At 38.7% G+C, this 104,795-nt stretch overlaps 7 protein-coding genes and 5 non-coding genes across 17 annotated transcripts; 2 read left to right on the top strand and 10 right to left on the bottom strand.

Annotated features, from left to right (window-relative positions):
* Positions 1–3,142: 3,142 nt before the first annotated feature.
* Positions 3,143–20,269, bottom strand: LOC131987186 (hexokinase-4-like). Its single transcript, XM_059352374.1, has 11 exons — positions 20,234–20,269; positions 17,047–17,160; positions 11,422–11,584; positions 10,582–10,730; positions 9,645–9,764; positions 9,263–9,358; positions 8,447–8,546; positions 7,071–7,254; positions 6,652–6,807; positions 6,128–6,361; positions 3,143–5,262 (listed from the first exon to the last, which is right to left on the bottom strand). Exons 2-11 carry the CDS (start codon positions 17,158–17,160, stop codon positions 5,067–5,069), a joined length of 1,512 nt encoding a protein of 503 aa, XP_059208357.1. The 5' UTR covers positions 20,234–20,269; the 3' UTR covers positions 3,143–5,066.
* Positions 20,270–25,541: 5,272 nt separating this feature from the next.
* uimc1 (ubiquitin interaction motif containing 1) lies at positions 25,542–41,600 on the bottom strand. Of its 4 annotated transcripts, XM_059352214.1 has the most exons (24): positions 41,578–41,600; positions 41,380–41,435; positions 41,191–41,257; positions 37,345–37,475; positions 37,117–37,180; positions 36,467–36,585; positions 35,739–35,919; positions 35,387–35,553; positions 34,352–35,077; positions 34,071–34,116; positions 33,845–33,945; positions 33,376–33,488; positions 32,805–32,970; positions 31,917–32,021; positions 31,423–31,478; positions 29,845–30,011; positions 29,646–29,716; positions 29,053–29,200; positions 28,582–28,887; positions 28,085–28,166; positions 27,880–27,982; positions 27,619–27,667; positions 26,752–26,785; positions 25,542–26,102 (listed from the first exon to the last, which is right to left on the bottom strand). In XM_059352214.1, exons 3-24 carry the CDS (start codon positions 41,231–41,233, stop codon positions 25,928–25,930), a joined length of 3,153 nt encoding a protein of 1,050 aa, XP_059208197.1. In that variant the 5' UTR covers positions 41,234–41,257; positions 41,380–41,435; positions 41,578–41,600; the 3' UTR covers positions 25,542–25,927. The 4 variants fall into 4 exon arrangements, with proteins under 4 accessions (XP_059208197.1, XP_059208196.1, XP_059208198.1 ...); XM_059352213.1 differs by lacking the exon at positions 41,578–41,600 and having other exon boundaries at positions 41,380–41,546; XM_059352215.1 differs by lacking the exon at positions 41,578–41,600 and having other exon boundaries at positions 41,200–41,257; positions 41,380–41,546.
* Positions 41,601–42,259: 659 nt separating this feature from the next.
* Positions 42,260–45,845, top strand: LOC131986660 (uncharacterized). The gene is made up of 2 exons (XM_059351722.1): positions 42,260–42,640; positions 43,840–45,845. Exons 1-2 carry the CDS (start codon positions 42,436–42,438, stop codon positions 45,093–45,095), a joined length of 1,461 nt encoding a protein of 486 aa, XP_059207705.1. The 5' UTR covers positions 42,260–42,435; the 3' UTR covers positions 45,096–45,845.
* Positions 45,846–45,917: 72 nt separating this feature from the next.
* On the bottom strand, positions 45,918–45,990 carry trnav-aac (transfer RNA valine (anticodon AAC)). The gene has a single exon. It is a non-coding gene; the product is annotated as a tRNA-Val (tRNA).
* Positions 45,991–46,299: 309 nt separating this feature from the next.
* trnav-cac (transfer RNA valine (anticodon CAC)) lies at positions 46,300–46,372 on the bottom strand. The gene has a single exon. It is a non-coding gene; the product is annotated as a tRNA-Val (tRNA).
* Positions 46,373–47,586: 1,214 nt separating this feature from the next.
* On the bottom strand, positions 47,587–47,659 carry trnav-cac (transfer RNA valine (anticodon CAC)). Its single transcript has one exon. It is a non-coding gene; the product is annotated as a tRNA-Val (tRNA).
* Positions 47,660–53,416: 5,757 nt separating this feature from the next.
* On the bottom strand, positions 53,417–53,489 carry trnav-cac (transfer RNA valine (anticodon CAC)). Its single transcript has one exon. It is a non-coding gene; the product is annotated as a tRNA-Val (tRNA).
* A 2,096-nt stretch (positions 53,490–55,585) lies between these two features.
* On the bottom strand, positions 55,586–55,658 carry trnav-cac (transfer RNA valine (anticodon CAC)). The gene has a single exon. It is a non-coding gene; the product is annotated as a tRNA-Val (tRNA).
* A 592-nt stretch (positions 55,659–56,250) lies between these two features.
* LOC131987083 (heterogeneous nuclear ribonucleoprotein A/B-like) lies at positions 56,251–62,542 on the bottom strand. The gene is made up of 9 exons (XM_059352234.1): positions 62,439–62,542; positions 60,954–61,165; positions 60,508–60,676; positions 59,915–60,073; positions 59,461–59,592; positions 59,016–59,121; positions 58,388–58,537; positions 57,407–57,497; positions 56,251–57,254 (listed from the first exon to the last, which is right to left on the bottom strand). The coding sequence occupies exons 2-8, from the start codon at positions 61,139–61,141 to the stop codon at positions 57,427–57,429; spliced, it is 975 nt and encodes a 324-aa protein (XP_059208217.1). The 5' UTR covers positions 61,142–61,165; positions 62,439–62,542; the 3' UTR covers positions 56,251–57,254; positions 57,407–57,426.
* A 3,336-nt stretch (positions 62,543–65,878) lies between these two features.
* On the bottom strand, positions 65,879–69,017 carry btg4 (B-cell translocation gene 4). 2 transcript variants are annotated; one of them, XM_059350959.1, is made up of 4 exons: positions 68,521–69,017; positions 67,723–67,860; positions 66,740–67,025; positions 65,879–66,445 (listed from the first exon to the last, which is right to left on the bottom strand). In XM_059350959.1, exons 1-4 carry the CDS (start codon positions 68,691–68,693, stop codon positions 66,206–66,208), a joined length of 837 nt encoding a protein of 278 aa, XP_059206942.1. In that variant the 5' UTR covers positions 68,694–69,017; the 3' UTR covers positions 65,879–66,205. The 2 variants fall into 2 exon arrangements, with proteins under 2 accessions (XP_059206942.1, XP_059206943.1); XM_059350960.1 differs by having other exon boundaries at positions 67,789–67,860; positions 68,521–69,016.
* A 9,135-nt stretch (positions 69,018–78,152) lies between these two features.
* Positions 78,153–94,932, bottom strand: slc25a14 (solute carrier family 25 member 14). Of its 2 annotated transcripts, XM_059351795.1 has the most exons (9): positions 94,669–94,932; positions 93,953–94,054; positions 92,327–92,465; positions 90,906–91,000; positions 83,034–83,119; positions 82,667–82,762; positions 81,149–81,273; positions 80,750–80,963; positions 78,153–80,478 (listed from the first exon to the last, which is right to left on the bottom strand). In XM_059351795.1, the coding sequence occupies exons 2-9, from the start codon at positions 94,014–94,016 to the stop codon at positions 80,437–80,439; spliced, it is 861 nt and encodes a 286-aa protein (XP_059207778.1). In that variant the 5' UTR covers positions 94,017–94,054; positions 94,669–94,932; the 3' UTR covers positions 78,153–80,436. The 2 variants fall into 2 exon arrangements, with proteins under 2 accessions (XP_059207778.1, XP_059207777.1); XM_059351794.1 differs by lacking the exon at positions 94,669–94,932 and having other exon boundaries at positions 93,953–94,293.
* Positions 94,933–101,157: 6,225 nt separating this feature from the next.
* Positions 101,158–103,293, top strand: LOC131987089 (glucose-dependent insulinotropic receptor). Its single transcript, XM_059352247.1, has 2 exons — positions 101,158–101,898; positions 102,395–103,293. Exons 1-2 carry the CDS (start codon positions 101,328–101,330, stop codon positions 103,084–103,086), a joined length of 1,263 nt encoding a protein of 420 aa, XP_059208230.1. The 5' UTR covers positions 101,158–101,327; the 3' UTR covers positions 103,087–103,293.
* The last annotated feature ends 1,502 nt before the right edge of the window (positions 103,294–104,795 follow it).

Here is a 104,795-nt window from a genome sequence, read left to right as displayed (position 1 = left end):
ATACTCAAATAAAGAAAAAAAAGTATCTCAAACTGCACAGAACTTGAGTAAATGTTCAGTTATTTTCTGCGCATGGTTTTCATATTCTCCTGTCTGTCTCATGCAACTTGTTTTTAATATTAATATATCAGGATTTTGCTCCCTACACAGGAGAAATTATATACACCATATAAACAGAAATATGTACATGTACAAATATAAGTATATAAACATTAAACTTAGGCCCGATGATGCAAATATTAGACCTAAAATGAAATGTGAGCGCTGGCACTTCAGCTGACGTGATTAACAGCTTGCTCGGCTGATTTTGTAGAGAAACGTGATCACACACACACGACTCATGTATCCTGGTGTGAGCCTATTTAAACTGTTGTTACCAGTTGTCCCCAGTAGGGGGAGGAAGCACGTGTCTGTTTAATTTCTCCCCCCTCCATGAGGTTGCAGCATGACATTCATGTAGTGGCAGGCCTCAGCTAAAAAACACACATCACGCTTTGTGCCAATGAAAATGAGATATAATTACGACAGTCTCATGTTGTCTCCTTTCTACTTTGATTCACAGATTAAATTTGTTCAATTTTGTTTGATCAGAAGGTCACAACAAACATTTCTGGGAATATAAGGAGTGACCCCAGCTGTTTTTAAAAGTTGATTTCTGGCTCAAAAATGGTTGTTTCAGGTTGATTTTTTCAGTGGTAGAAGAAGTATTCACATCCCTTACATATAAAGTAGCATAAATGGAAAATGTTTCCACCTTATTACATATAATAGCAATAATTCACTACCATAAAAAGGCCTCCATTCAAAATACTTAGTGTGTAGTAAAATGTTCCCTGACAGTGTTTCACTATTATATATAATTTTTTTGGGTTAATATTACAAATGCATTAATGTGTATGTTGCATTTTACTGTAGTGTAAATGTTGAGGTTGGGCTGATTTGAACTCCTGTCTGACAGTTTTATCGACAGCAATGCAAAATATTCTATAAAATGATGTTTGTAGCGTTGCTGTCCAGTGAGAACCATATATCTAAAAAAAAAAAAAAAGAGTAGATGTACAATCTACAATCTACAATGTCATTTAGCAGATAATTGTATCCAAAGCGATGTACATATAAGAGTTAATACAACACAAGCAAAGATGAAGTCAAGAAGCAACACATTAGTAAGTGCCATGGATTAAGTTGAGTCCTATAAGGAAATGAGTGCTTTTAGGACGTACATGCTGTTAAGTAGTGTGTGAGGACAGTGAAGACAGTTTTTTTTTCTTTTTCAATTATTCATTGTTGTATGTCGATTATGTGCGGAGGTGTTCAGTAAAGAGCTGGGCCTTCAGTTTCTTCTTAAAGATTGAGAGGGAATCAGCAGATCGGAAGGAGTATGTATAAAGTAACATAAATAGGATATACCGTACCCTATTAAAGAGCAGGTAATACTACAGTACTTGAGTTAATGTACTTAGCTACTTTTCACTAATGCCTGAAATTACATTTATACTAATTTGGAGCACACTTGAAATTTTAAGACACAAATCTCCCACATCATGCCAGCCCCTTCATACCTCCTTCTTTTAAATGCTGCACTGCATGTTCTGTGTGCATTAATAATAAATACTGTACCACAGCTTTGACTGTAGTGCTGCAGTTCGTAGACAAGCAGCTGGAGTGGCTCCTGACTTTCATCCCCATATCACCCCCTGCATGGCAGGAACAGGCTGCAGCAACACTTCAGGCTGCAGCTTCACTTTGTCCTCTGCATGTCAGTGAGACCTGCAGAAACACAGCAGTGGAAGCTTCACTGCAGTGAGACATACTGATGATTTTTCACCCAGAAATCAAATAAAGTAGCCTAAGAAGAAGAAGGAACAATGAAAAATAAATGCTGTCTCACATAGTTGTGATTTATATTAAAGGTCAATTCACTTAAAAAAAAAAAACCCTCAAAGAGATTGCTATTGTGTTTCTCATATGATTTTTTTTTGCCACTTTGAGCAACACAAGTGCCAAATAGTTCCACTATAAGTGAAGGGCAATATCTTCAATTACTATCTATCTATCTATCTATCTATCTAAAAATGCTTTCATTTTTTGATTGATACCACCAGTATAGTGAGATCAGACTTTGTTTATATGAATCTCTATTGTTGTTATTTAAATAATTAGCTGCTGTGCAAGAACCAACAAACCCAGTAAAACCAATGGTGGTTTAGTGCCAATAGTGCCAAAAAAGTGCCAATAAACAGAGATGTGCCTGTGAGTCTGTCAGGTAAAAATACACACCACAAAAAAGGTTGTTGAATAGCTTATTATTCAGCTGCGGTTCCACCAACAGCCACTAGAAGGCAGCTCCAAAGGCACATTTGGTTTTATTGTCAGTTTCTGGGATAATTATCTTATTCTGTCCACAAAACATGGTCAGCTGTTGTTCTCCACGTGAATTCTAATACCAAATTAAATATGATTGTACTAATAGAAGAAGAAGCATTAAAGGTTGAAAGCAGCAGATTTTGGCTAGACTTTTACTGGCTGACAACAAAGACATTTCTCACTTGACTTTTCTTTGTTTAAGGTGGATATTCTTACTGAAGTCTGTTTGAACATTGTTCTTTGAAGTGAAGGTTGTTGGGGTTGTATGCAGCCTGAAAGCCATACCTGCAGACACATTTAGCTAAATAAATTTTTTTTTTGGTATAAAAAAAGCAACAGCAAAAAAACATTTAATATGTTTATATCTCTGGTTAGACCTAACGTTGTCTTTAAAAGGCACTAAATGTGAAATTAGTTCAAGTAAGACATTATTACATATGCATATATATATATATATATATATATATATATATATATATATATATAAAATCAAGAAAACCATGGAAAATGGCTAGATATCAGCTCTTAAATTAACATTATATTTGTCCAGACAAATGTACCTTTAGTTGTACCAGGCATTAAAATGAACAAGAAACGGGTGCTCTAATCATTTTTTCAATTCAAATCAATTTAATACCTAAAACAATAAAGTACTTCATTACATTGTCTGTTATAGTTTAAGTTTTGATGGTTTGTTTAGGATGTTTTGGTTTAAAGGCTATGTAAAAAATTAAAACTATAATGTCTCAAGTTACATATCCTCATATGACCAACCACCATTACAAAAGAAAACAAAAAAGATTGATAGAGGTCTTATCAAACAGCATTTGTGCTTTGTGATTGCTGTTGTCTCATTCTACCGCAGCATTTGTTAACTGTCTATTCACTCATAATATTACTTAAAAGCATTGGTGCTCATGGCCATGCATCAGTATCACTACAGACAAATTACTCATACCACCTTGTGCTAGAAAAATGTCCCTTTATTTCCCATTCCAAAACAAAAACAGCAGTGATATGTTGAGCACCTTAAGAGAAACAAATATAAAGACTAAAACATGACTGTGCAGGTTCAAGTAATAACATCACCCCCTCCTCTTCCACTTCCTCTGCTCTTGTCCACCTCTGTCATTTCTAATCTGTGTGATGCAATACATGAATTTTTAGGATTACTGAAACAACCTGTAGTTTAAAAAAAGATAGTTTGGACTTTTAAAAGTGCTGCTTGAGGTAAGTGCATTACCTAGAGTGGATGGCAGTCAGCATTGCTCCAGTTTGAAAGGCAAAGCAGAAATGTTTGCTGAGGACAAGAGTTGCATCTAAACACATTTTAGCTTCCTTCAAAAAGGCCCATCTACAAAAATCCTTATCAGTTTAAGTGTATGGTATATTTAGAATATTTTCACCATTACCTTGCTGTCAGAAAGCCCTGTTTAAGTTTAGACATCGGGAACTGAAGCCGTTACTTTTGCTCTCTTTAAAGCCACCAACCTCCATTCACAAAAACAATCATTTTAGCTTGCGGAGCACGGGTAGTTGAAGCTTCTTCAATCGTTTGGTTTGTTTGGGTTGCTGTCTGACCTTGGTGAATCCAAATTAACCAAAGTCACACAACAACACAAACTAGGTAACTAACTGATCAAGCCAGAGTCAGGCCAGCAACCCCTATGCTGTTGAAGTTAAAATCACTGTGTTTATTAATAGAGTCTGGTGGCTTGAAGAGAGCATAGACAATGGCTTCAGTTCCCCCTGCGTAAGCTTAAACCGGGCTGTCTGATAGAGAATGTAGAAGTAAATTGCTTAGCTTCCACGCCGGTACTCCTGCCTGCTTGCCCAAACTGGAGTCGTGTCAACTGCCATCTACTGACTATGGATAAATACCTCATACAATGTCTCAACAACTACTCTGGTAATGGTACTCTTTAACTGCGTGAATAGCGTCCCTGTGCATCACTGCAACAGGAACGTGGGCAGAGGACCAGCAATGGTGTAGTGATGGGAAGCAACTGAACTAAAAGTCCACAGCCACATTACAGCCACCATAAGGTTTGTTTTGTTCCTACAGCCCAGAAAACAAAACAATTAAAGTAATTTAAAAGCAATCAAAAGCCTGGCAGCAGTGCAAATATAGCATACAGAAAAAAAGATGCTTTCCTCAAAATAGAAGATGATAAGCTGATGCTGCTTTTCCTAAATAAAATATCCAAGCTCCGATTGGCCTATCTGGTAAGCATATTTCTTTATTAAAAACAGTGCATATTTTTGAAAGGCTGTAAACCAAAGGAAAAAAATGTATTAAGCTTCCAGTTACCCCCATATCCCTAACTCTGTATATATAATTTTTGCTTATATGTGTATTTTCTGTTTTTTATGCCTTCTACTGTCTTTGTCATCTCAGCTGGTTCAAAAAAGTTTAATTCTGTTAATTAATTCTATAATTCTGATAGCACATGTGTGAATTTTGAGTTGTCCTTACAAACCTTCTGGTGATACAATTTATTTAAGTGTGATCGCAATTGTTTTCTCTCCTGTGTTGATGACTCAATAATAGGATAATCTTTCTAAGGTCCTTAATTATTATTTTTTTTGGCTGTAAAATGTTTAAAAAAAAAAAATTACAGAGCTTGTGAAAGAACATGTGACATCCTGTAGTGCAGGAGAAAAACTTGCTGGGATTGTTGTGTCTCATCTGCATCTCTTTATGCATCTTCCTCCTCCTCGTCATCGTCGATCTCACCGTCACTGTCCTCCAACAGTCGGGACTGGAGAGCAATCCGCTGCGCCACAGCCGTTACCATGGCAGCGCCCTTCCCGCTGCCGTCCTCGGAGACGAGGAAGGTGATGTCACACTTGGGGGCGAGGAGGCGCACCGTCGCCTGAAGCTCCTCGCTGAAACTACAGGAGAGGAGAGCAGAGGAGGGAGGGTGAGAGGAGGTGAGAGGAGGACATCTGCAGAATTATGGGTATTTTTTAAGTCTTTTAAAAACTGATGGTTTGATTTTTGTTATTTTCTGAACATGTTCTTCTCACAGACAGGAAGTGTGAATACTTCACCCTTAAAATAAACATTTTAATATTGATTACTCTCTTGTGTTACTGTACCTGTATTTTCAACAGTTTTTACTTTCTAAAACCACTTTTACTTTTTTCTTGATATTTTATTCTCATAATAATAATAATAATAATAATAATAATAATAATGTTATTTATATAGGACTATATAAAACTATAGGAGGCACAAAGTCAACATCAATCAATAAGGGAGTATAAAACAAAGACAGCAAATGAAAAACACACGATTGGAAGAAATTAAAAGAATGATAAGAAAATAATTTTACAATAGGTAAGCATAACAAAATAAGCTTAAAATCAGATGATTGCACAACAGAGCTGTAATAAGTAAACAGATAAAATAAGTTATCAGATAAAAGGCAAGTGTGTAAAATGTGTCTAAAGCCTGGATTTAAAAGCAGAGACGGTGTCAGCAGATCTAACATTAACTAAGGAATTTACTAATGAAGGAAGACTGTTCCAAAAGCAGAGGAGCCAGTTCAGCAAGTGATCGATCACCCTTTGACCTTAGTCTGGACTCTGGAATTGCTAGGCCTCACCCAGCAGATCTCAGAAGCCTTCTTGGGCAATAAGTAATATATATATAAGTAAAACTTTAAAATGGATCATAAAAGAAAGTGGTAACCAATGCAAGGAGGCTAAAACTGGGGTGATGTGCTGTCTATATTTTCCTCATAGTGCTTCTTACTTGGGGTGTTTCCTGTAGACCGTCCCGTCCACTCCCACAGTGGTCTTTAGATGGTCCAGCCCGCGGTTGTTGCGGATACGATTTGCTAGTGTTGCCAAGGCCGCAGCGCAGAGACAGGCAGAGCGTGACGAGATGGCATCGCAGGCTAGTCGCACCACACGGGCGTCAACTGGATCCCATTTCAATCCCAGTTTGGTCAGAATATTCTGTGCATTTTCCAGACCGTTGTCATTCCTGAACAAGAGAAAGGGAGTAAAGATGTACAGCAGTTTGTCTAAAATTGTCTAAAATGTTTAAAAAGTCACATGTCTCAAAAAAAGACCTGGTTTCCATCATCAAGTGAAGTAGTGAAACCTTAACAAGTAGTGATTAAAAATGTTATTAAAATTAACAATATGTATATACATGGCAAACAAGAAATAACTGAATTTAATCATTTTCAGTGCCAGATCAGAAAGCGTATGGCTCCAGACAGCACGACAAGCTGGAAAAAATTGATTTAAGAAGGTTTATTAGTCACTCACTCCTCAATCTCAGAGATGAACCTTGTCTCAAATGCGCCCGGGGTCAGCAGCGCCTCCGATGTCTGCCCATTAAACAGCAGCTTTTCCTCCGTCAGCTTCACCAGCAGCAGCCGAACGATTTCTCCTAAATACATTCCACTGATCATCTTCTCAAACCTACAGGGGGGAAAAAATATTTTTATGCCAGTTGTAGAAACATGAAATCTGGGTGACATATGCTAGTAGAAATCAATCTGGAGTCAGTCCAGCACTTTAGTTTTAGTTGAACTATTAGATGGTTTCTCATGAACAAGGACAATATTTGGAATCTATTCTTGACAAATAACAGTGTATTCTAAAGGTTGTTTGTAAAATTTCTGTGAACCATCCAATGTTTTTTCAGCACTGGAAACATTTTATATGTTTTTCGTCATACGCACGTGTGGATGCCGGGATTGATGGACGTCTCGTCCACCACCACATCAAATTCCGTCTGGATGTCTTTCAGGGAGCCGTCGTCTCCGAAGCCGCCCCACTCTGTGTTGATGCACATCCGCCCATCCTCGCCCTCCACACGCTTCACGTTCTTTATCTCCTCCATATAGCATGCGTTGGTTCCCGTACCTACAGAAGAAGAGAAGCATTGTTTTTATTTGTATTTTCTGTGGTACAATATGAGCATGCACTCCTGATGTTTCTGCAGGTGATTTTAGAAGTTTAAAGCTTTAAATAATATATTTTGAATGCTGCAAAATGTTTATCATTTACGTTGGTCTCATTATTTTCAGGGAATTTATGCGTCTTCTCTTGTTTACGACACAAGCTGTGTGTTTTAATTTTGTACTTTTTTCATGTGACTGACTTTTCATATCGTGCTACACCATTATCAGGGTACAGCTTCCATAAAATGATCTCACCATTCTTATTTAAGGTATTGATGAGTGATCCTTTCAAGGCCTGGGGTCTAACTTGAAAATCAATTAATCAATCAATTTGAAAGTTTGTTTGCAGCCAGCTGACATCAGCAGGTCAGACAAGACAAACAAAAAACACATATAGCACCAAGAATGACATGCAGTCATATAATTGTTTTGAATAAAAATTTAATTCTGCAGTCACCTAGTCTTGCCAGGTTGCTGATCCTAAATTAGGATGATGCAGGTTATTTATTTCAGGAAACATGTGGTGTGTATCAGGCTCTGCCGCAGTGATTTAAAGGTTTGTATGTTAACTCAGAAAAAAAATACACAACTATCAGACCTTTCTGCTCGTTCTTTACCACCTTTTATATCAGTCTGTCCAACACACACACAGAGGTGTAATCATTTCCCAAGGGAGAACCGTTTGCTTCATATTCCAGAGAGCAAACTAATTAGAACAGAGAAAGGAGACATTTTGCCGCTACAACACGACTCTCATTATATCTAATACGATCATGCTGCAGAGGAGCTTTTTCTGTTCACCACGAAAAGCACATTATGTCTGTTAGGTAAGAAATAATATGTTCGTTATGGCTCGGGAGCACCTGAGAGGACACTGCTTCTCATGATTAGCTGTTAGAGTGAAGAACAGCCTTCTGGGTAATGTGGGTTTCCTACAAACATGGTTACTGCGGTGTATTAAAGTCATATCCTCAATCATCATGGTGGACATAGAAACTTGCTGCTTTCTTTTTGTCCAGTATAAATATACAGAGCCAAAGTCCTGACATCACTTCTGTAATTCAGTGAAATATTTTCTGAAAAAATGAAGCATGTTTTTGCAACTTTAACTTTATTTGTCCTGAAGTTGTTTACTTATTAAAATAAATAGTTACCGATGATAATGCCGATCTCACAGCTCTTGTCTTTGTACCCGCAGCTCATCATTGTGCCCACTGTGTCGTTCACCATGGCAACTGAGCCTATATCATAGTCCTGCAGAGAGTCAGAGAGAGACAGAGAGAGACAGAGAGAGAGAGAGAGAGAGAGAGAGAGAGAGAGAGAGAAAGAAAGAGATAGACAGGTGTGTTTATGTGCTTCCTATTTATAATCTGTATACCAAATAACCTGCCTACACACACATTGTGCAAAGAGACACTGCAGAGTGTCACATCAGGGTCTGAGCAAAGAAACAAGACAGCTTCAAAAACATCCAGAAATATCACCTACAAAAACAACCAAAAAGAATAATAAACAACCACATGCAGCCACTTTACAGATAAACAAATTGTATTAGAGGTGCGTTCTGGGAAACATGGGCTGCATGCAACTTTGCTGTTTTTGCTGCATCATCCTGACAATTTCCATACTTCAGAATGGTTCAAGTGAATTTTTCAGTTCTTTTTGTTTTTTAATTAGGCTTATAAAGACTTGAGCTGCAATTTACAACTAAATTTTGTCATAAATTAATCAATGAAGCAATTTGTCTATAAAAAAAAGAAAATAGAGAAAACAGCTCTTCTAGTGTCCAACAAGTCCAAAGCGATGTATTAAAATAGCTTGTTTTAAGTAAGAATAATACATTTTACAAATACTTGCAAAGATAATTTTCTGATTATTTAACATATTGTTGCAGCTCTGACATCTCACTCTTGTGCCCATCATTTTGCTTCACATTTTATCACCATATGAGCCTCAGTGTTTTGACTGACCCCTCTCCTGTGAATGGCGTCTTTCAGTAACTGCACCACATCTTTGCCCTCCACTCCGGAGCAGTTGAAGCCTTTGGTCCAGCGGATCAGGATGCTCTGTGAAGAGAGAAAATTTTATGTGAAAATTGATCTGAGCCACAGCTGCCCCAACATCAATGTATTGACCCATTTTTCAGTAGGTTTAATTTCGTTTTTTTGTTTGTTTTTTATTTAATAATTATTTTTTATATATATAATTCATTTAAATATGAATTATGTATAAATAAATAAAAATATTTATTTTAGTTATTTTTTAAAAACTTTTTTCCAGTTTAATTATGTGTGTGTGTGTGTGTGTGTGTGTGTGTGTGTGTGTGTGTGTTTGTGTGTTTCAGAGGGAGACCTTGCCGATTTCCTTCTGTTCGCAGGGGAAGGAGAAGGTGAAGCCCAGAGGAAGAGTTTGTCCCTTCAGATTCTGAGACACAAGGAAATCACCAAGACAGGCAGCGATGTGGTCGAACAACTGGACAGACAGAAAGATATGGACAGACAGATTTTAACTTGACAAATTAACTAACTATATGTAGTTAGCAGAGATACTTTTTTGTGCCAAAGTTGCTCAGTATACAAAATAAAAAACAAATATATGCACAGCAGCAGAGTCAATTAATTTGGACACGCCCTGTTTTTCAGGAACTTTAGTATAAATACTGGAAATTGTACATGTACATGCATTTGCTGAAAAGAAACCCCCACAGGGCACCTTTAAGTTATGCATTTAACACTTCAACGGCTAGAATAAGTTTTAAAGTTTTAAACAATCATTTTCATTATTGATTCATTTTTTGTTCATTTTCTGAACTGAAATGAAACAAATCTATAAAATGTCCACCAATGTGAAAATGTCCACCTTAAGTCCAAAGTAATCTTTAAATGCTTGTTTTGTCAGTTTAAAACCCAAAGATATTAAAGCAGGAAACCTTCATATTTGAGAGGCTGAAAACAGCATTTACTGTTATTTGCATTAACATATTACTTATTAACTCAATTATCAGAGCAGTTGGTGATTGTTTTTCTGTTGATGGACTAATGTATTAGTTGACTAATCGTTGAAACTCTACAGTCAAATAAATACTAATTCCTTTTTTCACTTTTCACTCTAATGTGTTATAAAAAAAAAAAAAACGCTGCTCTCGTGAATTACTTGTGAAATTATTTTAAAATAGTATTTTTTCTCTCAAGTTTTTATAATTAATTGACTGAAATAACAGTAAAGTAATTATTTTTTTATTTTTCTTTTTTGTCTTTTTTCTCTTTTTTTTATGCTGCGTCTAATTCACCTGTTCTCCAGTTCCCAGCATCATCTCCTTTGGGATGGCACAGATCTGACTGTCCATCTTCAGCACTTTCTGCTCCTCCTCCATCACACGGACATGAAGCACCCGGAAGTTTGTTCCACCAAGATCCAACGCCAGGAAGTCGCCCTTCTCTGCCAAGATGAAGTGGATTGGTTCATCATGATGTACATTATGTGCTTTTTTCTACATGAAAGCATTTTGATACGTTTAAATATACCTAGCAAACAACAAATCACAATAAAACTAGGTTTGGTGGTGCTTAAGAAATTGATATACTAATTATAAAATACTAATTTCAGATGATTGTTGTTTGGGGTCTTTGCAACAAAGACATTTGTTGCTCTATTAGCGTCTCTTTGACTAATGTTAAATTCAAGCATTTTTTGAGAGAATATTACTCTCAATAAAAATATGAACAATAACCCTTATTAATAAGATATTGCCTGTATGTGAGATGGTTTATTGGTTTTAGTTCAAACCAATAAAATTTTGGTTTAAACTAAAAAGTAATTTGCCTGGATATTTTGGTGAATAACAGTCACAATAAACAAAAGAGAAATAAAAATTGGTTTAAAAGTTGTAAATATAGAATAAATGAAAATGCACTTTTAAAAAAATGAAAAGCAATGCACATTGTTATAAAACAAAGAGGACAGTATGTGTAGAATATTGACAGAATGCACAAATGTTTATCGTATAAAGAAGATGTGCAATGTGCTAAAAAAAAAGAAAGAAGTTACATCAGGTAAATGATGAAATATAACAAGTGTAGAATAAAAATTGAGTGACGTAAACCTAATTACAACAGTAATATAAACATACCTGTCCCGTCCGGTGTGGCCCTGACGAAGGTGGGCAGCATCTTGACAGCCGCCTTGTGGTGACTGTGTTTCCCCAAACCTCGGATGAGATCCCTCCTCAGCCGGGCCGAGACTTCCTGCAGCTTCTCCACAGACAGCTGGAAACACTCCAGGTACCTCTGCACCTGCAGAGAGACATACATCAAATGTATTTTGTATAAAATGACCTTTTCTGACATGAATGTGTTTGCACGGACTGGATGCACATCAGTAAAGAGGTTTTTGTATGTTGTCCACCAGATTTGTTTTCTGTATGCTTTGGTAACAGGTTTATATATATATATATATATATATTATGTCTTTTTAATATCTTAGATATACATAAGATTAGTATCTTATGTATACTCTTTGCTGTTTTTCTTTAATGGAGCCTCACGGCAAAAGTATTTCACACAATTATTTAGTTATGTAACTGGAGTGACAATACATCATGATCCTGAATAAATCCTGAATCAAATAGAGATGGGCACAGAGAGAGAGTTTCCATTTGGAAAAGTCTCATTATCTTCTTAATGTTCAAGTTTGCTTGCAAGTTTTATTAAGTGTTGATTTTGTTTTAATTTTGTTTAATTAGTTTGATCAGTTTTATTTGTCTGGTTTATTCCAATCTTTCAAAGTATTTTTCCTTAAATAACATTGTGCACTAGGCAGCAGCTATTACATACATATTACATGCATATAGTTGGTAGATACATTTTAATATTGTTGTTGCAGACATGACTGACAAATGAAAGCAAACATGGCTCGATCCGTGACAGAAAGCCAAACATTATGATGATACATTTTATTTACCACACACTTTTAAACAAAGTTGCAATGTGATTTATGTGATTGAACCAGGATTCAAATATTTCAGGACTTTAATAAGGGAAACAACCGATTACACATAATTTACCCACAAGATGGCAGCATTTTCTCTGAATCTGCATTGGTCTATGATCAAACCACAGACAGCAGACAGTCACTGGTGCACCGAAAAACTTGATACAGTCTTTGAATATAAAAAGTGCGGTGATTTATTTGAAGTCTGCTTCCCCTTTGTGTCTACTTTCATTAATGGAGTCAGAACTAAGGTTGGGTTCAGGTTTAAGGTATAATTATTGTCATTATCTTTATGATAATGTTTCGCAGTTGCACAGGTCACACCAGTGCAAAAGTGATTCCCTATAAGCCTGAACAATGTTGTCCTTCCAGTTACAATGCAGCGCATGGTATTCTAGGAATCTATGGCTACTTAAATAAGCCAGTTGATAATGATCTTTACTATTTGGAGTTGAAAAAGGCATTTAAAGTTTCTCAAAACAAGAAAGTCAGAGCTAAGAGAAGAGACATGGTTGAACCTGTTGTTGTTGATAATTCCTGCATTAAAGCGTTCAGGATATACCACATTTTTTGTAATAGCCTGCCCACAGCTTGTGAGCAAACTTATAAAGGCACATGCAACCATGTCAGCAGAGGACTCAAGTCTGCTCTGCAATAAAAGTAACATTTCAGTAGTTCAGCAGCAAAGCGGGGTAACTCACTGGCTGTTATTGGTTTTGTGGGTGTTGTAAACGTTACCATAGTAGCAGCAAGCTCCACCAATCAGAATCACTGTTGCACTTTAGGATTGTGGGAAGTGTAGTACTTCTTTCATGGCATGAATAAAGCATGTTTTTCTTTTAATTTAAAACTGACTTTTGCTTCTGTGGGAGCATCATCTTACAATCTCACAACATGTGGTAAGATTGAAAAAAAATTACAACATCATGGCTCATAATCAAAACCTTGATTTAGAATATGATATTTTTAATCATTTTACTGAAGTCTACGCCCAGTAATAATAACATAATTTTTTTTTAAAAGACATGTAATCAGTTTAGGCTCTTCAATGTTTCAGAGGCATGTTCTGCAGGAAGAGCCCTGGCTGGTATGACGCGCTATGATCCTCTGGAGATGCCCAGAACAATTCACATTTTTTCCCGTTTTCCGCTTCCTTTAAAGCTGGAGAAAACAGCACTTTTACAAGGTGGACTAGGCAGCTGTAACGTACAGTATTGCTACATTATTGCACTACAGTGTGGCATACATGTGTGATCACACGTACAGAACACCTTCTTTCACAACCATTAATTTTGCAACATCCGATTTAGGGATTAAAAGCTTGCCTGACCAAAACGATCAAATCTTGGGTTTGGGTTGGGGCAACATTTAGCTTTAAGAGGAGGAAGGACATATTGGACACACAACCCAGACATGATGTGCTTCTTCCTGTCCTGTTTCTATGGACTGCATTTGTTGTATTGTCTGGATTGGCACTTGGAAACTTCCTTTTTGGATAATGAAGTAAACCTTGAACTTGCGCAGCTCCCTGAGTTAAATGAATTTTAGCTATGCTTCATAGGGAAATTTTTGTGTATCGTCATAGTGATGCTAAAAAACAAAGAGGTTTTCAGACAAGCTCTTCTGTTTAATAAATAAATAAATAAAACCCATTGTAAGAAGGCCTTGTTAACTGTACTATTTTGTAACTTATTTTTCTGTTTTTGAAAATATTGTTTTATTTAATAATGCTATCAGTTTATACATGTCAAATGTGATATAAGACATGTGAGGGTGATGGGAAAGTCATTATCAATGTATCATTTTTTTCAATGAAAATGTTGATTTGATGATGGCACTGGAGGAAAAATCAGATGATAATCAATACATCATCTTGAAACCATGAATTTTTGCACCAAATTGCCATCTATGCTTAAATGGTAGCTACATCAATAACCATAAACTATGAACTGCACACTGGTTATTAGGAATCAGATTTATCAGATTTTCTAGTAGTTTTCTAGTAGTAGTCTAGTATTTTATTTACCCATGTGATGAGCCAATGACTGATCCGGTCACCAGAATAAATTATGCCTTTAGCCAGATTTCATGTAAACATTAATTACCAATAGTTCGTCAATGATATAGTCCTAACATGACCCGCTCTGCCAGGGAATCTGATTTTATTTTTGATAACAGGAGAAATGTTCAAACTTGTCTGAGGTATTTAAGGTTATAACAGTTAACAATGTGGAAGAAAACCACCATCACACCACAGATACACTTTAGTGAACATGGTCCTGTGAACCCACACAGTTTTAAGTTGTTGTTTTTTCTGGGTGTGTCTCGCTTCAGGAGGTTTAAGTTGGATTTAGGAGGGTTTATTTCTGTTCATCTGCCCTCATGAGGACACAGATACAAAAAGTCTCAAACACAAAATTATTTATATCATGAAATACTGAACTCTAAACTATTTTAACAATGTTAGCGGCTATAGCATAGCTCTATGGACAGACACGTCAACCTGTTGGTCGACCAACTTACGTGCTATATTTCAATATCTTTAAAATGATATATAGTGCTTTTCTAGTCTACCAAGCACTCAAAATGCTTCAAAACACATACAAACATTCAACTTCTCATGCCATCAGCAGCAGCAGCAGTTACGGGTTCAGTGTCTTGCTCAATGATACTTTGGCACTCTATGGAAAAGCTGGGGATCGAACAAGGAACCTTTCGATAACTAGAACACTGTACCTCATTCCAAGCTGCCCATGGGCTGCAGTTTTAAGTTGTTGTTTTTTCTGGGTGTGTCTCGCTTCAGGAGGTTTAAGTTGGATTTAGGAGGGTTTATTTCTGTTCATCTGCCCTCATGAGGACACAGATACAAAAAGTCTCAAACACAAAATTATTTATATCATGAAATACTGAACTCTAAACTATTTTAACAATGTTAGCGGCTATAGCATAGCTCTATGGACAGACACGTCAACCTGTTGGTCGACCAACTTACGTGCTATATTTCAATATCTTTAAAATGATATATAGTGCTTTTCTAGTCTACCAAGCACTCAAAATGCTTCAAAACACATACAAACATTCAACTTCTCATGCCATCAGCAGCAGCAGCAGTTACGGGTTCAGTGTCTTGCTCAATGATACTTTGGCACTCTATGGAAAAGCTGGGGATCGAACAAGGAACCTTTCGATAACTAGAACACTGTACCTCATTCCAAGCTGCCCATGGGCTGCTTTTTAAATACAATGTATTTGTTGCCACTTTTATTGATGTTCCTACATTTTGCATCTACATTTTTCTGTGTAATTTTCACCTACAGTGAAGCACATCTTGTTTCATAGGTTGATATGAAATTTACTTTAAAAAAATACTTTATTATAATAGATATTACCAATAGTCTTTGAGGTTCAAGTATGTAGCCTCTCAATGAAAATACTGTACACCATTCCTCTCCTTGTTTCTCCTTCTGATTTACAGTAATTTTCCAGAGGCATGTCTGTTCAGGCCTCATTTCACTGTCTGCAGCATTAAACTCTTTCTTCACCTCCTTCTCCCACATGTGATCTCCTCTCTTTTCCTTTTTCTCATGTCTCTACATGTTTGTTGCTGTTGTTACCTGAACACAGGCATGACTAACTTAATTCCTAAATCATGACTATAATGGTTCCCACTATAATAAGGCATACTTTATATAGGCTTGGGCTTGCCTTTAATATAAAATAAATCACAGCGCAAACATGCACAGTAACAACAAGAAGAAGTATTAATTAAATAGAATAAACATAGCAAAACCACAGTGCAGGAATAGTCTGTTGTATGTAAAAGTCATGCATTTAAAAGTACAAAAGTATTAAACATAAAATATACTTAAAGCATCAAAAGTAAATGTACATATTATGCAGAATAATTAATAATAATTAATTATTTTAAAAAATGTTGATTCATATTTTATAAAGTAACTTAAGTTATCAGACTAATGTAATGAAATAGTAAGCATGGTATTTTACTGTAAAATGTAGTAGAGCAGGAAGTAAGTTAAAATGGAAATAATTAAAGAGGAGTGTTAGGGTGTAACCCTTGATAATAAAGATGAACTGTGTTTCTGGTATTTTAATATTATCATCATGGTATTAGTGTTTATCTGTCTCTAAGTGACGCTTGACTGATCCTCCCGCATGAATCAGATGTTACAAACTCTGTGATTTCCTAATCGGAGAATCCTCCACAGCAGCTGTGCCTTCTAAGAATAGACTGTTTCTTCCTAATGTGAGTAACAAGACTGAAAATCACAGTGATGGAGAGTCATGAATGATGCTAAAATGAAGATTTTACACAATCATACATATGGTCACTCTGGCAGCCAGATTTCCACATAAATAGATAACTAAATAAATAAACATGCTGAAAGTTGTTGTATACTTTGTTGTCATTTAGTTTGTATTAAATGCCTTTTATGTGTCTGTGTATGAAGACAGTATGCCTATAGCAGTATTATCTGTATGTTCATTTTAATTTATGTTTGTAACCTTTGGCCAGTGGTGGAAGAAATATTATATATATAATATAATGTATATGTAGCAATACCTCAGGGTAAAAGTAGGGGAGGGCTTGGTTAATTGGAGTACAAAGTACAATATTTGTCTGTGACCTGTTGTGGAATTGAAGTATAAATGATCATAAGATGGAAATACTTTTAAAAGAAAAGAACATTTACATTGTGCAAAAACAAAGTAGTTACTGTGACAGGCCGGCTCAGGTGGCACATACCTTACTGAGTGTGTCTGCAGGGATGCCTTCCAGGTGGCCCGAGTTGTATACGCTCATTTTGGCCTTCTTGGAAATATGTGCGCTCTCCTTGCCGTTTGCCTCTGTGCTGCTCATCTGAACAGAAGAGATGAAAGGGTCAGATCACCCAAAAACAAAACATATTGTTCAATCCACAGTGGTATAAAGCCATGGAGCTAGTTGCAGATCTCCACCGCAGACAATTCTGCCAGAACCCTAATGCATAGAGGTGAAGTAATCTTGTTTGTGAGTTGAATAATTACATTCGAAAGAGACTGAGGGTGTGTTCCTGTACCTATACTACCATACTATTTAGTAATCCAGGAAAACATTAAGTATGTCCCAATACATAGTGTGTCAAAAGCATAATGGCAAAAAAACCCAGGATGTTGTACTGCATGCCACATTTTGCAGTGTGCAAACCAGCATGCTTTTCTGCTTATTTTGATCCACAATACTCTGCAAATATGACCAAGAGAGTCAAAGGTGTTATGTGTGGCATGAAAAATTATATACTTTTGTATGCATGCTGACTTCAACAGTACATGGGTACTATGAAAGGGCAGTAAAAAGAAACTACAAAATTTCCTCCGGGGAAATTCTGAAAGGGCCACACTATGTGTGTACATTATGATGAGATTCTTCAGGGCGTTCAAACAATTGATACTAGTAATGTTATAATACTATATAATATACAAGGAGCACACCTACAACAAGCATTCCTTTTCAAATATTTATTTATATAGCAACCTATGCACTTTAACCTCAAAATGTGTATGTGTGTGTGTGTGTCCGTGCTTAAGTACGTGTGTGTACGTGTATGTGCCAATGATCCGGAACAGTGACAGCAGCCAGAGGCTTCGAACAGAAAGCATTTTTGGCAAAACCATAATACCTATCATTGATCCGACTTCCCTTTGAGCTTCCTTTGTTCTTCCTGAACGTCTACATATATATATTTTTTAAGAAAAAAGAAAAAATAGCTTTGTTAGAGCGATCTAAAAAAACTGTTACATCTCCCATTTTCAGAAATCTTCCGGCATTTTTAATATGGGAGCCAATGAGGCTCTTGGTGCGTGTTGGTGGCGCATCTGTGCGTCCTACGGCGAAACTATAACTCTGGCAGCTTTACCAGAGGATTGTGAGTGAGAAGACAAATTTTCCTACGTTTCTATGTATAAATTATTTCTGTAGAGTGGAATTTGCGACCTGGAGCGCAGTTTTCAAATTTATTTTTTCTCTCCCTCTACACTCTGGCAATGATGTCACACACTGTGACACGAACATTCCGTGCAATACACCATATCCATTATAATCTCAGAATTTCTCCAAAAATGATCATGGTCATTGAACAGGGATTGATAAAAAAACTATATGACCTATCAAAACATGGATTAATACACCGATACACAAGACTTGTGTCTACTGTTTAAAGTTTAAATGGAGTCTCTAGCTGAAATTATGCCGGAGAAGTAGACGTTTAAAAATCTCCAATTATTGTTCTTTTTCGCTCATTTTTTTCGGCTGTCAATGCAAAATTTTGGGCAGTTTTTTGCGACTTCTGTCGCAAAAAATTCGTATTCCGTAGAGAAAAGTAATAGCACACAGATCCCGATCAAACCGCACGTTTTGATATATAATTTGTCCTGCAACTCAAAGAGTCCCAGCTATTGCTGTATGGTACCAGTGCTCGGTGCGATTGCCCCATGGCCCTACAAATGTCCACAAATGTCTAAAAACGAACCTGGTCTCACAGGAGTCCGTGAAATAGCCACGGATTCACTTAACTCAAAATCCGTGGAATAGCCACGGAATAACTCAAATTTCCGTGAAACTGACATGGATTTCGGGTGGACAGTTCTCTCATTTTTTGTGAAAAAAATCAATATTTTGACTTAGTTTCTGCATAAAAAATGGATTTTGATCACATTTCTAGCGAGAAATATATGTTTTATATTGTAAATATTCACTCAGTGAATGTACATAATCACTTCGTATGATGGATTAGCCACGGGCTATGACTGTCATTAACTTGCATTGTAGCAAAATCTGTGTCAGTTTCACAGAAATTTGAGTGATTCCGTGGCTATTCTACGGATTTTGAGTTAAGATAATCCGTGGCTATTTCACGGATTCCTGTGAGATCATGTTGGAAAAACACTCCTTCTTCCATCTGTATGCTTAAACAATGATGGTTTGTAGAAAGAAATATGGCTAAATACAGTGCACTGCTTACCTTGTAGCTTGTGTGGTGAGCTGCTAATGTTAAAACTTATAATAGCTAACATCTTTAAACTTAAACAAGATAGTGATATTTTCTCAGCACTTAGCCAACAGTCAAGAGTCAAACCTAATGGGAGGTTTAACTTCTGCTGTTGGTCAGCTGACTCCATAGAAAAAGGAAATTGGGATTTAAAAAAGACAAAGCTACTTTTGACTGAATTCATAATGCTTTTAGAAGGTCAACTAGCTAACTAGCTTAGATAAGTGTAAGATAGTAATGCTATTCTGAATTTTGAAGCCCAGCTAGGCTCAGAGACTCCTCTTGATATAACTTTGTCGACAAGCAATATATGCTGATGTTATTAGCTGAACTTATTTTTATCTTTGACTAGTAAAACACCAAAATAGGATGTGTTATCCCACAGACCTTAACATATCAAAAATACTTTGTTATGACGGTTACTTTCTTTTGTTGTTGCACCTGCAGAGCCTTTTAGAGTCTCTGAAGGTTTTATTGTTCAATTATAGACTCAAGATTATAAAAACGCATTTTTCGGGAAAATATTGCTTACCTATAAAAGAAAGACATACAATCCAAAAATCAAAGAAATAGCCTCCAGAAGAAATTACCCTTGAAAAATTATTAAATTAAACTTTAAAGCAGGATATAAGCTATTATGCTACAAAACTATTATCTGTTGTGTTTGATTCTGATAAACTTATCAGCAACACTGACTTTCTTCTTTATAATGTCCTACTGGCCATACATCACTCTACATCAAGTAATAATCGTTCCAGTGAAACTATAAAATTATGACATGACATTAATAAAGAAGTCAAGTCCTAGTGAAGTATAGTCTGTTGATTATTTTTGCTTTCACTCAATGATTGTGGTTTAAAATGATGCTCAAATATTTGTAATGCATTCAGCTGTGTGTGGTCTCACCTTTAATCAATATTGACTTTGGAGCTTTTACCATTTCCTATATCGACACTAACCCTTTGAACTCAATGAACATTTTTTTTCAATATCAGTGCTACTAAGAGTACTGTATTTTATCTTTAATTTGTGATCAGTTGAAGCATATTTTATGGGGTTATTGTGCTAACTGCTGTCCGAAAATGTAAACAAATCACACAGAAGACTTCTAAGATCTTGTGGCCTTTACAGTAATTATTTCACAAGTAATTCACAAGAAAGTCAAGTGACATACAAAAGGGGAACAAGTCAAATAATAAAACAGAATAAAATAGGGAAGCTTCAATCTTGGTAACTGCACTGTCACAGATTCTTAGAAAAAGTTCCTTAATACTGAAGTCGGGACTTTCCTTCTGAGAGGGTACATGATGACTGGAGACAGCTGTTACTCCCGTCAGTCACTGAACTCTTGAACTACAGTTTCTTCCCTAAATCAATGGAAACTGGAGGTCACAGAAAGCACAGATCACCACCATGACAAATATCACAATGTTTTTGGAACATAATTGAATGGGTTCATCCTTGGCCCATGCTACACCAAGTCTTACAAAAACAAGCCAGTAGTCTTTCCATAATCCTTCTGACAGACAAAAAAACAAAAACAAACAAAACACACAACTTCTAACCACATTGTCTTTTGAATAAATTAACCACAAGCATTTCTGCACTCTGGTAACATATTCTCATGAACAGGCTTGTGATATGATGTGTTACGGAAGCGTATGTGCCATGGTTCACATGATATCCTACAAAATATGAGCAGTCGCTGTTTTGAAGACATTAATGCTGGGAAACAGAATTGGCATCTCCAGACTAATTTGCAAGTGTCTGGAACCTCTCGGTTCATTCTTGAGTTGCAGACATCAAAACACTTAGGCAGCTCGTCTAGTAGCAAAGTTATAAAGCCTGTATTGCTTTGCTAGTTCATTTTAGAACATTAAAATAATTTTAAACATTTTGTATCCCTACAAATGATTGTAATAATACCGCAAAACATATTTGGATCAAGTAGGTCATGTAAAATAAGGTGTGTCAGATTTAGTACCTACAGCTGTTATTTCAGTAAGTCATACATATTAAATCAACATATAATGAAATACAAGTGTCTAAATTAAGTACCGTACTTATACATCAAGATATATTGAGGTAATTAAGCTGAGTATTTTCATGTTATGATACTTTATACTGCGACACCACTTCATTTCAGAAAGATATATTGTACTTTTAACTGCTCCGTTTTTATTTATTTAATAGCTTTACAATACGGTCAGTTGATAAATTATGACGCACCATTATCGATCAAAACACCCAACAGTGTTTGAATGAAGTATAAAACAGGCTATTCTGCATGACGGGCACTTCAAATCTCAATGCTTTATTATCTTTGTGTTGCTAATACTTTGATACTTCTTTTTAAGTAAAGGGTTGAGTGACAGTTTTACTGGTCCTATAATTAGCAGACTTGTTCCACCAAAACTCAAGTCACTAAAACACACACATGACATCTGTGATCTGAAGGGAAGCTCCAGCTGATGACAACAAGTGGATTACGTTTTTGTTGTGTTTTTGGGTGGAGTGTCCATTTATGATCATATTACAGGAAACACAGCTGGCTCTTAAACTATGCCTTTTAGTAACCAATAAGGTGCACTCATTCTCATTCCTTATAACATAAATGAAAACATGCATACTCACTTTTTTTCCTAACTGGATGCAGATTATTTATGGGGGTTGTATTTCAGCTGTCAGCCTCACCTGAACAGGAACAGAACATAAAACAATTCAAACATTGGTTCGTTTCAGCTGCTGTATAGTGTAGCTTTCCAGTATGAATCCATAGGAGCAGCAGCAAAAACTTGAACATTTCAAGTTCCTGAGGGCGGCAACACACTAGACCAGTTTGTTCATGAGCTGATAAAGAAAGAACCAACATTACTGGGGAAAAAAAGTTACAATACAGGAGGGACTACAGCTCAAGGTTTCAAATCTGGGTGTCAGGGGCCCTCTGGGGTCCTTCTAAGAAGGAAGCAAAGGGTCCCAGGGTGAAATGAAGAAGTGATGTGTAGAAGTGATGTTCCACATTTAAAGAAAAGGGTAGCAAGTAAAAAAAGAAATAAAAAATTCATCCACAAGTCAAGCGATTTCATGAGGGTTGGCACCAAACAACTGACTTCCTTATCCCAGCTCATCTAACATGTAAAAGCATGTTTATCTTTGCTCAGAAAAGGTAAAGTTACTCACCTTTGCGTCCTGCGCTGCGCCGCTCGAAGTCAACTTCCTTTATGTATGACAGAAGAGTGTGAGGGCTTAGTTTGTGTTAACACCCACTTCATGTGCTGCATTAATGTCGCAATATAAAGAGACGTGCTGGGAGTCGCTGATCATGTTTTACGCGCGGCGGTTACTCGGACCAAAACTCGATTTCGCGAAATAAGCCAACCCCAACAACCACCAAAGAGCCTCGCAGGGAGGACACCGTGTAGTGGTCATAATGAAGTCCAAAGGAAGAGAGCTCATGTTGTTTGCAGCTGCAGGTGTCTCTCTGCGCTTAGAGACGCATGAGGAGCGCAGAACCAGGGTTCTGTTCGGGCATCAGTTCCCCCAAAATACACTCACCTTGACATAAGTGTTAGGATCATTGCCCTAGAATTAAATTAGATCTGCGAAATACCGACTTTCTAAAAGGAAAAAGTAGAGTGTATTACAAAAGTAATTTCTTTCGCCATTTACTTTTACTCTACTCGATTTTACAAATGTTGTACTTTTTACTCCACTATATTTATTTGATGACTTTAGTTTAGTGCTTTACAGATTCAAATTAATGTAAAATATAGTTAAGAAGTAAGTTCAACTTTGACAAGCACATTAATCATCAATAACTATTATCCAATAATATGATGGGCCTGTGTATGATTCTGAAATGGTCATGATGCAAAATGAGTACTTTTAGTTTTAGGCGAATACTTCTCTACCGTTAAAAAAAACGGATCAACTCATCTGCTGAGAGTGACGGTTTTATAGGTACATACAAGTTAAATATTGCATTTGTGTTATAACTTTTACTTCTTTGACTTTGTTGACAGTTTAAGGGCTCCACATACTTCTAGTTCCACTGAAGGTGAATGTTAAAGCTACAGACGAGTTTCCATCAAAACATTGCACAAATTTTAAGAAAATTGTCAAGAAAATTTGAATTGTTTGTTTCCATCTTCTTAGAATTTCAATTCATACTTAATAATTTCGAGGTTTGGACAGTTGGATAAAAACATTGTGAAAGCATCACTTTTTCAGATTTTTTACAAACTAATCAATCAGTCGATTAATGGAGAAAATAATCAAAGAGTAAATCAATAATTTAAAGAACAATTAAGTTAAAAATGAGTTTCATCTCAACTAACTACAACAATAAAATCCTAAACATTAATTCATGAGGTAATAATTATCTAGTTTATAATGTTTAACAGGGGATATTTTTCTTATTTGAGTACATTTACTTCTGATGCTTTAAGTACCTTTTTCTGATTATACTTGAATACTTTTACTTAAGGAAGGAAAACACATGAATTTTACTTGTAACAGAGCATTACAGTGAAGCATTAGTACCATTACACAGCACATTAATGCCCATGGTGTCAGAATCCCATTCAACTATAACATATGTTTGCAAAGTGTGTCCAAGTTTTTACTTCACACTGGATAAACGCTTTTTATCTTCCATTTGAACTTGACTTAGTTAACAGTTTTCCCTCCTCCACTTTGGCTCGGTTGATGCAACCAAACATAGTGACAGTCTTACAAAACAACAGTTTGCACAACGCTGCATCACAGGAAATACAAGTAAAATGTAACGACAGCAGCCTGTCTCACCCACTCACACACACACACACACACAGACACACCAAGGATCAGACAAACACTGTATATGCATTATATATCTCTATCCAACAGTGCGTTACAGTTAGTTTACTTCCGTTTTGTGACATCAAGTCAAACAACTAGCAAATTTAATTCCAAAGTGCAGATACAGTATTCAAGGCCGAAAATCTCAATGACAATAACGAACAAGTGGCATGAATTGTATTTCCACATCTTTGCAGGAAAAAATTTTGAGTGACAAAATGGTCCACAGAGAAAAGAAGGCTTGAAAGAGAGTTTTGAACGGGGACAAAATAATTTTACAGGACAGTCACTTTTTAAGTGCAAATTTGATCATCATAGATTAAAATGTATTCCCAAAAAAACATGTTTCGGTTCAGTCCATCGACAGAGAAACAAAGCTTCGACCCTTACCAGGCAGTTTATGATCTAAAACGGATAGTTTATATTTTTTAAATTGTGGTTAGATGAGGTTCCCATCAAGAGTCAGTCCATTACAGACAATCAGTGGCGGTCTGCACAACTTATTTTAGCAACCTTAAAAAAAATCAATATCAGTATTTTTGTAATTTAGAAAAGCTTATTGGATGAATGGGAAGTATTTTTAATATCTTAGCTGTAACGTAAAAAAAAAAATGATATAGAAAACAATGTAATGTTTGTCCTGAGTCTGGTGCCAGAAGAAAGATTGTGATGTTGTAACCTAAATAAAAAGTGGTTATCTTCTGTACAGTGGCCCTTTTAGGACATTTCAGGTTGTGCTAACATGGCTACAAGTAACATGCTAAAGGGACAGTTCACCTAAAGTTCAAAAATACATATTTTTTTCTCTTACCTAAAGTGCTATTTATCAATCTACATAGTTTTGGTGTAGGAGATATCATCCATTGACATGTTCGACAAAAAAAAAATACATTTGAAAAACTCAACAGCAACATCTCTTTCCAGAAACGCAAGATAATCCACAGTTCTTGTTGTGGGTACTTTCATGTAGGAACTATAATAGCCTGGCTTGTTTGTTTTTTCAATCAATGAACACACCAGATGTACTTGAATTAAAATAGCAATATCAGACGTGGGCAGCTGTAGCATGTTAACGACATGTAGCATTCATGTTAGCATCTACACATGCTAACACTTAGTAAGTCAGCATGTGCATATTTGTCATGTTTTGTTGCAGTTTCCTGTGATAAACTTGTTGGTGTTTTAACCGGCAGGGGCACTTGAAGAAAAATCAGATTAAACAAAGTCAGTAGCATTCATTTTGTGTAGAACACAGTGTCTTTACGAAGTTGCATGGCAAGCATCCAATGATTGTTGAGATTTTTCTGACCAAAATGGTGAACTGACGGACAGTTTTAGAGCCTCGTAGTTAGCATGGCTACAAGTTTCACCTCTCTTCAAGTTTAATGCCGGTAAAATGTTGTGATGAATCTGATTTATACTCAGAAGGTTGAGAGGTACTCATACTGTTAGACATTAAACCAAAGTTAACAAAAAGGAAATTATCTGATACATAAAGAGGTAGTCCAAAACACCTTCAACACGAACAAATGTAGCATTTAGTGGCACAAAAAGAGTCTGAATCAGGTTTTTGTCTTTGAATACATTCAAGTGCTCGATTTGTATTCGTCTACCTGCATTAGTTTGTGACATCATAAAGGCGTTCCTTTTGAAACAAGTCTTTTCCAATTGTAATGTCACCTCCAACCTGATTGGGTCTTTAGTTAAGGCTCTGGTTTCCAGTATCTTTAGTCAGCACTTCCAGTCTGCAGTAGGTCATCCTCATCTTCGTCTTTGGCGCAGCTTCTTTGCTGGCTGGTGTTTTTTGAAGTTGATAAGGCAGTCGGTGGCCTCTGAGATTGGAGTGAAGGATCTGATGGGAGAGTTACTGATCCTGAGTACTGAATTGCTGCCCCCTTCCTCCTCTTCATCATCATCCAGCAGTTCAATAACATCTCTAAAAGTAAAAAATTACACAACACAAACCCAGGCTCATTAAAACAGAAAACAGTGGTCCAAACTGGAATAAGATTATTTTACTGGTAATTAAGAATATCCTTCAAATGGTGTTTCCATCTTACCTTTTAATTATTTTAAAGTAAATGCATTTTATTTTAAGGCCTATACTGTGAAATCAGAAGTCTTGATTAAAGCATTTGTGGTTTAATTTTTTCTCCAATTAGATTTCCTGCAGCTAGACTGAAACAATATGCACATTTTTCTGAGAGGATGTAATTTTTTAACAGTCGATGTTTCAGTTCAGAAAAAGATGACTGCCATTAACCTCGCTGCATGTTATTCACAAAACTGGACTTAGCAGCCCTAAATCACTCGATTATTACAGTACAGTATTACAGTAAAATGTCAAAAACAACTCAATGCTAATCACAACATCCCAGAGCCCAAACAGGTGTCTTTAAACTTCTGATCAGCGGGCAAGAAACTTCTTTACTCCAGTTTAAAATTTTGAAAATGTGTTATTAATCTGTTTTCAATCTACATTCATAGATATTTATAGGTAGCCCTAGGGGGATTTTGGATTGAAATGTTCACAAAGCATTGTAACTAAAATCATAATGAAACTGTATTTTTTAAGACATCTTTACCCTGGCTGGAGTTTGGATCCAGATGGCCCGGCCTCTGTGAACACAGAACAGCAGCAAGTCAGTACAAATATGAATGAACTAAAGCCTGACTGATGATTTTTACTGCTAAAAAACAAAGTCTGCAGCAGAAAACAAGTCTGAATGTAGATGGTGTACTGATCATGTGGAAAGGGCTCATGAGGTGGAAGTCTTACCTGTAAATCAAAAAATGATAAGACCAGAATCTGAACATTCTTAATTTCAATTAAGATTAAAATTCCTTTATTAGCCCTACAATGGGGAAATTCAACCTCTGCATTTAACCCATCCTTTATAACAAACCAGTGAACACACAATGCTTAGCAGCAGTGGGCAGCACATTACTACTCTTAACTCTTAACTTTAACACTTATCTGCTCTACTCTACTGCCCTTACTTTTTAACTACACAATGTTTGACTTGTGCTTTTTATTATTTTATCTCTTTTTTTATCCTGCTGTATCATATTTTATCCTATTTATATTTTTATTTCCCTGTTTTAATTGACTGTTTTTAGTGTTTTCAATTGTGTCTTGCTGTTTTTAATGTGTATGTAAAGCACTTTGAATTACCTTGTGTTGAATTGTGCTATACAAATAAACTTGCCTTGCCTTGCCTTACTACGCGGCCAGATTACCAACAAACACATGGATGATTTACTGAGGCGACAGACACTCCTCTGCATTGTATTCATAACAGCTTTAGAAAAACGATGAGCATAGTAAACTTTATACCTGCTGAACTTTAGCATGTTAAATCTCTACTCCAAGTATATCTGTGCGTCTTCGCAGAGCAAACATTATGATTACAACTTTTAGTCAGTTCAAACATTAAAAGTTTTCAACTCACCTGAATCTCTGCTCTCCGTTTGCTCCAGAGCTGACAGGAGATTTCCCTTCTGAAAGGTCAGCAATATTTAAAAAAATGTCAATCAACAAAACAGATCACATCTTAAACATCCAAAAATAAACGTGAAAAGGTTTTAATGGCATGGTATTGCATTACCAAGTGTACAATTCATTCTCATCCTTGTGTCAGTAGATTTAAATCAGATATAAACCTCACATGTGCACATTTATTGGTGTATTATTGAGTGTGCGTGAGTCTTACTCCTGCAGTCTTCTGTGCCTTCAGTTGGAGGCAGAGCTCCGTGTGTAGGCCGTAGTCACTCAGAGGAACAGCTTTCTGACAGATGTAACATTTCTCTTCATTCCTGTGGAAAATAAAACTGTTAAAAAAATGTTTTTTCTCAAACAAAGCCTGTCAGAAAATGCGGATCTGTCCCTGTGAAATGTGACAGATCATACCTACTTACTTGCCAGCGTTAGAGGTTTCGAGAGCCTCTTCGGCAGCCGTCTCTGCCCTCCTTGTTCTCTTCCTACGTTGCTTCAATGACACTATAAAGTGGAGAGGAAGGAGTCAATTTAAACCACCAACATAACACTGACATTATATTTTTAAAAAGACACTGAAAGATGTCAAATTCTGGCATAAAAACATTTCCTTTTCATTCAAATTTGCAGTTTGCATCGACTCTAAATGTTCAAAATTACAGAGAAAAAGAAGTTGATGTTGTGGTTAATGTTATGAATGCTTGAAAATGATTTGTAGAAATTCTAAGAATCTTTCTGCTTCCCATAACCCTAACCCTCACCAATCAGTTCACCACAGATTCGGATATGTTCGGCTATGGCATTGACTGCTTATCTCGTTCTTAAAGCATATTAAAAAATCAATATGGACATCTTTACAAGGGTAAAGAAGTTAATCTTCATTGGAGGAGGACTTTAAACAAAATTAAGTTTCTGTCACCTTGTAAGCGGCTGTTCTCAGGCCTCCTCTCGTCCAGGACGGCCACCTCCCCGTCACAGTACGCAGCATGCACCTCGATCTTTGTCACGGGGAAGGACCCTTGACAGATGGGACAGTCCACTCTGGTTTCAGGACTCTGAGGGTTAGCGTTTGGTTCCAGTTCAGGAGACTTAGACCTTTGAAGCCTTTGAACTTTTATCACCTCCACATCTGGATCCCCCCCGTCCTCCTCCATGTCCTCTTTTCTAATATGTTGTCCTCCAATTTCACTGCTTCTTACAGGGGTTCCCCTTATCTTTGTGTCCACTGAAAACACACAACATAACACATAAACTTATTTTTTAAATTATTCCCTGATGATCATTTCTACAACTTCATACCTTAAACAACCAGACTGTTGAAATCTGTGTCAGAACAGACGCAAACTTCAAATGTGGTTCTTTGTTCTATTTGTTAAGTGTGCAGCCTTACCGTCCAACTCTACGTCCACCTCTACGTCCACCTCCATCTCCTCCTCTTCCTCCTCCTTCAGCTCATCCCTGGCTTGAGAATCATCTTGGAGAATCATCTCCACCTCTGGCAGCTCTGGACTCTTTTTATAGTCAGACTGAAATCCAAGCTGGAGAAAATGTCAAAATAAAAGGAAAAAATTATAAATTAATTGCAATTTATGGGAGATTTATTCTATGGATCATTCCATACCAACTCACACAGACTTCACAGTTCATGTCATGGATTTTCTTAAAAATTAAAATCATATGAAAACCTGAATTCATGTGACCTTGATAAATAAAGCTCTACTCCAAAATACAAAAAAACAAAACTTTACATTTTAAGGCTTCTGAATGATTCAAATCTAAACATGTCATTTATGTTTCAGTGTTTGCCTCTTTTTCTTTTTTAATGCCACAATATTTGGGAACTAGTGGGAACTAATGAAATAAAGCCGAGAAAAGTCATTAGTAAAATTCCCAGATACATTTTCAAATATAATTTAACAATCTCCAATTTTATGATATTCATGATCTACTGTATTGTACAACTCACTGAGTATTTACACTCACCGTTGCTCCAGTGTCAGTCTCCAGCATCAGATCTTGCGTCCTGTCATCATCATAGTTGCTCAGTTGGGTTTCTGTTGTTAAAAACTAGAGTTATTAGAGCCTATTATGCAAGTAAAATGTAACCATAGAAAAGGTGAGAATTTAAAATACAAAACAAGTACTGTAATACCAGTCTGGAGAAAATGGGCAGCTTTAGTACCTGGACAAACCTCACAGTCATCAGTATCAACCTGTCCCTCTTCTTTTCCCTCCTTTTCTTCCTCTTTGCTCTCTCTTCCCTCCTCTTCATCTTCATCCTTCTTGTATTCGTCCTCCTCCTCTGTGTCAGCATCACACAGTCTCTTGCCTTTCAGTCTGAGGCCACGTCTAAAGATGTATTGAAATAAATAAACAGTAGTCATCAGCTCAGATGCAGCTCAGACCAAGACAGAATAATGCTACTTTGGACATTTATGGCACACATTTTGGCAAGGATCTGATCCCCCCCCCTGATTTTTTAAAGTTTAACCTTTAAAAAGTCTAAAACAAACTACGATATGTAGCCAAAATACACTCAGACTCTACGCGACAAATATGCCCCACAGCCAATACAGCAAAAAATCATGCATTTCATTATATCGGGCATATGGTATTTTCCACCAGATTGAGCCAATTTCACACATGTCATTTTTCATCATTGTGGACCATTATTATTACCACCATATCTGCGTAAAAAAATGGAAAAGCTAAAGCAGATAGATAAACAACATCCAAAAAGATTAAAGACAAAACTTCAAGTTTACTGGGACCAACTACAACCACCAGATCTAAGAAAATTAATTCTGTAAGTTCTTTAAAGTTCAATGTACTCTACATTGATCTAACATTCATTCAGGTGCCCCAACAGCTTGGATACTGCGCCTTATAATGGTAGGGAAATCCCTGATCTGGGTTTACAGCTGTCAAAATTTGAAAAAAACTTTTTGTTGTTGTCTACATTTAGTTAACTTCTGAAAAATAAACTGCTGCTTGAATCTAACCAACTCAGCAGTCAAGTTTGTACATAAGTCATATTTACTCATTTGTTATTATTATTATTCATTAGTGACATCTAGTGGCGCAAAGCCTGTGCTGTTTCAGCTGACAAAGCATGTGCTGTACAGAAAGTATGTGTACAAGGCCAGAGGAGAATAACAGAACATTCTGATAAGTTCAGAACATAACATCACTTTGCCTTAATACAGCCTTTAAAACCTTGAAAAGACAACAAGAATGCCATATTAAGATATCACGATGATGTCTCTTCTTAATATTTTTTAACCCTTGACTGTGCCTTGTCTTAATCCTCTGTTTGTCCTGTATATACACATAATTTAGAATAAAGTTGAACTGAACTGAATAATATTATGTCACAATATTGTTATTAGTTTACTGCCTGGCCCCTGCACACTGTCTACTGATTCTGTAGTTTGTTGAAACTGAACAATTATGCAATTAAAATGCCAGTATGCAAAATATAATCACTAAATTTGTCAGTGTAGTCTTGATTGTCAGTATTTACCAGAAAGCAACAGCAGAAACACAATGGATAAAAAATTAAATTATGGATAAGGCATAAACATCCTTTTTATATTTATCTTTCATATTTTGCATTAATTTTCCTAATTGTCGACAGCCCAGCCCTAACCCTTTTGTTTGTTTGTTTGTTTGTTTGTTTGAGACTGTGTGACCGTGAAGGCTAACAGTATTTTAATAAGACAGTTTTCTCGTCTCATGTTAAAGCTCTTGTGTGTTTTACCTTCGAGGAATGAGCTGTTGAGATAATTCAGCAGGCGGCTCAGGTGAAGGAGATTTCTAGGAGAAAAACAGAACAAATTGGTTGAAACATCAGACAGTGATGCCATATTTCACTTTCAAGGTGAGAAAAATTGTATGTCAACAACGCACAATCCTTTTTGTGTGGATGTTTAGGATAAAATATTTAAAAAGGATTAAGTTACTACTACTTTTAGTTATTACTTGGTAGTTTACGATAATCAGGCTTCTCTTCACTGGCTGCTGGTGAACTATTACAGAGTAGCTAAGTGTATTTACTCCACTACTGCACATAAAAGTATAATTTTGATGCACTTTATATTTCAACTGAACTACATTTCTTTTCAAGAGTCACTGTAAAATGAACGGGTATGCTGTGTGAGACGTATGTTTGATTAAGATCAAATCCAGCAAATAAACAACAAAATTTCATTAAAACACAAATAAGAGACAGTCATGTAGAAATCATGATGGTACCTCCGGTTGTGGCATGATGGGCTCTCCCCACTCAGCCTTCCTCAGCAGACCCCTCTGAGCCTGCTTCAGACTCTTCTCGTAAACCTCCATCTGAGCCACGATGACCTGACACGACATAACAGATGGATGGCCAGACAAAAAGATTAAAAAGTGAGAAAGATATAGAATCTATTTAATTCGATTGCTTTTTTGTTTTATTATCAATATGCTTAACAAAAGCAGAGAAGCAGAGAGGAAAACCAGGTTTTCATACAAGTGTAGCCTGAATTTAACTAAATTTGGAAAGAAAAGGTGAATTAATGTACTGTTATGTGAATGTTTTGATATTAATCTTGGAAACAAACAGTTGGTGGAGCTCCAGTCAGTGCCATTACACCACTCAGAAGAAGACGACGCAATGAGGTAACATGATTAAAAGTAATCGAGTTAATGCACAAACAAGGGAAAACCACATCGAAGACATGAAAGTATAACATTTATTTTTGTCATTTAAGTACCAGCATCATCATAAATGTGATGGGATTGAGGTGAGGTGAGTCTCATACCTCTCATCTCATCAAATAACTCACGCTGGATGTCTAGAAGCAACCTCAGTCTGATGACTTTTATTGATTATCATAGACTTGCTCTCATATCTTCCTTAACAAGATTATATCATTACATGTCTTATTTTGGCTGACCAACAGTCATAAGATGTTCCAGCTATGATTATATAAAACCCAGAAAAGCGGTAAATCTTCATATTTGAGAAGCTACAACCAGGAGTTGGGTGTTGATCATTAACCCAGAATATTTCATCAAAACTGTTTTGTTCTTATATCTGCGTTTAGTCTACATTATACCTCTATAAGTATTTATCATTTATAACAGAATTAAACAAATCTTCACCTGTGTGTATGTGTCTGGGTCCAGGCCTCGTGGACAGAAGGGAACCCCCCAGTAGTAGTGCACCGTTGATCCAGCTGCAGGCTCCCCAAGTGGGGCAGACGCCCTGCTGGCCGCTCCCTGACTGCTGCTGGGCTGTGGCTCTTGAACTGTGGTGGACAGCTGCTGTCTGCCGGTGGATGTAGAACAAGAAGAAGAAAGTCTCAGTGTGGAAGCATAGGGAGTGCAAAAACTGTCCTTCAACTATTTAAAAATAAAGTTATTTTTCATGTCAAAACATTTGACGGTGAATTCTTTTAGAACATTTTCTTGATTGCACTCGCATACTTTTACTTAAGTAACATTTTCATTGCAGAACATTTACTTGTACAAGTAAGAAGACTTTGTAAATAATGCAAGTAATCCTTTTCAATCATGGAACTGACAACTTGATGGGTATCATCACTCAGAAAAAGAAACAAAACGTGACTAAGACTGCTTGAAGAAAAAAACTCTCTTTGAGCCTTTTACAAGTATCAGTTTTATGTGCAATACAGAAACTCTCATCTAATGATGTTGCTGATGTTTTGTCTACCTGCAGTTCTGCCCTGGAGATGCTGCAGTCACGTGGTTTAGGGAGGCAGCCTCAGTGTCCACATGATGAACAGCTTTCTCCCCTGGAAAGACCGGACTGGGTGAGCCCCCCGGCTGCAAAAGATGGAGCGAGGAACAATGAGGACAGATTTTAAAAAATGTTCGACTTTCCTGAACAGCATTTTTCACCATACTTCTATAGCTAACATATTGAATTAACTAGATATGTATCAGATGTTGCATAATAATAAGTGCCAATATCGGAAATATGACTCTCAGCTCCAAGCTCATTGATTCCTCCTGAAGGTGGAATGGGATTGGCGAACAAAATCATCAGTTTTATTCCTGATTAAATAAATCGGAATGTTCTGCAGTCCAGTTTAATGGACCATTAAAATTTTTGCTTTCAACGTATTCTGATCTTGCATTATTCTGCATTCTCCAAAATTTGCATGTTTAAGTCTCCGTACCGTGACTTCTTCATCTTCATCAGACATGAGTAGCTTCATATCACTGGTCAGCTCTTCCTTGGCTGAGTTTTCCAATATTTCATTCTCCTCCTCTGCATTATCTAAAACCAGAGAAAACCCAGATATATTATACAGACTATTCCAGACTCCTGACATCAAAGTGTTCATGAAGATCAATTAGGAAAAGACACCTCCAGAGAACAGAGTGTGTGCTGTTTCACTTTACCTGACTTGTTAAACCTGGCATCTTGATTGTGATCAGTCTTTCTGTCCTATATTCAAAAGCAAAAAGAACAGAGTAAAAATTTTACATTTCAAAAATAAAATACTGCAAGAAAGGACTATCTTTTAATAAAGATTATGGAGCAAATAGAAACTGCATAATACTAATAATTACTGCATTTAAAGATTGGATTAGACAATACAAGAGCTGCAGCAATAACTCAACCAGTTGTTTCAGACTCTGCTGATGATCCAACAAGCACTTTGTTTGACACCGGAACTCACCTGCCTCGGACTCTGAAATGGATTCCTGGTCGGGGTTGAACTCCCTTCACTGTCTGAGCCTCTGAGCTCTGCAGCTGAAGCACTCACAGAGTGTTTCTGCTCACTGACAGTCTTTTGTTGTTGTCCACTCCTGCCAAACACTGGGCTTTTACAAAATTCATTATTCTCCAGGGTTTGTTCTTCGTCAGTCTCTGAAAATAAAGGACTTTTGCACGTTGCTGATCTGTCAAGGGGAGGCAGGGAGATTTTTGGGAAGATTGGGCTCCTAGGGTGGCAAGACGTGGACCTCACAGAGGAGCTTAAACTCTCTTGAGAGGAGGACATAAACCCTGAGCTACAGACACCAGCTTGGGGTTTGCAGGCACTTGGAGACATCTTGTGTTGAGTATTCCTGCCAAATACTGGACTTTTTAAATACTCAGGACTCTGCTCCGTTTGTTCATCATCTCCCTGATCAGTCTCTGAGAAGACAGGACTCTTGGACAACGTGAGTTTATTGGAACGTTTGGGGCTTTTGGGAAAAGTCGGGCTCTTTGCTGAAGTAGGCAAAGACTTTTCAATCGAGAGCGAACTGTCTTGAGAGCACACCACAAACCCCGAGGTTCTGCAGGTTTCCAGCAGGTCCTGGCTCAGCCGGGGGATGTGAACCTCGGCTATGCAGCCAGTAGAGGGGAAGACAGGGGACTTACGAAGCTGACAGTCGTCGATCTGGGTCGAGTCAGAGCTCTGATTTATTGTTGAGAGAAGACAAAAACATACATTGTCATTCATTAGTAGTCGTGTTTTTGTCCAACTGATGATTGCATGTCCAATATTCACTCTCTTTTCACTCTGATTCTGGTCTCCATCAACTCCTGAGGGAAGTATCTGCCTCTTTAGCTGCTAAATGCTGCTCTATGCTCACAGCTACTCTCTAACCGTGTCTGTGCTGTTAGCTGCAGAGCAGGTAGTGAACAGCGCACCTTAACCGTACTGTACGGAGTACCTTAGCAGGTAGTGTACAATGTTTTTTTCTCTGAAATTATTGGCACAAACCTGTGGTGAGTCCAGAGGCACTGAAAGACACACTGAGCTGCAGGTTGAAGCCGGAGAGTCGATTTTCTGAGTCTGTGACAGGTCTGGCATCTCCCGAAGAGGACTTCCTTCTTTCCTTTTGAGCTTTTTATTCCTGTGATTACATTCATCTCCAGTTCCTTTTGCTCCTAGGAATACAACACAGCATGTTTTCAAATTAATTTCAATCTCAGCTGTTAGATTGTATCACAAGAGTTGGTCTGATTAAATGCTGAAATAATATATTTTGATATACATTTTCCTTTCTTACTTGTTAGTGTTGGTGCAGAATGAAACTTACTATTATGGATATTTAAATACATAACCTACTCACCTCGGTTCAGGTGTTTCTCTGGTGCGCAGACGTCCTCTGGTGCTCCCTGATCGATGGCAGACAACGCCTTCCCGTTTGAGTATATGAGTTTCCGTCGTGAGCAGAGCCTGAGTGATGCTTCAGCATTGGTGAGCAGGCTCTGACTTTGGTTGGGTGGGCACGGTTGTGTCTGGCTGACCATCTACGAGAGAAAAAGGGTATTCTCCACACTTTTGGAAATGACATGTCACTTTATTATACTGTCTATTTATCCTGATTATACTTTACAGTGTTTATTGTAACATAAGATATTTGTCTTTTTCCAACAAAAATCAAGTGTGTCATCTAATCTGGATGACTGCAAGTGTGCAGCAAGGAACTGTAGCTGTATAAACAATACAATATTAGAACTACTTAAGGACTAGTAGTTTGCAGAATTGATAAGTGTTACTGTGTTTATGGCAAATTTACCCTTTCCCTACCTTTCATTCATCTGCATCCACACAAGGCTAAGTTATGCCTAGTTATTATGTATAGTGCCAAAGCCTGTAAATCTGTGGTTATACAGAAAGGTGTTTTCTCTTTCCCTATGTATGTAAATGGGTTGCACAAAAATAATAGAAACAGTTTAACACAAAACAATTCTGCATTCTCCAAAATTTGCATATAGTTAAACACCTCCTTCAAGCATTTTTAGCAAAAAGTGAACATCCTGAATGGAGGACTTAAAACAACTTCTGTGTGCTCACACTCTCTTGGATGGCTTTCAACATGGCCTCTTCCTCTTGCTGCACTCTGAGCGCAGTGACACTGGCTTCCTGTTCACTCAGACGCAGAGCCAAGTCCATCATCTCCTCCTCTGTCATCTCTGAGAACAGAGACAAGGTTATTTAGTCGAAAGTGAAGAAATTCCTGCCTCATACACTGACCTTAAATTTGACTGATTTTAGTTATTTAATTAGTACAGATATATGGCTTTTAGACTTTACTTTTGTCCATTTACTTAACACTCTGGATGGCGATAATAACTTAGCTTCTCAAAAAGAGTTACAGTAGCTCATATAAATAATGTTGTACACAATAATGTGAAAAAAAACTGATCACATTTTATTAAATACAGTACCCTTTCTGGTCATCTACAAGCAGAAGGATGCCACCATCACAATAAAATATTTGGCATACAATCTCACATATAGTGATGGTGTGACACATGAAACTTGCCGAGACAGCAATACGGTGACCTGTGGTTTTTTCATGTAGGTTCTTAATCATTTCTTGTTAAATTTACTTTATTTCTCTTCTTATCCAAAGGTTAAACAAGGTTTGCCATGCATTATTTAGAAACAAAAAAACAAAGTTAAAGTGTCCATGTTTTGTTAGTATTTGCCATGTTATGTACCTTTGGGTTTGGACTTGTTTTCCCTCTCTCTCTTGCGTGTTTGTCTTACTGATGAGAGCTTGTCCTGGAAGAACAAACAAAGAGTCAAAGTTCTGAAAAACACTGACTAACCCCTGAGCCATACTTGCTGAAGTACTTTAGAATATGACACAGCTTCAGTGATACTGCATGTAGACATATCAACTTAAATGTATCTCTACTTGATTCTGGCTAATGTTCCATCTTTACATTGTTGTTTTGTTCATCGAGAGCTTCGTCCTCCTCTGTGTTTTCATCAATCTGTTGGCTTCCAGAGGGAACATTACTTGCATCCTTGAATATTTGCTTCCTCAGAGGCATGCTGCTCTGCTCCTGAGAAACTACAGAGACACAAAAAAGCTTCATCTGAAAACTGTACAAAGACATCATATTTAATGCTTTACACTGTCAACTTCTTGGATTTTTGTAAATACAGTCAACGGCCACTACATTAGGTCTCCTTCCTGACACCCTTAGGGCACCACAGTCTATAGAAACTTTTAAAAAAGGACTAAAAACTTTCCTTTTTAGCAAAACTTTGGTTCCTCCCTACTAGATGATTTTTAGATTATGTATGTATGTATGCATGTATACTTTTTCTTCTGTTTTTAGCTGTTTTATCCTTTTTAATCCTTTTTATGGTTTTAACCTGTAGCACTTTGAGATTTCTTTTAATGTAAAGTGCATTATAAATAAAATGTATTATTATTAGGTTAGGCATTCGGTTTGCAACTACTTGTTAACACAAATATCTAATCAGCCAATCACATGACAGCAACTCAATGCATTTAGGCATGTAGACATGGTGAAGATGACCGACCTGCTGAAGTGCAAAGTGAGCATCAGAAAGGTGATTTAAGTGACTTTGAACGTGCTATGGTTGTTTGTGACAGATGGGCTGGTCTGAGTATTTCACAAACTGTTGATCTACTGGGATTTTCACACGTAACCATCTCTAGGGTTTACAGAGAATGGTCCGAAAAAGAGGAAATATCCAATGAGGAGCAGTTCTCTGGGCCATATTCAATCAATCAATCAATATTCTTTATTTAACCACTTAAAAAAGTGAAAAGGAAGGAAATCAGTGCCGCTGTCAGCAGAGTAGCAGACCATTAAACTTGGGGGAATAGCCAAAGGTTGGAATAGCGTATTTCATTTATACATTGTGAAAAATAAAGCCTAATAATGTATATAATATCCAAATATTGATGTTATTATTATGATGGAGAGATATTATTCACCTCTTTACATTTACTAAGAGTTATGTCCCAGTCAGAGGAGCGTGTGGCAGCGCTGATTGGAAATGTTTCTGTCCGGTCAGAACCGCTGGTGAAGGAGACGCTGACGCTCCGGTGTCCGAGCCAGATAACGGTAAATAACAGAAGACAACAACATTTACTATCCTCGGCTAGTATTCTGATCAAAGAATTTCACGATCGCAGGGTGTATATTAAATTTTAATGATGTTTTAATGATAAATGATGTAGTCTAAACATGTTTTGCTTTGTCACCGTTAAAAAACAAAACACGGCAGAGCTTTATCAGCTCCAGGCATCAATACAATAGTCTAAAATCAATTCTCCGACTCCCGTGTGGACTTCACGCTGACTCAGAATTGCGTACACGAGCTGAGAGCAGACGTGAGATCTGATCGTACCCTCCGCTAACATCCAAATTGATAAATGCCGAGGCTTGCGTAGAAATGATCTTACGCCCACTTTACGCTCACTTTCTGAGGTACGCTCGTTTGATAAATGAGGGCCACTGCGTCTTCAGTTTTGAAAGGAGCTGATGGTTTACCTGTTTTGATTTATCCTTATTCAATAAAGGAACATAATGTTACACTTTGGTGTGTGTATGTGTGTGTATTTTTTCTCTCCAGTTTCTTAAATGATGTGTTTTTTTATACAACGGAGTATTAGGGCCACACTGAGGAAGAAGAAAAGTCATACATTCATGAGACTGGTTCTTTCTGTGGAAAAGATGTATTTTCTTGCATTCTTTTTAAAGTCCTGATACTTATGACAATGTGATGCTGATGTGCCAAAATATTAAGTATCTCCTTGTTTGTAAAAACCTCCATTCCATGTTCCATGAAATGCTCCACTGCCCTCATTTTAACAATTGTCCTCCTCTAAAACAACAAGTTACAATATTATGACTTTATTCTCATAAATGTATGGCTTTATTCTCAAAGTCTGTGATTTTTTTTCTTCTCTGTGGGAAACTGTAAATTGCAACATCATCTAAAATCATAATTTATCCAAAATGATTGAAACGAATGATCACAAACGTTTAAATAATGACAGTGGGTCTAGTTCTATGTGATAACAATGTCTACAGGGCAGTGGAATAACTATTGTTTTCCATTTGTGGTGACTGCTGACTGAGATAAGGCATGAGATTAAATAGATCCTGGAACTTTGCCTGGTCTGGAGCAGGCTAGCTCCATAGAATAAATCTGCCCCCTATCCTGCTTTTGTGCAACCGGATCACGGATAAATTAAGCCAGGATAACCAACATATCCTGGCTTAATCCCTTATCCTAGTTTTGTGCAATGGGCCCCTGGCCTCAAACAAATCCAAAGCAAATTAATACTACAGTGTCCAAAAAATAAGCTCCAGAAATCTCAGACTGGGAAAATAAAGAAAAACTTGCAAAACATCCCAGATTCAAACCCAATTTTCATAAAATACAAGAAATATGACGACTTAAAACATTAAAACTCAGACCTCCCAAATAGCTGGGGTGGCTGCCAGTTTCTTGGATAACAGTGCACCTTGAAGTAGGTAAAGTTGTACAAGATCAGACTCAGGTATAAACTATGTGTGCAGCAGATTGAATCACAGCTTCAATAATGCGGTTTCAGACTATACGTGTTTAACTCTATGGAGTCTTGGGCCGTTTTGTCCATTTTTTAATCCTTTACATGTCTTTTCGTGTCTTTTTTAGTTATTTTGTCTCATTTTTTGGTCATTTTGTATCTTCTGTGTTGTTGTTTTTTGGTCATTTTGTCTTCTCATTTTGTGTCTTTTGTAGTCATTTTGTGTGTTTTTTGGCCATTTAGTGTTTTTTGTAGTCATTTTGTGTGTTTTTTTTGGTCATTTTGTGTCTGGTTTTAGTCATTTTGTGTCTTTTTTAGTCCTTTAGTCCAACATAAAATGTGATTTTGAATCTTTTTTTACTTTCAAAACACTGTCATTCTCAATAAAGAATTTTAAATGTTGCAAATGTTACCAAAGGTTGCAAATATAACACATAACTTCACCCTGTTAAAATAATCGCCCAACTCATTTAGATCTGCAGGAAACACAAAAAACGTCACCAAAAGCGTAACATATGACATTTATTGATCATTTTTTTGAACATGCCTTTGTGACTTAAGCAAGATATGGTAAAACTTTATTTTGAAGGTGTCTACATAAGAGTCACACAAGCCTGTCAGAAACATGACAAGTATCATGAGCATTAATGTTACTTCAAAGTGTCATTAATGTTACTTCAAAGTGTCATTAATGTTCATGACACATCCCATGTCATTTTATGACACGCTCATGTCACTCTTATGTAGACACCTTGGAGTAAAGTGTTACCAATATTAGTGTCAACAATAAAACACTGATAAACTAAACTGATAATTTCTGATAACTTCTTGATAAAATCTCCCTCTAGCTCTTCTTTGCTGGGTTCTTATCTGATGCCTATGAATGTGGCGAAATGTCAAAGAAGTGATGATCTTAAAGGGGTAAAATCACATGATCTGATCAACTGAGGATGTAGGAGATTTTACCATAGGTGGCCGGCGTCATGGGGAGATGATTTAGGGAAAAAAAACAATTTTGACAAAAAACGACGTCGGCGATTATTTTAACAGTGTGACGATAAGAGAGTTACATCCAGTTCTATCATTTGATACAAAATATATTTGACCTTGTCTCCAGTTTTACTTGGTATATCGCGATTGGCGCTTTTGGTGACTCCAGAGGGTTAACACACTGAACTGCAGCTAAGCTAATAACAAAGTGGCCTCGTCGCCCAGTCTGAGCAGCAGTTACCTGTTCTACCTGGTGATGAGGAGTGTCCTCTTCTTCCTCTCATCAGTCCGGCGGGTTGGTGTGTAACCTGTGAGTGTAAACAATGAGAACCCAGAAGTGACTGTGAGCAGATTCATTCATACACTACTCGATACAGCTCATATTTACTGGCTCATTCCCCGCAAATATGTTCCGTTAAAGTTAGCTTACACAGCGCGACAGGATGGGTTGGTAAGGAGACAAACTGATCACACCAGACCTAAAAACTGCAAATAAAGTTAATAATTTCGATTGTTTTTTTAAATAACCATAACGTTGAAGAACACTATAATTTGTTGTGTGTTTATGTGTTCAACAGCTATACCATAAAGCAATAAACCAAACAATATGCACCGTAAAAACACTCACTTCAGAGTTTCCCTCTGTTTCGCGGCGCCATGTTTGTTTCTTTTTATCACGTGACTATTGCGTCTGTCATGGTGCTTTCAGGGACTGTTGGTCAACTGTTTTTGAACCGTGAAAAGTAGAAAGATAGAAAATAAGTGACAAGATATTACTTTATAAGTCCCGCAATGGGAAATGTTCAGTGTTACTGCAGAGAAAAAAGTGTATCAAAAATAGAAAGAAGCATCAATAAAATAAATAAACACAAACAAGCAATATTAACAAGAACTATACAAGTATTAAAAATGTATTTGTATAAAGATTTACAAACGTAAAATATGCAGACCAAAAATAAATAAAATATTGTAATAAATGTACAATAAATTGTAATAAATAAAGGTGTAAGGTGAGGTTAAATGTGCTGGCATGATTAAAAGACAGATAGATAGACAGGAGAAGGGGTTTATTAACCTAAAGAAACGCCTTTTTACACCGTGTAAGTGTAAGTGTACCTTAGTAGAGCACTTCAAATGTGTTTCTTTACATTTTTTACTGCGTAAAGGCGTGTTTTTTTTTCTTCACAAAACGAGTTTGAAAAGTAATTAATTTTGGCGCTTTGTACTTGCCATACATTTGACAGCTAGACTCCTCCCTGGCCCTGGTTCTCCTAATAGATGAATACCCTGAGCATCCCCCTTCATTTCCCGCCGGATCATGGCCGTAAGGTACACTTAATCGTGCCCAGGCTGTGTAAAAAAGGAGGGCACCCACTTTTGGCGCGACCCCTGCATTAACAGTAAGAATCGAGGTGTCGCCATATTGGCAGGAAAGCGTGAGCTGTGCAGACTGCTGCTAGGAGGGAACCAGTATCTTCGCCTGAACATGGTTGATAGCTGCTGTGCGCCGGGGTGCCGAAACAGTCGAAAGCATTCAAAAGGGAAATCATTTTATCGGATTCCTAAAAATCCTGAAAGACGAAACAAATGGATAGCTGCAATAAGACATGCCAGAACTGAACAGAGGAAAACTAAGTATTGGGAACCCAAAGGCGATGGGTTCCGCTTATGTAGTGACCACTTTATATCCGGTAAGCAAAACATACAGAATACAAAGCTTCTAGCACTTAAATCTTCATTATATAACAGGCCTTTGTTATGGTTTCTGGTTATTTTACACTGTATGGTTATCAATTCCTCTGCCCGAACACTGTAGTACATTAACTTTAACCACTGCTTATTTTAGAAAGGCCTTTGGTACATCAAGGAGGCTTGACGACCGAGCTTTCACAGCAATATACCTTTACTTCGTAGATAATCACGTACCGTTTCATTTTAGCATATCCCTATCACATCCCTCCCTATAGCCTTATTACATTATCATTCCTAACTACGGGTACTCGCAAGGCACAAAGGGTAATAAATCACAGCCAACACGAAAACACGGTCTTGTAAGGATTACCAAACGGAGAATGGATCATAGATGGGTTTTTTCTGACTGCCAGCTACAGCTAGTGACCCAGAGGGTAGACAGCAGTGCATTATAAAATCAAGCATAAACAAAGAACACGTTTGCTTGCAGTGGCCTTTCTAAAATGAGCTTTGGTTGAAGTTGTTATATTATTTTATTATCAAGTAGTGGTATTTAGGCCATAGCAAGATTTTCACCTTGAAAATCTTATGAGCAGTGAATTTTAATATATATAAGCGCGGTGAAGATATTTTCCATAACATGCTGAAAAATAATCATTCTAGATGAGAACTTGTCAATTGCTCCAGTATCTTATTTTGCTCCCTCCCCCTATGTTTCAGGCACCCACCTGCCATACTTGTGCTTGTTATACTTGACTATTGTGGTACCTTACATGATTTTGCCATAAAAATGTCCACAAAAAGGGGGCCCCTTGAGACCAAACGACCCAGAGTTTGGTGACTTGTGGTGGCTCAAGTTAGAGGTTAACAGGAAATAAAAGTTATAGTAGTAAAAAAGGAAGCTATAATCATGAGGAGGGCTGGACCTAGCACCTGGCCTATGATAAGTAGACTTTAGCAAGCACACAGGGTAGTTAAAAAAGTTGTCTGTTTCCACTGAGAACATGCTGGGATTGCTGTCTGTATTTTTTCTTTACTGTGTTTATGCTACATTGAAGAAGAGAGGAACACATTATAGCCCCTAATGATGAGATTCATATAAGAGTCAGACTTTGATGCATCTGTTGCAATGAGGAAAGTTTTAAATGCATCAGATGGGACGTTCAAACCTAACTAAAGGTATTTTCTTGTGTTTTAGGAAAAAAGAGTGAAAATCCTCGGTTACCCGACTACGTCCCGTCTATCTTCAAACATGATGCCAAATCATCCCAGAGGAAAGAATGCAGGATCCCAAAGAAGAGCAGAGCAAATAAGTCATTAGCTGCAGCAGAAATCCCTTCAACAGATTCTCCCCAAGACCAGATCATCGCGGGAGAATCTCCTGCGAGGGAGTCTACCCATCGAGAACTTGAAAGTGAATTCCAGCTTAATCCTGATCATCATGAACATTCAACCTCTTCACCATGTTGCAGTGAAAATTGTAAGAATCAGACTGTATCTCTCACAGTTGAATGCAAAGCTCTGAGCGCTGAAAATGTGTTGTTGAATGAAAAAATGGAAAGAACTGAACTGAATGAGATGAGTTTACGAAACTATGATAAAAAGGTAAATAGTCTCACTGGTTTACCAACATATTCGCTATTGATGGCAGTTTTTCAGTTTGTAGGTCCCCATCTCAAACCTAGGTTTGGCCTAACATCATTTCAGCAGTGGATGCTGGCTTTAATTAAGCTCAGATTGAATTTGACCTTTGACTTTTTGGCATATTATTTTGACATTGATCCGACCAGTGTCTCAAAGGTTTTTAGACACTGTATTAGTGTAATGTATTGCAGATTAGTATCAAGTCTAGTTCAATGGCCTGCTCGGGAATCCTTAATCAAATCTCTTCCACATGCATTTAGGAACAGTAACTTTGAAAAAGCAGTGTGCATTATTGACTTTTTTAAAATACGTATTGAGAAACCAAAAAAGGCATTAGCTAGTTCTCAGTGTAATTCAAGATACAAGCAACAGCATACAATGAAATATTTAATTGCCATTTTCCCACAAGGTTCCATTTGTTTTATATCAAATGGATGGGGGGGTCGCACAAGTGATAAGTTTATCACAGAGCAAAGTGATTTTTTGACATATTTGCTCCCAGGGGACCTGGTTTTGTCAGAGAGAGGTTTCAATGTTAAAGAGTCTTCCCAAGTTAAATTAAAGATTGCAGCTTTCACTCTTGGCAATAAACAGTTAAATCCTGTTGACTTGGGGAACACCGAAGCCCTAAGGACACACATTGAAAGAGTCACTGGAGTTCTCCGACACAAATACACTATTTTGCAAAGCACTGTCCCAAGAAGTTTCACAGCCATTGACAGAGAAAATGATGTGACATACCTCGACAAGATGGTTAAAGTATGTTGTGCTCTTGCAAATGTCACTGAATCTGTTTTACCCTTTAAATGATCCCATAACAGATGCAGGGGAATGTAACTTCTAACAGAAGTGGTCATATAGGTCACAACACATGTGTCATTATTGTTCTGTGACGGCAACAAACACAGCGATAAGTGCAGCATTGATTGTAGTACTCTTTACACTTAATAGACATGAGCTTGTTATATCAATTTGTTTTTCAAGTTTGTGTCCGGTGTGTTTGGATGAAGCATTTCAGTCAATTTTGAATTTTACTCCTTTAGTGCAAGCTAGACGAATGGGTTACGTCTCTGTGCTCAAAAGCTATGTCCAATTCATGTCCAGTGAGAATCATGTATCTCCAGGTGTGTTGATTTTGACTTGTTGATGTTTACTTAGGAAAATTATCTTCTTGAGTGAAATAAACTCCTCTTGCACACTGAACAAAGCTGAAAAAGGGTTGAAATGGGAAGATGACTGTTTTACAGAAAAAATAGATATAAACTTTAAAGGAAAGGAACATTTAGAAATTAACTCATGATAATTTATGTCCTATTTAATCACAATTTGTTAAATGTAATGCTTATATTTTTCAACTCTATTAATTTTCATTCAGTTAATTATACATGCATTATCTATTATTCATTCATGCCTGTATTTGTTTATACATTTCTTATTTATGTATACATTTATTTATACATTTTGACTGGGTCTCCTTAATGTTCTCTTTACTACGAAACAGCACTGGCAAAAATCCTGCTTGTGGCCCAAAATATGTTACATTCCTATGTTTTAATTTAGGACTGAGCTTACTAACATGATTGTGATATTACTTTCTCATGTCGAAGTCAATGCACCAAAAACTGAAAGCTATGTTTCCGCCCGGTCTCGAACCGGGGACCTTTCGCGTGTTAGGCGAACGTGATAACCACTACACTACGGAAACCCGTGCATGTCCTGCATGTATTTCATCACTCGATTTTAATGAAGCACAAAATGATTTTATGCGGATAAGAGTGCCACCTGCTGCTGCTGCTACTAGTAAACATGTTTATTTTTTTTATTGTAAGATTACTCTTACATACTGCCAAACTTAATCTCACAAATATGACTTACATTTTGTTAGTTCATGACAAGACACACTCTTGACATAATGATGCAAATATACTGATTTCCAAATGATCGCAGTTATCTCACGGAGAAATACAACATCATTTTGATGGTGCTTTGCGAAGGTAATCAAAGAAATATACCGTGTTTCCGCCCGGTTTCGAACCGGGGACCTTTCGCGTGTGAGGCGAACGTGATAACCACTACACTACGGAAACCCATGGCTTACATTCTAGTGACCTCGGTGACGTAGGTCAGCACGTCAATGAACATAAATTATTGTCAATTACGGATGTACATGTGCCTGTTTAACGAATACTACTAACAGATAGAAGTTTGTGTAAAATATAAACCGGGTGTATTAAAAACTCACCAGCTGCAGTGCCAAAGCTTTGTAGTTTGCTGATTTTCCCTTAAAAAGGTTTGAGCGGTAACTCAGCTTCAGGGTGGATAAACGCCTCGTTCACAGAAAGTGTATTTTTCCTCGAATTTGACTTACTTTTAGTAAATATATTTTATGAAACATATCAAATCAGTGAATCAAGAAACACAATTTAAATATGTATGGAAATAAATATTAAAATTTTGTGAAGTTATCCCATTGGAATCCGGGGAGAAACAGTATTTTCGTAGCAAAGTTATATAGGTTGAGGGTCTCCTTTATTATCCCCCAGGGAAAGTCTCAGGCCGAACCCCCTCAAAAGTCCGCTCACTCTTCATGTTTCGACTACAAGTTAGCCCCCAGAGGGATTTAGAGATTCCAGAGGGGATGTAACACCTCAAAGACTAAGGAAATGATCATAGATTTCCGCAGGCTCATTCTTTCACGAGATTCTACCAGACTAACTGAATTTCCCCTTGGGGATGAATAAAGTAATTTTGATTTGATTGATTTGTATGGTTTTCGCTGTCGCTAATTGTGCACAACCTCAGCAGCTGAAAGCAGCATGGCTAATTATGCACAGTCTCTGCTGATCATAAACATAGTGATTGTGAATTAAAGACATTGCTAACTGTGCACAGAGTTTCCAGTGCTTGTTGTAAACAAACAGAGACTGCTAAGTGAACACCTCTGCAGCAGCAGGCTCATTAAGAAGATTAAGAAGAAGTCGCTGGATTTGTCTCCCGTCGCCAAGTTGGGAACACTGCTTTTCTTTTACAAATGGCGTGTGTTGTTGACGTGTAGAGTACAACGTCACATCCCGCTCAGCCATCTATCCAATAAGTAACCAGGCTGTTTTCAGGGGAGAAAAAAAGACCCTGCTCTTCTACAGGGACTAAAATGTCCTGACAAAAGCTGGCTCCTGACTGCTAGTATTCAAATTAGGGGCGTTTTGGCGAGTGAGACCCGCTTCATTCCAGGTATTACCCGGCAATGGAAACAGCCCTATTATTGTGATGGGACTTCTTCCTGCAGTAGTCGCCAAAACCATGTTTCCGCCCGGTTTCGAACCGGGGACCTTTCGCGTGTGAGGCGAACGTGATAACCACTACACTACGGAAACTTGTGGTCAAATGACTCCAGTCAAACCGGGTTTGTCGATATTTCTTGTTTGTTGATAACCGCATGTGATTAATGCTTCAGGACAGGTCCCCGCCCCAGAGTCATGACACAGTAAAGACAAACGCGCTTACTGAGGTCTTTCAGAGGGGCGGGGATGTGTCAGACTGTCTGGAGGTGACAGGGGAGTTTGTGTTACAGTTTGGGAAGTATAAAGGGAAGCGATACAGATGGTTAATGGAAAATGATGTAGGTTACATCATCTTCCTGTTAAAGAAGGTAGATGAGGAGAAAGACGGGACCTTCAACCCCCAGGGAGACAGCAAGGATAGCCTGCTGTCGTTTCTGGACTATGTAAAGTGTTCTTTTGGTTCGTGTGATTGACCAGCCAGTGGATAGTGGACAAGACACAACAAGACAGAAGTATAATTTAAATGAGTCCTTTATTATTCCTATGCATAAATATTTAAAAGTTAGTTTGAGTCCAAAAGGGAATTAATTTAAAAAGACTAGAGGGGGATAGCTGAAGGGGTGGGATCCGTGTGGCCTGGTGAGTGGCCGGGCTTCACTGTCACCAGGCTGGCAGGCTGGAGCTGGCTGGTCTACTGCTGCAGACGCCGCATGCTGTGCTGCTGTGGACTGCTGCACCCCACTGTGTGGCTGCAAGGCTCTGCTGCTGCTGTTCAGCCGTTGCAGTTGCTTTCAGTCTGACCTGCCGTCCTTGCGCTACTCCAGCCCACGTCACACACCACACCACTGTCACAGCAAAGAGCAGAGGGAGACTGAAGGAGAGTGGGGGTAGTTAAGCTGGCTGAAGCCATGCCAGCACACCTGTTTCAGGTTAGCCCATCACCAGGAAATCACTGCACACACTCACTCTGTGAAGCCACACCCACACATGCAACACCAAATTCACCACCAGTGTCACACAAAATGCACCAAATCTAGTGCTGATACAGGTCTACCCTGTTACAACTACGCCAGGAGTTTCCAGGAAGTTGTGGACCTGAGGGACTACCTGTTCTCCCGGAAGCCTGCGACACCCGTGGCTTCAGAAGGCGACAGTGTTGTCAGCTTTGGAGCAAGGGCCATTGCCACTTGCCATTGCACCACAGCTCGGGGTTGGAGATCAGGAGCCCAATGTGTTGGGACAAGGTATGAAACTGTCACACAAGCATTGGTGTTATACTTCCAGTATAACTCACATAAATATCAGTTTAGTTTTGACAGATAAAAATCACATGTTCTATGTATTTTATTTAAGGCTGTTTCTGTTGCAACAATTTTTTAAAGCGCACAGAAAACCAGTCTCCCGCCGTTCTTCGGAGTCTGGACTCATAACTGCTCCATCTCCTCCTGAAGGTAAATGTTTGTTTATAAAATGCTCTGATAAGGAACATCTTAAGCAAATGTCACCAACACTTAACTTTGCTGTTTGTATCTCATCACAGTTTATCACCCCTGTGATAACAGGCAGCCTGCGCCCTCTGTCCCAGCATACGATCAGGATGTTGCACAGTGGAACTGCTCCAACAAAAAATATGGATGAAGACTGAAATGGAGGCATTGGGTCTGTGGCCAGGGTCACGTCCAGTATGTCGCCCCATGAACATGCTGGCCCTATGGCGTTACCCACCTCAGCCTGAGCTCATTGACTCCATCACAGAGCTGCCATCGGTCAAGTTCTTTCAGCTTCATCCTTTTTTCATTTGTAAGCCAGAGCACACGATCATGGAGAGGATGAAAAACAACTACATCCTGCCCTGCCTTCATGGTTGTCCCACCCCTCAGGTAGCGTCTTCAGGCGTTGGGAGGCCAAGAGTCATCATCGGCACCGGCGGTCAGTACTACATATTGGCCTCACGTCTCATGTGCAAGGCTTGTAAGAGGTACTGGCATGCTGACAAGCCCCAGTGGTTGGAGAAGCTACCAAAGCGCTTCAGCAACATTGTCCCAGCCTTCCTGACGCACAAAAAGGCCATCTGCAAATTGGTGATGGACGAGCTGAGGCGCAGTGGCAAATCACCAGAGGACATGGCCAAGCAGTTGACAGAGGTGCTTCATCTGAAGTATGAGAGAGCTCATCTGGCCTACCGGCTAAGTGTCCAGAACATCAGGGATGCTGAGGCAGGGGTTTATGGCTAGAGCACCATCACTGGGCTGCTCACAGACGGACACTCCTGCTCCATTTGGCGGCTACTCGGATGCTGATGGCTGGTGTGGAGTGTCTGTGTCTTCACATTATCTTGTGAACTGCCTGGGCCATGAGAACCAGAGGCAGAAGGAGCTCCTCACCCTGCTGCTCCAGGGCACCTTTGGACGGGCACTCAGGTCGGATCACACCCGCAAGGTAGCCAGGAAGGTTGTGCTGTCATCCGGCACAATGTCTTCCTATGCTATTATGAATGAGAACTGGATGATCCTGAGCTGGGTGATGCTGCAGTCCGAGTGCGACCGCTCACTCCAACTTCACCATGGTACATCGATAAGAATGTAGGAGGGACAACTGATGTTTCCGTTTAAGCCATTTATTGTCACTATGCACACATTAAGAGCAATAGGAGATGGTGAGGCTTGACGGTTATGGTTTTCTATAAATGATAAACAGAAAAACACACAAGAATTACAATACAGTTAACCAATATATAACATCACACTTAACAATTAGGTACCTATCAAATTATGAATATTAGTACTCTAACCAGGGGGGTTAGGGGTAGGCCTACCACTGCTGAAATTATAGAGTACTACATAACAAAGAAACCTCCATTTAACAATTACATAACATAAGAAATTAAACATTCTAAATTAGGTTATAAGGATTGTTGCATTTCCTGAAGAGCTACAATTAACAAATCATGTGCACTGCGCACTTACACACAATATTATTATTATGTCTGTCTCAAGGCGAACAAACAAGATGATGATTATAGCATTTACCAATCTATACTGGTCAAACATTTAATCACATCCCAATTTACAAATAACCATTAAAGTACATCAACATATGAAGAAGCAGTAAACTCACTTTATCACGCACAACCATAGGTTTTGTATCTGAATCCAAGGGACAGAGGGCCCTCACATGCTGCTTTGTGTTGCTGCCAGCCAGAACAAAGGAAATGGGCGGTACATATAGAGTAGAGCATTGATTAGGAGTGAGTGAAGTCAGGTGAGAATGGGTGGATCCATGCCATGAATGTAAGTGGGGGGTTACTGGTTAGTATGGCTCTATTTTACATACAGTTTAATCACTTATTGTCGATTACTGACTGACCAACAGACTGAGTGACTAAATCACTACATTTGATGCTATGTTTCAGGAGACCAGTGGACCTGTCCAGGGGGATCCAGTGCCGGTCCTGTCTTTCCAGCAGTGCGCAGTGAAAACAGAGATGCAGTCTTTGATAGACACAGGTCATTCAAATTACCCACCTACCATCCCTCATACAGACCTAACAGTTAAACAGAGGCATGGACACTTAGGGTGCAAATAATATCATGATGGTTATATTAATATATTGTCAGTAAACAATAATAAGTGTTAGTAATAGTAATAGTGAATGTAGAATGTAAAACCTATAAGAAAAACCTCTGTACAGATGAACTTTAAATGTTTTCTTTCCTTTTATTTAACTTGTCACATATGTCACACAGAATTTTTGTTGCAACTGCAAAAGTAAAACTTACTTTTAGTCATCACTGTGTTCGACAGAACTGTGCCAAACATATTACTGCAGTGTAATAATATGAGTCTTCTGAAATGTGTCAAAAAACAACATCAAAAACCAGCTCCTCCCTCAATACAAGCCCAGAAAAGGTTGTGGAGACACAGCAGCTTTGGCAGAGTTTAACCACAGGCAGCCAAACAGTAAGTGTGCCTGTCACAACCTTGCCTCCTGCAACAGTCAACCCTCCTCACGTTGCTCCCTCCCAGGAGGTGTCACTGAGCCGTGCATCATTGGAGAAGATTGTGACAGACATCCTGGAAAAGCAACAACAACAACAACAACAACAACCACAACAACCACAACAGCAGGAGCAGCAGCAGCAGCAGAAGATGACCAGGAAGTGTTTAGCCTGCGGTCAGCCAAAGTCCTGTTATCTTGGTGATGGCTCTTCAGTTCATTTTTTTTTTTCAAACACCGACAGTCAAATACTTTTACTGCTCCACAAAGGTCTTCAAGACCTACGCACATGAAGGCCTTACAAACCAAAGGATGTCCTTTGAGGATTTTGCTGCCTCTCCATTTTTTGAGCGGGAGCTGGAGGCTGCCAGAAAGAGGGGTGCAGAGTGGAGAAGGGTGGCAGAGGAGAGGGCCAAGAGGAAGGCTGATGTAAAGCTGCCAACTGGTCGCCTTTGCAGGTCCTGCCACCAGCCACTCAGGCAGGGTCTCGGCAGCCCTCACATTCACACCTCCTTCCCCGATGTGCCAGGGAAGTACATATACTGTCCCTCGAGAGTGTACTCTTTATATAAGGAGGAGGGCAGACGCTTTTGATAGACATTCTAAGCGCCCAATAAACGGCTCCGGAGGATCGTAAACCACACCTCCTCTACGGAGAAATGAACGGCTGGTTCCCAGACTAGATCTCATTTGAGATTAGTCTGGTGTTAGCCAGGCTAGGAGTTTGCTGATTTTCCCTTAAAAAAGTTTGAGCGGTAACTCAGTTTCAGGGTGGACAAACGCCTCGTCCTATTGGTAAAAGCATGTCTTTTATGCAAAATTCTTACATGCTGCCAACATTTTTCCTCGAATTTGACTTACTTTTAGTTAATATATTTTATGAAACATATCAAATCAATAAATCAAGAAACACAATTTAAATATATATGGAAATAAATATTTCAATTTCGTGAAGTTATCCCATTGGAATCCGGGGAGAAACAGCATTTTCGTAGCAAAGGTATATAGGTTGAGGGTCTCCTTTATTATCCCCCAGCACAAAACATGACATGAGAGCCGTGTTTCGACGAGGAGGGGAAAGTGGCCACAGGGAAAGTCTCAGACCGAACCCCCTCAAAAGTCCGCTCACTCTTCATGTTTCGACTACAAGTTAGCCCCCAGAGGGATTTAGAGATTCCAGAGGGGATGTAACACTTCAAAGACTAAGGAAATGATCATAGATTTCCTCAGGCTCATTCTTCACGAGATTCTACCAGACTAACTGAATTTCCCCTTGGGGATGAATAAAGTAATTTTGATTTGATTTGATTGATTTGTATGGTTTTCACTGTCGCTAATTGTGCACAACCTCAGCAGCTGAAAGCAGCATGGCTAATTATGCACAGTCTCTGCTGATCATAAACATAGTGATTGTGAATTAAAGACATTGCTAACTGTGCACAGAGTTTCCGGTGCTTGTTGTAAACAAACAGAGACTGCTAAGTGAACACCTCTGCAGCAGCAGGCTTATTAAGAAGAGTAAGAAGAAGTCGCTGGATTTGTCTCCAGTCACCAAGTTGGGAACACTGCTTTTCTTTTACAAATGGCGTGTGTTGTTGATGTGTAGAGTACAACGTCACATCCCGCTCTGCGATCTATCCAATAAGTAGACAGGCTGTTTTCGGGGGAGAAAAAAAGACCCTGCTCTTCTACAGGGACTAAAATGTCCTGACAAAAGCCAGCTCTAGACTGCTAGTATTCAAATTGGGGGGCGTTTTGGTGAGTGAGACCCGCCTCATTCCAGGTATTGCCCGGCAGTGGAAACAGCCCTATTATTGTGATGGGACTTCTTCCTGCAGTAGTCGCCAAAACCATGTTTCCGCCCGGTTTCGAACCGGGGACCTTTCGCGTGTGAGGCGAACGTGATAACCACTACACTACGGAAACTCATGCCCTGCCATTAAGTGACCTCGGTGACGTCGGTCAGCACGTCAATGAACATAAATCATTGTCAATTACGGGTAAGCATGTGCGTGTTTAACGAATACTACTAACAGATAGAAGTTTGTGTAAAATATACACCGGGCATATTAAAAACTCACCAGCTGCAGCACCAAAGGTTTGGAGTTTGCTAGCCTGGGTATACCCAGACTGCCTTGCACGCTCAATTTCATTTCGAACTGCCAAGGGGTCTGGCAACCAGAGAGGTTTCTTAGCCCTGTTTAAGGGATCCAATCACAGAACGGGGAGGGACGGCAAGACGATGACGCGTACTACCTGGCAGATGGAAGCTTGTTGTATTCTTACGGATCCAACATGGCTGCAGCAGACGCGAAACTCTCTTTAGCTGTAGATGGTGTTTTAAATAGTTTAGAGCGAAAGTTGAAAGGCAAAAGGTCTCAGCGGCTCCGCTGTCCCCCGGCTCGTAGCGAGATCACCGGCGTTACGGTAGCCGGGCTATTAGCGGTAGCGTTACGCTGCTGTTACGGCGTTAGCGGTAGCTATTAGCCCCGCTACCGTAACGCCGGTGATCTCGCTACGAGCCGGGGGACAGCGGAGCCGAGAGACCCGCAGCAGCTTGTTTATTGCCCATAAAATCAGTGGATGTGTGTGGCTGAATGACATGAGGGGGAATAAAGCGTGAAAATAAATAATCTTGCAGTAAGCGAGAACTGGAGAAGCAAAGCAGCAAGCAACACTCTCTCACAGACACACACACACACAACAAACATCAGATTCTGTCGCTCTACTACGTCATCTGGTAAAACTGACACGATTGGCTAATAGCTACCTACAGACGCTTTTGATAGACATTCTAAGCGCCCAATAAACGGCTCCGGAGGATCGTAAACCACACCTCCTCTATGGAGAAATGAACGGCTGGTTCCCAGACTAGATCTCATTTGAGATTAGTCTGGTGTTAGCCAGGCTAGGAGTTTGCTGATTTTCTCTTAAAAAGGTTTGAGCGGTAACTCAGTTTCAGGGTGGACAAACGCCTCGTCCACAGAAAGTGTATCGACCACTTCTGCACAATAATACACATCCGCTCTGTGCATGTGAGGGATCCAAACACACATATCTTCACCACCAATATACAGGCAAAATCCATCCATCCATTTTCTTCCGCTTATCCGGGGCCGGGTCGCGGGGGCAGCTGGCTAAGCAGGGCATTCCAGACGTCCCTCTCCCCAGCCACAACGTCCAGCTCCTCCTGGGGGAACCCAAGGTTTTTGGGCAAGAGTGCCACCTGCCGCTCCTATTGGTAAAAGCATGTCTTTTATGCAAAATTCTTACATGCTGCCAACATTTTTCCTCGAATTTGACTTACTTTTAGTTAATATATTTTATGAAACATATCAAATCAATAAATCAAGAAACACAATTTAAACATGTATGGAAATAAATACTTAAATTTCGTGAAGTTATCCCATTGGAATCCGGGGAGAAACAGTATTTTCGTAGCAAAGGTATATAGGTTGAGGGTCTCCTTTATTATCCCCCGGCACAAAACATGACATGAGAGCCGCGTTTCGACGAGGAGGGGAAAGTGGCCACAGGGAAAGTCTCAGACCGAACCCCCTCAAAAGTCCGCTCACTCTTCATGTTTCGACTACAAGTTAGCCCCCAGAGGGATTTAGAGATTCCGGAGGGGATGTAACACCTCAAAGACTAAGGAAATGATCATAGATTTCCTCAGGCGCATTCTTCGCAAGATTCTACCAGACTAACTGAATTTCCCCTTGGGGATGAATAAAGTAATTTTGATTTGATTTGATTGATTTGTATGGTTTTAGAGTACAACGTCACATCCCGCTCTGCGATCTATCCAATAAGTAGACAGGCTGTTTTCAGGGGGGGAAAAAAAAGACCCTGCTTTTCTACAGGGACTAAAATGTCCTGACAAAAGTCAGCTCTAGACTGCTAGTATTCAAATTGGGGGGCGTTTTGGTGAGTGAGACCCGCCTCATTCCAGGTATTGCCCGGCAGTGGAAACAGCCCTATTATTGTGATGGGACTTCTTCCTGCAGTAGTCGCCAAAACCATGTTTCCGCCCGGTTTCGAACCGGGGACCTTTCGCGTGTGAGGCGAACGTGATAACCACTACACTACGGAAACCCATGCACCAGCTTGATCAATAAGGGCAAACCATGCTCCAATTCTACATTGGAAACACTCTGGGTTCATAGAGCGACTGTACAGCTGAGACATTTAATGTTGCATATTCAGCCCCATAATTTCTCTCGAACATTTTCAAATTACATCACTGACCTTGACAACATATTAAATGAATCCAAATCATATTACACACTACCCTGAAGAAACTTCACAGAACCAGACTAAATGGACTGTTATGAATAGGCAATTGTGGGTAACACTTGTATGGATGTCCTTTTTTACCATCTGTGTTTTGTGGAAGATTAACATGTAAAATTGTTCCTGAAATGGATAATACAGCAGTCTCCTAGAAAGAAGAGTTCTGGTATGTCAAGGGGGGCTTGTGACAAATAAAATCCTAACATTAAGGCAGACTTTAAAACATCACCCTCAGGGCTTTTTGGTGGAAAGGCTTTTTTTTTTTTTTTTTTGCAAACTTTAGTCCTTAAAACAGTGTTTGAGCACCAGAATTAACTTAAACAAAAATTGACTGTCTTCTATTCTGCAACATTAAGACCATAAATAACATTAAGCATTAGAAATACACAAAACATTACAAACGAGAATGTTTATTACTAATAAATTGCCAGAGACACTAGCTGAGGAGACTTCAGTGGCTTGAAGTCAGTCCAGACAAAAAAGAAAAAGAAAAGAAATTAGCAGACATTAACTTCAAAGCGGTCATTTCTAAAACCAGTGACACTTGACAAACACAAACTAAACCAGCATAAAAACTGAAACAATTTGCTTATGTAAAAAGGTACGTAAATTTAACAGGAAGTCAACGGTTGCATGAGGTAAAATCATTTTCCCCATTACACCCCACACGTCTGTATGCTTTTGGATGTTTAATTTCATGGTGAATTCAGGGCGCCCTGGAAGAAAAAAAAGCTTGCAGACTGTTTTAGGTTTATGCCGTTATAACTTAATTATGTTGATACACTTGATTAGACATAAAAAAGGAGGGGGGAGGGGGGACAAGACCAAATGAGTCATCTGAGGGATTGTGAAGCACAATTCTTGAGTTACGTTCAACATTCCTTCTTTACAGATCATTGGATTGTGTGGCAAAAAAAGACTAAGAGAAATCAATGTTGACAAATGTAGTTGAGTCCTAAACCCCTTCAATAACTTCTTAATCATCCACCCCCAAACCTGGAAGCATCAGAACCAAAAAAAATTACTGAAAACTGTTTATTTGTCAAAAAAAGCTCCTTTACAGCGCCAAGATTTTCAACCTGTAAAGCCAGCAAACATGTAAAATACAAGCCTTACAATACATTAGAATCAAAACAGGTACCAAAAAGTACAGTAAAAATTACACTTCCATTGATGGAAATGTGGAAGGGGAAGAAAAAAAAAAGAAAACAAAAACACCAAAGGGAAAATAAAACCTAAAAATGATGGGATTAAAAAAAAAAAGAAAAAAAAAAAAAAAAAAGGAAAAGTTACGTATTTCAGTTGTTTTCTGTACAAATGGTCTTGTCTGTCATAAAAGAGGTCGAGTCATGCCCAGTGTGTCCACCCAGCCGTCGGTCTCACTGGATCACTGGAGTCCTGGGGGATGACACAAAACTTGGTCAAATATTCTTCAAATCTTTTTCATCCCAATCACAAAGCATTGGTTGAAAATCAACTGTGGTTTCGGTTAGAGTGCCTGTGCACAACGCGTCATTACATAAGGTAGGGTAAATATAGTCATGGCATACCTTGCACCACCATGTGATCATCAGTATGGCTTGTAGTTGCTCTGGTGTGCTCCCCGTCTTGGAGTCTTTCCGTAGCTGCCATTGCCCTGGTCTGTGGAGCAGAGAGGACAGGCGGGTCAAACATTGACAAGTTTCCATTCAGACAGATTCAGTTCCTCAGCATGCAGAAAAGATGCAACTTCTTAATATGCTTCTTTATCTGACTGTTATGTTGCCAAAGGTGTTCCAACTCTCATTAGATAACAGGTTTTAGTCTCTCTCATTCATAATCATTGTTATTGCAGCAAAATGGAATATTTGTAGACTGACCAACACAGTCAAAACTTAAATGCACCTGGTCTTTGTTTGAAAAATGCAACATGTGCATAAATTAAGCTGCATCTTCAGCGACTTGACATTTTCAAAGTTGGTAAAAAATTGTAATTAATTTATATAAATTCTGCACCATCTAGTATACCGAGATTTTTTTTATACTAGAATAAAAAAAAAATCAATTTGTAAAAATATTAGGGCTGTACAAACTGGTGACATAACAGGATACAACTTAATATGAGATATTGAGATACTGTACACAAGGAGATATTGTGATCCATTAAATTTAACCTTGGTAAACCTGTCTACGTATGAAGAACGAGCCAATTTGTGCAGATAATCCAAGATATCCAAAGTTCACAATATGGAATCAGTGAGATTTGCATTCACACAGTTCATTACAGCCACAGCACTTTTTGTGCAATCTGTGTGCCACCCATCCTTGCATGAAAACACTGTTAAAAATGTAGTGTTTGAGAATCAACAGTACTTGGCATCTGTCTATCAATACAATATTGCCATGCTTCATATCGCAATACTATGCTGTATCAATTTGTTATACAGCCTCCTTTAAACCTTATTTAAAACAGGCTGGTGTCATTTAGACTGGACTTAGTGATTTAAGTCAATGCATTCCCCCAAAATGTACACGACTGTGTGTAAACTTACTGTAATCATATCCGGGACCATATCCATAGTAACCAGAAGAATAGTCATAGTTGCCATAGCCGCTGTATCCACCATATCCGCCATAGCCCTGGTTACCATATCCCTGGTTCCAGTAGTTTCCATAGCCCTGATTCCAGCCCTGGCCCTGAGCTGAAACACAAAGTGCAAAGTTCACATGAAGACGCCACAACCTGAAAACAACCGTTCTGACACTCATCCTGAGACCATTCTAGAACTTGTCAGCCTTTAGGTGACTGCCAAATTAAATTGCAGCATTTGGTCCCGTTAATGTCAGACCTTTCAATGTTTTAAATCAGATGTCAAATACTTCCATAGCTGGAGATCAGCAATCAATGCCAACAGATGAAAACAGTTTGAGCCAATTGTAAAAGTGAATGTATAAGCAATTTCAGCGAAGATCTGTGAAATGAAATCTGTTACATTTTGTCCTTTCCCCCACACAAATCTCTATATCACACCGATTTTGTAGGGTATGGGGCATTTTAATGATTAGCAAATTTGAAATTGCTTTCTGCTCTCCAGCTAGTATTGAGCATATGGTCACACAATTTGGAGCAACCCAGCCTCTAACAGATGACACTCAAAGACAAAAAAGTTAACTTCTTACCGCCACGGCCCCTGCCTCCCCGGCCTCCATAACCACCACCGCCACGTCCTGCTCCATACTGCTGCTGCTGGTACACCTCTTTTGGCTGGGCAACCTTCAACTCACACTGTGGAGGAGACACAAACTTTTAACTCAAGCCGAGCAGGGTTGGAAAAAGCAATGAAACAATCAAAGCTACAAAAATTTAACTAAAACAAATGCATCACTCCTAAGATTATTAGTGTAAATATTTTAACAGTAATGTGTTCATTCACACAAATAGTTCACAACAAACATTCAGGGAACTTTATTTGCTGACCAATAATATTCCTTTTCTTTAAAACTGAGACGAAGACGGCCATGCTGGCATTTCACCGACGTGCTGAGATGTAGCACAGAGCAGCTGGGATGGTGATGGATCAGAACCTACAACCAATTCTGCTGAGATAAAAGTGTGTGTATGTACCCTGCCGCCCTGGATGTTGTGATATTTCTTCTCCAGACACTTCTTGAGACTGGCTTCCTCTTTGTATGTGATGAAGATAAAGCCCCTCCTTTTCTTCGATTTGGGGTCAATGGGAAGCTCGATGGTTTCGATCTAGAAGGAGAAGATGGTGGAGATGCATGTGTTAAAACGTTTGATCAAAATGCATCTTATGCAACTTCATGCCGTCATTGACGAATCGTCAGATTCTTCATTTAGCTTATGTTTGATTGGTTATCTTATTGCAAACCAAACCCAGTCCTTGATTGTGTGTGCTTTTGATTATCAAGCCTTCAAAATGACAAACCTTTATGCTGAGCTTTCCAAAAATCATTAGAATTGATCATTTTTCAAATTATTGCTATCATTTCTAAACAAATAAAATAGACTTTGAGAATGAAAAAATTGTCCCCTTATTCAGTACAATAAAACTGACCTCTCCAAAGGCCCCGAAATATTCCCGAATTGTGTCCTCAGTGGCCTCGGGGTTCAAACCACCGACAAAGATCTTCTTCACGGGCTCCTTCTTCATGGCCATCGCCTTCTTGGGGTCGATTGGACGTCCGTCCAGTCTGTGCTCCTTCTGCTCCAGGACCTACAGAAAGACAAGAGTTATCATAATCTAATATATCAAATTTATATTCCAACTATTCTGATTATTTATTTTATGACTTAAAATTGCTGCCATTTCTTTGAGCCCTCTACCACAAAACAATGTGAAAAGCATGCCTTCTTTCAAAAAACAAATGACAAATTCAGTGAAACAATGAAAATAGTTTAGGACTGATCAAAAGCCTGATAATATCACCATAAAATATCACAATACCTACCATTGTGACATGGCCTGTCTTTGTAAAAAAAACAATGCTCAACACCCAACTACAACCTTTTTTAGTGCATGCCAATAATTAAAGAGTAATAATGGTGTTATGCTTCCACTTCTCAGTATTGCCTCATTCTGATCCTAATGAATAAACACTGGGGTGATGATACCTGTGAAACAGCTGTCAGGTAACCAGAGTGACCCACCTTTTCCACACTGGAGGCATCTTTGAAGAGAACGAAGCCAAAGCCTCGGGACCGCCCAGTGTTGGAGTCCATCTTGATGGTGCAGTCCGACACCTCGCCAAACTTACTGAAGTAATCCTTCAGGTCCTTTTTACTCGTGTCCCAGCTGAGGCCGCCCACGAACATTTTACTGCAAAATGCAACAACACCATGCTGTTTATTTCTTACTCTTTTACAACAGTTAATGCACTGTAGCCTTAACTGATGGACAATACAACATCCATAATTGTATATTCCTAATCTAGAGCACACAAACCAGATTAACTGGTAGGACAGACTGTTTATGCTTTCATCAGAGTTGTTAAGTCTAAATGGTTCTTTGGGTTCCTTGTTTAATTCAGCAAAAAGTGAAACTGCACTTGTATCATAAAATTACATTTTTACTCATTGACAAGGGAAACACTCACCCAGCATCTTCCTCTCCTTTGCTAGCGTCAATCTTGCCCCCATCTGTGCCATTGTCCTGACTTCCCTGGTCATCCTCCTCCTCCTCTTCTCCACCCATCAGCTCCTGCTCAGCTCCATTCTGATCCTCCTCTCCCTCGTTGCCATTCTGGTCTGATGTCTCCATGAGGAGTGTATCAGCGTCTGCCATTCTGACGGTGAGGTTTTGAAAAGACTGAAATAGAACAAGAGAAAATTAGGATGATCCTCAAAGACTGCATGTTTGTTTTTAGTTTGGGATTTTTTTTTTGGGGGGGGGGTCGCTAAATAATGATTTTGACTGAGTGACGATATTGGAAGCAAAGTTAATTTCATTCCCAATTATCCTAAAATTATCATGGTGTGAGGATCAGTACCAGTTTCTTTGGAATATATTTGTAGGCTGGGATGTCTCTGCAGCACAAAAAAAACTTTCAGAATGGCGCTTTGATAGTTTGCTTTTAATAATTATTGCACTTTTCTGCTATTTGAAAGTCCAAAAAGAAATTCCTATAAAATATCGATTTATTGTACAGCCACAATACGCAATCTAATCATCATTACCATCGAATTATTAAATTATATGTCCATAATGTTTATCTACTTTAGCCAAGTAAGCCAATATTGCCAGAAAACGAGCAAAAAGAAAATGAACCTGGGGCTTTTGGGGCCCAGTGCAGTTGCCATGATGGTCATCCAATCTTGCATAACACATCTTGGTAACGTAAATAGAAGAAGAGCTAAAACATTTAAACATTGTGTTACTGAGGATTGCTCTAGTTTATTTTCGGTTTCTTAGGATGAAAACATCCAGAAGCCCACCACAGAAGCTAATAGAACGCTAACTGAGTCCGTTTCAATGCAACACATTTCTTTATCTGTTAGATAACGTAAAGGTGCCTTAAATTTGCCATAATCTGCACACTTTTGCAGCCATGAAAACTATTTTAGCATTAATCGTGTAATGGGCACGAGTTACATAAACTGGCGTATGTTTACATGCACATTAAGACTTGGTTAGCTAACAAAGAGAAGCAATAATCCGGCGTGAATCTCGGTACTCAGTGTTCAAGCGGACCGCGCTTTGCTTCGTTGCCGCTCGGAGAGGAGTGCAGGCCTGGCTAGCAGCTAGGCTAGCCAGGCGAGCCTGAATGAAATATCATATAAGATACCATTAATTAAGCAGGAATACAACCAAAATAAACCCTCTAAAAAACAACGACAATTACAATGCAGCGAATAAACGAGTCATTCAATCCACGCAAAACCGCGTTAACGTGTTTGACGGTAGCACCGCTGCAGCTAAAACACAGAGCTAGCTACATGTCCTGCTAACCACAAAACACATTAGAAAAAAACAAGGTGGGAGCAAACACCACAATAAAATGACCCACGGTGTAAAGATGAACGTCCTCCCCCGTATTTACTACATTCAAATACAGAAAGAAAAACAAAAAAAGCGTGCTTACTTTGAGGGAATAAATACCGGAGCCGCCGACTCGCTGCTCAAAATGGACACTCTCCAAATTCGCCGCTAACTCGTGGCAACATATATACGACCGGATGTGAGCAGTCGCTAGGCGACGTTGCAATGAGAACGTCTGTGATTGGGCAAATAGCGCTACTCGGCGAACAAATCTGCGATGCTATTGGCTGATTGACTAACGCACTGATGACAAAAGGGAAACAGCAGTCAAACGTCCTTATTTCCCGTCCTCCCACCGCTCCCCGAGCTACTGTTTCATATTCAATTACGTTTCAATCGATGCACAAGTATACGCGGTGTTATAATGCTATAATGAAGGCTGATATCTTTTTAAATATGTATTTTGCTCGATGAATACTAAACATGTCTTAAGTAGCTTCTGAAGTGAAACAGATGTTCACTGTGCGGCTTCGTGTATGCGCAGTTTCCATTTCACGACATCTTTTGTTCTTCAGACGATGGAACCATTGACCATATTTTTTTGGTCTGATATTTATGATGGACATCATTAAACATCAATTAATTAATCAAATCAAAATTACTTTATTTATCTCCGAGGGGAAATTCAGTTAGTCTGGTAGAATCTCTCGAAGAATGAGTCTGATGGCTGTAGGAGCGAAGGAGGCTTTTGTATCTCTCTGTCCTGCAACGGAGAGAGAGGAGCCGTCCCCTGCTGTTTTTTTGGTCCATAGTGTAGTGGATGATCCGGGTATTTCAGGATGGCCTCGAACATCTTGACAGGTCATCTCTCCACCGTCTCCTCCAGTGTGTCCAACCTGGCTCCAACCAACAGAACCAGCTCTTTAGACCAGTCTGTCCAACCGCCTTGCATCTCTGTGTCTGATGCTGCCTCCCCAGCAGACTGCAGCATAAAACAACACACTACCACCACAGACTGATAAAACATCTGCAGCATCTTACTACAGATGTCAAGAGATCTGAGCTTTCTTAAGAAAAAGAGGCTCTGCCCCTTTTTGTGGAGAGCGTTAGTGTTTAGGGACCAGTCCAACTTATTATCCAGGTATACACTTAGATACTTATAACTTAGCACCACCTCGATGTCCACCACACAGGTATTCACTGGCTGAAGAGGGGGCTTGAACCTGCAGAAATAATTTCCTTAGTCTTTGAGGTGTTCAGTAGGAGATAGTTCTTGTGACTCCAGTCACTGAAGGCTTTTATCAGATCCCTATTTTCAGATTCCTGTCCATTCCTGATACACGCCACAATAGCAGTGTCGTCCGATTTTGCCAACTACATCAATGAATGTATGGTAACCGCAGGTTAAAATAATAGAAATGCTAAAAAAAATCTAGAAAAAAATAAGTAGGTTTTAAGATTAAGATGTCCTTTATTAGTCCCACAATCGGGAAATTTTAGGTCACAAAGCCTAATTTAGGACACTTTTTGGTAGATAACCAAGACACCACCCACATTTCTGAAGACTACCTTAATTGTTACTTTTAGAAATTGTAATGGATCTCTTCTATATTTCTTTAAAGAAAATATGTTGCTAAGTAAAGTAATTCAGAAACTTTAGACTTTGAAACATATCCAGAACTCCGACCTTACTCCCATGACTTATTCATGCAAAATGGGACAGTTATTGAAGTTTGTTTGTTTTAAAATGGTTAATCCCATTCCTTAGTTTAGTTGTTAATAAATTAAATCATTAATCTAATCATGGATCAGAATAGCCAGAGAAATAATTTTTCACAGCTCTGGATTGCCCTATCTTTGTGCCCCATGGAGGCAGTTTGTATGATATGGTGAATTTATTTGGTTTTACTTTAGCAAATGGGCTTCTCATATTTATTAGAAAAGATTTATGCAAAATTAAATAAAATGTTTTTTTCCCCTTCAGAAGCGCAGCCAAAGGGAGTTAAACTTTAGCCCCGCCTTGTGGACATCCCTGGCTAAAACCATATGAGAGTGATGTGGTCACATGAATCAAAGTAAAACTGGTAAATCTTGTGTTTATTGCTGCCATGGAGTGAATCACCCCAGCAACATACCTGCCAGTGAGGGGCAAGTTGAGGCATGAACTAAGACATGGGCACACACGTGCACACACACACACACACACTAAGATGTAGTTGTGGAGACCGTTGTGTTCCTGCAGCAGTGGTCACTTGTTAACAGAGCGATGAAAACGTCAGCGACCACAGGTAAGATCACAGCTCTCATCCATCCAAATATACACACGTTTAAGTAAAACACAGAACCAACAGTTCACCTCTGACATTGTTTACATGATTGCACATTTTTTTCAAGTTGTGTTAGCCGGACAGAGCTTTCAGTGTGTGGTCACAGTGTGTGCAGCACCAACACTAAGTCAGCAGAGGAGTTTGAGATCCATAAAACTCCATTGAAGGTTGGATGTTCCTGAACAGCCAACCAGAGTTCTGCTCCCTTGTCTTCCTTTAAATGTGATCTAGCTTTGCGAAGATCTAGTAGAAATTAAGTTTAAACAGGAATAAAGATATTTTAATCATTGACTTAGGCATGGCAAAGCCTGGAGTCATATTGTGTACTATCATTAACAAACATTTTCCAATTAATATTCGGTTAACTTGTGAAATGCCAGTGCCATTTTGAAAAAAAAGACAAAAAGCATGAAAGTGAAGGCAGTGCTTTCAAAAGAGGCTGAACTAGGCAGTTTGTCTAGACTCCAGCAAAAAGATGGTCAGCTGACTCTGACTCTGCAAATTAGCATCATTTTAAGTCAAATCCTTCACACAAACAATTGATATTAAACCTGTGTGTGTATCAGCATGCATCGGTTATGTCTTTTATTTCACACACGTTGCAGGCACTGGGGTTGCTGTGAAGGCAGTGTTGTTAGCTGATTGTTTTTACACACCAATCACTAATTACACTTCCAGTACAACTACCACCACACACTGCCACATTAGCTTCCAGACTGAGCTGTATTTACAGCGAAGTAGATTCCATTGAACTTTGACCCCCTGTCTCAGTCAATATAATATATTAATATATATATATATATATATCAGGATTGAGAGTAAAAAAAACCATGCTGGCTTGTATACTGCACAACGCACTCAGATGTTATACGACATCCTATATTTGGCATATTGTATTTTTGGCACACATCTTTTTCTGGCATATTAAACCGTATGGGTATTAGAACACGCGGTTGCACTACCACTTGACTTCTGCACAAACCAGCAACAAGGCTGACTTGCCACACTAATCAGCTCACAATAGAGTTTACCACAGTTGCTGCCATCTTTGTCAGTTAGTCCATCTCACCATCCTGTTTTGCAGAATAAAACTCTTAATTACAAACTAATTGCACTTTCATTTTTGGGGTGAGGACATTTGTGATTAGATAACTTTATTCATCCCCGAAGGGAAATTCGCCACAACATGAAATTAAAAAAAAAAAAGGAACGCCAGTAGAGCTGAGATGGACGCTTTATTTCTTTTCAATGACAGTTTAATGTTACTTTATTTTAGTTTAAAAACACATTTAGAAGGAAACATTTAAAATACTTACTTTTCAAAGTTTAAAAACATGCTTAAACAGCATTACTTTAAATCATAAACCACATACAAAAAAATATACATATCCTTTAAAGATACTTAAACTGTCCTGAAACTTTTTTTTACCCCTACAAAAACAGGGTTAAGGGTGCTTTGAGCAGACATCATGGCTGCCCTTTCTGCTCCCGCCCCAAGCAGTAACCAGATTTTGGTTCTAGGTCGAAAGTTGGGCTTGCTCCATTATCGCGACTTGCTGACCCAGTGGTACTTGTCAACACGAGGTCCACTAAAGGTGAATGTGACTCGATAGGGCTTAAAGCCTTTCTGGCTGGAGAACTGGGAAGTTGGGCCTCCAACTGGAGGAGGATGATGAGGAGGAGGAGGATGATGAGGATGAGGAGGTGGGAATGCATCCGCAGCAAAGGCCTTCCGTTTCTCCCGCAGCCAGATCTGAGGGGCGCCAGGAGAAAACTCACTGAACTGAGGACAGCAAAAGGAGATAGTAAAATGATCTGTAGTCAAAAGATTGGACTGTGTCCTATTCCCCAGCCTTTATTAGAATATGAAGCACCAACTTTAATGGCAAATCTGTATTCAGGTTTTACCTGTTATTGATCAAATCCCAAACAATGCATTGACAAGACAATTTTGCAAGATTCCAGAATATGACCAAAACAATATGTATCCCTGGTAACAACAGTATGGTTAAGATTACAAAAAGATCATGGCCACAGTTAAAAAACTCAGGACACATTCTTTGTGTAGTCTACTTACCCGGTAGACACTGTTGGGGTTGCTGACAGTTGGGATGGTTTTGGGCTCAGGGTTGGTGGAGGTCATTGGCCCAGGGCAGATAGTCGATAGGTTGCTGCTATTCATGCTGCTGTTGTTGCTCATGCTGTTGTCGGCGCTCCCCTCCTCCTCGTCTGAAGAGCTTCCTGAATGAATGTCAAGGCTCGCCCGCTCCACAGCCTCATGGATGCGGCGGGAAAACTCCCCATCCCTGCGCCGACAGCTTTCCACCACTGAGACGCAGAATGGAGTACTTCGTTCACCGTACCTGCAAATAGGACAATTATAAAACCCAAACAATGGTGTGCCAGTAGTAAAAAGCAGATTTTCATAGTGCAGCTCACAGCTTCAGTAATGGTCCTGTCAGTTAAACATCTTTGGGACATAGTTTCTTTGCCAATGGTTAGATGTCCATAGACTCAACATGAAGCTAGAGTTCGCAGATAGTTAGCTTAGCATAAAGAAAAAAAACTGACCTGGCTTTCTAATCCAGACTCTTTATTGTTTTTTTTCTTTCTTTACAAACAGTCAGGATCACAGTTCTTACAAAAGACAATGGTTTCAAAACAAGCTTCAGATCCAGTTATTATAGTGACCTGGCTTTCTCAAAGGTTTTAGAAACTTACCAACACATCAAAAACTCTAATTTATCATGTGGTATCTCAATTCTTTAATCTATACACAAACTGAAAAGTAGCAACAGTAAAGTTAAGTTTTGCAAATCGTTTTGTACTCGAACAGTTTTGTGGCCTAGGACAATAACCGGCTATACTGTCATGCTATTACTAACCAATTTTACTTTGTACCAGGCTCTAAACATGTTAATTTCTGCTGGAAAGACTATAGGCATTGACTTGCTTTTGGAGCCATTCAAGGAACTGCATTTGCAAATGGTCTTCACTTGCTCTGAACTTGTGATCATGTGTTACGTTTTATCATGGCTCTACAGAGTTAAGCAGCCTGACCTGCAGGACACCTCTCCAGGGTCAACCCACACCGTCAGCTCCTGTGGAAGGCCCAAATCCTCGTACCTCACCGCACTCCGCTCACAGGCCTGTTGCAGCACCGGGTCCTGCAGCCGCACACGATTCATACGGAGACACCTGGAGCACAGCAGTGACGATCAGCACAAGTCGGTTCAGCAATACATTAAAGGACTTTACAGTTTCAACAAGGTGGTGAAGGTATAAGTTTGATTAAAATGCAAGTTGTTAGTTCACTTGAATGACAAATCATATTCCCTCTCTCAGGCCTATTTCTGGTGCAATCCATAAATGATTTTTTTGCCTGCGACACTGGTCAAAGTGTGTTCTGTGGATTATTCAGAGTAACAGTAACTACTAGCCTACACCTATAAACGGCATGCGTTATGCCTCAATGATATAACACCATTTGACCCCATAAGTAATTTCTGGTCTCCTTGGTACCAACCAGGAAAAAAAAAAAAAAAAAACCTACACGAAGACCACAAAGGGACTAACAGTAACTCTGAAAAAGCAGTAAAACAATCACAAGATATACACAGACAATGTCTTTCAAAAAGATGAAAATAATTACAAAGTGACTAAAACCTACTACAAAGACACACAAAAAGGCTTGATAGCCATTTATTGACAATGACCTGCCCAATAAATGTATGTATGTGGGATTTCAGGGGCTCAAATTGATTGTTCTTCATTGATATAATGTAATTACATTGGTTTTTAATTGACTGGAAACATAAAACTTGAATTATAAGAAACTGAAAATGTGTATTTACTGACCTGTAGGCCTGTCCCTTAGTGGGTGCATTTGGGTGCCAGTGGTTTCTGTAGTTCTCAAACAGAACAGAGGTGAGGGCAGCAGCGAATCGCTCCCTGCTGTCATTATCCAGACAGCCGTATCGCTTCACCAGCCGAGCCACGAAAAACACAGCAGCAGCAATCTCCTCCTTCATGGTTGCACACAAACTTTCTCTAACCTTTAACTTAACAAACCGGACGTAGCAAGCTCAGAGCTGTACTGTTTAAAAAACCTCTACAGAGAATAAAACAAGTGTTCTAGAAACAACATAAAACTAACAAGACAAACTGGAAGCCAGAGAACTCAAGCAAACATATTTGCTGTTGGAGCTCTCGAGAGAACTCAGCTTGGATTTCTAATTATTTTAACACCAATAAAATAACATATATATCTACATATATCTTAATCCGTGTATGTAGCAGCAGCTTGTTCTCACATACATCAGATACAAAAAGGAGACACTCCCTCCACTTTCTCATGTGGTTTAATAAAACCACAGATCAGCTGTGTGACGCACCTGAAGCTGGTTGACTTAATGACTGTGTGTGTGTGTGTGAGAGAGAGAGAGAGAGAGAGAGAGAGAGAGAGAGAGAGAGAGAGAGAGAGAGAGAGAGAGAGAGAGAGAGAGAGAGAGAGAGAGAGAGAGAGAGAGAGCAGCACTTTATTACCAGCTGTGAGTATTATTTTGTGTGCTTGCTTGCAAAAGCACACTAACTACTATTCACCGGGCTTATTTTGTGTGCTTGCTTGCAAAAGCACACTAACTACTATTCACCGGGCTTATTCTTATTCTTACGTTTCTTCCGTGTCATTTTTCGGTCGACTACTCCTCCCAGAGTTTTGGCCACACATACACAAAAAAGGTATCAAATCGACCGGCTCGCCCATGACAAGTGTGCTATGACTTTTATAAGGGTTCCGACAAACGGTTTTCAAATTATTGGGCAAAAACACGTCAAAAAATCCCCCCAATGTAACCCTATGGAGAGTCTAGAGTGGTGATGTAATCAAACAGAGTGTAGAGGGAGAGAACGAATTGTCAAAAAATAAATTTGAAAACTGCGCTCCAGGCCGCAAATTTCACTCTACAGAAATAATTTATACATAGAAACGTAGGAAAATTTGTCCTCTCACTCACAATCCTCTGGTAAAGCTGTCAGAGTTATAGTTTTGGCGCAGGACGCACGGATGCACAAACAAAACACATCAACTGCCTCATTGGCTCCCATATTAAAAATGCAGGAAGATTTCTCCCCAAAATTTTTTTTACAGTTTTTTAAAATCGCTCTAACAAAGCTATTTTTTCATCTTTCTTTAAAAAAAATATATGTAGACGTTCAGGAAGAACTCAGGACGCTCAAAGTGAAGTCGGATCAATGATAGGTATTATGGTTTTGCCAAAAATGCTTTCTGTTCGAGGCCAGAATTTTCAGTTTGTCGACCTCTGTCTGCTCACTGTGATGGAACTGTCGGTTAATTTCAGTTGATTGCTCTGCTCTTATTGGTCGACTCCACCTGGTTGCTTAGCTACAAAAGCCTCCCCCCTCCCTCCTCCAACACAGACATTTTAACTGATAACTGTCAGTTTACTCTAAGTGAACAGACCTAATAACTTGACCATACATTGTCCAATCTTCCTCAAACTTGCCAAGCATGATGATGGTTCATCACTGACCACTTATACATAATAATGTTTCATAAATTCCCGCCCTTTTTGATTAGCCACGCCCCCTTTCATAACTAATGAACCGTTTGTCCTAGAAACTTGTATAAGGTGTCAGATTACTCGGCATGAAGTCCCTGTTTAACTGGTGATTGATAACCCCGCCCCTTTTGATTAGCCACGCCCCCTTTCATAACTAATGAACCGTTTGTCCTAGAGACTTGTATGAGGTGTCTGTGAACTCAGGACAGAGTCCCTGTTTAACTGCTAATTCAAGCCACGCCCCCTTTTACTAACTTGTGAACCGTTTGTCCTACAGACTTGTATGAGGTATTTGTGAACCCAGGACAGAGTCACTGTTTGACTGTTGATTTGAGCCACGAGAATGATGGTCCAGAGGCAAGCACACAATCAAAATTTCTTTAGAAATTTTCTAGTTCTTATTTTTCTTCCGTTTCTTCCGTGTCATTTTTCGGTCGACTACTCCTCCCAGAGTTTTGGTCGCACATACACAAAAAAGGTATCAAACCGATCGGCTCGCCCATGACAAGTGTGCTATGACTTTTCTAAGGGTTTCGACAAACGGTTTTCAAATTATTGGGCAAAAACACGTCAAAAAATCCCCCCAATGTAACCCTATGGAGAGTCTAGAGTGGGGAAGTCATCAAACAGAGTGTAGAGGGAGAGAAAGAATTGTCAAAAAATAAATTTGAAAACTGCGCTCCAGGCCGCAAATTTCACTCTACAGAAATAATTTATACATAGAAACGTAGGAAAATTTGTCCTCTCACTCACAATCCTCTGGTAAAGCTGTCAGAGTTATAGTTTGGGCGCAGGACGCACAGATGCACAAACAAAATGCACCAACTGCCGCATCGGCTCCCATATTAAAAATGAAGGAAGATTTCTCAAAAAAAAAATTTAACAGTTTTTTAAAATCGCTCTAACAAAGCTATTTTTTCATTTTTCTTAAAAAAAAACATATGTAGATGTTCAGGAAGAACTCAGGACGCTCAAAGTGAAGTCGGATCAATGATAGCTATTATGGTTTTGCCGAAAATGCTTTCTGTTCGAGGCCAGAATTTCAAGTTTGTCGACCTCTGTCTGCTCACTTTGATGGAACTGTCTCCATCGTCAGTTAATTTCAGTTGATTGCTCTGCTCTGATTGGTCGACTCCACCTGGCCACGTGGTTGCTTAGCTACCAAAGCCCCCCCCCCCCCCCTCCTCCAACACAGACATTCTAACTGATAACTGTCAGTTTACTCTAAGTAAACAGACTTCATAAAACATGAGACCTTATAACTTGACCATACATTGTCCAATCTGCCTCAAACTTGTCATGCATGATGATGGTTCATCACTTTTCAGTTCTACATAACAATAATTCATGAATTCCCGCCCTTTTTATTAGCCACGCCCCCTTTTACTAACTAATGAACCATTTGTCCTAGAAACTTGTATAAGATGTCAGATTACTCAGCATAGAGTCCGTTTAACTGGTGATTGATAACCCCGCCCCTTTTGATAAGCCACGCCCATTTTACTAACTAGTGAACCGTTTGTCCTAGAGACTTGTATGAGGTGTGAGTGTACTCAGCAGAAAGTCCCTGTTTAATCCGTGCCCCTTTTGATAAGCCACGAGAGTCACGGTCCAGAGGCAAGCACACAATCAAAATTTCTTTAGGAATTTTCTAGTTTTATTTCAAATTTTATCATTGGCAAAGAATTACAGTAACACACTAAAATGTATCTCTAAAATCCCAGCAGAGGAAACATTAAAGGCTCAGTTCACCCAGATTCTAACAAAACAAAGGTTTCAAATAGTTGGTTAAAACAAATGTTGTTTTCTGCCAATTAGTACTATTCTACAGCTTACTTTTTTTTTTTTTTTTTACATCTTTAGCATGTATCAATTAAGATTTGTACATTTCAAAAGACATCTGTCATTTTTCTTGTATTTTGGGAGCAGCATTTAAAATAAAATGATAAATATGACTCAGTTAAAAAAAACCCTGTACCATGCAAAAGGACAGTAACTAAACAAAGACACAAATTAATGCATAGAAACTAAAAAAATAAAAAGTTATTTCAGAGGGACACTACATCACCTATAAGTTGGTCGAAACAGTAGTCTTTTCGTTTTCTGCTGCTAGTGTACTTGAGTCTATGCAGTTCATTACATTTATCAGATTTTACTGTAAAGTTGTTTTTTGGCACCACAACTTTAGTTGTATGCTTCTCTTTTGAACCAGTTAGCATGAAAATGACCTTCTCCAAAACCCCTCTTGTCCATACAGATTTGATAACAGCATATTACTGTTACTTATATTTGTTTCTTTAAAACACCAACTTAATGAACAAGCTACTAAATATTTATATACTAAATATTTCTAATTTATGCTCATTTTGAACATCAGAAAAATATTTATTTTTTCAATTTTGCTACTGCAAAAATGTTGTTCATATGTTGCTTTGTTATTTTTTGTTGATTTATCTGCAAAGAACAGCTGGTGATTATATATATATAAAAAAACTTTGTTATAATAATAATAATAATAAATCGGATTTATACAGTGCTTCAGATATATTTTATGCATCCCTAAACAGTCTGAAAAAAACAACTAGCATTTTTCTGAAAAACATAGTGAGGTACACTTAATGATTTTCAATTCAATTATGTTATTCTATTCCTATCATTGCAGAGCTGTTACAAGGAATCCATTAATTGATAAGCCACCTGACAGAAAATTAACCGCACCTACTTAAGACAGAATGTCACGCTTCACACAAAAATACCGAAATGTTTTGGGCTGCTGGTCAGAAAAAAAATCTACAATTATAATGGTTTTATCTATACACATGTAAATCTAAAGAACATTCTGACTTTTTTTTTCTGTTTAGAAAAAGCAATGAATTTGGAAAATAATGGGCAGATGGAGCACTGATAATATTGGGCCTCATTCACCAATATCTCCTTAAGAAACTTCTTAGATTCTTTCTTAAGTCCTTCTTAAGAAGATTTCTAAGAAGATCCTACGTCAGATTTATCAACGTGTTCTTAAGCCGCTGAATTGTTCTCAGCCGTGTTCTTAAGTTGATGAATGCCATCTCCTCGTAAATTGAGCGCACGTGCCAGGTGAGTCTAATTAACATAGGATTAGTATAGGTAGCCGCCCATTAATGCCCATAAAAGGGCCCATAAGAAGGACTGCAGGGCCGTGTGTAGACGCCACACAGAGGAAACAGCAACAGAATGCCTTAAGCAAAGCGTAAATCCGTTGGAGCACAGGTAAAAAAACAAAAAAAAACTTTAGCAGTTCAGAACTAGAAGTTCTGCTGCAGGAGATCACTCAGAGGAAGAAAGTTATATTTAGCAGCCTTAGTGGAGGTTGCACCAACACAAACAAAAAGGAGGCCTGAGAGGCAGTTACGCATGCAGTGGATGCATTAAAATGAACAAGAAATTGAAGAAAACTATGTTCTAATTTTTTTTTTTCCATGACTGTATATACACAAAAAATAAAGGGAACACTTAAACAACACAATGTACAGTGTCCTTGAATGTGTGGGATCACTAATTGACGGCATGATTTCCAATTTGCTTGATTCATGTTGAAGCGTTTTAATGTAATTAAAATGAAAAAAAATGAAATGAATAAATAAATACATAAATATGATGGAAATGTCACTGTAATGTATTTTATTGAACTTAAGAAAAGAAGACAACACAACCATGCCAACATGTCAGCACTGAAATTTGCTTAAGAGTACTCCTGAGTGTTCGTAGGATTTGTTCTTACCCAAGAAAAATCCTGGATAAGAAAAAAATTCATGAATGCCACAATCTTCGAAAATCTTCTTAAGTAGGACATTAGAACAAATTTGTTCTTAAGAACGGTCCATTAAGAAGGCCCATTGTTAGTATAGTATTTAAGTTTTTCTTTGGGTAAAGCCACTTTTATTCAACAACTCCCTCCTGTGGTGACACACAAACACTACGCAACAGTCCGTTAAGGAGGAGCTTGTAAAAGCTTTTGGAGAAACTGGCAGACCCAACTGTAAAAAATTGAGAATTGAGCGAGATGAAACAAATTGATACAGAAACAATCACAGCATATATTTTATTTGAGTGAACATTGAATTTATATAAAGCCAAACCCATTCTGTAAAATAAAAATAATGTTCCCCACTTAAAACCTCCACCATACAAATTCATCAAGTGACCAAGCATAAATGTTAGACAGCAATAATACACCAAAGTGCAAATAAGTGGAAGTTCCGAGAAAATGTACTAAAAATATTTATAGATTTTCCTTTCCTGTCAGACTGCCACACAGATTTACCATTTCATTACTTTAAAATTAGAATGACGAAACGTTTTGAGTGAAGTCTCTGAAATATCTTGATAGAAGTGGGACATGAATAACAGTTTATTTAGTCAAGGATGCAACACTTTGACCTTCAAATGAAGAAATCATTTATAAAGGGTCACTGAAGTTTTTAATTAGGGTTAGGGTTAGTTTCAAAATGTGATTAGGAGGAATGATGCTGAGTAGTTGAAATCCAATATTAAAATTCATCTTAATTTGTTGAATGTAACAGCACTTTTGTTTTGTTCAACATGAGACAGGGTGCTGTAGCAAGGAAAAATGTAAAAACAAACTGACTTGATTCGGTCACAGGCAGAGAAACAGAAGGGACCACACTCATGTCAGAGCAGGAAGTGGGTGTGAAAAATCTCTTCTCTAATTTTGAGGTAAAATAATAGAAAACCAATAATGAACAGAAAGCAAAATACACTGAGAAGTCCACTGATGAAACCTTAAAAAACCTGATTACATGGCACACACCAGAAAAAAAACAAATACATTTTTTTTTTAAATTGCAGACTCTCGTGTCGCCAGGATGAACTATTTTCTGACTTCTTTCAATCAATCACAAGCTCTCTTTCATAAAGATAAAGTGCTATACAATCATGATCAGTTTATTTAAGGAGCAAAACAAAAGCACAAAAGTTCCATATGTGCTTCTCTTTATATAAAAACAAAGGATGTTTTTTAGTAAAACAAGCTTCCATATCACGTCATATGTTGTATAATTTGGGCCACTGAGCAGTTTTGTCGATCTGGTTCCTTTATGTTTTGAAGTAACACATGTTGGACATTTTCAACCAGAGAGGGCAACAGAACACCATCTTGTCCCTTACTCTCAAACAGAGCTCAAACTGTTCACTTTACACATAAAACAATGCTTAAGGGAATCAATTATTAGGCAATTAAGTGAACAGACGTTAATATATTAGACTCAGAGCACTTGGCAATAGTTCAAAACAAAACATGTGAACAAAAGATAAAATAAAACATGCCAGTGTGAGGACTAAATTATTATTAAAGAAACTATGGTTCAACAATATACATCAGGCCCATAAATTATCGGCTGATAATGGGAAAATTATAATATTACGTATTATTTAGAGCCCGACCGATACAGCATTTTTGGGGCCCATGCTGATATTGACAAGTAAAGAATGTATATATTGCCTATATAAATTTACCAGGGATGTCATGATTTCAATTCTGAATTAAACATCGATCAAAATATGAAAAATCAAAAGCAGGATAAGCTAATGGCAGAAATAATCACACTTGATACCATGTAGCCTTTGTTAAAACAATCTGTTGAGCTTCAGTGTTGAAAAAAATAAAAAAAATAATTTTAATTGTCATGAATTGGGACCTTAGAACTGAAAGTCAAATCAGATCATTGATTTAGAGAATTGTGACACCAGATGTCATCACAAGTGTGGACGTTTTGTATATTGCTATTGTGTTGTCTTCCTCTGAAATAGAAAGAGAGCAGGGGGAAAAAATCTATGAGTTTTAACAGAACAAATCTTTATGTTTTAATTGAGAATTTAATATATTCTCAGGTTTGATTTGACAGATTATGTCAAAGTTTTTTTATTTGAATTCCTAGATATAATACTCGATGAATGCCAAAGTTTCTCTTAAAAAAAAAAAAAGTACATTTTCAAGAGTTATTATTCTTTTTTGTTTTGTTTTGTTAATAGTGATGTCAGCTTGATTTGGAGCTGTGGAATATTAAATGAGCCATCTTTGCTCACTAGATTGTAGCCTTTCTTACCCTCAGATTTGTGTAAACTATAGCTTACAAACTACAAAAACCCAAGCAGGAATGGACAGCATCCCCTCAACTGTACGCAGGTTCACTCAGCAGAGTCAAATAAATAGATGAAGGTCAAATCAAATTAACATAAAAAACTACTCTTAATAATGAAATAGGAAACCCTCTGCAAAATGCTTCAAACAAAGATTTCCCATTTACGAATCTAAAAGGTTTAGTAACAATAACAATCCAAAGGATGAACTACAGAACGATCAGAGACAAGAAACGAGAATCCTTTTAAAGGCTCGACAGAAAATGAACACAGCTTGCCATGACGTGACAGCTGAGAACCATACATTCTTTAAACTTCTGCACACTGTTTATAGCAAGGGAAATGTTTTATAGATTAACTGAAGGTCACAGTGGTTTATAGTGTGATTCTTTGCTGTACTGCGTAACTGTTAACAGGCGTTTAAAATGGCTCAGGAAAGCACGAGGTAACGCAGAACACATCTCCTCACAAATGCACTGAAATGTATTGAAACAGTTTTTAAATTTAAATTCAATATTGAGAACTGAAAGCACCATCTGTAGGTAGCAGAGGTGGCACAGAGTCAGAAGTAAGTCTCAAGTCTTGCACTCAAGTCTCCAGTCCTAAACAATGAGTTTGGAGTCCTTAACAAGTCACAGTAATGTGAACAACAGTGTGTAACTGCCTTGTAACATAACGTTAGTTCTTCATGTTTCTTTACTGATGAGGTCAGATTGCTTTAAACAAAGTGGATTTGGAGAGGTGTTGACTTTAAGTATAAAGGTAAGCTGATTCAGGAAATTAACTGATTTGTGGAACCCTTTTGAAATAACATACTTTAGGTATTAAGAATATGTCAAAGGGCTCAAGTTACTGGTGTTAAAGTCCAAGTCCACTTATTGACAATACCTAAAAGCATTCAAAACCCACACACTGGAAAAAGTAATGATCTTCAGTGTAGTCAGAGGAGAAACCTTATGAACAGGGGATCAACGTAAATCGTACGGCTGTAACAGTACAACTCTCCCAGGATTGTATCAAAATAATGTCACATCAAAACCAGAGAACTCCTGAACATGTCTTCCAATCATAGACACACACACACACACACACACACACACACACACACACACACACACACACACACACACACACACACACACACACACACACACACACACACACACACACACACACACACACACACACACACACACACACACACACACACACACACACACACACACACACACACACACACACACAGTTTTTCAATCCAGATCCACTCTTGAGCACAAAAGATTAAGTTGTGTCTCAACTACACGCTCTCAAGTGTATTCCTGATGATTTTAACTGCTTGCAATGAGACCGACTGATGTAGCTGCTTGTGGTCGTATAAAATGTCAGAAGTTGGTATTAATATCTCAAACCAGAAAAGAAAGAACGATCTAAAAATATTAAAAAAAAAAAAATAATAATAATAATAATAAAAAAAAAAAAATATATAAAAAAAAAAAAATATATATATATATGTATATATATATATATATATATATATATATATTTTTTTTTTTTTTTTTTTTTTCTCGCTACTGGTGACCGTTTCAAATTTAAGTCTGGGGATAGTCTTCATATTGGGTTTGATTTTTGATTCGGCAATAAAAAAGGCAGTTGGTGACATTTCTGCAGCTGCAAAGGCCACTAATGCATTTCAGGGCAAAAGGACACCATGTGTGTTTTTAATCAAGAGTAGAAGGACTGAAGAAACTTGTCAGAGAAAAACCAGATTAAAAAAATCACAAAGTATTTCTTTAAAGATGAAAGCAAACTACGAGGTAATTAAGCAAGTAACTCAAACTTAAAACATGACCGAGATTAAGCCAAGGTGGTTTACAGTCTTCTCCTTAAATATAACAAGCCAACGACAGTACAGAGGAGGGAACTGAAACGATTCAACAGCAACGCTGACTACAGTAGTATACATGTAGAAGTGCTGGTGCTGTTTAAGATAAAAATACAATATATTTTCAATATGTGTCAGTCAAAGAATCCAGCATGTTTGTGTCGTTACAACAGGAGAAAGAGGACTTGTCTTAGTCTCAAGATAATTTCGGGACACCTGTCTGATGACAAGCTATAAAACCACAAAAAAACTGCTGCCAGAGTGGAAAAAAATACCAAAAGTTGACTAAATGAATACATTCAGCTTTAAAAAACAATAACAAGTTAAAACAGTTAAATATAACATTAAAATGTTTGGTGATGCCTGTGGATGACTTCTGTTCTGTGCAAATCAAACAAGGGCCAATTTGTATTTGCAAATAATTTGTAGCATGTGGTAATATCATAACTGTTACAATGGATTCACATAGAGAATATGAAGTTATTAACTTATTAAAAGTGCATTTGGTTTGTTTATCATTGAATTTTTTGAATCACATTCCCTAAACTCCAGCAAAAATGTTATAAATTCCAAACTTTCAGATACTTTCCAGCAAAGAGTTTCTTCAGCTTTTAGGCAGACTAGCTGCAAAAAAACCTGGTTTAAGAAATATCTGCAAATAAATTTAACCCAGTTTAGTAAAAGCACATTTTGGCACACGGGCCCTCTTTTTGTACTTTCTCTCCACGCCAGCTGCCACTTTCCTATTCATGCCACGACTTGACCTCGGACGAGGGACACAACAGTAAGAATAGCGCAACAAGGCATATATATGTACACCCAGACATGAAAAGATAGAACACATTCACCTCTATGTGTGAATGAGTCTGTACAGCGATTTACATTATGTACTGGCTTGTTGTCTTGTGGGTTATTAATAAAATTAGCTTCCAATACTGCAACATACTGGAGGTGAATTACGTGAAAAAAAGACACTAGAGCAAAAATAAATAAAATAAAAACACCTTCAATAAGAGTGATTGATCTGTATTGAATATTTCCTTGAAATAAAAAATAAAAATGAAGACGAAAAAAAACCCAACTTCTTTTGGTTATGAAAAGAGTCTCCCTTTTGTTGTTAGAGGCTTTGGTACAGATTTGTGATTGTTTTTTAAACTTCAGGGGCTCTGTAAGATCACAGATGTTCAGAATTTGTGTCGAGAAACGGCTTCTCCTAGAAAATAATAAATAAAGACTAAACTTTCCTTATTTGTTTTCTTCAGCTTAAAATTTATAACAAATGTGTTGAGTGATTTTCTGACTCATTTAAAAGATTAAAACTGCATTTCAGAGGCTTTGCGACAACTTCACCTAACACCTTAATAGAGCAAAGATCACAACCTATCGCTGAGTGAATTAACCATTAATCATCTGGAGTGCTGTTGAGCATTATTTCTTTCTCTTTCTCTCTCAGTACCTTAACTACCTGTAACAGTCACTTTGTTATTTTCTCTACTCTTCCATGCAGTTCCATATTCATCAGTTAAATCGGACTCATTTTCCGAACACATTTCATGCAGTGCCTATGCATTAAAAATACAGGGTTCCTACACGTCATTCCATATAAAAAAAATCAATTCTTATTTTTTTTTTAAATACCACAAACTGCATACCCATGCATGTCTGAAATTACATTCTCCAAATCCTAGGCTTATGAATAAATTAATTCCCCATGTTCTTACAGATAATTGTAGCAAACAATCAAGTGTCATCTCTGTTTCGTCTTTTAAGAAGGTCCACAAAGATTCCACTCACCCAATCCACCAAAGTAAACTCTGTCTTTTCAATCAGCTCAAATAATAAACCTAATGTTCCAAACTCTCAGTCTTCTGCTACAACCAAACATTTAGCTGCCTGGGGAGTGTCGATGTATGGTTGATGGTGAGAGAAATCACCAAAGCAACATTCCTTAAAACAGTACAAAAACACAACCAGTGACAATAAATAAAAAAATAAAAATCAACATAAGATTTGGATGAGCATGGGCATATGACTAATTTTGTATTGTATCATTGGCATTAATTTGAAGGGAGTGTGAATATACTGGTGCCAGAGCTCCAGGTGCTGCTGTGCTCACACTCCACATATGCCCGACACAGTCTAACAGACCAGTGAAGTCCCTCTCCCTGCCCGTTAGAACGGGAGCTTCTTCAGCTGTTCGAAGGTGATGAAGAACTGAGAATTTTGTTAAGGAAAGCTCAGGATTCACATAACAATGGTAAACAGGCAGAAGCTGTTTAGCCGACTGACACGCTGTGAAATAAAAATACTTTGGTAAACAGTGATGTCTAGTGTCTTACTGGGTGTACCTTAATACCACCCCAAACATTCCATGTCCAAAGTATAAACAGTCTGGTGTGAAGTATATCTAGATTGATCAAACATTTCATTTCTTTTTATGAAATTCAACCATTCGTTCCATCTGAATATAGGTTTTAAAGGATACAATGATGTTCCAGGGCCCCAGCCGCAGCCAGTTAGGCCAGAATCCCTTATAGAGAGCGAAGAAGCCCTCATTCTTCCACGTCTGCATCACTCCATCCAGTGTTCCTTTGTACATGGGGCTTCCTGACAAAACTCGCTGGTTCATCATACGGGTCCGGACCACGTCAACAGGGTTGGAGGCCAGCGCCCCAGCCAAGCCACACGTGAAACTTGAACTGTACACAATACCACACATGCAGCAAAGTTAATGGACAATCGGTGACATGTCATGGTGCACCACAGCCACTAGCTTTCGGTGCAGTTTTAATCACTGCAAAAGGCCACAGAAAGACATACTGTATGATCATTAAAGAAGACAGTTGTTTTGTTAAAAAGAAAGTTGAGGAATAAATAAACTTGCATAAAATGTGTCAAAATGGTGTCTCCCATGACGCCGGAGCGAAGCAGGTGCTTCTTGGTTATGTCATAGACAGGAAGTTCTACTCCAACGACAATGGCTGCTCGCTGTGCTGTGGGAATGACACCCTAAGGAGGAGGAGGAGGATGAAGAAGAGAATAAGTCTGATTGTAATAATATCACAGTACAATTCATTGGACAGAGCTGACTCAACATACAGTCATGGAAAAAATATTAGACCACCCTTGTTTCTTCAATTTCTTGTTCATTTTTAGGCCTGGTACAACAAAAGGTACATTTGTTTGGACAAATATATTGATAACTACAAAAATAGCTCATAAGAGATTAATTTAAGTTTTGATTTAATTTTAATTTTTAAAATTTAAAATAATTTTAATTTTGATTTTTAGCCATTTTCCATGGTTTTCTTGATGAAAACCATCAAAATGGCTAGATATCAGCTATATCCACACAAATATACCTTTAGTTGTACCATGCATTAAAAGAACAAGAAAGCAAGGAGAAAACAAGGGTGGTCTTTTTTTTTCCATTGTTGTATAACAACAACAACATGTTAGCAGCTTGTTAAGTTGATGTGAGACAGACATCCAGCAGTTACAGAGCAACTTTATCATTTCATTTGAAGTCATGTTTTTTGTCCACCTGGCGGAAGTCCCATTGAGATCAAAAATCTCTTTTACAAGAGAGACCCGGCCAAGGTAACAACATACACCAATATTCACTCTCTGTTAGCTGTTTTTGGACTCCACCGACTCCTTAGTAAAATATCGGTCTCTTTAGCTGATAAATGCTCCACTATGCTCACCAGCTAGACTCTAACAGTGTCTGCTGTTGTTTGCTGCTGAGTTAGTAGTGTGCAGTGTACCTGAGCAGGCATAGTATAGTGGGTTTTAGAGCTAAAAAAAAAAGAAGAAGCCTGCTGCAGCCGAAAAAATAAAACCCCAAAGCAATGCTGAGAGTGAACCAGAACAGTAAAGTTGTAGCCAGACAGATAAACAATGAGCTAAAACTCACTATAAAGCTCCATAAAGCCAAGGGAAGCTGCTCTTCAATAAGACCAACCCCTTTCATGCTGTCACATCGTGTTCGTATTTGATTTATTATGAAAATATAGATTATAACAACTTTAAAGCTTTTTATAGATGCCTTCGCCCATTGTTAGATCAGGAGAACAAGAGATAGATTAAAGGGAAACTTTCCCACTTTCAACCAGCTCAGTCTCAGTGCAGTGTGGGCAGCACATGCAGAAAAACAGGGTGCATGGAGCTTTGCTGGTTACCTGTTAAGTTTGTATTGACACAGAGCCAGCTAAAAATGAGCAACTGACTTGTGATTGGCAGAAACACTATCACTGACCTGAACTGGCCAGCGACTTGCTCAACATACTAATTTACTGGTCTTGGGCCACTGCTTATGTCGAACCCTGACAAATGGGGCACAGTATCAGGACCCACAACTTATACATTCACACATCACCATTGACAGTAATTCAACACTCACTCTCCACAGTCCTCTGGTGCCCTCTGTCTGGTAGATGTTGATGAAGTTGGACATCATGCTGCCTTGGAGCAGACTGCCCTGCGCCTGCATCCTGATCTGGAACAAAAACGTAAATCAGTTAGTTTTCTGATGATTTATTGATCATTTCTAAACAGAACTCTTGGCACAAAAGACTAGATAAGAAGTAACATATACTAGATGGGACAATGAAGCCAGGAAAATAACATTTGGTTTGGTTGATTTGCAGCTCTTCCTTTAAAGAAGTAGATCTGTGATCAAGTAGGAGCATATTGGCAGTGGATGACAAGGCTTGTGTTGATTGATTGGTGAGAAGAAATTTTAATCCAAACCCTGTGTTAAAAATCACCTTAAGGACATCAGTGGGGTTGGCCAGAGAAGAGGACAGGACTCCAGACACGACACCACAGAAGACGTTGATGACCATGGTCTCGTCTAGCAGAAAAGCAACAAGACATGGTAATTTTATAACACTTAACCAGAAGCACTTAAACACAATGCCCTTCACTATGTATCGATGTCTACAGGAAATAACAACATATGTTATTTCCATGCATAATCATATTATTCAACATGCATTCCACCTCAAGAAATTGTGTGTCATTTTCAACACACTTCATAAAAGGTGTGGTGTTAATATTCAACCCAACAACTTCAGAATTAAAAAAAAAGAACTACGGTTTGAGAAAATGGTTTAAATTAAAAATTAGGGACAGTTGTGGAACATTGTGGGAAAAAAACCAACACTTTTTTAAAATTTTTAACCCTACACAGTCCACATTACGTAAGTCTTTGCCAGAGGGCTGTATACTTCACAAAGCTTGTCTTGTTAGAATATATATAAAGATCGTTTTAAAAACACAGTCCTGACCCAAACAAGACTCAAATAAGAGTGTGTTGAAAATTACACTTTTTTTCTTCTTTTTTTTTTACATCCTGTTTGATTCAAGCAAAGCTACATATTTAGGATCACTATTAACTCAGAAAATACATTGCTACATAAAGTCAGAAAAGACAAAAACATCTTACAGACAAACAATTATTTTGAAGAAATATTAATTATATTCAGGAATATAAGAAGTAACATCTACTTAGAACTCCATGCAAGTATGTAGTATTTTAGTCAAAGACTAGGACTCAGGAGAATTTAAGAAATCATTGTGTCTAATTGATGTTATTTGGACATAAGTGTTCATATTTGTTCTGACCTACTTGGAACACCAGATGGGTGGAGTTGATTGTATAACAACATACATACAACTTTCAAACAGTCTAACCGTTCTCATTCTAGTCTATCATAAACTAAACATCATAAACAGATCAAATTCCACCCACCAAGCACTTCAAGCAAATCAAAACTAACACTGTGAATTCTCTGAAATTGCTATTAGAGAGATGCTTACTCTGTAGACTTGCTTTAAGCCTCTGAATCCCAAGCAGTTCCGGTCACATTTTGCTTACTGTGACCTTGTTTTTCACTGCAATGTCAAAGTCATGCACCACTACGGACACCACAATCATGGCTAGAAGTCGGAAGAACTCAAAAATGCCTCCACATCTTATACATATTGAAATATTTACGTGTTTAAAACCTCTATTTCCAACCTCTGTTTTCATTTTCTCTCTGCTCTGTGTGGACAGACTTAAATTCAGTCCAACTTTCAGTGAATATTTGTCACTTGACTATTGGTGTCATACAAGCCATTAATGTCCTCACAATTGTGCGATGAAAGTGCCTAATTTAATGTTGTTGTTTTTGTTTTTTTCAATATCTGGTTAGTCCACATTGTCTTTTGTAAAGAAAACATTCAAACTGGCCAGTAGGTTGTGGGGTTCAGAGGGTTAAATATATAGGAACCATTGTTAGTAATTTGCGTATGCAGAGTTTGTTAGCAAATGGTGGAACTCATTAGTAGTAGCCCAGTATGGAGTTTACATTGGAGGAAGAAGGAAGAAGGATACAAAATAATAATGGATTGAGTTTAGAACAATATTTACAGTGATCCTTGATCAATCTGACCAACAGTTAGAGTGGCGGTCCTCGAGCCGCTCATTTTATGGTCAGGGGAACAGACCACAACCACAGGGCAAACCCAAGCCTGTATCAAAACAAGCATTTAAATCACAGTGGCACCATCGTGGTAGAGGGCATGCAGATTGCAAAGGCCAACATTCAACAGAAACAAAAAAGGAGCTTGCGGTAAAACAAACACAGAAATGGTAAAGTTAAGCCTCTGGAACAAAAAAGCCTTCATCTCCTGATTAGTTTCTCTCCTTGCTCCTTTCTCTTCAACCCTCCCTTATCTACTGTTGACATTAGATTCAGTATCACTATTGTTGTAGCCTAATTGTAGATGTTAGGCCTGCTTCATCGGTGCCAAAACATTTTTAAAGAAGCTGACTCATTACTGTAACAGTAGGATCTAATGTATAGTGCAGAACTGCTGCTCGCTCAAGCTGTGTTATAGTCCAACATGTCCCTCGACTTGTGCATTAGATTGTGTTTCCAGAATATAAAATTGGCTAAATTAAAAGATGTTGTCAGAAATGGCAGATACAATGTTTATAAAGCACTTGATTCTGCTTTTATTGATCATTATTCCAATTAATAAGAATAATTAAGCACATTTCTGCACCAGGGGAGCTAGGTGCATGAAAGGGCATGTCAGTCATTTTCTTGTCAGTCCTTGGATTTGAACTGACAACCCCTCCAGTTACAAGCCAGTGGTTCCCAAATGGTGTGCTGTGAGACAAGTCCAGGTGTGGCATGGAATTTTGTGACAACCATACACTATTAATGCAGTATGACTCACAGCAGTGTTGCCAAAACGAGTGCCTACTCCTGGTAGCAGGAGATCATCATGTACTCATACCTAAATGTGTGGTTAATGTTGTCAACCAGTCGCAGGTTGGTTAGCTTTAGGCAGAAAAAGTTTGAAAACCACTGCTCTAGGCCACAGACTGCCCATGCAGTGAGTAAACAGTGATCTTTAGGTGGATGTTGTTACTGTTTAAAAGAGCAAGGCAAGCTAATTCCCTCTGCCTGCAGTTATGCTGTTATGCTATTTTAGGCTAAACACATCCTGACTCAACCCCTTAATTAACAAACAGACATTAGATTTCCATAAACCTTCTCATCAATTAAATGACTACATTTAAAAAATGTTGAACTACTCCTTTAAGAAAGGACTTCACAAGCAACACAGAAGTACAACATACAGCTTCACTCTTTATTTTCCTTTAATCACTCAGAACTGTTCTCCCACCTTCATCTCCTCGATTATTCATATTATCTTATCTTACGTTCACTAATTGGCCATTAAATATTGAGAGGAGCAGATGGTTGTCTTCAAATAGAGAGGTAAGGAAGAAAAATGACAAATAAAAGAAGCAGACAGAGAGGTAATAGCAGAAGAGACACAGGCTGTGGTCACAAACTTCCTGTCAGTGGCAGAAACATGCTGGCGCCGGTCAATTGCTGATAAATGTAGTGCAAACCCATCTGGCTGACAACTGATGTTGCTCTCGCTCTCTCTACACAGAGGATCAAGTAAACATCAGAGCTCTGGGAAACATAAACTGCTCCACTTTCATGGTTTTAGAGTTTTTCTCTTTGGCCTGATGATGCCCACTGAAAATATAATGATTGTAATAGGACAAGTTCATGATTTAACTACACAGCAACTAACCAATTTTCACACAGTGATAATTACACAGCTAGTATGCATGGCAACAAAACACAGGGTGATGATCTACAACCAGCTGCTCTGATTTAGGGCTGCATCTAAGCCATTATTTATCAATTAATCTGTAGATAATTTAGCAATATAAGAATTCCCCACATTTGAGAAGCAAAAACCACATTTTGCATTTTTTAATGATTTAAAACTATTTTATTTTGAGTGACTAATGTGTTTTCCTGCTTGGTTGGAACAAAACCTATATGGCCCCTTTATGGATCAGTGTGACACGATTTTACAGGTTTGAAGCTCCTCTGTGAACAGTCCTCATGTTGGCTCTCTGGGTGTGGAATGATGAATGACAATAATCTTAATTATATAGAATTTTGTGACGGTATAAGATCGATGTCAGATAAGAGGGGTAAAGGAAATCAGAGCACTTACAGCTGCAAAGTAAATGGAGCCTGACTCTCTCTCATTCTCCCCTGTCTTCCCCTCCCCTCTCTTTCTGCCTTCTCTCTTCCCTTTCCCTTTCCTTCCAGGAAGCTCTTTGTCTTTCATTTGGCTTGCAAATTAGTGCCAGCAGCTTGACACACTCACTCTGCTGCCAGGCAGGTCAACACAGGTTGTCACGACACATCCAACCCTGTTCTGGTGGCTGTGGGGTATACAGCCATGCACGCAAAGTTTACATACAGTTCTACTGCAGCACAAAGAATTATATTCAGTGACAATCTGATGAGGATAAATGTCCCTGCACCGATATCACCTGTGTAAATTGCTGTTTATTTCATGTCTTTATGCCTTGATGACACGTTAGTTGCAAACGTGACTTTACTTTGTTGATTTCCAAACAAAAGAGAATGAACACAAGGAATTTGTACTGTTTAAGGCACCAAAGATGTTTAGAGTCCAAAACAGAAGGAGAAAGAATGAGATAATCTCAGGACAGAATATAAGAACAACCACAATGTGATATAACCAGAAGGGTTCTGCCGGTGTAAAAAATATGTCTTAACCAGCTTTGATATTAAATCAAACAATGAATTGGACTGTATTTTTTTATTTATTTTACCACAAGGTGTCGCACTTAACTCAGCAGCTACTACAGAGTACAATATAATGAGACTGAGGGAGCCCATTAAGTGTTCAGTTTGCTTTGTGCCCATAATACACATCTAAGCTGGTATGCCAAATGGCAATAACGCTTAAGAAGAAGAAATTAAATTTAATCTCCTTTCCTTTGTCCGCCTCGGGTCGGCAGTAAATTGTGTAGGGCTCTTCAGATAGTCGTGGCTCAAATAGACCAGGCGTGTACTTTTATCGTAGCAGAGTGGAAAGACGCTTCTGAAATGTACTGCAGGGTAAGTGCAGTAATTTGTTGAAGGTCAGAATGATTTAAGAACCATTTTAGAAACTACATTAAGGATTACTTTAAATGCCCTTTTTCGATTATTATTACACACTATAATGCAAAACCGGTAAAAGCATCAATCTGTTGACTTGGTATGGACTATTAATAAGATATTTATTTAAAATACTTTGGCTAGATGCACACTGTAAGTAAATGTTGGACTGAAGCTTGTGTTGGACTTGAATACTTTTAAGTATCATTCTTTATTGATAAGTAGTTCCAAAATTGTTTTTAAATGTATGCAATAAGTTAAATTGTCATACCCTGGCTGCGATGCAGTCATTCATCAGCGTCTTTTGGACGCTATGTAGAATAAAGGTAGTGCAATATGTAGCAGTGTTGACACTTGCTATCTGCCACCTTCAATGCACAAAAGAGCCAAGAGACAAAGGTGCACTACAGTTGGGCTTTTATTTGAACTTTCAGAACTGTATTACTGGCTACTTATACTAATTTGAAACATACAGTAGTGTTCAAAATAATAACAGTCCAATGTGACTAACCAGATTATTCCAGGTTTTTAGTATATTTTCATTGCTACATGGCAAACCATTTACCAGTAGGTGCAGTAGATTCTCAGAAAACCAACAAGACTCAGCATTCGTAATATGCACGCTCCTAAGGCTGTGCAATTGGGCAATTAGTTGAAAGGGGTGTGTTAAAAAAAATAGCAGTGTCTGCCGTTGACTTTGCAAACTCAAAACTATTTTGTACAAACGTTTTTGTTTCTAGAATTTATCAATCCTGTGAATCACTAAACTAATATTTTGTTGTATGACCACAGTTTTTTATAACTGCTTCACATCTGTGTGTCATGGAGTCAACCAACTTGTGGCACCTTTCAGCTATTCTTTAACAACATTCCACAATTCATTTACATTTCTTGGTTTTGCTTCAGAAACAGCATTTTTGATGTCACCCCACAAGTTCTCAATTGGATTAAGGTCCAGGGATTGGGCTGGCCACTCCATAACATCAATGTTGTTGGTTTGGAACAAGATTTTGCTTGTTTACTAGTGTGTTTTGGGTCATTGTCTTATTGAAACACCCATTCCAGGGGCATGTCCTCTTCAGCATCTTCAAGTATTTACATATGCAAACTAATTCATGATCCCTGGTATGAGATAAATAGGCCCAACACCATAGTAGGAGAAACATGCCCATATCATGATGCTTCACCACCATGCTTCACTGTCTTCACTGTGTACTGTGGCTTGAATTCACAGTTTGGGGCTCGTCTCACAAACTGTCTGCGGCCCTTGGACCCAAAAAGAACAATTTTACTCTCATCAGTCCACAAAATGTTCCTCCAATTCTCTTTAGGCCAGTTGATGTGTTCTTTGGCAACTTGTAACCTCTTCTGCACATGCCTTTTTTTTAACAGAGGGACTTTGCGGGGGATTCTTGTAAATAGATTAGCTTCACACAGACGTCTTCTAACTGTCACAGCACTTCCAGGTAACTCCAGACTGTCTTTGATCATCCTGGAGCTGATCATTGGCTGAGCCTTTACCATTCTGGTTATTCTTCCATCCATTTTGATGGTTGTCTTACGTTTTCTTCCATGTGTCTCTGGTTTTGCTCTCCATTTTAAAGCATTGGAGATCATTTTAGCTGAACAGCCTATAATTGTATGCACCTCTTTATAAGTTTTCCCCTCTCCAATCAACTTTTTAATCAAAGTACGCTGTTCTTCTGAACAATGTCTTGAACGACCCATTTTCCTCAGGCTTTCAAAGAGAAATGCATCTTCAGCAAGTGCTGGCTTCATCCTCAAATAGGGGCCACTTGATCACACCTGTTTTTTCACAAAATTGATGACCTCACTGATTGAATGCCACACTTAGTGGTCTTGATGGTTTTCAAAGAATCTACTGCACCTACTGGTACCTTGATTGCCATGTAGCAATAAAAAATATACTAAAAACCTGGATTAATCTGGTTAGTCACATTGGACTGCTATTATTTTGAACACTACTGTATTCTCCCCATCCTACAGCTACGCTAACCATCTCTAATATAATAATAAGAAATGGCTCTGGAGCTACTCCTGCTAAATGCTTTGCTGTTGCTCTCAGCAGTCAGCAGTTTAGGGTTGTTTCTTCTACTCTAAATGAATTGGCTGGATGTCTTACTAGGGTCTTTTAATTGGGTTAGGGCTGTCATTAATGCTTACAGACTAAACATGGTTTGCTGGAGAATGCATCAGCCTTAAATCAGTCAGGATCCATAATGCAAATATGAATCTAAATTTTTTTTAAAAGACTGCTCGCTGTCAGTATTTTTCAAATCACTTCCCATAGTTTGTTATTTGGCCATCTGCTGAGCTCAGCTGTTCCAGACTAATATCTTGTTGTTAAAAAGGTTTTCAAGGTTTCAGGTATGTGAATTAAAAAGGAATGTCTCTTTCCCTGGAGGCAGTCTGTATGTTTGGAGTCTTAAGATGAAAGTAAGACTTTGTAAAGCTGTGTTTCTACCAAGAACTTTAGGGCAACTTCAAGGAACTAAAAAGGTTCCTTCTGCATTTTCATAGCAATCAAAAAACTTGTGCAGATTAGAGGGAGTAAAATGAAGCTAAGAGCGTATGTCTGCACAGCAAATCATCTGTTCAGTGTTTGATTAGTAATTTGAGTTTTAGAACAAAACCAACAGAAAATAACATTATCGCTCTCATTCACTGTTTTTGCATGCTCTTAGCACTCTTGCTCAATCTCTCCCTCTTCTTTATCTCCGTCTTTTGTTTTAGTCAGTTAATGTTATTACATAAAGAGAAATTTCCCTCCCTTGTCATTAATGGATGCAGGAGTCCATGTGTTATGAAGAAGCAGTACATGAGATGAGGTGTAGTGCTGTGTATGTTTGACCAATCAGCCATGGTCATTCCTGTAAACCCCATCCGAAAAGTTCCTGAACTTTAAGAAAGCACTACCTTCCAATCAGGTACTTTTGGGCTGGCTAAAATGGCCCGTGGACGTTATTTTGACAATGGTTCCTGCATACCAAATTCAGTGAGGACGGTAAAAGGTTCCTAATCCCTGGGGAGGGTCCCTGAAGTTGAAAACTGGCTTAAAAGAGGTTAGAGGAAGAAGAAGAAAGGATGCTAGAGGCAGAAATGGTTGACACTTACCTTCTGGGTGACTCACAAACAGCCTCTTCAGAGAGTTGTAAGTTCCTATCTTAATTGTCCCGTAGGAAGCTTGTCTCAACAGAGCTGGAGAAATCCTGAGAAAAGAGGTCAAATATATTACCCTGTGGGTAAACTGACAGCAGATGCAGAAGGATTGCTTATCTCTTACTTCCCTTATCAAACTGTGATCGTGTGGCTTTGGAGGCAAATCAACAGCATTTCAGTCTTATTGGGGAGTGTCAAATCTAAGATTATTGTCTATTACCAAAAAGCAGAAATTAATCTTAATAACTGTAGACACTGCACACTTGAGTCACACCCACTGCTTTTAAAGTCAAAGAGAGGCTTTTTCCCCCTGTCCCATTGGGCTTATTTCAAATATGTAGTTGGATTCAGCAACATCACAGCTCAGCCACCCACAAAGTGTAAAGGCTTTGTGTGAGAAGCTTATTACTGCACATAATATTGAGCACATGCTGTTTCCAACAGCACGAAGCACATTGCAAGCTTGTGGCAAGAAGTAGTAACTATATTTACTCCACAGCACATTGAGTTTAACTGAAAGCTCTCTCCTCCCTCAGGAACTTCAAGGCATCTGGGAGTTACACTTCCTGGACCTAAGAGTCCATGCAGCTGAAATTCTAAAGGAATTACTTTGACCTTTTCCCAGAATTTACCCTTAAATTTAAGATTGAATGGGTCTTCTTAAGCAGATGCGTATTTAGCAAAGGGAGGAGTTATTTGGTGAAGTGCCACAAAGCAGATTGTGCACAGATAATCCCTGTTGTACTGATTGATAGCCCCATTATGTAATGAATGCTATATCACAGTCTATGTTTATTTTTTCCTATCTAACAAGCACATCAACTGGATAGCATTAAGATGTTGTCAGCACCGTTGATGGCACCCACGTCTATGTGGGTGATAGTTTATTTTATATGGAGCTCCACAAAAAAAATCAATAGTTGAGTAAATACAGCAGTAATTCATCCACAGATGAAATTGATATAAAACTAAAATTGCTACAAATCCACATAGACAAAGTGTATGTTTTATGTTGTTTTACAAATATTTTATATTACTTACCTGAAAAAAAAATGGGCAGTGATTGAAGCTGTCAGTCATTACTTTTTAGCAATAAATTGGTGGGGTTTTTTTAAGCTAAGATGGTACCCATACTCACTCACTCATCACCAGAGCTTGTCTCTTGCATATTCACACTTAATTATGCCACCTACTGACACAAGGGCCTTACATGACAAGCAGCTGTTTCTGGTTTTGTCATCTAAGATTAAAATCTTATTTTCAATTAAACTGATCTCATACGCGACATCTGTGGAATCCAACTGATGGAAATCAGTTGTATCTACAAAGAACTCTAATTCCTGCATAAAAAAAAAAAAAAAAAGGATATTTCATACCCAGAGTAGAGCGCCCGGATGCCCTCCTCCTTTCCGATCCTGAAGAGAGCATGGAACATACCTCTGTAGCGCACCTCCGTGTACTGGGACTGACCCTGGACCTGTAACCTGGTTTTGGTCAGGTCAATGGGAAATGTCCCTGAAGAATAAAAATATAACAATAACAATAAGAATAATATCAAGAATGGTCATTAAAAAGTAAGAGTTTACTAAAATAAGGCACGGAGGATATTTTGCAGGTACATTTAGACTTTTAGTCAATATTGGTAAACTTTCAAAATCATACTGTACTGCCAGATCACAATAGTTTATTGAAGGCTAATTGTATTGGAGTTTGTAATTCCTTCCCTAGCTTGATCCATTTCTGTTTTTTAGGCATATGATTTTGGGCCAATACTGTGTTTTTTGTTTTATGTGTTTTAATATTTTTCATGTATTCCGTTGGAAACAGTGCATTGTGGCTCAATACTGTATGTTGGTTTAATCTGTTTTTAATGTTTGTGTGTATTTATAATACTGCTGCTGTCTTAGGGATCCCTAGAAAAAAAACATTTTGTAATCTGAATGGGACTTACCTGGTTTAATATAACTATAATCATAGTTCCTAATAGGTTCAAACTGGGCCTAACTACGAGGTCACTGTGTTACTATGAAACTCTCTGTCTATTGTGTATTGTGCAATATAAGCAGTGTGGATGTGTAGAGACAACCAGACTGAATTCTAAATTGGTGAATTGATTACATGTACAATTGCTGGAAACGCATATAATGTGCAACGAACAGCTTTGATACATATTCAGCTGGATGCATGTTTCATATCGTCACCCTGTTAAAATAATCGCCTAACTCATTTTTTCAAGTTTTGCAGGAAACACAAAAAACTTCACCAAAAGTGTAACATGTGACGATGTAACAAGGGATGATTATTGGCATAGTAATAACACTGTGTGTAAATTATGTAACTGCTGTAACGGCAATTCTTTGAACATGCCTTTGTGACTTAAGCAAGATATGGTAACACTTTATTTTGAAGGTGTCTATATAAGAGTCACACAAGCCTGTCAGAAACATGACAAGTATCGTGAGCATTAATGTTACTTCAAAGTGTCATTAATGTTCATGACACATCCCATGTCATTTTATGACACGCTCATGTTACTCTTATGTAGACACCTTGGAGTAAAGTGTTACCAATATTAGTGTCAACAATAAAACACGTATAAACTAAACATATAACTAAACAAACTCCCTCTAGCTCTTCTTTGCTGGGTTCCTATCTGATGCCTATGAATGTGGCAAATTGTCAAAGAAGTGATGATCTTAAAGGGGTAAAATCACATGATCTGATCAACTGAGGATGTAGGTGATTTTACCATAGGTGGCCTGCATCATGAGGAGATGATTTAGGCAAGAAAAACAATTTTGACAAAAAATGACTTAAGAGATTACTTTAACAGTGTGACGATTTTAAAAGCCAGCACTCAGTCAGCAGGTGCAGAATTTTCTTATGACTGCACACTTTAAATACTATTTGTATAGATCATATACTGCCATGGCATAACAGCGTATAAACCCAACAACATGAGGCATAAAGGTCTGCGTGTAGTGGTGCATCACGTAGCCTACCGAATTCTGCGACAATCGAGGCCATCCCTCCATAGATGAACGGCTTCCAGTTCAAGTTGACCATCTCCGCGGATCCGGCTGCTTCCACCTGCTGCAGCCCCGCTAAAAACAACAGAAGGCCGCCCAGACAGAGGTCAACACAGTGCTGCCACCTCAGACAATACAACATGGCGATAAACATTGAGATCTAATGATGCTACAGATCAACGAGCCTCCTCAGCATCAGCATCCCAGCGTACTGCGCCGGAAAGAGACGAACACCGCGGAGGGAACCATCATATTTGATGTGGGGTTGCTATTGGCAGTGAGTTCAGTCAATCTAATTTGTAAGCGATTTGATTGGCTGGCGCGCAGTGGAGGGCAACCCATCGGTGACAGTTCGGTGACAGCAACAGTGTCACGAGAATTAAATTTAGTTATTTATCACCATTAACTTATGTCATATTATCAACAGAGACGCTACTTTATTAACAATGCAAGTGTTATCTTTTTTGGTTGTGATGTAAATTGAAAAAAAGAAAAGTAAGTCCTGTGTTTTAATTCAAAACAACGGAGATTGCCGTCCCAACCGTTTCTAACGGTTAGCTCGAGCCGATAGCTCCTTTTAGGCTAACGGCTAGTCAGCTAACACTTGTGGGAATGACTAGCCAGCTTATAAACGAGTTTACCAGTTAGCGACTAGTTTTACCGTTACATTCAGCCGGAATGTCACGTACCTGTACTATCAATAAAGTCCGAGACCTGCTATTTGCATTGGTTTTCCATGACTTTCGTGGCTTGACTTTTAATAAGTCAATAGTGCAAGCAGAAAACTTCTCGGCTGCCGTTAGCTCCTCATATCATCTAATGTCAAAGCAGACGCCAATAAGCTTTTTCTTCTTCTTCTTCTTCTCCTTTAACGGCAGCTGAACGCCTCAGTGTTGCATTACTGCCATCTTATGGCGTTGGTAAACTCCTACAGGTTAACCCTCTGGAGGAGTACGGTGTGTTTGCAGACCCGGAGGCTGCAGATCTGTACCTGTAGATCTGTACCTGCATTTCTAGACCTCTTGTGTTTGTTCTTGTGTGACCTCTTCATGACGTCACAACGTAAAAACGAAGCAACATGGAGCCCTGCTGTCAGCTTTTCTCTAAAGTTTTGGCTTTTCCAGAAGTTTCCATGTCCAATTTAATGCGTCATCTCTTTTTCAGCCAAGGTAAAAAAAAAACACTTTGACCAAGTGTGTAACACATTTACTTTTATTGCAGAATTTTTTTATAATTTTGCAGTGTGCATTCAGCATTTTTAATGCAATCTCAAAAAAAAGGAAGGTTAGTTTGAGTTGTTCTAGTCATGAATCAGCAACAAAAATATTAATCAATTAATTAATTAGTCAAAATAAAGTGTGAAAGTGTATTAGTGCTTATAACATTAATGTGGAACTAGCCTATCAAATTACCATTCCCATACGCAATTATGTCAAATAAGTTGTTGAGGAATTTTTGGGTTCATATAATTTGTTTCTCCAATTTGGTGCTGAATATAACCTTTTTATTTCTTACCCCTCGAGAATTGATTATAATGGTCACTTTTTTTTTTTTTAATGAAATGCTGCCATGGGGACTGACAGCATCACACATAAATAAATTGGGCACAAGTAATGCCAATATTTAGGAATATTCAAATACAGGTGTGAAAATAACACATTTGTACTACATGAGGAAAAGCTGGTTTGTGCCACAGACTGCATGGGATTAGCTGATTATCTGTCAAAGGGAAACATGCAGGTATCCATAGAACTCATTTTGTCTTGTTATCAGAGGTCAAAAACAGTTCTTCCCTCGCCAGTAGTAGTAATGGAGACACTGCATCTCAGAAACACCAAAACACAACAGCTCAACTCCCACAGGATTTTTCTAAACTTTTATTCAAGCAACCATCTTGAACACCTTTTTTGTTCACTGTTCATACAAAAGTGTCCCAATCAATGGAGCAGAGATGTGATCATTGTAAATTTTCAATATCTAGTGTGAATAAACCCTTACACATTCACATGCCTTCTTATTTTTTTTACAAACATAATCTCCAATTCAGACCAGCAGATTTTTAACCTTCAGGTTAAACCTCTAACCTCTGAATACCAAACTTGTTGATCTTTCCTGCATCACTCATCTTTTCCGACACCAATTCAAAGGACGCAAGACTGTCCTCACCAAAACAAACATCTGCTTTTTTTGTGGCTAAAAAATAACCTATTTGGTTTTCATTGACATTATTTTCTACCAAAGAAACCGTCCACATGAAAGCCTTTGTGTTCTATGAATTATCTAGGGACATGAGTTTAGAAAAACATTTTTACTGTTGGATTCAAAGTTGTGAGCACCACAAAGTAAATTCCAATCACCTCAGTTATATTGGCATAGAGGCACAAATATCAGAGATATCTGAAAAACTGCATAAATAAAACCAAAACAACAGTATCTGCAGATACCCACAGTGTTAATCTATGTCAGTAAAAAAATAAACATTTCAGATAGATATAGTCAGAGAATTACAGTAGCGAACACAATAGGGCCCAATTCAGAGAAAACTGAGTTGGTGGAAGCATCACAGTCCAAGAGTGGAGTGACACCATCCCTCTTCCTCTGTTTCTTGAGGTCATGCTTGACAACAGCCACAGTGGCCGCTGTGGCAGGACAGGTCCAGAATTGTTGGTTTAAACACTGTCAACACTGTGGATCAGAGAGTGGTGCGCAACAGTCGAATGACACGCTGGTAAAGCTGCTGGATGACGGACACCATATTCCTGAGGAAATTAAGAAGAGTGAAAAAGAACAGAAAGAGAAATTGATGGGAATGCAGCTGTATGAGCAAGCAAGCATTTACAATAGAGGTGTCCCTGTACCGAAACTCCTCAATGGAAAAACATTAGTTATGTCTGCGAGGAATCAGATTTTAAGTTACCTCACAGAGTAGCAGGTGTACTTCTGCCTTGAACAGTCAGTTTGTGTGTATTCTTATGATTTTGGTGTTCAAAGGGTTAGAAATTATTAAAACTAAGAGATGGGCCGATTGAGGCAGTGGAAAACTGGCAACTCCTGTGTTCAACAAGGTAAAATTATTGTTTTTGTCAAAGGAATTTGGTGTCTTTGAAGAGAGCATAGGTGGATATAACGGCTTAAGTTTCCCGACATTGAGTGCTGTCTGATGTCCACTTTCTACTCTTCTTCCATCCCTCAATAATAGAAGACAGGGATAAGTTAATAATCCTTTTTGAGGTGTAACAGGTGATGTTCCCACTCATCACCTTTTATTCCCTAATCAATAAATAAATGAAGATGAGTGTACTGTTACATTGCGATTAAAAAAAATACTGATTCCGGTTCAGTGACAGGATGTCATGAAATTCACGGCCTTAATTCATTCAAAGTAGCATGGGGACTAAAATAAGGTGGATACTGTAAGTAAGACCTTTCATGATGTACTTCTAACTTAGCTCCTAACACATCTGTCAAACCATCTTTACCTTACTGATCAATTTTATTTGCTAATTTGTCCGTTTTCAAGACAGCAACACACACAGACTCACCGAGCGCCGATAGAGAAGCAGTTGTTGCGGTTTGGGTGGAGGCAGAAGAGTGAGGCCACACAGTACACACAGCACAATAACATGGACAGCAGTCGTCTCTTTAAGGACATCTTCAGTCTGATGGAAACACAAACGTAATCACTTTAACTTTTTCTTTTTTTTCTTTTTGGACATTGGTGTGTACTTCCTCTATCGAGCTCTTATTTTTCAGGCCAGACTTTACTCCAACATCTTGGCCTAAAAGTCAAATATTTAAAATGTCTGTGCACCAATACATTTAGCATATACTTTTTTATGAAACTTTTCTTCTTGACAGACTGTGTTATGCGTTCACTCTATTGCCTTTTAAAGCCTTTGGTGCAGCATAACAGAGGCTTCAGGCTGCAGATTGAAAATAAACGGAGTTTTTCCTGGAAGTGTTGATGTTGATATATACGTTTTTAACTGGCCAGGTAGTAATTTTATTTTAGCTTTAACCAACCAGGAATACTATTGAGATGCATTATATCTTTTATAAGAGAGACTCAACCCAGGCGTGTCTAATTCCGGACAAAGAAGAGTTGAATATCACTCAATTGTCCCTCCATGCTCCCTTAAAGTCAAGATGGTGATGAAATAAGAAAAATGAGGATTTATTAGTTGGTGTTAGAATTGACATGGGGAGGGACATTCCACAAAAATTGTAATAGAAGAAGAGTTTCTGACAGTGTCCCTTCCCTGTCCCTCCGCACTATCCATTCTAGCAGCAACCTTTATTCATCTGTTCTGCTCGATTGACACATTTCTACAACCCCTTGAGGTGAAAGTGTAATACATTTTGTGTTGTCAGTTTTGTTTGTCACAAACAGGCACAACCCAGAGACCTCAGATACACACTCAAACTCTGCTGCAGGCCACACTAGTGGCCAAACACAATGAGAATCAGCAGCTAAATCCCTGCTTCTGCTGAACACCACACATCACATAACATCATCATCATCACCTGAACAATCCTGTTGGAAAGAACTCTTTCTTGGTAGGCTGATCTTCAGAACAGGAAAACTCCTCACTTTGTATAATGAACACTCTTGGAGGTGTCTTGGAAACAGATCCCAGGTCCAGGTGGAGTTACAAGACTTCGTCACAGCAGTTGGAGGATGGCGCAGAGGTGTAAACAGGATCCCGGCTCCCTGGGTGCTGCTGGGCACTGGGCACAATTACTGCTGACCCACGCTTTGTTTTGAAAGGTCCTGAAAGGTCTAGCAGGGGTGAATAACATTCCTACATTGTGTGTCTGTGGGAGCTATTTTGGTTTGTTGGGAGGGAGGGGGACGAGAGGTATTAAAAAGAGGATCTTTCCTCACAGGTTGCTGTGGACTCATATTGAACTGGGTGAAACTGTGCTCTGCTGCTCTGGGCTGGCTAGGATTGTTGTGCTGAGGTTTGAGGATGTGTTTGTGAGACTGAATGGGATGCTGGGCTAACACATTCAAATTTTCTACCAACATCCAGCCATGTTTCGCTCTCTGTGTAATTTTCAAACAGTCACTTGTAGAATCAGCTAATGATTTAAGTACAAATGCAAATTTCAAACTCTAATGAGACTGAGGGGAAAATTAACAAAGAATTGATTGCAGCTGCTGATAGCACCATGAAATGTGCATCACATGCAATCGGTATCTGTCCCGTCACACTGGCAGGACTGTGTTTGAAATGAGGCTAATTTTTTGTAAAAGGGGGCAAATTTTGCACACATTATTTGCATTTTATCTCATTCAAATACATGCAAATAACACCTGAACACCCAGACATTATTTGCTTAGTTTAGTTTAGTGAGCTGCACATATGCACAGCTGTGCTGCAACAGACATTGGCTGCTATTTATTAGTTTGAGAAGCTGATGTGATGCCAGGTGATGTTTTGAGTGTGTGCAGCGAGAAAGCATCATTAGCCAGATCTATCTGTGTGTGAATCTTAGTGGAAAATGGTCCCATCATGCCAGATGTCTCTCCTGGGGACGCTGAGGCCAGAGTAGGACAACAGCCAGCAGAGTTAGAGTTTAACTAAGCCCATTCAGCTCTGTGCAGCACACAAACATGGGTTAAGCTGCTTGTGTTTTATATTACGACATGTACTGTAGTAGTTCTTAAGTTCTTATACTGCTTTAATGTCACTGCTTATGATCCAAGGGGCACCTGGGGTCCCACAGTTCAATGGAGAACAGTTTAATTCTAAACGTGAAGAATTTTTTACACCATGACTTCATACATACAAACATTTAGGCCACACATCTTGCTTGAATTTACATGCATTTACCTTTAACTTATCTTTAAATCTTACTGTTTACAACACACTTGCCACTAATGTCTCAGGCTTGTGCAGGCACACTTCTCTGTCCTCTCTTAAAGAAGCTTCCACATCTTTGCACAGAAGATTATTACAACTAATATTTACGCTCATTTATAGGCCGCACCCTGTAGTTTCAGAAATAATTATGACCAAAGCCAAGGTGCAAGTGAGGATACAGAGTCTGAAGAATCAAAAAGGTCAACTGAAAATATATGAGATGGGTGGTAGATGGCTCAAGGCAACACAGGACTTTGACCCAGGAGACTGGTGTTTGTGTACCCAGTGAGACCAAAAGTCAACATTGTTCTTTAAAGTCATGTAAGTTCTGTAACTTCTGCACATTGTACACCATGTTTTATGTTTACGTGATTGTTGATGCCAATGTTACTGACGTCATTTAGTTATGATGACTTGTTGATGCCCTGCTGAGGATAGGGAAGTTTTAGAGGGTAGGCACAAACAACCTATGTGGTCAAATAGTTTGGAGGACTTGTTGTGTCCAGACTGGCATGGATTTGCAGCACTCCTTCACAAGATGGCACTGGCAGAATTGTTTTAAAGTACGATTTTGCTGAAAATGCATGTTTTGGAAGAAACAAGCATACCACTGGATAAAAAACACTTTACTATACTGCCTAAGTTGTGTGAAAGTTTGTTTTTATGTTTTGATAGTTTTGTTGTTATTAAATGCGGCCACATTTTCTTCAGATATGAAGGATTTACTACTTTTTCAGCCATATACAGATTCTCTGAAGTTTTCATCAAGAATTCAAGGTAACTAGTAAGTAATCGATATGCAGGTTATTTAAAGTTGGAAGTATTACTTTCATTTATTTGTGCTAAGAAGTTCTTGAAATGCTGGTTTTATGTATATGTTAAAATATTTATTCCCTCAGTGAAATTTTGCACAATAAGCCCAACAAAGCCTTATAGTTAAAAATTTTTGTTCTATGATAAATTGTAGATAAAAATAGAGATCTTCCTGCCTGGCAGAGAGCCAGAAGGCAGGCGACTGGGACAAGGGTCAGTCTCAGAGAAGCAAAGACACAGCAGCAGCAATGAAGGAGCAGCAGAGGGTATGTGTTTGTGCTTTTGTGTGTGCGTGCGTGTAAGGGGAGGGGACAAGCCAGACCTGATGATAATGCTGTGAGTTTTTCTGTCTTTCTACATTTGTTGAGGGGATTTTAACGACACAGATGAGACCGGCAAGATGAATGGATGATATGAGTCTTTGTGGATTAACCTGGCAGAACAATATTGGCTTACAAGATTTTTTTTTATGTTGTGGTGATCAAGTGCTGTCACATGTTGGAGCTCTTTGATATTTGATATTCTATTCTATTCTTCGAATGCTTTTTTAATGGTGCGAGTTTTGAGTGATAATGAACAACAGCTGTAAGGATAAAACATAGTTTCTTATTGCAGCAATGTCAGCTTTGTGGATTTCACCTTAAAACTGTTGCATAATTGATATTAGCATGTCATATTTGAGTGGACATGTGAGCACTGAGGCTTTTGTGAGCATGACTCCTGACAGTGTGGACTACAGCAGGGCAGCATCCCAAAGTGATGTGAGGCCTCGGGTGATGGCCGTGATCCTGAGCATCGCCTCTTGCCTTATCATCTCCACCAACTTGCTTGTGGCAGCGGCTTTATTTAAGCTACTCCTCAAGAAGAGAAGCCAGAGCTGGTGCTTTGTCCTCAACTTGGCACTGGCCGACACCCTGGTGGGTGTGGCCATCACCGGCCTGGCCACAGAGGACTTCAACAGCAACAACCATATCAATCAGAACCAGCAGAGCCATGTCACTGCTGATCCTCCCACAAACGCCACAGCTACTGCTCAGGGCAAGAGCCGTTGCTTGATGCGGATGGCCTTCGTGACATCACCCTGCACAGCTTCCATCATGTCCATGTTCCTGATCTCACTCGACCGCTATGCAGCCATCAAGATGCCCCTGCGGTACTCCCAGCTGTCTGGGAAAGGGACAGCAGCTGGGTTCTTGCTGGCTCTGTGGATCAGCTCCCTCACTATGGGATTCTTGCCAGGTGAGAATTAAATATACAACCAATTAAGCAATTTATGATGTGTTTGGGTGACAAAAAGCGGGTGGTCGACAGAAAATAATACTAAATTGATTCACATTACTGAAATAGGAACTCTTTGCTTAGACAAATGATGTCTCCCACAAGAGTCTAGTGCAAACAGTTCAGGAGGAGTATGGCCATGGTACATGAATCCATTTCAAAGTTATGCACCTTTTTTGCTAAAGGCCACTCCCACTGGCACACCCCCTTTTTTTCCAGTTGGGATAAAGCTAATCAGCTGTCTTTTGGCTCATGACCAACCTTCCATAGAATCTTGTGCAAGTCTGTAAATCCTTGGTTATGCACCTTTTTACAATATCCACTCCCATTGCCACACCCCCTAATAGCTGGTTGGTATGACCACAAAAACACATCTTCACACATACATACTTAAATGTACTCCAAGACTGTAGCAGAAGTGTCATATGATAAATACCCTATGTCCTCTCTTTCTCAGTCATGGTGCGACAGCTGCAGGCGGAAGGATACACCGGCTTCTGTGCCTTTTTCGCCGTCGTTCACCAGGTAGACATGATCGTGTTATTCAGCGCATGCTTCTTCCCTGTGCTGTCTGTATTCGTTTACATCTACCTGGACATCCTGAAGATCGCCTGTGGCCACCAGAAGCAGATCTGTCAAGTTAGGCAAGCTGGTTCCAGGACTGTGGAACATAACGGCCGTCAACATTGTGAGCATCATCACCAGAGTCAGCTGCTAAGGTGCCATTACTGGACTCATGTCAAGGCTCTGAGGACAGTGGGGGTTCTTTTGGGCTGCTTCTTGGTCCTCTGGTGCCCATTCTTTGTGACATGCATAGTGCACCTTCTGTGTGAGAGCTGCAAACTCACTGGGGTGTTGGAGAATCATCTGTGGCTGTTGGGTCTGTCCAACTCACTGATCAACCCTCTGGTGTACGCCTTCTGGCAGCGGGAGGTGCGGATGCAGTTAGCAGCCATGTTTTCCTGCTTTCCAGGCAGGTCGTTGGCTGCTAGACCACCAAGTGCCACAGAAAGATGTGACCCACTGCCACCTGTGCTGACTCAGGCTGGTGCTTCTGGTGGGGATACCCACAACCCTACACTGTTGCGGCCAATTATTGGCAATGACAAGGCTCACACTGGGCCACTATCTGCAACAACCAGCTTGTGAAAGAGTGTGTTATCAATGTGATATTGTAGAGTGAAGGTTTGTGAGCCAAAAATAAATACCTAAAGTATTACTTTCAATATTAAATTTCCATGGTACATTGATGTTAATTAAACTGATTACACACAACTTCTTGTCTCACTCCATCACACTTGAACTATTCTGCAGCAGAATTATTACATGGGCCTCAGCCCATTCCGACAAATAATAAAGTTTTAAAGTTTAAACTTTCTCTCCCTTGTTTTAAATTCTAGTATTTGTTTCTGACTCCTCATGTCTAATAGTACAACCAAATGTTGAACAAAATTCCAGGCGACCAAAATGTATCTGACTTTGACAATGTGAAAACACACTACGAAGTTATAAAGTTATAAAACAAAAACATGTGACCATGTAGCAATTTGTCAATCACAAGGTAGCCTTCCCCTAAAGCGTCACTCGAAATGGGACCATAATTTAGTAAACGAATATTGTGCTGTATTGATAACAGGGTGGCCAGATGAGAATGGATGAAATCCAGGACAGGGGAGTTGGGGTTGGGCATGTGGCGTCCTGGGTGTGTTTATAGGATTTGTGAACCATTACACACAGGTGAGAGGTATGTGATAATCATTTTAAATGTCTTTCCAGCAGCTAAGATTGTTCCTCCTGCAGTGGCCTGCAGTGTACTAACAGCCTGAATTTCAGCCAATGTGCATGAGGGACGGCCACTGACTTTCTGAGCCCTTTGTGCACACTTACTGCAAGACTGCTGTCCCACTGAGACTTGCAGAAGACACTGTGCAACCAAAGGGAAAACCCACAAGAAAGTGTCTTTTAATGTCATAAAATAAAATAAAAAATAAAAAATACAATTGAAATGAAATAATCATTATATATCTCCTTTGTATTTATTTGGACTTGAAACTACTACTACACTACTACAAGTGATAATAAAAAAATGGGATTTTTTTATGAAGATTGGGCAGGTTCTAGGATCTGATTGGACTACATTTTGTCAGCCAAGTAGTAACACTGTTCACCACTTGGTTTATAGGCTGGTCACTGACTGTGTTTTCGTGTTAAAATTGTGTTATCTCTCCTGTGCCAATTAAACTGAGGCAAGGCAGATCAAAGATAACATACAGTGAAGGTCATGAGACAGACTGGAACCCAGGACATTTAAATTGTGTGCCTTGGCCATCGGTACTGCTCTGTTTTATTACATCCATGCGATTTAGTAGCTTTAAACTGATGCTTCTCAGATAGCAGATGAACCTGCTGTTTATCCGAGCGGCCGCTATTGCACACATAATATTTCATAGCTGAATAACTATTCAGTCATGGAAACTTCCTCCGCTATTTGAATCTTGATAAATGCTGTCCACTTTACATGTCAGCTGCTTTTATCAACAAAGCAGTTAAACCAAGTGATGTCAGGGATTTCTAGGAACATTTGTTTCAGACTGACCAGCCGCAGTGTCTACATCAAGCCTAATCAGCTGAGTTGGAGTTAATTTACCATTGTTTTGTTCGTATATGCTTTCAGCACACTGGTGATTGTAAGGAGAGGGCAAGGAGAGGGCAGTAGTATTAGGCCTGCACCCTGAACCCCCCTCTGCCCCCCCCCCTGGATCTCGGTTGACATGACTCTACGAGATTGAGGCAGACTATGTATTAATGCTAGAGGAAATACTGGTATCATATGAAAAAAGATGACCTAAGGAATGCAT

The sequence above is a fragment of the Centropristis striata genome, chromosome 15 (assembly GCF_030273125.1).
Source record: "Centropristis striata isolate RG_2023a ecotype Rhode Island chromosome 15, C.striata_1.0, whole genome shotgun sequence".
Classification (NCBI taxonomy): domain Eukaryota; kingdom Metazoa; phylum Chordata; class Actinopteri; order Perciformes; family Serranidae; genus Centropristis; species Centropristis striata.
This window is presented reverse-complemented; position numbering and strand designations above follow the sequence as displayed.

Excerpts from the sequence above, each read along its gene's own strand:
- uimc1 (XM_059352214.1), bottom strand. The coding sequence starts at position 41,233 with ATGAGAGGAAGAAGAGGACACTCCTCATCACCAGGTAGAACAG. Across the intron at positions 37,476-41,190 it reads CTCATCACCAGGTAGAACAG|TTTCTCAGGAGCAGAGCAGC; the intron begins GTAACTGCTGCT and ends GTGTCTCTGTAG. Across the intron at positions 32,971-33,375 it reads TCTCCAGGGCAGAACTGCAG|ACAGCAGCTGTCCACCACAG; the intron begins GTAGACAAAACA and ends ATCCACCGGCAG.
- LOC131987186 (XM_059352374.1), bottom strand. The coding sequence starts at position 17,160 with ATGAGCAGCACAGAGGCAAACGGCAAGGAGAGCGCACATATTTCCAAG. Across the intron at positions 11,585-17,046 it reads CTGCAGACACACTCAGTAAG|GTGCAGAGGTACCTGGAGTG; the intron begins GTATGTGCCACC and ends GTCTCTCTGCAG. Across the intron at positions 8,547-9,262 it reads ACGCCATTCACAGGAGAGGG|GACTATGATATAGGCTCAGT; the intron begins GTCAGTCAAAAC and ends GACTCTCTGCAG.
- LOC131987083 (XM_059352234.1), bottom strand. The coding sequence starts at position 61,141 with ATGGCAGACGCTGATACACTCCTCATGGAGACATCAGACCAGAATGGC. Across the intron at positions 60,677-60,953 it reads AAAGGAGAGGAAGATGCTGG|TAAAATGTTCGTGGGCGGCC; the intron begins GTGAGTGTTTCC and ends TGCATTTTGCAG. Across the intron at positions 59,122-59,460 it reads ACAACATCCAGGGCGGCAGG|TGTGAGTTGAAGGTTGCCCA; the intron begins GTACATACACAC and ends TCTCCTCCACAG.
- slc25a14 (XM_059351794.1), bottom strand. The coding sequence starts at position 94,133 with ATGTTTATCGCCATGTTGTATTGTCTGAGGTGGCAGCACTGTGTTGAC. Across the intron at positions 92,466-93,952 it reads CTCGATTGTCGCAGAATTCG|GGACATTTCCCATTGACCTG; the intron begins GTAGGCTACGTG and ends TTTATTCTTCAG. Across the intron at positions 82,763-83,033 it reads ACCCCACTGATGTCCTTAAG|ATCAGGATGCAGGCGCAGGG; the intron begins GTGATTTTTAAC and ends TTTTTGTTCCAG.
- LOC131987089 (XM_059352247.1), top strand. The coding sequence starts at position 101,328 with ATGTCATATTTGAGTGGACATGTGAGCACTGAGGCTTTTGTGAGCATG. Across the intron at positions 101,899-102,394 it reads CACTATGGGATTCTTGCCAG|TCATGGTGCGACAGCTGCAG; the intron begins GTGAGAATTAAA and ends TCTCTTTCTCAG.
- LOC131986660 (XM_059351722.1), top strand. The coding sequence starts at position 42,436 with ATGGTTGATAGCTGCTGTGCGCCGGGGTGCCGAAACAGTCGAAAGCAT. Across the intron at positions 42,641-43,839 it reads TAGTGACCACTTTATATCCG|GAAAAAAGAGTGAAAATCCT; the intron begins GTAAGCAAAACA and ends CTTGTGTTTTAG.
- btg4 (XM_059350959.1), bottom strand. The coding sequence starts at position 68,693 with ATGAAGGAGGAGATTGCTGCTGCTGTGTTTTTCGTGGCTCGGCTGGTG. Across the intron at positions 67,861-68,520 it reads ACTAAGGGACAGGCCTACAG|GTGTCTCCGTATGAATCGTG; the intron begins GTCAGTAAATAC and ends GCTGTGCTCCAG. Across the intron at positions 67,026-67,722 it reads CCTGGAGAGGTGTCCTGCAG|GTACGGTGAACGAAGTACTC; the intron begins GTCAGGCTGCTT and ends TCCTATTTGCAG.